This window comes from Canis lupus, chromosome 8, assembly GCF_011100685.1.
Source record: "Canis lupus familiaris isolate Mischka breed German Shepherd chromosome 8, alternate assembly UU_Cfam_GSD_1.0, whole genome shotgun sequence".
Lineage (NCBI taxonomy): Eukaryota > Metazoa > Chordata > Mammalia > Carnivora > Canidae > Canis > Canis lupus.
In genome coordinates, this window is record NC_049229.1 from 3450753 (window position 1) to 3590484 (window position 139732).

Genomic DNA, 139732 nt, shown 5'->3' on the forward strand with positions numbered 1-139732 from the left:
AGCTGTGGAGCTTTTCGAACAAATCCCAACCTATAAACGACCATTTTGTCAAAAAGCCAAGAGAGAACTTCCCTTCTGAACACACCAACCAAACCACACATAAAGGCCAAAATATACACAGCTGTACATTTAAGAACGTGAGACAATAAAAAGCAAAACCACTTAGGCAAAACAGTCACTATGAAGGCTTTGAACCACAGTTTCAATAAATTGCCTACCCTCATTTGCCACATGGACTATATACTCCCTGGCAATTATTTAATTATTCATTAATCTGACACTTTAAAAGAGGACTAGAAAAATACAGTAAATGCACATAAAATGAAAGTGCCAGAGTATGCTAAACATAGGATTTCTTCTAAACTCTAACTTGCACACGAAATCCTGTTTGGATCACATTTGGGAACACACACACACAAAAATCACATCTTAAAGGGCTACTTTGCACACATAAAACCAAAGGTAATCTCTTTTGAAAACAAAACCTGATATGGCACATATACACATACTGTACATATACACAAAGCACAAAACCCCAAGATAAATCTTTATGAAATCATTTGCTTCAAAACACACACACACACACACACACACACACACACACACGGTCTTCATGAAAATGTAAGACACTTTTGTAAGGGCTTTGCCCCCCTCCCCGGGGAGATGAGTGTCTCAATTATAATATCCAAACATTTTTAACCTATTGGCCTTGGACAATTGCCACATTCAAGCCACTTGGTTTTGGTTCTGGGGGAGGGTGTGTAAAACGCACGCAAACAGCTTTGTGAGGGAGTCTCAATTCTCCGCTTCTTTCAACGTTGCCCTTGACGTTGCCCGTGGCAGAAATTTACATTATCCCTTCACCCCCACGCCTAAAAAAAAGAAAAAAGAAAAAAAAAGGAAGAAAGAAATCTATACTCCCCGAGCGGCTGAATATTTTTAAATACCTCGACCATAAAAATTTACCAGTTCTTAAAATGTGGTAACAAAAAGAAAAAAAAAATCTCTATAAATTTGGCCGGAAAGAGTTGTACACGGCCATCCTGCTTCTCAACTTCTTGGTATATTTAAGACCTTGACCAGAAAAAAAAGAAAGAGGAAGAGAGACAGAAAAAAGAAATGGGGGAAAGCGCAAATTCCCCTTAGCAACAGTTTCCTCACCCCAGCACTGCCACAGATCTCTATTTTTAAAAATTTTGAAAGCACACACCAGATTAAGGAGGGGAAAAAAATGGAAAAAGGATACCCGAAGGTCGTATGGCTCTTTGTATTCGTGTGTGTGCAAAAAGGAGGACTCGCGGCGCCGGAGCCGGCAAGCCCCACCCCTCCCCGGACGCCCTCCCGGATTGGCCGCCGGCGGCCGCGGGGCGCCCCGCCCGCCAGCACACGCGCCGCGCCCGAGGCTGCGGCCCCAGGGGTCCCCGAGGGCCCCGCGACCGCCGACCCCCGACCGCCGACCCCGACCCCGACCCCGACCCCATCCCGGCCGGACCCTGGCGGTCGGCTCGCTTCTGTGCCCTCCCGCACCTCTGTCCCTTTCCTTTCACTTTCTCTCCCTTCTCGCCCTTTCCCACCGTCCTTCCCCTGAGGAGCGAGGCCCTCGGCATCATTCTGGCAGGTTGCTGACCTGGGTTAGCTAGTCAGTAAAATTCTAGCCTGGGATTAAGCATCAGGGACCCGGTGCGTGGGCCCGAGCTCATGGTTTCCAGGTAGAACGTCTCTGGGTCGTGGCTGTGGTCTGACACTCCCACCTTTACGTGAAACAAACATTTCAAGCAAGGTGCAAGACCAACATCGTCTTAGACTTTCGGCGTCGAATCTCCAGTTTTGCCCTACCCAGCTGACGTAGCATTCCCAAGAACCTAAAGCGGCACCCCTTGCGTGACGACCTGGTGGCCATGATCTGGTCCCACTCCCTCATTTGCTCCTTATTCCCACTGCCCTCACCCTTTCAGCCCCGAATTATTTATTCCCTTGCTCAAGTGGTCCTGTCTGCTCGGAATAAAGCCTGTTTCCTCTTCTCCGACAGGTCCGTTTTTATGCATGCTTCCTCAGCTCTTTCAGTCAACACAGACCACTTGCTTCTTTCCTATCAGCATGAACTTCAGGCTTTCTCGGGTTAGCAGCACCTTGATTGTTTCACATACTTTAGCGATTTCTCACTAGTAAACTGAGATCAGAGATCGTATCTTCAACTTTCTTTTTCCATTCAGGAACTGGTGGTGGTGGTTTAGTTCTTACTGCAGCAGCTGGCATAATTGTAGACATTTGGTAAGCACTGGGGGAAAAAATCATTTATAATTAAATGAGTGAGTTTTCTTCTAGCTAAGACACAGATTTTGAAACTCAGATCCCACAACAAGAATGTGTCTTCTATAGTAACCATTCATGAGCACTTACTGTGCAAGGATTGTTCTGAACACTTCATAAATATTAATTTATTTATAAATTAAATAATTTAATTTATTTATCTCCACAGTAATGAGGAGTTACTATGATTTTCCTCATTTTATTTTTTCCCTCATTTTATAATATATTTTTCCTCTCTCTCTTTTTATTTTAAGTAGGCTTTACCCTCAACATGGGACTTGAACTAATGACCCTGAGATTAAAAGTTGCATGCTCAGGATCCCTGGGTGGCACAGCGGTTTGGCGCCTGCCTTTGGCCCAGGGTGCGATCCTGGAGACCCGAGATCGAATCCCACGTTGGGCTCCCGGTGCATGGAGCCTGCTTCTCCCTCTGCCTCTCTCTCTCTCTCTGTGACTATCATTAAAAAAAAAAAAAAAAAAAAAAAAAGTTGCATGCTCTACAAACTGAGCCAACCAGATACCCCATCCCCATTTTATTTATTAATTTATTTATTTTAAAATATTTTATTTATTTATTTATTCATGAGAGATACACAGAAAGAGGCAGAGATGTAGGCAGAGGGAGAAGCAGGCTCCCTACAGAGACCCTGAAGCAGGAATCTATCCCAGGACCCCAGGACCACACCCTGAGCTGAAGGCAAATGCTCAACCACTGAGCCACCCAGGTGTCCCCCTATTCCCATTTTATATTAGAGATTCAAGTACAGATAGGTATACAGATCTTTCTCAACTTACGATGGTGTCACCTCCTGGTGAACCTATCCTAAGTTGAAAATACTAAGATGGAAGTGATTTTAATATACCTAACCTCCTGAACCTCATAGCTTAGTCTAGCCTACCTTAAAAGTGCCTGGAGTGCTTGCTTCAGCAGCACATATACTAAAAAGTCCCTGGAACATTTAAATTAGCCTATAGTTGGGCAATATCATCTACCACAATCCTTTTTATAATAAGAGTTGACTATCTCATGTAATTTATTGAATACTGTACCAAAAGTGAAAAACAAAATGGTTGTAAGTGTATTGGTTTATCCTTGTGATAGCTTGGCTGCTTGGGAGCTGTGGCTCACTGCCTCTGCCCAGCATCATGACCACGTATCACTAGCCCCAGACAAGAGCAAAATTCAAAATTCTGAGTATGGTTTCTACTAAATGTGTATTACTTTTATACCATTGTAAAGTAAAAACAAAACAAAACAAAAAACCTATGTCAGGGACCATTTGTAATAATGTGACTTAAGGTTATACAGGTAATAAGAGGTAGATCTGGGATCTGAACCCAGAAAATCTAGTTCCATAGCCCAAGTTCTTAGTTATTATGCCTCACTGGCTCCACAGCATAGCTTTTATTTTTTATTTTTTATTTTTTAAGATTTTTTTTTTTAAGTAATCTAGATTTACATGCTCCTCTGACTGAGCCAGCCAGGTGCCCCTCATATTATAGATTTTATTCTATTTATATATTTAGCAAGATTTTGTTTATTTGAGAGAGTGAGTGGGAAGGAGAGAGGGAGAGAATCTGAAACAGACCCCTCACAGAGTGCAGAGCCTGACGTGGGGCTCAAACTCACAACAGTGAGATCATGACCTGAGCTGAAATTAAGAGTTGGATGCTTAACCCACTGTGTCACCCAGGCATCCCAGCAGTGTTTATATTCCTAAGGGTTATAGATTTTCTGTTTCTTTTCCCATATTTTTCATTAAAAAATTTTTTTAAGGCACACCAGGGTGGCTCAGCAGATGAGTGTCTGCCTTCGGATCAGGGTGTGATGCTGGGATCCAGGATTGGGTCCCACAACTCGGCTCCCTGTGAGGAGCCAGCTTCTCCCTCTGCCTGTGTCTTTTCTTCTCTCTGTGTGTGTCTCTCATGAATAAATAAAAAGATTTTTAAAAATTTGTTTTAAGATTTTATTTATTTATTTGAGAGAGCACACAGAGAAGGAGAGGGTGAAGCAGATTCCCCACTAAGCAGGGAGCCCAATGTGGGGATAGATCCCAGGACCCCAGGATCATACCCAAGCTCAAGGCAGACACTTAACCGACTAAGCCACCCAGATACTCCCCTCATCCCAATTTTTTTTAATAATACAAGCCAGCTAGGAAATCACTAGGAAAATATTTATTATTATTATTTTTTTAAAAGATTTTATTGATTAATCATAGAGACAGAGAGAGAGAGAGAGGCAGAGAGAGAAGCAGGCTCCATGCAGAGAGCCCAATGTGGGACTCGATCCAAGGTCTCCAGGATCACGCCCTGGGCTGCAGGCGGTGCTAAGCCGCTGCGCCACGGGGGCTGCCCTATTATTATTATTATTATTATTATTATTATTATTGTTATTATTTTAAGTAGGCTCCATTCCCAGCTTGGAGCCCAACATGGGACTTGAACTCATGACCCTGAGATCAAGACCTGAGCTGAGATCAAGAGTCAGATATCATGTGGTGTCTGGGTAGCTCAGTTGGTTAAACATCTGACTTTGGCTCAGATCATAATCTCAGGGTCCTGGGATCAATCAAACTCCATGTTGGGCTTCATACTCAACAGAGTCTGCCTCTCACCCTCTCCCTCTGCCCCTCCCACTGCTCATGTTCTCTCTCTCTCTCTCTCTCTCTCTCTAATAAATAAAATCTTAAAAAAAAAAAAAAAAAAAAGTCAGATCCTTAACTGGGCACCCCTACTATAACATCTTATATCTGCAAACATACAGGTGAACATTTTCAAAATGTTAGGATGAAGGAAACAATTGTTAGCAACAATTACTATAATCGACATTTATTGAAGGTTTACTTGATGCCAGGCACTCTCTCATTTAATCAATTCAATGAGGTAAGTACTATTACACTGTCTCTTTCACTAATGAGAAAACGGACAGGGAAGGTAATTTACTTCAAGGTCACTGAGGTCACTAAGTGGTGGAGTCCGAAGTTGAATCCAGGCCTCCTGACTTCTGGACCTTTAGTCTCTGCCTAAATTGAAATCCACTCTGCCTTTCTATGTTACCCTCTTTTGGTCTTCTGTTCTGAGTCCATGAAAGATAAGCTGTCTTCCCTCTAAGGATCATTAGAATGTTCATACCACTGCCCCACCAATGTCTCTTGGGATATATATATATCCCAATATATAAAAAAAAATATATATATATATATATATATATATTTTTTTTTTTTTTCTTTTAGAGTGGGGGGTACGTGGGAGAGAGAGAATCCTAAGCAGCCTCTGTGTCCAGTGCAGAGCCCAGCCCAGGGCTTGATCTCTTGATCTTGAGATATGACCTGAGCCCAAATCAAGAGTCAGCTGTTTAACCAACTGAGCCATCCAGGCACCTCTCCTGGGACACATTGTAAATTATGAGTCTATTTCTACAAAGGCCAGAATTAAGTTGGAAAAGCCATTTCTTTTTACGTTTCCTTTTTCCCCTATGGTCATAGCGGAATCTTTGGTAGAAAGTTTGAGTAAAGCATTTTGGGGCTATTAGATAATGAGAATAGAAAGAAAATGCATCTTTTTCACGTAAAAAAATTACAATTTTAAACTCCAAAACATTGGAGATTTCAAATGCTAAACTTTACAGATGATTTGTCAATTGAGGAAAAGCTGCTCATTTGGCTTTGAATCAAGCAGATCTCTTTATTTTAAGCTATTTCTGTTCAGTAAGATCCCATGGGAACTGCCCATACAGTGAAATCTAACTTTCCCTAAAGTGGGGCCAGGAAGCTACTTCCAATAGTCATTCATTAACACACCCGAGAGCATTTTAAAACAGTAGTGGAAGGAAATCCCAGAGTCAGTTGAGATTGTGTCCTCAGAGGCACTGGAGAGGGAAGTGTCTGAGAGAGTTGAGGTTTGGAGACATGAAAGAAGCTACTGAAAGGTGGAAGATAATGTAAAGGAAAAGAGAAGACAGACAGGCAGCAAAGAACTGTACTCAAGGAACTGTTATGCTGTAGCAGGAGTGAAGGCAGATTAAATTTTAAAGGGAAAAAAATGTCTGTATCAGACTGATTATGAAATGCAGAGGGACGCCTGGATGGCTCAGCAGTCGAGCATCTGCCTTTGGCTCAGGGCTCACGGCATGATCCCCGGCCGGTCCCAGGATCCAGTCCCCACATAGGGCTCCCCACAGGGAGCCTGCTTCTCCCTCTGTCTGTGTCTCTGCCTCTCTCTGTGTCTCTCATGAATAAATAAATAAAATCTTTTAAAAAAATGAATGCAAAGGAAATTGTATAAATAGCCTGGAAATCTTTCTTGGAAATCAATAAAAAAAATAAATATCAAAAATGCAAAAAAAAACTAAATATAGATAAATGTGAAAACGTAGGAGAATGAGAAAGAAGAGGAGAAAAAAGATAAATGCTGGGGCACCTGGGTGGCTCAGTCAGTTAAGTGTCTGCCTTGGGCTCAGGGCATGATCCCAGGGTCCTGGGATAGAGCCTTGCATCCAGCTCTCCACTGGGGAGGGCTTGCTTCTCCTTCTCCCTTTGCCTGCCGCTCTGCCTACTTACACACACTCTCTCTGTGTGTCAAATAAATAAATAAAATCTTTAAAAATCTTTAAAAAATCTTTAAAAATCTTAAATCTTAAAAAAAAAAAAAAATGACAGGGCAGCCCTAGTGGCGCAGTGGTTTAGTGGTTTAGCTAAACCACTGCCCGCGGCCCGGGGTGTGATCCTGGAGACCCTGGATGGAGTCCCACGTCGGGCTCTCTGCATGGTGACTGCTACTCCCTCTGCTTGTGTCTCTGCCTCTCTCTCTCTCTCTATGAATAAATAAATAAATAAATAAATAAATAAATAAATTTAATTAAATAGTTAATGCATGTAGAAGAAATGACAGAAATTGAAAAACTAGCGTTTGGCAACCACCAATGCAAAAAATGGTTTCAGGAAGGATAATCAATGGTCGCTAAATCCACTGGGGGTGCAAAATTGTCAGAGAACAGAGTATTCATTCACATGATTTCAAATAATCACTCTACTAATTATTAGTTTACTAATTAATTACAAAGGGCAAACAGTAGAGAAATCTAGCAGAGAAACTTCACATCACCAGTAATATAACAAACTGACATGTGCCTCCTGACAGTGATACAATGGAAAATATACAGTATCACTTAGGTACTACTCTTGCTAAGAATATTTAACCTGAATCTAATCAGTAGGAAACAATCAGGGATCCCTGGGTGGCTCAGGGCATGATCCTGGAGTCCCAGGATCCAGTCCCACATCAGGCTCCCTGCATGGAGCCTGCTTCTGCCTCTGCCTGTGTCTCTGCCTCTCTCTCTCTCTCTGTGTCTCTCGTGAATAAATAAATAATATCTTAAAAAAAAAAAAAAAGAGGAAACAATCAGACAAATCCAGACTGCACATGACAGATGATGGCCTGGATAAATGCTATAAAAGTATAAGTGGGGGATCCCTGGGTGGCTCGGTGGTTTAGCGCCTGCCTTCGGCTCAGGGCATGATCCTGGAGTCCCGGGATCGAGTCCCACATCGGGCTCCCTGCACAGAGCCTGCTTCTCCCTCTGCTTCTTCCTCTGCCTGTGTCTCTGCCTCTCTCTCTCTCTCTGTGTCTCTCTCATGAATAAATAAATAAAATCTTAAAAAATATATATATAAAAGTGTGTTATAAAAGACATGTATATACAAATATGGGAGCCTATTCTTAATTAAACTAAAAAGATATGACAATTGAATGTGATGTGACTTCCGGATCAGGAAAAAAAAACTATTATGGGCATTATGTAAACAAATGAGGAATCTGAATATGGACATATGGTAATATGATTATATCAATGTTAAATTTCTTGGTGTGGTATTGTAGTTTCATAGGAGAATATCTTAGTTCTTAAGAGACACATTTAGGGGCAAAATGTCATGATCTCTTAACTTTCAAATGATTCAGTAAAATATATATTAACAAATTGATATATGCATATAGAGATAACGCAAATGTGGCAAAATGATATCAATTAGCGAACCTGTATGAAGAGTACATGGGTATTCGTTATAGCATTCTTTCAACTTTTCTGGTCTTGAAACACTTCAAAATTTAAAAAATAATAAAAACAGATCATGTTTTTGCATTAGATATTTAGATTCAGCTCCTGAGTCAAGGAAGTAGTCTCACAAACTCCAGCCTTCCCAGATTTATTTTAGACTTTGTTATAATGTCTCAGAAAATTCAAAAGTGCATGTGAATGAGTACCACCTAGAATGTTTTTAAACATGAGGAAGAACAAGTAGTGACAAATCTAGATTGTGAAAAAAGCCAAAGCCCAATGAAAAGTGGCTTTTGTTTTTAATGTGTGGGGGTTGGTGATACATGAACCTCCCTTTCACCATCGATTAATCCTTCTCTTGTAAAGAGCAACTCACTCATGCACCTGACATCCAGGGACCAGACTTGAGTATCTGCTAAGCCTCTGCCCATTGGTTTAATGGAAAACAACAAAACAACACATGCTAAGAGAGAGATACCCTACAGAGCTACCCCAGGAGCTCAATTCTCAGGGCCTGACCATATTTTGTGTGAGACTAATGCTATCATTTGAAGAGAAAGATAGCAGGAGTGCAGAATCTGGGCAAGGTGGGAATGGGCAGGACTGCTCCTTAAACCTGCTTTTCATGGGGCACCTGCCTGGCTCAGTTAGTACAGAGTGCAGACTCTTGATGTTGGGGTTGTGAGTTCAAGACCCATGTTGGGTGTAGAGATTACTTAAAAATAAAAAAAAATTAAAACTGCTCTTTATGACAGTTGTCTTCATTTATAAGCAGAGGTAGCATAACATTTTTAAAAAATTCTCCAAAAAAAAAAAAAAATTCTCCAAACAGGGACGACTGGGTGGCTCAGTGGTTGAGCATCTGCCTTTGGCTGGGGGAGTGATCTCAGGGTCCTGGAATCGATTCCCTCATTGGGCTCCCAGCATGGAGCCTGCTTCTCCCTCTGCCTGTGTCTCTGCCTCTCTCTCTCTTTCATGAATAAATAAATAAAATCTTAAAAAAAAAATTCTCCAAGCCAGTAATTATCTCTTAATTTAAAAAATTAGGGGCACCTGAGTAGCTCAGTCGGTTAAGAATCAGACTCTTGTGGGGGAATCCCTGGGTGGCGCAGCGGTTTAGCGCCTGCCTTTGGCCCAGGACACGATCCTGGAGACCGGGGATCGAGTCCCACGTCGGGCTCCCTGCATGGAGCCTGCTTCTCTCTCTGCCTCTCTCTCTCTCTTTCTCTCTCTGTGTCTATCATGAATAAATAAATGAAATATTAAAAAAAAAAAAAAAGAATCAGACTCTTGGTATCGGCTCAGGTCATGACCTCATGAGTAGTGAGATGGAGCCCTATTTTTGGGCTCTGTGCTCAGATTCTCTCTCCCTTTTCCTCGGTCCCTCTCTCCTCCTCTCTCAAATAGATAAATAAAAGCTTTTTAAAAAATTAGTATGTTTCAAAATACGCTTAAGAGCAGCAAACAAGGGAACCCTGGGTAGCGCAGCGGTTTAGCGCCTGCCTTTGGCCCAGGGCGCAATCCTGGAGACCCGGGATCGAATCCCACGTCGGGCTCCTGGTGCATGGAGCCTGCTTCTCCCTCTGCCTATGTCTCTGCCTCTCTCTCTCTCTCTCTCTCTGTGTGACTATCATAAATAAATAAATAATTAAAAAAAAAAAAGAGCAGCAAACAGCATCTTGGAATTCAACAATTACAGGGAGTCACAGTTCTGAGAAGGGTAAAGAAGAATCACATAGTAAAGTCCTTCCTTCATTTATTCATTAAAATGTATGTATTATATTATCTCTGCTGAGTAGCCTGTACCATGCTAGACACGGGGAACAAACAAAAGTTCAGTACAGTACATGTCTGACTGAAAGGAAGACAAACATATCACAAAATAACCAGAGACCCTACAGAAGTGCTCTTCCATGTGACTGTTTACATGAGTTGGGGCAACCCAGCTACCCCTCTCCACAGACCACACTGACGCTCTACTGACTCAAGGCTGAGCCACCTTTCTGTAGTTGGCTTCTTTGGGGGCTACTATGGGACTATGTTTAATCTGTTGTTCTGGTTTAAAATGCTCCACTGCGGGGCACCTGGGTGACTCAGTGGTTGAGCATCTGCCTTCCGCTCAGGTCGTGAACCCAGGGTCCTGGGATTGAGCCCTGCATTGGGCTCTCCACAAGGCTCTGACTCTCTGTGTCTCTCATGAATAGATAAATAAAATCTAAAAATAAATAAAATAAAATGCTCCACTGCTTTCTTTTCCAGAGCTTAAGCTGGGGGCGCAGCCTCAGGACTCAAGACACGGGGTGATTATGAGCCCTCCCACAGAATCCTGGTGCTCACTGGACTCCCTCTGATCAGTCACCACCACATATCATCACTGGAGATGAGCTACCATGCAAGAAGAGCCTCTGTATTGTGTGAGACTCTGGATGCATGGGGAAGCTTTGAACATACAATGTCCTTGGGACAGCGGTGGTATTGAGGCTAGGCTGGGAAAAGAGCTGTAGTAGTTGTAAAAATATCCCCTTGACTTTCGTCCCTTCTGTTTTGCACAAATTCCTCCTTGGAGCTACTTATTCCTTCCCACTGAGAGCACCTGCTATTCCTGTCTTTCTGGGAGTCTGTGGCCTTCTTCTCTCCATTTGAACAGCCATGGCCCTGACCTGCGGGCATTACAGAAAAAATGGGATGAGTTATGCATGTGTGATGGGGGTATAGAGCCCAAGGAAGAGAGGATCTCTCCCTGAACCTAAAAGTAAAAAGGTAAAAGGTACTGGATCTATGATCTTGCCTCACTCACCCTGCTCTTCTTGTGAGATGGAGTTCTACTTTCTTGTCTTTGGTCTGGCTGGGTTGAGAAGGTGGTTCTGAGGGCTCAAACCTTCTTCCCAACCTTGCCTGAGCAGGGTAGACATGGAGATTCTTGTGGGATGTAAGCGACTGTGACAGTACAGGGGCAACACACAGAGGGCCACGTGTTCATTATGTATGGCTGGAGAAATTATCTGTCTCCAGGGGGACATGTTTCATTGTACATTAGCTTCTAGCTGCTTCCTTCCTCCCCGTTTCTCTGCCCGGTCTCTCGATAATTGTCCTTCGGAGTCTCCATCCCCCCTTCCACAGTGCTGCTCTGCCCATCACTGTCTCCTGCCATCCCCCTTGCCATGTGAGTCTCCCTCTCCACTTTGCTCACTCTCTCTTGCAGCCTAGGACGTGCGGTTTCTCCTTCGCTCATCTGTCTCTGGTTCTCTCTAGGTCACATTCTCTCGTTCCGTGTTTCACTCTGCAATACCAGCATTTGGGGTACCCCACAGCTAGTGATAACCTTTTCTTGTTACATTAAAGCCCACAAAAAAAAAAAAAAAAAAGAAAGAAAAGAAAAGAAAAGAAAAGAAGAAAGAAAGAAAAGCCCACAGCACCACTTGGTCGACTGACTGATTGGTTTTACTGTGGAGGAAAGAAAAGGGAATTTTCCCAAAGAGGACAGAGAGAAAACATGGAATTGAGCAAAGGGAGAATAGAGAGACAGGGCAGCCACTGAAGATGGGGTGGGGACCAGAGAGGAGGGCACCAGAAGAGGTGGAATCCATGGTGTCTTATTTCCCTTCAAATAAACTGGGTCTGGATGCCTGGGTAGCTCAGTGGTGGAGCATCTGAGCTCAGGGTGTGATGTGATCCGGGGGTCTGGGGATGGAATCCTGCATCAGCCTCCCTGCAGAAAGCCTCCTTCTCTGTGTCTCTCATGAATAAATAAATAAAATCTTAAAAAAAAAAAAAAAAAAAAAAAACTGGGTCAGATATTCATGGCTGATGACAGAATCTGGATTATAAAGGGTTAAGTATCAAGTTAGGCTTGGCACCCAAATCCGAGGCAGAAGCTTTAGGGAGAAAGGAGTTGGGTTAAATAAACCCAAGAAGCTGATGTGGGTAGAATTTCTTCTGCCTGACCCACTAACAACTGTGAACAGGACATTTTAGAAATGGCTTTTATTGAAATGCTTCGGTGGGGCATAGTCCCTGGAACCAAGAACCTAGCCTGGAGGCCAGGCCCAGGAGCACTGCAGGAATGTGGAGAATCAGTGGACGGGAGGCAGGGGCCTGGGGGGAGGGCCGGCCAGGGTCAGATGGGAGGTGGCAGCAGCTGCTGATTGGGGCAGTTCTGATGCTGCGTGTGCTCTCTCCCCTTGCCTGCTATAATTAAGGCTTTCCCAATATGATCCTGGCTTCCTGAAGGGAAAGCTAGAATTCTGAAAACAAACAAAAAAATACAGCAGAGATACTGGGCTGCAATCTACACATATTTTGATCATAAAGCACTTAATCATGTCCTGAGATCACTGCTGCTAGTCAGTTTCAATTTTTTTTTTTTTTTAATTTTTTGCTGGTCAGTTTCAAAGTACTTCAGCTCCTGTTACAGCCCTGGCAGGAGGGGCTCTTCTAGGGAAACAAATAAAAATAACATAAAAATCCCTAACTGTACCTTCCAGATTAGATACGCTCGTGTAAATCCTTCATTGACCCAATCATCCTCCTGACAGCCTGACACAGGGGAGATGCTCCCCGGTCCTCTGAGTTTCCCTCCAGATTTTTTTTTTTTTACCTTACTCCTTTTTCATCCCACTTCTTGCATCTCTCCCCTAACAGACCACATAGAATCCATGGACCAGAATAAATCAGTTGTTTTATTTTCCCTCAAAGGATGTAAACTTCCACTCCCCAAATGGCTTTGACAGTTTTCTCATTTGCGAGCTGAGGAGGATATCAAGAGACATTGACCTTCTGGTTTTGCCTAAAGAGGGAACACTCAGTAACTATTACGCTCCAGTCCCTGATTTCCTTTCATTGTGCCCTTTTTCCTCCTCCCTCATGTCCTCGCCTATCTTTTCCTTTTCCCTCCTGTACATTCTCCCTATAGCCCTCCCTTACCTAGTGTGGAGATGCTATGAGGCTCATCTGCCTTCAACCCACAGCATTCCCTGCTAGCAAGAAAAAACACAAGGCCTCAAAGAGTGTTTGCTCTCTCTTTAATCAGATTAGTCCCATTACCTACCCGGAGGAGTCAGATTTTGGTGTCACTGAGCTATCTGTTAGAAGGAGGAAAACTGTCAGACATCACTTAAAGAGTCCTGTCCTGTGGACACCTGGGAACTGCTGGGAGAAATTAATCTTCTAGCTATTTAAGGCAATTTCTTTTCCATCATCCTTTGTCAAGAGGACTGCACTGGGAAACAAATCTGATGGGAGTCCCTGAACTGGTCCACTTCACTCGACAGGATCTCTCCAATGCTGTGCAGCATCCATCATTCCCTCACAGCGGAGACACACATCAATGTGAAGCTGGCGCCCCACCAGCCCTCAGCAGCAAGAAGCCACAACTGCACAGGGTGGGTGTGAGTGGGCCTAGATGCTTGCAGTTTTCCTCCACCTCTGCTCTATTTTCTTTCCAGAAGACCTACCACAAATCAATCTCTTATGAATTCTTTCTTTTTTTGAGGTCCAGGATGGAAGAGAAACAGGCATATGCAGAACAGAACATGGGACTGACGGTTGTATATTTTCTTGCCTGAATGTAAGGACTCAGCCAGTGCAGAATAGGTGCTTCCATCAAACAGCAAGACTGCCGCCAAAGCTAGGGGTGATACAGAAATCAGGCAAGGGTAGCATTGTTTCAAGACCATCTTTTCTCTCTAGACTTAGTTTTTCTTTCATGAGCTGGGGAGTCCTATGCTCATTTATGTAAAAGAATTCCAACCTTCAACTCTCTTTCCACCCTTGGGGTTATTTCCCAGGGCAGTAATTTTCAAATTGTGTTCCTTTGGGTCCAAAATGTACCAGGAAGTATGTATACCTAATGGTGTGGAGGTGAGGAGGTGGTGGTATGGAATGTGGCTTCATGGAGGAGGAGGCTCAGTGGTTGAGGCTCTGGACCCCCTCAACTCTATTTCAACCTGATTCTATTTCTTTCAGGTGTTAGAATTTCTCCTAAGAATTTTTTTTTAACGGGGATCCCTGGGTGGCTCAGCGGTTTAGCGCCTGCCTTCGGCCCAGGGCATGGTCCTGGAGTCCCAGGATCGAGTCCTACATCAGGCTCTCTGCATGGAACCTGTTTCTCCCTCTGCCTGTGTCTCTGCCTCTCTCTGTCTCTCTCTCTGTCTCTCATGAATAAATAAAAAATAAAAATAAAATAAAAAAAGAATTTTTTTAAGGTTCTAATTTTTTTTTTTAAGATTTATTTATGCATGAGAGACACACAGAGAGGCAGAGACACAGGCAGGGGGAGAAGCAGGCTCCATGCAGACAGCCTGATGTGAGCCTTGATCCCGAGTCTCGGGGATCACGACCTGAGCCGAAGGCAATCGCCCAACCGCTGAGCCACCCAGCTGTCCCTAAATTTTTTTAAGTAAGCTTGATACCCAATGTGGGGCTCAAACTCATGACCCCAAGATCAAGAATCACATGCTTCACTCAGTGGGGTCAGCCAGGTGCCCCTAAGGCTCTAATTTTTAACAAAGATGTACAAACTAGTATCCTGAATCCGAGGACAGACAACTGGACTTGTGCGTCTCACACAGCTAACCAACAACCACTGGCTGATGGCTCCTGCCCTCTAACGTAGAGTAGGCCCAGGTCCCCCTGCTGGCGGCTCCCTGACTCCAGGGGCTCCTGGGGCACTTTTTCAGCAAAATGAGTCTCCTTAGGCACCAGAGCCATTTGTTTTCCAAACTCCCTTCTCCAATCTCACTAATTCCCAATTTCCCTGCATTTGACAAATGCAATTAACAAGGCTCTATCAGTTCCTGGCTGACAGCCCTCATCAATCAATACTCGACTGCACGAGGCTGAGGGGGAAGGGAAGGCATCCAAGATACAGAGTTGGGGGGCAGAGATAGAGTTGGGGGGTGGGGAGTAGGCAGCCTGACCTCCTTGATTTCTCAAACCCCTCAGCTCAAAATAGGATGCTGGGCTGTCACCCTTACCAGCCACTTTTCCCCTTCCTGCTCACTAAAACCAAAGCAGTACAGTTTATACCCTCCACTCCCAGGTCTTTCCCACCAACCTCCTTTAGTCCCCTACACTTGCGTCTCCTCTTGAACAGAAGGCCCTGCCATCTGCTGCCACCATAGCTTGGGGACCTCCTCAGTGCTGGGTGTGATACATCAACCAGTGCTCTCTCAGCAGGGCCTCTTCCCCACCCACACATTCCAGAGACAATTCCGAGCTGCCTTCTGTCCAGGAGGCTATAAGCCCACCAAACACCACTTGTCCCCTACATGTACGCACATCAGAGAGCCAAAAGGACAAGGATCACCAAGCTTGCAGTCACCACCGCTTTCACACTCACCTTCCCCTCCCAATTGGTTTAAGATTCAAGACTCCCCCTCTTCACCTTTCTGCTGTGTGTAGCACCGGCCTCCCCTCCCCCACTGCAAGGTGAGAGCCTTTTCTTCTGCAGCTCTTCCTCATATAGCCCTGTGCATCTTTCCACCTCATCAACTTTTCATCTCTTTGCAAACAGAATCGGGAAGTGTCTCCCTCCTCCCTCTCCTTCTCCTTTGTTATTAGCTTCATGAGTGGGGATGCTAATGTATTCACTAGACAATGTCTTCACACCACTGTTTCCTGTAATTACAGTCAGTGCCCTCCCACTGTCCTGGCTTATTTGGCTGTAAAGTGCTTGGAGGAGGGACAGTGTGGACAAAAGACACAACACAGGCTAAGGTCAAGTAGTGTAATGTTAACATCCAAGAAAGTAAAACAAATAATCACTTCTGCAGTAGGTCATTAACAACTAGTAACACATAGAGGTCAACGGCACCAGAGCGTAAAAAAATTATCAATACAACTGAGGACCCCTCCATTAGAGGATGGGGAACTGTATCCACATTATCAGCAACAGTCACCCCAAGAAATGGTAGGAGCCACATCCACCCTCCTTTAGGGGGTAGAGCCACTATATTTGTCATGTAGATCAGCTACATTGTCACTGGAGACTCGGATCCAGCCATCCTCCCGGACATGGTAGAGGTTGACTGCACCTCCTGAGTAGGCATCTCTATAGGTGGCTTGGTAGATGGCTCGACGGGCCAGATCATAGGCCTGTTCCACCTCTAGGTCATAGGAGTAACCCCGATCCATAACCCCATAAGCATACACAGAGCCAGAACCTACAGAGAAGGTGGCCCCCGAGATCCGGTTTCCTTCACTGTCCACATAGTAGAGGCCTGGAAAGAGAGGTGAAGTTAGCAGGAAAAAAATGACCATCCCTTTTGACATCTAATTCATTCTCTGAGAAAAGTTCTCCTTCCCTCTTGAAACCCAGGAGAGACCAACAGATATACAAGAAAACAGCACTTCTATAAAATTACTTAAAAATAGCTGAAGAGGGGGGTGGAGCACCTGGGTGGTTCAGTGGTTGAGCATTCTGCTTTTGGCTCGGGTCCTGGGGTCCTGGGAACGAGTCCCGCATCAGGTTCCTTTGCCTATGTCTCTAACCCTCTCTTTGTGTCTCTCATGAATAAATAGATAAAATCTGAAAGAAAGAAAGAAAGAAAGAAAGAAAGAAAGAAAGAAAGAAAGAAAGAAAGCAAGCTTGAATATTAAGATTCCTAGATTCTACAACGTAACACCTCATCTCACTTCTCATTATTCTTGTCCTTGCTATATAACAAAAAAACCAAGTATAATCTAAATGACTTAGGTTTCAAGCACAGAACTTCAGGCACTGTGGGAGATTATGTTTAAAACAATCCTAACTCTGGGGTGCTTGGGTAGTTCAGTGGGAGCCTTCAGCTCAAGTCATGATCCCAGGGTCCTGGGATCGAGCCCCACATCAGGCTCTCTGTTCAGCAGGGAGTCTGCTTTTCCCTTTCCCTCTGCCCCTCAACCTCTGCTCGTGCGCTCTCTCCCAAATAAATTTTTTTTATACCCCAAAACAATCCTAGCCCTCAAAGTTTAGACTATCTGGGGGACAAGACATACATCACACAGTAGGAGAGAGCCTAAGAGTTCCAAATCATATCACAAAGACCTGCACTGCCCAATATGGGAGCAACTAGACATGTACACTGAGTATTTGAAATGAAGCTGGTACCACATGCTGAAATGACATTTTGGTTCTATAAAATAAAATATATTATAATTATTATTTTAAGATTTATTAGTGCTTGTTTTGGCAGCACATATACTAAGATTCATTAATTTATTTGAGAGAGGGAGAGAAAGAGCACGTGTGTGTGTGTGCTCACACGCCCAGGGTGGAAGGGCAGAGGGACAGAGAATCCCACGCAGACCCCAGGCTGAGTGCAACCCCAAAATCACAACCTGAGCCCAAACCAAGAATCAGATGCCTAACTGCATCACCCAGGTGCTCCAAAGTAAAATATATTATTAAAATTAACTTCTTTAATTTTTTAAATGTGCCTATTATAAAATTTAAAATTACACATATGGCTCACATTTTATTTCTATTGGATAGTGCTGGTATAGATCAGGGGTTGGCCAGGCCAAGTGCCTGTTTTTGTAAATAAAGTTTTACTGGAACACAGCCATACCCATTTGTGTACATATTGTTTATGACTGCTTTTGTGCTAAAGCAGGAGAGTTAGGTAGTTAAGACAAAGACCATATGGCCTGCAAACCTACATTATTTACGACTTGGCCCTTTATGAAGAAATTAGCTAATTTTCAGAATACATGAAAATTTAGACAAAGATTTTACTACATTTTTATCAATTACAACTGCCTGCTGGACCTTTCCAACAGGATGCCTTTGTCACCAAGTTCAGATTCAAATACTTTCAGTGGCTCTCTACTACCAACCAAACTCATCTCTCTCCTGCTCCACCAGCCCACACTGCCTCCCATGTTCACAAATCCTGCCTGCCAATGGCATCATTAATCTTCCTATTTCAGTGGTTCCCATCTCTCACTGAGCATCAGAATCATCTAAGGAAGCTTTTTAAAAAAGATACCCAGGACTTACCTCAGGTATTTTTTTTTAATTAGTTTTTTATTTTTATTTTTTTTATTTTTATTTATTTATGATAGTCACAGAGAGAGAAAGAGAGGCAGAGACATAGGCAGAGGGAGAAGCAGGCTCCATGCACCGGGAGCCTGATGTGGGATTCGATCCCGGGTCTCCAGGATCGCGCCCTGGGCCAAAGGCAGGCGCCAAACCGCTGCGCCACCCAGAGATCCCTACCTCAGGTATTCTTTTTCAATTGGTCTGGGGTGGGGAACAAGTATGAGGTTTGTGTTTTAAGTTCTCCAGTGATTCAAAAGCAAGCCGGTGGAGAACCAAATGCTTATCAGTTTTCAGGTTCACGGATTTCAAGGCCTACCTCAAACTAGCACCCCACCCCCGAACCGCCCCAGTCCCATGGCCACTAGCGTGCCTACAGGCTCACCATCTGAGGTTCTAGTTTAGCTCTCTGGCTCTATGGATCACTATTCTTATTTTTCTTTTCTTTTTTTTTTTTTTTTTAAGATTTTATTTATTCATGAGAGACACAAAGAGAGGCAGAGACATAGGCAGAGGGAGAAGCAGGCTCCCTGCAGGGAGCTCCACATCAGGGATCCCTGCCATCAGGGATCCCATAATCACGCCCTGAGCAGAAGGCAGACGCTCAACCACTGAGCCACCCAGGCGTCCCTCCCATCCGCTTTTTAAACTCATTCACTCTTCACTGAGTAGTGTACCGATAGTTTCCAAAGCAAGGAGAAGAGCTGGTTATACTCTAATTGTTTGACAGAGGCACTTGCCAGTTGTTTACTTGGCACTCAGTAAGCAGGTGAATGAATGAAGCAAAAACAAAAGGAAAGAATAACTATTTTCAAGCACCAAGGGGGAAAATTATACAGAAAGTAACTAGATGTATTCCAGCTAGACTAAAGAGACATCCAAAGCTGGTTGACAAGCTGAGGTGCCAGGCTGGTTTAGTCTGTGGAATGTGCGACTCTTGATCTTGGAGTCTTGAGTTTGAGCCCCAAACTGGGTGTAGTGACTAGTTACATGAATATAACTTAAAACAACAACAACAACAAACAAACTGGTTGAAAAGGAACTGACATCAGATGCAAGGTTAAACTTTCTGGCAAAGTTTTTATATACTAGAAAAAGGCTTAAGGAATTTATTTTCAGAGATGACAGAATAGGACCTAAGGTCCTAGGGTAATTCCATCAAGTAAGGAAAGGATGAGCCCTAAAGGCCCCTTTTAGGTCAAAGACTCCCCAAAAGAAAAAGGGGAAGAGAAATAGCTAACTTCCTGTATATTAGAATTACAGCAACATGTGACACTGAGCCCTTGAAATGGGGCTAATGCACATGCCAAAATGATATTATGGATTAACGAATCATTAAAATACCCCCTTTTTACTTTTTAAATATATCCATTACACAATTCTAAAAAATTGTCATTTACTTATTATTATTATTATTATTATTATTTTAAAGTCAGCTCTACACCCGGGACACCTGGATGGCTCAGCGAGCAATTAAGCTCTGCTTTCGGCTCAGGGCATGATCTTGGAGTTCAGGGATGGAGTCTCACGTTGGACTCCCTGCGGGGAGCCTGCTTCTCCCTCTGCCTGTGTCTCTGCCTCTCTCTGTGTCTCTCATGAATAAATAAATAAAGTCTTAAGAAAATAATAAGTAAGCTTTACACCCAACACGGAGCTTGAACTCACCACCCTGAGATCAGGAGTCACAGGCTCCACTGACGGAGCCAGCCAGGGGCCCCCTCCATTAGATAATTTTAAATTACACAGGTGACTCGCATTATATTTTTGTTAGAAAGCACTGACTGGAGTTTTTACGTCTATTATCCAATTTAATTCTCAAATACACTCTTTGTCAGTCTTATTTTATGGGAGAAAGGAGAAACATTATGTGCCAGACACTACATGCTTTACGTGTATTACCTCATTTAACCAATGTAAGAGATGATGAAACTGGCTAGAAAAATGAGCAGCCCATGTAAGGTCATGTGGGTAGTCAATGACACAGCTAGTCTAAGCTCCATGCCCTCTCCTACACTGTAGTGACCTCCTTGAATAAAGAGAAGAAAGGACGGAGAACCTAATCAACACATCGCCAGCACTGACACAAAGCCCTTTCATTCATTCACCTGTTCATCCAACCCCTCCTCTCTAGTGCCAGCCCAAGAACCATGTGGTTGTGGCTTAACTCACCAGGGCCTCTCTTATCCCAGCCACAGATCATGGTGCCCATGGACAGCCCCATGCCTTTATATTGATACACCATGTTGGCAAGCAGCTTGGAGGCAGCTGCTACGGAGATGCGTTCCTTGTTTCGGAGCTCATAGATTCGACATTGCCGAGCCAATAGCCGCTCCCAGAAGCTGCAATCTGCTGCGCCCCCAGCCATGGTGCCCAGCAGGTAGGGATTGATCTCTATCACCTTCTTTACTGTCTGGGAGGCTATATAGGCACCCGCTGTGGCCCGAGAGTCCGCTGCAACAATGACTCCATGTTGAAACTGTTAAGATCAGAGGAAAACACAAAAGCAGGCCACATCAGACCACGGAAATGATCTCCTTCACATTTCTTTTTTGCATCAGTGGAAACCCAGAACATCTCTGTCATTCTACCCTTCACAAAATGCTTTCCACATATTAATATCAACTAAGTTTCACATCGATCCCTCGACATGGGTATAACCAGTATTAACTTCAATTTCACTTTATAGATCAGGAAAAGATGTTCAATGAGATCGAATGATTAGCCCAAGATCACAGAGCTAGCTACTGCAAAGCTGGATCAGGAATCCCGGTCGTCTGGCTCCTTCTACAGTGCTTCCTCCCACCAACCTTCCCCCTCAAATGACATAGCTTTTAGGTTACCTTCGCCTAGCAGGGACCTAGTTTACAAAATCGCAAGTTAATGGTTAAACATCCTTTCCCCTGCCAATGTTCATTGCTGCTGAGGCTTCCCCTTTCCTGGACCGGAGCCACCTGGGGTTGCCCAGGAATCACCCCAAGCAGCCCCCGGTTTCTTCTCCCACTTAACCTCAGCCCCACGGTCCTACGGCTAGAGAGCGAGAACCGAGGCCTCTGGGGCAATGAGACAGCGAAACCACCGGGGTCGGGAGGCTCCCCCTAGGTTTCCTGGTCGCGGGCCCCGCGGGCTCCGGTCCAGCTGGAAGCCCGGGAAGGGCTCAGGCGCACGGGTCTCTGCCCGGCGCGGCGGTTGGGTCCGCACCTTGAAGGCCAGGGTGGTGGTTCCATGAAGCATTTCGATTCCCGGCTCCTCCGCGACACCCCAGTTGGGCGCGACGAGGCTCAGCCCATCGCTGGGACTCCCTGGACCCAGATCCAGCAGATCCACACGACCCCCGAGTCCGAAATAACCGTGCCGGTTCACCGGTAGCGGCCTCTCCAACACGCTGGCCAGCGCCATGTCTAGTAAGGGCACAAGGAATTCCCTGCGAGAAGGCCTATCAGAGAGCCGCCGGGCAACGCCTCGCCGTCACAGCTTCACTTCCTATTAAAAGTATCTCAGGGAGGAGCCATTTTAACTCCTGGCAACCACGCCTCCAAAAACAGGAGCCAGACGCCAGGGACTATTTTCACCGATTGGGGGGGCGGGGGGATAAATGGCTTAACTTCCTCTAAATATTAAAAGGATGTTGTTGTCATCTTAACTTTGGTCAAGCAAGCAATACTCGATTAAATTCACCTCCAAGTCATAGGAAGCGATTGGAAACGTCCGTGTTGCGTGAGGGAAGTGAGACCGGCCATCTTTGAGAAGGGCGTGACTAGTTGAAAATTCTTTCAGAATCTTTAACTCCAAGTCGTCTCCGCCCTGCCTGGTGTCCAAGCAATACTTTACATCTGTGCGGCTTTAGCATCCTATTAACGCAACTGAAGTTGGCATTTTGTTTAAGGGCACCATGTAATACTCGGTAAAATAATGATGTACTTTGAGGCCACTGTCCTGTGAAGTTAGTTAAAACTACAGTATTTTGTGGTAAAAAATTGCAACAAGATAAAAGTGTATGCTGCGTCTTGTTTGATCGCCACACTACTCAAATTCTGGAACATAACCAATTTTTAAGATTTAATATTCTCTTTACTCCCACACTGTGGTGAAAATTCTAATAAGTAATGTATTGCCTAAAAGGCAGACGAATAAAGAAGGAAACGTATGGGAATCAGTTAATCCACAAACTAGGTTCTCAACTCAGCTCTGACTAACAGAGTCAATACTCATTTACCATCTCAGAGCCTAGAGGAGGGTTGATGCTTCATAAAGATGTACCAAGAGGTTCTCTAACTTAAGCTTGCTAAGACAAGCTCTTTATTAATACAGGAATGTAGTATATATATCATTGTCTCTCCCTTTCTCCACCCATCTTCATTTTTCAACCCTTTTAGGACCCATAACAAACAAGGAAGTGGACAAACGTATGAAATGTTATGTCCTGCTTTAAGGTTCTATAAAGTCAGTGTCTGGCCTTCCTTGTTGGATTTCAGCAGCAACATCCATCAATATCTAAATTCCACTTTCCTCTGATGCCCAACTCAGCCCCTCCTCTTCCCCAGCAGACTCTGCATATGTTGTATTTTTAATGCTGAAATTTGGCAACCTTTTCCAAGCCCAACCATCAGAATGTAATGACGCAGAAGATCTTTATCTGCGTCTCACACTTGGATGGTGTGGAAAATGCAGAGTGCCTTTGTTTATAGAGCAGGTATTATTTTATGGTCCCCCCTGCAATGCAACTAGTCCTCCTTCTGAATTTTCTCTGTGGTTCATTCACACTGCTACTAATAGCATTTATACCTTTCTTTTTTTCTTTAAGATTTCATTTATTTATTCATGAGAGACACAGGCAGAGGGAGAAGCAGGCTCCATGCAGGGAGCCAGATGCGGGGCTTGATCCTGGGACCCCAGGATCACACCCTGAGCCGAAGGCAGACGCTCAACCACTGAGCCACTGAGGCATCCCATTTGTTGTTTTTTTTTTTGTTTTTTTGTTTTTTTTTGAGGCATCCCATTTGTATCTTTCTTAAGACGCTTTCACATTTTGCCTGGCTGTAAGTGTACATTTGTCTCCTACTTGATTATGAGTTTCTAAAGACAGGTATTTTTCTACTATTCATCTTTGTGCCCACTGTATACTTAGTAAATGCTTGCCAAGTGAATCCATGAGAGGATGACAACAATGTTCTTCCAGTTGCAGAGATTTGAAGTTTTGGCCATCTTTGACAACTCCTCTTCTTTTCTATCACATTCAGTAAGTTGCCAACTCCTGTTGATTCTTCCTCTATAATGCTTCTGACGTTCTTTTTCATTGCAACTGATACCACCTTTGACTTCTTATTTCCTACTCCTGAATTACTGAAATATTTTCCTGATTTTCTGGGCTCAAACTGTACTCTCTAATTTATTTTGCACAGCACCCTAAAACACCCTCTCAATCTTATCACATGCCTGCTTTAAAATGTTCTGTAAAATTCAGCTCCTCAGCATAGCATTCAAGGCCTTCCTTAATCTGTTTCCAACTTACCTTGTATTAGTTCTCTAGATAGATAGATATATGTATATCATCTATCTATACGTATTGTATCTGTATATATAGATATACGTCAGACAGAGAAAGAAAAATACTATATGATCTTACTTACATGTCAAAACTAACAAAGCTAAACTCCATAGAAACAGGGAGGAGATCGGTAGTTACTGGGGGTTGTGGAGTAGGGGAGCTGGGGAAATGCTGGTCAAAGGGTACATACACACTTCCAGTTACAGGAAGAATAAGTTCTGGGAATCTAATGTGTAGCATTGTGATCCAATAGCTAATGATGCTCTATTGTATATTTGAAAGTTGCTAAGAGAGCAGATTTTAGATGTTACCACTACCACCACAAAAACGGTTAATTATGTAAAGTGAAGGTTAACTAACCTTATTGTGGTAAACATTTTGCAATATATGCATGTATCAAATCATCACAGTGTATACCTTAAACTTTCACAATGTCATATTTCCATTTTATCTCAATAAAGTGGGCGTGGTGGGGGAATGATCAGTGTTGTGGTTCAGAGGTAAGAGAGGAGATCAGTATAGCTTGGGGTGAGGTGGGGAGACCAGAAAAGCCTTGCTAAGGAGGTGTGGATTCATATCCCTAAATACCACTTGGGTCCCATCGTCCCTCAAACCAACAGCCGCCCCTTCTCTCAGACCATCCTCAGGAAGCGTTTTCAGAATAGATGGCACTTAAGCCAGGCTTTGTAGGACAGGATTCAAACAGATGAAGGAGAGAGGCACCTGGCTGGCTCAGTCGGTAGAATGTGTGACTTTTGATCTTGGAGCTGTAAGTTCGAATCCCACATTGTATGTAGAGATTACTTCAAAATAAAATCTTTAAAAAAATATAGATGAAAGAAATACATGAAGGGGAGGTGTGTGAGATGTGTTAGGAATAGTGTGAAAAGAGGTTGTGGTGGGTGGATCAGGATTGGAGTATATGGGCCTTAAATGTCAGCCTGGGAAGAAGGTGGTTTGGGTTTAATCTTGTAGCCCTTCAAGGTTTTTTAGTAGAGGACACGGGATTTGAATGATACCTTAGGAAAACATGTCAGATAAGATTAGAGGGGAGTCTAGGGGGTGGCCAACTAGAAGGCCATTCAACTGTCCAGATCTGACTTGAGAATGGTTTGACCTAGGGAGATGACAATCCATCCATTAACATAGCATCTAAGGCTTAGTCTTTAAAAACAGGAGACATACTTATCTCTCCAATAAGATTCCCGTGTGGTCCTGTGCAAAAGAAGGGAGAAAGACTGGTTGGACTTTAGTGTGACCTCCTGGTTTCTCCAGTCTTCCCATGACATATTTGCATTTGCCCTTAGTACTGACTCTATTGTGCCACCATCACGGTGTCTGGAGGGTCTAGGCTCTCTCCCTTGTGTATGAGTCTGTTGGACTAAACCAGTTCCCACCGCACCCCTCTGAGCTACAGCATTTAGTAAAATATACTCCAGATGGTGCCAGAAAGTAGTTGCAGCTTGTCACTAGGCCCCAGTCTACTTTATCTTTCTGAAGGGCCAGCTGTCAGGGTCTACTAACCCCACCCCTTGGCCCGCCCCTGGTTGATGCAAGACTTAGACTCAGTATTATGGGGACAAGGTCAGTTGTTTCTCTTGCCTTGGAACTACAAACAGCTTTCTTGCTAATGTGAACTACTGGGCAGAAGGGGTAGGGCCAGGCCATTAGATACTTTTGGCCACATCCTCAGAACTTTCACACAAACAGAGATGAGAGGAGCTATACTTCCAGAGAACTGTCAGGAATGCTGTCTTCATGCAGATGGAAGTTCATATGCACCTCAAAAGCAGAAAGAGAGCTCCACTTTCTAGTTTCCTGCACTCTGGTTCCTCTATACTCTGCCTTTCTGGAAGGTATTTGATCTCCCCTCCTCCTCATAAAAGATTCTCTTGCTCTTTTTTTTTTTTTAAGATTTTATTTATTTATTTATTTATTCATGAGAGACAGAGAGAGAGAGAGAGAGAGAGAGAGAGAGAGAGATAGGCAGAGAGAGAAGCAGACTCCATGCAGGAGCCCGATGTGGGACTTGATCCCAGGACTCCAGGATCATGCCCTGGGCCAAAGGCAGACAGTCAACCGCTGAGCCACCCAGGTGTCCCTCTCTTGCTCTTTTGTCCTGGTCTCTAAGTCCATTTCTTTTCCCCCACCTGACTAGAAAGTGAAAGTGTGAGCTGAGCATTATAGTGTCCTGGCCCCAAACTCCTAAAGAGAAAAACCAAGCTCAAAGGCTCCTTCCTTGAAGTGTCCACAGCACTTTTTAAAATATTTTATTTATTTATTTATTTATTTATTTATTTATTTATTTAGAGAGCACATTGGCCAGGGGAGGGGCAGAGGGAGAAGGAGAGAGAGAATCTCAAGCAGACTCTACACCGAGTGTAGAGCCTGTGTAGGGCTCTATCTCACAACCTTGAGATCATGACCTGAGCCAAAATCAAGAATTGGACACTTAATTGACCGAGCTACCCACGTATTCTGTTTTTTTTTTTTTTTTTTTTTTAAAGTAATCTCTATGCCCAACATGGGGCTTGGACTCACAACCCTGAGACCAAGAGTTGCATGCTTTCCTCACTAAGCCAGCCAGGCGCTCCTCATAGCACTCTATTCTGATTGCATTATAGCACCAACTTTTCTTCACCTCCTGGGAACTCTTTCAGGGCAGACACAGAGCCTTATTTGTCTTTGTATGCCCAATACCCCCCATAGGAGAAACAAGGGGGACCTAGCTGTGCTCCTTCCACTCAAGCCTCCTTTCCTTTGAGGTTACCCTGGCCCTCACTCCACTCCACCTGCTTGGAGGATGACAGACAGGAGACTCCGTGGGTGACGCTCAGGTGGGTCACGAGCAGCGTCTTCCCAGCAGTGGAGATTCACTGGCCTCGTCCTTTCACCTGTCAGCAGTCCTCCGTAGAGGAGGAGTCTGCTCCTCAGAGCCAGTCCCGAAGCCTGACTTGGGGGTAGCGAGGAGTGAAGCCACAGATCATGTGCCTTCCTCGCAGGTTCTGGCTGCGGCCCAACTTCCCCTTAGCGTCTCTTCTCCCTCACCGGGCTTCAGCCCCCAGATCTCTGCCTTCCTCCTCCCAGCCAGCACTCAGCCCCAGGGATGGCTCTGCAGGACGTATGCAAGTGGCAGGCCCCCGACACCCAGGGGCTATCGCCTCACCTGCCTCCAGCCGGTGGCTGGTCCGTGCCCCTGGGCTGTGACCCTCAAACCTTCCTGCGGCTGCACGGCCCCAGGCTGGCCCACGGCACTACCACGTTGGCCTTCCGCTTCCGGCACGGAGTCATCGCCGCCGCTGACACGCGTTCCTCCTGCGGCAACTACGTGGCGTGTCCGGCCTCACGAAAGATCATCCCCGTGCACCAGCACCTCCTGGGCACCACCTCCGGCACCTCGGCCGACTGCGCCGCCTGGTACCGCGTGCTGCGGCGGGAGCTGCGGCTGCGGGCGCTGAGGGAGGGCCGGCTGCCCAGCGTGGCCGGCGCCGCCAGGCTCCTGTCCGCCATGATGTCTTGCTACCGGGGCCTGGATCTGTGCGTGGCCACGGCCCTGTGCGGCTGGGACCGCTCTGGGCCTGCGCTCTTCTACGTGTGCAGCGACGGCACCCGCCTGCCGGGGAACGTCTTCTCGGTGGGCTCTGGGTCTCCGTACGCCTACGGCGTGCTGGACCGCGGCTACCGCTACGACCTGAGCCCCCAGGAGGCCTACGCCCTGGCCCGGCGCGCCGTGGCCCACGCCACCCACCGCGACGCCTACTCCGGGGGTTCCGTAGACCTTTTCCACGTGCGGGAGGACGGATGGGAGTATGTGTCACGCGACGACGCCTGCGTGCTCTACTCGGAACTGCAGAAGCTTCCGGAGCCGGAGGGGGCGGCGGCGGAGGAGGGCCACGCTGAGCCTGCCACCCTGCGCGGAGACTCCAGGATGCCCGCGGGGACTGAGATGCTGTGAGAAGCCGCGACCTGGGGCTGGGGGCTGGGCACCAGGGGAGCCGCCTCACAGCATCTGGCCCCGGCTGTCCCCAGCCGCGTCCCGAGTCCCCATCCCTTCCTGCCTCCCAGCGCTGCCGACGGCTTGGGCCAGCGTGTTCCTCCGGGTGCCCAGCCTCCTTCCCACCACCACGTTCCCCCCTCAGCGGACCCTCCCCACGGGCCGCGGCCCACCACACACGTGGGGCTCGCCGCGAGGCCCTCCTCACCACCTTCTGTGCTTCCCATTCCCATTCCCATTCCCATTCCGGTGCTCACCTATGCTTGTCTTTGTCACTTTGTCGCTTTGGTCAGGGTAGTTGGGAGTGGAAGAAGGTGGGGCGGGTGCCCAGGCTCTGGTGGGGAGTGGGGGGAGGGGGAGAGGGGCGGGGGGCAGGGCAGCGTGGACGCGTGGTGGGTGGCAAGGGGCTTGCTTCTCCGGGCTGCTCTTCCCTCGGCCTCCCCCCCTGCCCTCAAGGGACTCTAGTGACTACAATCCCAGCTCCTTCAGAATGCCCTTCTCATGAGGGCTCTGAGGTAAAAATGATCCTTGCTTTACCGAAGAGGAAACAGGTTCAAAGGCTTATGTGACTTGCCTGGGGTCGCACAGTAAGTGGCAGAGAGGAGGCTTAGAGCTCGGCCTTCCTCTCCAGAGCTGCGCTCCTTTAGCACAGCCTGGCCTTCTCCGTCCTCTTTCTCGCCTTCCTTCTCTGCCCAGGGCTCTGCAGGCACCTGGGAGTGAGGTGGGGGAGAAAACAGCCAGGCCAAACCCCTGCTGAGTGAGGCCCCAGGGCCGCAGGCTGCGGCCCCCACTACCCCCAGGGCCTGGAGCCAAGGCCACAGCCCGAGGGAGCTCAGTTCAGGTCTTCAGGCTTGTCACTGTGGCTGCCAGACTTCTTTTCCTCTTTCCCCTTCTTCCTTTCTTCCCTTTTGCCGCCTTTCCAGCCTTTCCTTCCTGCCCCTCCCTCTGGGGAATGAAGAAAAGAGGGAGGTGGGCAGCCCCAGTGGCTCAGCCGTTTACTGCCGCCTTCAGCCCAGGGCCTGATCCTGGAGACTCAGGATCGAGTCCCACGTCAGCTCCGTGCGCATGGAGCCTGCTTCTCCCTCTGCCTGTGTCTCTGCCTCTCTCTCTCTCTGTGTCTCTCATGAATAAATAAATAAAATCTTTTAAAAAAAAGAAAAGCGAAGAGGGAGGTGGCCGTGCCAGACAGAACTATTGGGCTGGCGCATCCTCTCCCGCCCTTCCTGCCCGTCCCCAGCTCCCATGGAAGCCCTGACTGGGCAATGCCTGTGCCCAGTTCCAGGAGGGACGCCTTCCCTGCCCTGCCCTTCTCCAGGCAAAGCCCAAGGCGGGGTGGGGTGGGAAGCACAGTCAACCAAGACATAGAACTGGCTGGGAGGAAGGTTGCTGAACCTTCTTTCTCTCAATCGGCTCCTGCCAAACTTCCAGGCCCAAGATTACCAGTCCCCTTCCTCCCTCCCCGCTGCACACCCCTCCTCTCAGCCTCCAGCCCACCTCTGAGCCCCAAGCTCTAACACTGCACTTCCTGCTAGGAATTCCTCCAGCTGGAGCTGGCCAGACAGAGGACACCCTCAGGCTCTGGCCTTCGGGGCATGATTAAGAGGAGGGAAGAAAGGCCAGGGAGTCTCAGGAAAGAAAGCACTGGAGGCAGAGGGAGGAGGAGTGGCTGACAGGTGCTTCATACAGGAGGGCTGGCATTCGGGGCAGGGTCCAGGAATCTGGTCAGGGTTCAAGTACGGGATTGACTCAGGCATAAGAGGGTGCATACATACAAGCACAGAGTTGTATGAGGGTCTGTGTCCTGGTGGCAGTGAGTGACCCTGTAGCTCTGTGTGCACCCAGATGTGGTAGGTGTCCAGGGAGGAGACAGGAAACAGACTGGGAGAGAAAGAGTAACACCTGGATAAGGAGAGCAGCCAGGCTCTGATCCGAGAGAAAGCTGGGCCTTGTCACTTATTTTGGAGAAATGGTCGAAAGCAGAGACGAAGTGGGGGCAGAGCTCATCCTGTTCATTCCCCATGGCTGCATCTTCCCACTCCTATCCTAAAGCGCTAGGAACGAGGAAAAGTGGTATGTGCCTGGGGTTGCCACCTGAGCCCTGTCAAAGGCTCTGGAACTGCCTGCAGCTAACTCCCCAGGGATGCTCTGTGCCCTGCACTTCCCCATAACCAGGGTGGGGTAGGGTGGGGTGGGGTGGGGTGGACTGAACCCACAGCGAGGGCAGAATAGGAAGGGAGCTCCTCCTTCTCCTGTCTGCGTGCCCCTCCACTCCCTCTCCTTTCCTTCCACGGTCCTGCCCCCCTCCACTCCCTTTGATACTATCCTTCAAGATGATGAAGTATTTGAGACCAGAGATAAGCCCAGGGCTCTTGCTGATGGGCCCTGTTGTCCCTCCAAATTTAATGGAGTCAGAGTCGGGGCAGACCTCAGGAAAGCTGGTAGGGAGGTGGGGAGAGAAGGTGAGGGCAGCATCCCATGCCCCTGCATGCCTTGCCACCTGGGAGCAACCCATGGGTCAGTCTCTCCCTTTTCTCCACTTATTCCAAAGGCTTGATGCAGATGTTGGGGTGAGGCCAAAGGGGCAGAGAGTTTGCCCATCCTGCCCTGAACTGGAAAACCCTGTCCTTCTGACACCATGCCTGGGGTGTTGGCTTCTAATCGGCTCCTTCACCAGGGACAGCTGGTCTGCTCTTGCACAGGCCTTTGGCCAGTCAGGGGTCCAGTTCCACTCTAAACAGTAAATGCCAATCCAGCCCTAGGGCAGGGGTCCTGTTCTCCTGCTATCTGGTTGCCCTAACCAAACAGGCATGGAAAGTGTGAGAGAAGGCCTCTTCCCACTGGAGTAGCTTCCCCAGAGTGGCAGCACCCTACACTGGAAGGGGAGGGTCATGAGGACCTGTCCTGACCCACGTCCTTGTATCACTGGGAGCCCTGCCTGGAGTTAGGACCTCCCTCCTCTGCTCAGGGAGTGTACACTGAGAAATGATGGCCCTCTGCTCAGCTCCCACCCCAGCTGACTTTGATTGGGCCCCTTGCCCCCTGGATAGCTAGCTTCCCCAGTCCCCTATTGATTTTGAGATCAGTAAGGGATAGGAGAGTTGGCAGTGGGGGTACCAACAACTCCCTGAATGGAGAGGGACATGAATGGACTGCCCCTCTAAGAAGAAGGGAGCCAGAGGGGTTGGGTTGGGCCTCTCCTCCCGCCCTTCAGCACAGTGAAGCTCCGGTGAAGCTCTGTACAGAAACCTGCATGCAGAACTGGAAAGAGGGCTCCAGCTTTAGAAAATAAAGTGTTTGTTTATTATGAAATTAGAGATGGAGGCCCCTCCCCTTCCTCCCTTTTTCCCCTTCCCCAGCTGCCTCCCCCTTTCCTTTCCCACCCCTCCCCCTGGGGCCTGGGAAGCACACAAGACAATGCCCAGAGCTGGGATGCCCAGGGCAGGCCAACAGCCGGGCAGAGCTCCAGGGAGGCGGCCATGTGGGGGGCTGGAGCTCTGGCCCTGGGAGGTGGGCTGGCATCCTCTCTCTGCTGGAGGCCAGTGGAGCCAGGATGAGGCCATGAGTGATGGATGGAACCATGCGGGCAGGTCTGGAAAGACAGGAGAGCCGAGGGTGGGAGGTTGTGAGTGGAGGAGGGCTTTAGGCCATCCCTGTGCCTGCACCCTCTTCTTTCCCCTCTCATCATCTAGAGGCACTGACCTGGGGCCGAACATCCCCCCGCAGGAGGGTGGGCAGCAGTGGCTGGAAGTTTCTCTTGCTTTTGGGATGGACAACAGAAAAAAACTGAAAAAGCCAGTCATAGGGACCCGGAGAGAATGCAGGCAGATGTGGGCAGAAGACAGACACAGAGCATGTGTGTGGGCAAGGGAGACAGAGAGAAGGTGTGTGAGAGATTTAGAATCCGGCAGACGAACACAGAGTCACGGAGAGAGTGGAATCACAGTGAAAGAACGGAGAGATTCAGAGTCGAGCCACACAATCCAGACCTAGACAGGAGAGTGCTACAGAGAGAGACAGATCCTGGAGGGAGACAAACAGACCACTCAGGAGGAGGGAGGTAAGAAGGAGGTTGCCCTGGGGAAGCTGGGAGGAGGGACACAGGCCAGAGGAGGCCTGGGGGGCTCTCCCGCGGGCTGCTGCCGCCTGCCTGGGCCCTGGGGTGGACCGGGGGCTCACTCAGAGGGCCTGTGCGGGCTGCCCCACCACGCAGCAGGCAGGGCCGGGGCGGGTCTCAGGGGGCCGGGGGCTCCTTGGCCCCGTACAGCTCGGCCAGGGTGCGGAAGAGCGGCCCCCAGTCGTCCAGCGGCTCAGCAGGGCCCAGGGCGCCCCCGGCCTCGCTGCAGGAGCCCAGGGAGCTGAGGGAGCCGCAGGAGGAGCCGCGGCCCTCGTAGCCGTACACCTGCACCGAGTCGTAGGGTGGCACGCTGGGGTCGTCGTCCGCTTCACGGAGCCTCAGTGCCAGGAGCTGGGCCACGTCGGCGGGCCCGGGGGGCCTGGGCTGGCGGGGTGCCCGGGCCCGGGGCAGGACGTCGCGGCGTGCTGGTGGCCCGGGGTTCGGCGGGGCCGCCCCGTCGGGGTTCTGCAGGGCGCTGATGTCGAAGGCTTCCGTGTCCTCCTCGCCACCGCCCTCGTCGTCATAGGTGATGATGTTCTCGCGGACGTCCTCCTCCTCCAGCACCATCAGTGCCTCCTGCTTCTGCCTCCGCAGGGCCGCAAAGAGCACTACCAGGGCTGGGGGGGGGGGGGGGGGAGGAGGGTGCACATAGGCCTCTGAGCCCACGGGGCTGGGGGCGGGGCGGCCTGCTTCCTTCCCTTCCATCCTGCTCTCAGGTAGAGCAGGTTGAAGACAGAGGACACAGGGAGGCCTAAGGGTGGTGAGACCTGGCTTTGACATCTGGTATACCCTCGTCTGAGTCCTGACTGCACCCCGGACTCCCCGTGTGACTGTGGGCCGTGGCTTCGCTTCTCTGAACCTCTCTGCCCCTTAGAGAGCTTGTGTGGAAAACACGGAAAGAGTCTCCCTCAGGGCTCTTGAAAGGATGAAATGAAATAGCACAAGCGGGGTGCTGGGCATCACACAAGGTCCCGAGTCAGGCTTCAATAAACACTTTTTATGGCTTGTTACTGTCATTGCCGATTGGTAATGTCAGGGAAGTGAGGCTAGAATTTTTCTCTTGGACACACGAGGCAGTGGGAAAATCCTTTAAACCCTAGGGTGGATTTCCCCATTTCCGGGGGCCTGGCTCCTCTCTACATCCCCTACAGGCTTGGACCCCAATCTATGTCCTAAGGTGGCCTGACTTACCAAGCAGGGTGCCCACGCAGGTGATGATGGCAAGCAGGGCCCCAGTGCTGAGCCCTGTGGGTGAGAGCTGAGCCTCGGGCCGGCAGGAGGCCACAGAGCCATCGGGTCGGCAGCGGCACACGCTGATAGTCACTGTGGCAGTGCTGCTCAGGGCCGGCTGCCCCCAGTCCCACAGTTCTATGGGAATCAGATAGGGTGCCTGGCGGGGTGGAGCAGGGCGAGAGGGCAGCAGCAGGCTGGCGGAGCCATCTGTGGGAGAGGGAAGGTATGTGGAAGAGGGCCCCCTTGTGAGACACCTTCCCAGGAGGGTGGGTGTAGCCTAGGGAGACAGCTTCCAATGGGGAAGGTGTGCAAAGAGTAAATGTGTGCAAATCCACTTCTGCCTTCTGTTAGGTGGAGGGAGCCCAGATGTGTGGGAAGGGGTTAGGCAGGTTGGGCCAGAGCGTGGTAGGGGAGGAGAAGAGCAGGGAGGTGGGCAAGGGCACAGTAGTAGGAGGCTACCCACCTTGGTTGTCGCGGACAGTGAAGTTGGCATCGGGGCCCAGAGGACCCTGAAGGGAGACTCGGCTACTGTTGCCCACTTCATCTCTGTCCAGGGCCCGGATGATCTGAATCAGCTGGGAGGAAGAAGAGAGGCCTTGTATGGAGTGGGCAGCTGGAGGTCTTAAGCCAAGCCTTCTGCCTCAGCAGCTCACCTGGCCAGGGGCTGCAGAATCACATACGAAGGTGTCATAGGGCTCAGCCAGCTGGGGAGCGTTGTCATTCTCATCCAGGATCTGGATGGCCACTTGCACACGGGAGACCTGTGTGGAGCTGTCTGAAGCCAGAACATGAACACATGCACCCCCCTCACACAGAGTTTACACACAACACACATGGTGCATGTGCAGGGGTGCCACATGTGGCACACAGCATGTACATGCAACACATGGTATATGCATGCAATATGCAAGCAACAGTGTTGTGCAATGAATGGAACACCACCAAGAGCATGCAACATTCACATAAGAGCTGAGATGTATGCAGTGTGGAACATACATTCAACAGGCATGAAGCACCCATTAGATACATATATAGTAACCCACATGCAGGGCACATGCCTCGTAAATGAAAGGTAGACAGAAGGTGCCATACAGGAGGCACACGGACAGTAGGCCTGAAATAAACACATTCATACCATAGATTCGATGTATACTCAGCATTTAAAACAAATACAACATATATGAAGTGGATGTTCGAGATACCCAGTGCATTTAGTGTCACTCCAGAGTCAAGACAACACATTTTCATACACAGCACTAGTGGGACAGACAGACAGACACAGACACAGACAGACACACACACACACATGCTCCATCAGAGGTCTGGGAGGCTCTGGTATAGCAATGAGTAGGACTAAGAGTCGGCCTTGGGAGCCAGGCCAGCCTGGGTGCCACCGCCATAAACAGGCCCCCTTTTTCCCACAACCCTTCATTAGGTGGCTCCCCATCATTACCCTGACTTGCTCCTCACTGCCAATGCCACCCAAGAAAGAATGGAAAACAGGTATCCCTGCCCACCCTACTGCTCACCTCTCCTGGCTGAACCTCCCAGGTTTGTTAGTCTTCTCCCAGGTGGGGAGAGAGCTGGCTGGCCCTGGGGGAGGGGCTGGGGACCCAGCCCGGGCAAAGGCGGCTGGGTGGGCCCCCCAGCAAGGGCTTCGGGGCTCCCTTCCTTTCCGCAGGAAGGGCCCAGGGCCCGCTAGTTGATATCAGGTTTGCTGGAGTGCAGGATTGGTGGGACGGTGAGAAGGCAAGGAGGGAAACACACACACACACAAGCACGCATGCATGTAGATGGTTGGCTATGTATACCCAGGCAACTACAAACACACTATATACACACACAGGGACATTCACAGCACGGACATGCATGCAACGCCATGTCACGCACAGCCACATGGACATAAACAGAAACCCGTCCACTTAAAATTCTACACATGAGAGGCAAGGTGGTGGAGGAGATAAGGGCTGTGACTCTGCAGCCTCTCAGGATCTGGTGGCTCTGCCCCTTAACGTTGGCGTGACCTTGGGAAGTTAGTTGACTTCACTTTGCCTGAGTTTCCTTGTTTTCAAATGGGGACATAAACATGCCTTCCTCATAAAGTTGTGGTGGTGATTACGTTACTTAGTCCACATTTGGCACTCAGAACAGTACCCGGTACACAATAAGCAATAAATACTCTGTCCACGCACACTGACATACACAAAACAATATATACAACAGCTACGAGTACCTGTCATCACATACAGCTAATTACATGTAAGCACAAATACTCTACTCAGTTGAGACACACGTACGTGTGTATGTGTATTTTCACAAACATGGAATTTCACACTTGCATGTGCACATACATACATACGGCTCTTCAGTGACACACACAGACATCTATGCACACAATGACAGTCCTCGTAGACGGGACACGGGCAGTAATGGTAGGAGACCCTGGGGCGTGAGCAGGACTGATAAGGGTAGGTTCACAGAGGGGATGAAGGTCTCCCTGCCTCCATGGGCCGTGGCCACCCAGAGGCAGCCAAACCAAGCTGCTGGTGACTGGTAGCTGACAGGGGAAGGAACTGGCCCCTCTCTTCTACCTTGAGGGCTCTCTGCATGGCTTCCCTGGGAGGGGCTGCTGGAGCCCCCCCAGTCAGCCTCCAGAGGAGGGGCCCAGCCCTGCCAGGGCTCCTGGCTTCAGCCTGAAGCGGCCAGTGGGCAGGGCAGGGCAGGGTCTGCCAGGGTGCAGCCTGGGGTTTCCTAGGGGTTAGGAGCTATTTGAGGTTAGGTCTATTTCCAGATGGGGCAAGTCAGGTATGGGAGTGAATTTCAAGTCAAGGGAATGTGTAGGCAGATCCTTCGTGCCCAGGCCAGCCCGGCCTCAGAGACTGGGAGGCCTGCCTGGTGGTGATGATCCAGGCTGGGAACCCAGTGCTGTGCCCTGGTGAGGCATGGTGGCAGTGACCGCCTCCCCCCTGCCGGCTCAGGGACAGCTCCTCTGCCAGGTGACTGTGGCCTCCTCCCTCTCCAGGGGGCCCAGGGCTCCTCACCGAGCTCTGTGGCCAACACTGTGAGGTTGTGCCAGACTCGAGCCTCGCGGTCCAGGGGCACCACCGTGCGGAGCGTGCCGGCTTCCGGCTCGATAGAGAAGCAGCGCTCTGGGTCCGAGTGGGGGAGGATGGAGTATCTGGGGAAGATGGAGCGGAGCTGGGGGCTGATCTGGGGGCAGGGCCAAAGCTTCCTGCTACTCCTCCCTCCCTTCTGTTCACCTTGCAGGGCCTCTTGGCTCTTCTGGGCGGAGAGCCTGAACTCTTTGGGTTTAGCCTGCCCCGGGTACCCAGGGCCATAATTCACATTAGGGTCCCCTTAAAAGACAAACCACTTGGAGGAGTCACCAACATTAAACGCCTGTCTTAAGACTCGGGGGGACTGGGTTTCATGGTGGGGGAGAGACAGAAAGAGGTGGAAGGGAGGATAAACAGCCTGTCTTTTTGACTTCTGGGCTCTGTTCTGGGGACCCAGGGACCCCAGTCTTGCTCTGCCTTAGGCCAGCTGTGTGACCTGGGGTGAGTGGTTTAACCCCTGTTTACTTAACTACGAAATGGGAATGACACCAGCACCTGCCTCATTCCTGTGACAGGGAAGCCGAAAGGTGGGAAGAGTGGGCTCCACTCAAGGCAGACAAATCTGGATTCTGGTCCCAGCTCTGCTGCTTACTGACCATGTGACCTTGGGCAAAGAACTTAACCTCTCAGGGATGGGCCTCTAAAACAACTGGGGATGAGCGTGCCTACCTCACAGGGCTGTTGTGAGAACTGAATGTGATCAAGTGGGTGAAATGTGCAGGGCTGAGGGAGTGACCAAGAGTGGCAGCCATCCAGGCACCCAGCAACAGCATCATCAGATGAGCTTGCAATCTGCTTGCCCTGCCACTGGGAGGCACCACGGCCATCTTCCCAGAGGGATGGGTGGAATTGGGTGATGGGAGGAGGGTCCTTCAGGCCTTTCCCAGCCCCCCAGCCCTGCAGGGAGGGAGACCTCTGCCAGGAGGTGAGTGGGATTTTCAGTGAAGGGGGCCCATCCTTTTTCCTTCCCTGAGGCCCGGCCCTTGGCCCTTCCCTGGCCCACACCCCAGCTCACCTGATTGGGCTGGCTGGGGAATCCAGATCGGCCGCTGAGACCTGGCCTACCAGCGTCCCAGGAGCTTTGTTCTCAGGCACTGCCAGGTGATAGGCAGCCTGGGTGAAGGCAGGTGGCTCTGGGGCGTCCTGCACAGCCACATGCACCGAGGCCACATCCTTGAAGGGCCCTCGCCGCAGGTAGGCTGGGTCGATGAGGGTGTTGGTGGCCTCCACACGGAAGGAATAGGAGCGACGGGTCTCGAAGTCTAGGGTCTAAGGGGCAGGGAGTGGGAGGGACTGAGGCACATGGAAAGCCTGGAAGGTGAGAGGTCCCCTCCCCATGCATCCAGTGCTCAGCCCACCTGAGAGGAGAGGTGGGCACTGAGGGCCAGTGGCCGTGGTGGTCAGGGGGAGGCAGGTTACTTAGTCTGTGACACTAGGTCTGTCCCCAGCTCCATCAGAGCCTGGCTACATTTGAAGTCCTGGACCAGTCTCTCCCCCTTGCTGGGCCCCAGTCCCTCATCTGAAAGAGGACGAGATGACCATGATCTCTAATTTCCAATGCAGTGGTCCTGAGTCTGTTCTAGACCGGTCAGGAGTGTGCCTCGTGGGGCAGGAGGCAGGTACGAGCACGCGTGTGCAAGTGTCAGGGGGCAGGGGGCTAACCTTGCGGACAGCGAGGAGCCCATCTCGACCCTGGGAGTCTGTGCTGATGCTGAAGGCTTCAGACCCCTCTCCGTCCAGGATGCTATATGCCATGAGGGCATTGTCCCCCAGGTCTGGGTCCTGGGCCCGCAGCCGGCCCACCAGGGTGCCTGGCCCCACCGTTTCCACCACAGAGAACTGGTAGAGGCCTTGACGGGGCGCGGGGGGAGGGGAATGACAGGAGACATTGTTAGGTCCCCAGCACTTCCATATCCTGGGGTCTGGCTGGGGGGAGGGCTTCTCCCGAAGATGCAGGGGGTGGGGGTGGTCAAAGGATGGCTCCCCAAGCATCCCTGGCCCCTTACTCTGAGGGAACTTGGGGGGGTTGTCGTTGACGTCGCTGAGGGTGACTGTCACTGTAGTGCTGCCCGACAGCCCCCCCATGTGGCCGCCCATGTCCTTGGCCTGAATCACCACCAAGAACTCCTCCTGGGTCTCCCGGTCCATGTTGGGGACAGCAGTGCGCACCACTCCTGGGGAGACACAACGCATCAGGGGCCACCTGCCCGCATGGCTGCCCCACCCGGCTCCGAGCTCTCTCCTTACCTGTCTGGGGGTCCACAGAGAAGAAGGGCAGTCCATCCAGCACGGTGTACACCAGCTTGGCGCTGTTCCCATAGCTGGGGTCATCGGCATCGTGAGCAGTCACCTGGATCACTGATGTCCCTGTGGAGGATCCCGGCACCCCACTCAGCAGGGGCAGGGCCAGGTGGGAAAGAACAGCACATGAGGGGGACCCAGACACGAGAGCAATGCGGGGAGGAGAGGTGAGGGTGCTCTGGGAGATGGGGCCTGGGACGGTCAGAGTTGGGGTACTCACCGACATTGGACATCTCGGGCACCGTGGCATGGTAGGGCCCGAGGGGAAAGATAGGTGGATTGTCATTAATGTCTTGCACCTTGATGATGAACTCTGATGGGGGCTCCAGAGGCCGGTTTGAGGCTCGGTCCACGGCTTGGGCAAGCAGAACGTACTGTGCCTTCTCCTCCCGGTCCAGGCTCTTGGTGACATGGATATTGCCTGTGGCCTCATCAATCACAAATACAGTGCCTGCCCCCTCCCCGGTCAGCAGGTACTTGGTGCGGCCCTCGCCCCTGTCCACATCCGAGTGCAGCTGTAGGGGTCAGGGAAAAATGGCAGCAGGTTCCAGGCACAGGGACAGGAAGGGTGAAGAGTCTAAGTCTAGGACTGGTGGAGCGTTGGGACTCCTGAGGGACCCAAGGTCATTGAAGAAGTGGTGAAGTTGCAGGGCAGGGCCTAAGGGCCTAGAGAGTCAGGGCAGACTCGGGAAGGGCTGGTCCTTACCTTACCAATGAGGACGGGCTCTGGACCGGCATATTCCTCAATGACAAAGAACTGGTTCCACACCCAGCTCCTCCGGTTCCGCAGCAGTACTGGTCCTGGGCCCCCGCGGGACCCTGCCCAGGCCTGGGCTGGGGCGGCCAAGCGCCCCATGCAGCCCCAGCCACCCAGCCAGGCCAGCAGGAGCCTCACCAGGCCCCACATGTTTGGGCTCCAGCCAGGGCTCTGTTCACTGTGTCTGGGTACTGAGGCATGAGCCGGCTGGGGTAGAAGGGTGGAGGTGCTGGGGCTATCCCATGGATCCACACCTGTAGGGCAGGTAGCTGTTCAGGGTCAAGGAAGCCCTTGACTCTCCCCACCCCCAACCCAAATTAGATGCTGAAGATCAGCCCTCCAGGGAACCAGACACCCCACTGCCTGGAGCCCAGACTGAGACAGAGCACACAATCTGATCCCCCCCCTCCACCCAGGCTCTGCCTATATTCACCTCCAGCCCTACAAGCTGATAAATCTCTAGCCAGTCAACTCTGAGCAGAGAAGCTGGGGAAGAAAACAGGAAGGTGGGATGCCGAGAGGGTATGGAACCCCAGATCCGGCCCCTGTTCTCCCAGGCTGGGTAAGCAGCCAGCTGGGGGGCTGGAGGAGTTGGGGACTCCCAGGAAAAGGGCTGAAGATCCAGGGGCTGGGATTCGAGGAGGTGTGGTCTCAGGGTGTCTGGGGTCAGGCTGAGCTATGATAAGGAGTGCAGCTTAAGACAGGGTGGAGAGCCAGCGAAAGTCCCTCCTCCACAGGGAACCCCACCTCTCCGGGTGCTGCCCCCAGCCCACCCTGCCAGCTGAAGTCCTTGAAGGGGGATTGGGTTCAGGAGGCAGAGTGGGGTGAGGGGGCAGGAGCCTAAAGAAGAAGGGGTAGAGTGGGGGGGGCGGGTGGTGGCAGGGCCAGGAGGCTGGGAGGGGAGAGCAGACTCCAGACTCCCTGTTACTGACGTGAGACCCAGGCTCAGGCACCGTCCAGCACAGACTGAGACAGAATGGCAGCAGGAGACACAAGGAAAGGGACCCCAGGAGGCAGCCCGGGGTCTGACAGGCAGAGAGTCACAGGTAACAGGCTTGGGGGTGCGGGGGTGGGAGGGCTTCCTGCCTGTGATGGGCTGGCGGGGGCAGCGCTGAGCTCCGGGGGTCAGAGCAGGCCTCGGGAACTTCAATCTGGGAGAGGAGGCAAGCCAGGAGGGGCTGCGGGAAGGCGGCTGGGGAGAGGACCCTTCCCACCGCGGTGTCCACCCTCTCCCCCGGGGGGACCCCTCAGGCAGCTGTGCTGCCGCCCCTCCTTCCCTGGAGCAGACACACACCTGCCAGTCCTTGCCCTCCGGGGGGAGAAGAGGGGAAGCCCGAGGGAAGCCGGGGACGGAGCGGGAGGCGGGACGAGGAGAAGGAGGAGAAGGGAAGGGCTGGAGGAGTGGGAAACAGGATAGCAGAACGGGGAGAGGAGGGAGAGCGGAGGGACGGGAAGGAAGGGAGAGCGGGAAAAGGCAAAGAGAAGACGGGAAAGGAAAGGTAGGGGAAGGAGACGGCAAAGGGGAAGAGGAGGTGGAGAAAGACAGGGCGACAGGGAGACGGAAGGGGCAGAGGAGAGGCGAACTGGCGGGGAGGAAAATGGGGAAAGGAGGGAGAGGTGCGAGGGAAGAAGGGAACGAGAGCGCGGGAGAGGGGCCGGCAGCGGGCTCCCCGCCGCGGAGCGCACCGCTCCGAGGACACCCGCAGGCTGCGGGCCCCCTGCTGCCCCTCGGCGGGCCCCCGACCCCGGGGCCGGCGCCCTTACCTGGCAGCGCTGTGGAGCCCAGGCCGGGGGGAGCTTCCCCCCGCCCCCGCCGCCGGTCCCGGGGGCGCAGCCCCGAGCGGATCCGAGCGGGCGCCGCGGCTCCGCTGCAGGTCTGAGCGGCCCCGGCGAGAACAAGGGAGCGAGACGGAGGGGGCGGGGGAAGGAGGCTCCGCCTGCGGAGGAGCGAGGCGGCTCCGCGGCGCGCGGGAGAGCCCAGCCTCCGACCCTCCCCGGCCAGCCCGGGCCCGCGCGGCGGGGGCGGGGGCGGCGCTGCCGGGCCGCCCGGCGCATACAGATGCGGCGCCCCCCCGGCCGGGCCCGCCGCGGCCGGCGGGGCACTCGGGCGGGAGGACGTCCAGGCCCCGGCGCCAGGCGTCTCCCAAGGGCTGGCTGCGGGGAGGGTGCAGCCGGGAGCGCCGAGCGGCCCCGCACGCCCCCCGCAGGGGGCGACGGGCGAGCGCGCGGTGAGGCGGGACTTGGGAGCCGGCTGCGGAGAGGCCCGGCTCCCGCTCCGCTCCGCTCCGCTCCGCTCCGGCGCCGCCTCCGGGGCTGCTGCGAGGCCGGCCGCAAGGCGGCGGCATTTGGGGAGTCCGCGCGGGGCAGCACAGCCGGCCGACCGGGCGGCTAAGGCCGGCACAGGGTCCAGGGGCGTCCGCGGGCTGGGCCCAGGGAGCAGGTCAGGGAGCGAGGCACGACAGCGGCGGGGAGTGGAGCCTTTTGGGGAAGCTCGTTTACAGGCGCCCACTGAGCGAGTGGCTGCCGCCCCCTGGCGGCCGCTGCGGAAGGCGCCTTGAAGGTGGCAGCAGGCGACCAACTGCCTCCAAAGGGGCCCTCCTCTGCCCAGCGCTCTTCCCCGGCCCTCCGCGGCAAGGCGGGCAGGGCCAAGGCGCGCACGGCGGGCGGGAAGTCCGGGCTGCAGGAAGCAGCAGCCTGCCCCGGGAAGCGGCCGAGCGCACGCCTCAGCCTTCCTCTTCAAGTCTCCCCCAGCCAGGCCCCGCCCAAGGAAAGCCAGTCACACAATTTAAAACTAAGTCAGATTTTTATTATTTTCCATAGACCACATCATTTAATAATAAAAAAAATAAAAATAAAAATTGAAAAGGAAAAGGTGGATATAAAGTGGAACCTGTGGGCAGGAGGCAAGGGCTGCAGGACAGAAGAGACTGGGAACTGCAGGGGCCCTGGGACTCAGGAGGAGATGCTGATTCAGCTCATAGGTGACCCAGTCCTGGCCCCGGCTGTTCCCAAGAGGGGGCTGTGAGTACCCAAAGGAGGTGGTGAGCAGGATGGAGGAAAAATGAGAGGTTTGGGGCTCCTGGCTGCTCCCCACCTCTCTGGGCCAACCACCTTCCTCCCTAACCTAGCTCTTTCCTCTCAAACTTAACAATGGGAAATGAGAGGGAGGAGAGGGCTAACTCCCAAGAGATAGGTTATGGGGGTGGGGCTTTGGGGGGGAAAGATGGCCACTGCTCCATTTGGTATGTGGGGACAGGTGGCAGCCATACTTCAGCACTGGGTAAATGGTGTGAAAGACCCCTGGTTCTGGGGAGGTGGAGATTGTACCTATCCCTCTGTGGCCTTGAACCCCCCAGGGGCTGATGCCTGCAGCTCTCCCTCGTGTGTTCCCAGCTAGCGGCGCCCACCCCGGTCCCGCACAGGTGTGCTCCGACTCCGGCTCCTGCTGTGGCGCTTGGTTTCTCTGCGGTCTCTCTCCCGGCCTCGCTCCCGGTCCCTCTCCCTATCCCGATCTCGATCACCCCTGTCACGCTCCCTTTCCCTCTCTCTTTCCCTGTCCCTCTCTCGGCTGTGCTCTCGCCGCTTCTCCCGCTCCAGCTGTCGGGTCCGTTCCCGTTCTGCTTCCTTCTCCCGCTCCTTTTGCTCTTCCTCTTCTTGCTCTTTCCGCCGCTTCTCCCGCTCCTTGGCCCGTTCAGCCCGCTCTGCCTCCTTCTGAACAATCTGCAGCAGGCAGCAAGGGCAGAGAACAGGGATCTCAGCCCCACTCATGCCAGTCCTGCTTTGTCTCTGTGTACCCAGACCCTACTCAGGATCACTAGCTCAGGATCACTGCCAGCTTTGCAATTAAGCAGGAAGAGGGGGAAGTGTCAGCAATCACACTGGTCTTTGCTTCAGGGTCCCAACACAAACGTGTTCACCTTTTATACCCACAACAGGCAGTGGCACCATCCAAGCCTGACCTCTGGTACTTCCCTAGCTACCTAGAGGTGAACAAACGACTTTTCTCTTTAGCTGAGTCCATCAACCTCCAATTCCCAAAAGGTCCATTACAAAGAAACTTAATTTTAAAAAGCAAAAAATCTCAGGGGAACTTGGCTGGCTCAGCGGGAAGAGCATGCAACTCTTGATTTTGGGATTATGAGTTCGAGCCCCACATTTGGTGTAGAGATTACTTAATAAAAATTGAAAAAAAAAAAAAAAAGTAGAGAAATGAAAGAGAAACTGCTGAGTTTATAAAATGGACTTCTCAGCTAACTGAAATCAACTTCCAAGGATGGCTGGCACAGCCAGCTGCCTAAATATACAACTCCAGTTCCTGTCTTGTGTTGTTTGCACTCTTGGGTCTGGCCTCTCTGTGGCATACTGTCACCTGGTTCTTAAGACTGCCCTTCGGTGATGCTAAGTTTCTTCCCTTACTGTCCTAAGCCAATGCCTGGGCCTACTCATTCCAGTAGTCACATGACTTGCCCCCTACACTGCCATCAAGCCTGGGCCCTGCTCTGAGTGCAGCAGGAGGGTGAGCACTCACCTGGCTGTCAGTCAGTGGGAGCCAGTAGATGCAGGGAGCTGCCTTGGTCTTACGGAAAAGGTCGTCCAGCAGTTTGGCAGGTGGTTCCTCCTGAGCTTTTTCTGAGGTGGAAGCAAAGGAGTCAGTCTTTACGCCCGAAGACCCTGTATCCCATCCCATTTGGGTCCCTTTCCCACCTACTAGCAGGTATGTGTGTCCCCACAGCTAAGTACCTTTCTTCTCACTCTTCTTTTCTTTAGACTTCGCACGTTCCTTGCGGCGGCGGTCACGGGACCGTGATCGGGAGCGGGGCCCTTCTCGAACTTTGTCCCGATCCCATTCACGCTCTGATCGAGTTCGCTCCCGCCGCTCCATTTCCCGTTCCCGCTCTGCCCACTGTTCCCGCACCGCCCGCTCCTGCTCCCGCTGCTCTGCCCGGGGGTGCTGTGGTGGCTGGGCTGGGGGTGGGGGCGGGGGGTGCAGGGGCCGTGGTACCCCCTGCTCCTCTGTCTTAGTTTCAGAGGGACGGTCCACCAAGAGGCCCCGGTGATAATCCAGCTGTGGGTAGAGGAGGGACAAGGACAGTCAGGATGGACAGGAGAACACTCCCACTGAAGGAGCCCAGGTACCAGGGCATATAGATTTTGGAGTCCCATGGTTCAACTAAAGGAACCAAGGGGGTAGGGAGAAGAGGGAGAAGGAATCTCAGTGACTGCAGGTTTGGCCAGGATCTCAGCTGGATTCTAGCAGATAATGGCCTCCCCTGCCCCTCCCCTCCTTCCTTTCCCTAGGTTTCTCACCTCATCTTGCTCAGCATAGTCAGCACAAAGGAATTTGGGATTGGACTGAGGCCATTTGACCCCATGTAGAGCTGTGCGGGTGGCAACTGCTTCCTCTACTGTTGAGTACTGGTGGAGGAAGAGAGAAGGCAGAGGGTCACAACAGGCCTCAATCCCTCCCACTTGCCACAAGGCCCTCAAACCTGCCCACATTGTTACAGAAGGAAATATATGCCACGACCCAGAGAATCAACTTCCTCCCCTCACCGTTACAAAGCAGTGAGATTTGATCTTGTCAATCCAGAAGGCCTCTTCCACCAGAGTTCCTGTCCGGCCCAACAATTCCTTCAGTTGGCCTAAAGTGAAGGGACGCACCTGCCAAGGAAAATGGAGTTTCAGAGTCTTGAAAAAGGCAAGAACAATACCCCTGTAATTAGTCTTCAGATTTCCCCAAGTATATGGTACAGGAGTATAGCCTCAAAGTCTGGGTGCACAGGGGCCAGGAACTCTCACATGGGAATGAGAGAAGAGTGAAGAATAGTAACACTAACTGACACTATGCACCAGGCCCTCTGCAAATTCTCTAGATGACCCTGCACAATGATACTCTGTCCCCATTTTTCAGATGAGGAGACCCGTTGTGAGAGATTAAGCCAGTCACTCAGTAAGTAAATAACTTAACTGGCAGATCTAGGAGTTGAAGTTAAGTAACAGGAATCCAAAGCTCAAACTCTCAAACACTAAACACTGTGCTGTGGGAAGCGACTTTGGCTCACCAAATTGGAGATGTGGACGATGTTACTGATCTTGCCCCGGGGCGGGGAGGGCACCTGAGCAGTTCGGACTGGGTCATCAATTGTAATGGAAACTCCAGACTTTTGCTGGCTAATGGAACGTCGAGTTAAGGTATCTCCTAAAGTCACTATCAAAAAGAGAACACAAGAAACAGTTTTCAGCAGGGAGCAATACTGGCTCTCTTCCCTGTGCCATGCCTCTTATTCCCTAGCATGCAGTCACTCTTCCATCTAGTCTTCCATTTAACTGTGTTCAGCAGCTACAGCGTGCAAGGTACCGTCTAGGCAAAGCTCCTCATTACGGAGCCTCACAGATTTTAACCTAGCTTTCAAGAAGCTTAATAACTAGGAGAGGGAGGTAAAACATACACAAGATACTATAATAAAAAGCAGGAAACATGAAACCCTTTAAAGAGAGGTCCAAGGATGCCCGGGTGGCTCAGCGGTTGAGCATCTGCCTTCAGCCCAGGACCTGATCGTGGAGACCCGGGATCGAGTTCCACATTGGGCTCCCTGCATGGAGCCTGCTTCTCCCTCTGCCTGTGTCTCTGCCTCTCTGTCTTTCATGAATAAATAAATAAAATTAAAAAGAGAGAGAGAGAGAGAGATCCAAATAAAGTGCTATGGGAATACAAGGAGCCACATGCTTCACCTACCTTTCTTTACTTCATGCTCCACAGGTGGGGGCAGAGCCACCTCTACGGACACCTGAGGAGGTATTGGGGGTTCTGCTTCAGGCTCTTTCTCTTCTTCCTCTTCTTCCCTCTGCCCATTCTCCTGACCCTCTGCAGGTACTACCTGTAAGGTATCATATAATGGGCAGAATTCTTAAAACACCAAACTGGCACATGCTTTTCTGCCTCTGGTTTCCTAAGAGAGGGTGGTACAGTCAACCTAGAATGTTCCTTCCGCTCGGGGAAAGATTTCATTCTCCTCCACTGGATCTTGGGATTAATGCCTCAACTTTGCCATGAGGAGAATGAAGGCAAGAGTGGGCAAATCTTTTCTGTATAGGGCAAGATGAGAAATATTTTTAGGCCTTGTGAGTCATACAGTCTCTGTTGCAACTATCCAACACTGACGTTAGAGCACATAAGCAGCCAGAGATAAGAGTAAAGGAGCTGGTATAGCTGTGCTTTCATAAAATTTTCTTTATTAAAGACAACAGGTTGGATTTGGTAGTCTGTTGACCCCTAAAAGGGCAATTAGCCCAACCCTCTGCACAGATGGCAATTTCCTTCCAGGACTCTACCTTAGTTGCCTGCTCTGAGTCTACTGCCCATTCCCCTTACACTGGAGTGGCAAGAGCCTCACCTGGGTGACGGTCCGGCATATCTTCAGCCCCTTGTCATGTGCTCCATCATCACCATTACGTTCTGTCTCATCCTCAGAGATTCGGGAGTCGTCAGCATGAAGATCCACAATAGCCTCCTGCCCCGCCAGGGGTTTGATGTCGGGGATGAGGCTCTGGGACACAGATACCCCCCACCCCGTTACACTGGGCCCGTGTCTATTCCCACCTCAATGTGTCTCATCCTCCCCTCCCTGGCTCCTCCCACCTCACCTTGAGTGATTCGGTGGTGATACTGATGGAGGGTTTCTTCTGTGTGGTGGCTGTGCTGGCTCCCCAACGCCGCTTCCGGCCAGGCTGGCCCCCCTCTGTGTCACTGTTTCCAGCTGGCACCCCCTTGGTAGCTGCTGTCCCCAAGAAATAGGACCGAACAGTTAGATGGTCTTAGGTCCTCTGCTGGTTCACACCATAACACCTACAGATAGACTTCAACTGGAATTTCAGTAAAAGGTTAACTTAGGGATATTGTATTTGGGGACTGGGGAAACCATGCTTCAGAGAGACCAATAAAAGAACTGGAGCCACTTCCTGACCAATAAAAACTAATCAATGAAGGCAATGAGGGATGGGTAGGTAACTAGGGTGGTGAGTAGTTTAAACTTTTAGTGGTAGAAATAACTAAACTGCCAGGGAAGAAGGACTGAGGAGGACACAGGAATGCAGAAAAACAAGACTATGTGACACTGGTATCCAAGTAAAGTTAATTTAAGATCGTGACATGATCTGATTATGTTTTAGGCTCATTTCCACACTACGACTTCATATTAAGTTACAGAGATCTGTTATGCTTCTATTTAGAGCTCTTCATTGGGAAAATGTTACTGTTTGAGGTGTGAACATTCTCATTTCCTTAGACACTCCTTCAGAATAAAGGATGTACTGATAAACACTATAGAGGAGTCCCTCAAACTCACTGCTGGTTCTGAGGGTTCAGATATTTGAAAGAGGAAACACATGTAGGGCTACATAGGAAATGGTGAGATATCTCACAGTGTTATTAGTTAAGAAAGAAATGTGACCTGGGAAAAATGACAGGGATTGCCTGTCACTGAATTTCAAAATGGAACCCTACATATGCCAAGATGATATACATTTGCTGGGTGGAGGGAATGGGGTTGGAAGGGGTGACCCAAGAAGGCCCCTGAGAGAACAGGAATCTATTTCTCTATGAACTTTTATGGTACTCTTGACCTTTATTAGGTATTTGGGGCTAGACTTACAGACAACGGAGATCTTCCTCTTGAATGATTTGGGCATCGAGCTCTGTATAGAGAAGAAAAGGGGGGGGGGGAAGAGAAAGAGACACACCCCACAGAGAGGGGGGAAGGAGGTTAGATGGGGCAGTCTTAGCACAGGCTCCAAAGACAGAGAGAGAGAGAGAGAGAGAAAGAGAGAGAGAAAGAGAGAGAGACACAGAGACAGACAGAGACCAAAACAGAAGCGGCAAACGGCAAAAACGAAGCAGAATCAATGCAAGTTAGAGAAAAAAATAAAATCAAACATCACAGCAGGGAAAAGTCATCTAGTCCATACCACACCTGTGTATTAGCTTAACCAGAAATAAGCTGGAAGGGGAATTCAGGAGCCTCCCAGCCCTTTAAAGGCATTGGTCATGCCCTCTTCCACTGTCTATGGGCCAAGAGAATGCCAAGCCAACAAGATATGCCCAGAACTGGGTCATCTAGCCCTCCCAGGTCTCCTTGAGAACTCTCAGAAAACACGAGGAAACAAGGAAAACCAACTTTGGGATGATCACTGCAACAAAGTAAGCCTCCTCCTTTTCTCAAATGTCCAGCCTGACATCCACTGACAGTGGCTTTGAGTCACTTGGACAGCAGCAAGTTAGGACTGTCCACACTCCTACATGGCAGCATTAGATCCAGCGGAGATGAGGCTCCTAAGCCAACTGCCAGCAGAAAAGAATTTAAAAGTGCCTTTGATAAAAGAAGGTCTTTTTTGAGGGGGCAGACTGCCCCCTGGGGAGCCTCCGACTTTCCAACCACTGTACAGAGCTCTAGCAAAGAGCCTTACTGTTTCCTCTCTGACCAGGGCTTAAGCCTTAGGGGCTCTGCCAAGGACCAGAAACTCCCAAACCTGCCTTTGAGCAAGTTTCTGCCCCACTCAGTGGGAGAAAGACTATGGACAGAGCAAAAAGAGGGAGAGAGAGAAAAAGGGGATTAGTGCATTTTTAGATTTCAATGCTTATTTCTGGAAAAACTAAGACCTACCACCCTTCTAAAGGGTAGGGCAGGACCCTCTAGATGGAATTCCCTTTCCCCATCCAGCCCCCAGCCCCGTTTGTGTCATCTAACCAAGTCTCCTTGGTCTCCGTTAAGGGCCAGCCTGACCCTTAGCCGGGCCACTCTCGATGGGTAAGTTAGTGAGGGAAAAAGGAAAAAAAAAAAAAGAAAAAAAAAAAAAAGACAAAAAAAAGAAAAAGAAAGAAAAAGAAAAAAAAAAGGAAAAAGGTCTTAATTAAAACAGGAAAAACATGAACCAAATAAATAAATAAATCCAATAAAGAAATCAGAAAAATAAAGAGAAAATAATCAAAATAAAGATTAAATAAAAGGAAGAAGAAAATAAAGAAGAAAATAACTAGGAATATGACAAATGTTCCAGGTACCATCTCACACCTGGGATCTTCAGTTCAGCCAATCGCACCTCACTGTGTACTGTATCTAGTCAACCGCCGGTCCAATCAGAATGAGCCCTCCCTGCTAGGCGCTGTGCAATTGGTGGGGGGTTGGGTTGGCAAAAAAGGTGGGCGCACGGCGTGGTGGTCAGCACGGCACTGCCAGAGTCCTCCCAGGGGCGCAGGGGGGGCGGGAGGAAAACGTGTGGGGGGACGCTGCCCAGTTTCCATGATGTCAAGACAGTTCACTGGCGGTGGCCAGGCTCAGCGAGGGGTACAGGGGGAAAAGGGGCAGAGACATCAGTCCCAGCCCTGTAGGGGCATCATCTTGCAGTCCCTGATGAGATGGCCTGTGAGTAGCAGGAATGGTCCTGGCCTTCTATTGTGAGAGGCAGGCAGGACCCTATGTCCACCAGTGGTAAGATCCAGCAATACCACCACCCAATACTTGGAATCCAGGTGATGACTCCAGAGTCCCTTTCTCCTCTGCCTGTAAATGGGGAGGGGCTCCTCTCACCGAGTGGGATCATGGAGCCTCTGATGAAGGCAGCCTGGGGGTAGTAGGTGGAGAGCCCCAGGACCTGGCACACATTCAGCAGCAAGGTCAGAATACTTTTCTTCTGAGAGTTGTGTGTGGCATCTCCTCAGGGACTCCAGCTGAGACAGTGGTTCCAGTCAGGTGGATGGATGACCCCTGCCTCCAGGGATGGAGGAGAAGTTGGAGCAACCAACATGCTGCCCTTCACCATGGACAACAGGGACCAAAGGAAAGTCCATCTGATGAGCAAGTGGTGAAACATGGCTGGGCTGCCATCAGCATTAAATCCCTGGGCTCAAACCCTAGACTTCTCTGCAGGGTTCCTAGTCGTCACAGATTAAGCCGAGAGCCTCCACTTGGTATTTTACAGCATGGCACTGTGATCACAAGCATTGACTCTTTAGGAGGTCTTGGTGCCCTAGATGGGGATCCCAACAGTCTGTAGCAAACAAGGCAACCCACAGTCCTCAAAAGGGTAAGGGCATGTGGGCAGGCGCCCCAGCACTGACACAAGCTCTTCTTGGGGTGTCCCAAATAGGGAGATGATGCAAGTCCACCCCTTTCCAAATGCTTTTTGCTTTCTCAATACAACAAGTCTCTCCAGAACAGTGCTCTTCTTGGCCCCCTGACGTAAGCAAGGCAGGGAGGCAAAAGGGGGCCCATCACAGGATCCCATATACATGCCCCCCTCTGGCCAAGACACCGGGATAGCAGACTCGGCTCTGATTGGGCAGCTCAGTAGCAGCGGGTGGGTCCAGAGGAAGAGGCGGCATCAGCGATTGGCCAGTTGGGCAGGGTTATATTTTACGGGCGGATTACCGTACATGAGGTACTTGGACAAAGTTTTACGGGGAAGAAGGACCTTGTAATAAATAATATTCTGCACATCAAATCACTTTCACCGGCCCCCACCCCCGCAACACACACCAAAGAAAGGCTACACACACGACAGTCCCTCCCATCCTGTTACCCCACTCCCAAACCCAGCTAATTCTTTCTCTATTACTTTAAGAGCCAAGAAGACTTCGCTGGCTCCGATGGGGGGAGCCCCCTGAATTGGGTGCAGGATACAAGATAATATATATGCCAAAAAAAAGGACGTAAGAGGGGCCCGAGATATGGAGAAGGAGCCTTTGGGATCATCACCCCAAGCGCTGGCTTAAGTAGCTACAGCTCTGCAATATGACCACTAGAGGGCAGAGGAGGAACAAAAATTCCTCAGTGCGGCTGGTCAGCTCAGAACCACCAAAGCCCACTAGATGGCGCTGAGTTCCCACAGGCTTTTAAAAAGGAGGGAAAGCTTAACAGTTACCACACAGGGAGAAGCAGCTTGAGAGGGGAAAGCCGGGCCTGGGTCTTGGATAAAGGGCCATTAACGGACTTTTCCTTTAGTTACAAACTTCCCAGAGTCTGGACTGCACTACTTCCCCAACAAAGAAAGGGGAACAAATGAGCCCTGTCCCCATCACAAGGGGGTCCCTTGCTAAACCAGCGAATTCTCCCTTGGCCCTACCCTGATCCAAGTCAGCCTAGTCCCTTCTTTAAGCTATCCCACGGTGTAAGAGGGATCACCAAAGTGGTGTCTACTCTCTCCCCTAGGTCCACTCCTGCCCACCCACTCCAACAGGTGGCTTGGAAATTTACCTCTTTCTTCTCCTCATCTTCAGCACTGCCCTCTGGGCGGTCATCATTGCTGACTTGGTCTGCAATAGGCACGGGGGGTTCTGGAACCTCATTTTCAGGTCTGTTTTCACTTGTGTCCATGGTCACTTCCTCCTTCTCCTCACTGATAGTATGGGGAGAGGTAGGGAGGGAAGGGCAGGAAAGAACCAAGGGGAAGAGAGAGCAAGACATTAGGTTTTGGGTCAGGAAACCCCCATGCCTCATCACTTGGGTGGGTTTGGGAGGGTTGCTTTTCAGATGAGACTAGAGACCTGGCCCCCACAGGAAAAGTAGGAAAACAGTTTTCCTTGGGAAAATAGCACAGATCTTAGCAACCGCATCCATCCACTGCCCAGATGGGATAAAGCTGTGACATGTGGGGTCAGGACTCCCAACTGTTTTTAGGTAATTCACCAGAGTACTCTTACATGGAAAGGAAAAACGTACCACTCTAAACACAGTCCCTCAAAAGTGACTGTGATTTGCCCACAACCCTGTAGCCTCCCTATCCCCTGGCCACAGGCATCTTTAACAAAATTGCATGAGAAATTACAGGAAGCCTGATTGCTTAAGACGAGAAAGAATGGCCGTGGCAAGTGATCCCAACCTTGTGTTTATAATCAACTGCTTAATAAGGCCTACTGACCTACAGGATCTGGAAGCAACAGGAATGGAGAAATTGTGGGGCGGAGGAGGGGCAGGGACAGTAGGGCTGTTGAAGGTTCAAAATTCAATGAGGACCCTCTCAACCAAAAGGAAAAACTACAACTGCTGGAGTTTGAAAGCTCAGAGAAGAATCAGGCCACTTTTACCTGCTCAGAGGTGTAGGAATTGTTCTTACATTCGGCTTTCACCCAGTTTCTCCCATTCCCTCATTCCAACTTCCAAGAGATAAAGAGAGCAGGCCTCCCAGTCAGGACACACCCTCCAGCCCACCTTACATCCCCTCCACCAACTACAAATACTGAATCCTCCCACCCCCACTCTGAATCACACAAGTTAGCTTCCATTTCAGGCAACGAATCCCTGAGATTCACTTGAGATAAACTATTCATCTCCTTTTTCTGTCTTCATCCCTAACTTCTATCTCTACTCTCACTCCCACTACCACCCAAACAGTGGGAGGGAAAAAAAATCAAATTAAGATAATCAGGGGCCTAAGACCCAGGGGAGGGGAAACCAAGCCTCCCCACGTTGATCACCACCACTAGAAAATTCAGCATTCCCAACAGGCTGACTGACACTCAGAGGTCAGAACAGCCTCCCCGAGAGGCAGGGAGGGATGCACGGGAAGGGGGAGGGGAAAATCGGAACTGTGCCCCCAGCTAATCGGCCCCCACAGAAACACGCGATTCAACTGCCTAAATGGAAAGAAAAGACTTATCTAAAAAATACCTATTTCCCACACGGAGAGGGCAAGTTGGGCCAATTAGAAATCAGGCAGGAAGGACAAAGGGGAAAGCAGAATGACTGAAAACAAACCAAAACGAAAGACGGAATGAAAGCCATGGGGAAGAGAAGGAAGATGAGGTAGGTAGAGCGGTGGGGAAAAGGGATACATGGAAATGTGAAGCTCTCACCCTTCTTTGCTTTCTGATAACATGATTTTTTTTCTCCCCCTGGAAGTGCTGTTTATCCCTTTCTGGAATGGAAGAAATAATAAAAACCAAACAAAAAAATCCTAAAAAAACAAAAAAAAACCAAAAAAAAACCCCACAACACCTTCCTTGTCCCAATAGCCCACCACCTCCTCCCCAGCCACCCGATCCAGAGAGAGAAAATCGAGATGCAGCAACTGGGGATCCAAAAAATGGTAAATGGAAGGGGAGGTGGTGGCGGTGAGGGGAGGCTAAAATAGATCTGGCTTTTAAGAGATAAGCGTTAAGTCCTCACGGCAAACCCCGAGTTCGGCTGGATTGGTCTCTCTGGAGAAGGAGGAGGAAGAGGGCCAGGCTGCTGGTAGTGGCTGGCTCTATTGTATTGGCGGAGCGGCAGCGATCAGCCGGAGACATGCAGGGGAGCCATCTTGCCACTTACCCAGCAGCCCGTGTGTGCGGATGGGGGAGGGCCCTGCTGCAGCAGGGGAGGGGAAAAGAGAAGAGGGAGGGCGCTGAGTGAGCAAGGTTCTTATCCTCTGGCAGGCCACAGGGAGCTCACTGCTGGCTCAATAGGCCTGGCCTTTTTCCTTCTTTTCTCAGGTTACAACAGCCACTGAGGCCTAAGCCCGCAGGGAGAGGGTGCGCTCTCCTTGTCCCAGGGGCGGGGGAGGGGGCTGGGTGGAGAGGACATACAAAGTTACAGCTGCTTGCTTCCAAGAGTCCAGAGAATAGAAAGAAGGGAAACAGCAGAGCTGGGAGTGAAAAATGATTAAAGAAGGAAGACAACAAAGCCAAAGTTGAAAGAGACACAGAATGGACGGCCATGAGCAATTTTTTATGTGCCCACCTCCCTCTATCCTAGAAGCCAGTCAGCTGCTCATGCGGGGAGGTGGGATGAGAACTGGCACTATCCAATCACTACAGCAGCTAGCTGGCTGCTCACCCCCAAGCAATGACCACGTGTTATTACTCCAACCTGTCCTTTCTCCAGGGATGGCGGGAGGAGAGCAGAGCAGAGTTCCTTTTTGAATTACCAGCAGAGAGGGGGAGAGGTGTCTCTGAAGAGATGACAGACAACTTTGTTTCACAGTCTTTAATAAGGTCACCCTGCTCCAGGGTCCACTGGAGCCAGAAAGGAAAAGGATAAACAGAGCAAGGGGACCTTGGTAGCTGAAGCATGAAGGCCACTTCTTGGAGCAAGGGCTCCAAGGTGGGGGCTCCAAAGCAGACAAGCAGCTGAAGTGAGAGCTGTTACACATGGCTGGGGGTTGGGGGAGGTCTGCTGGGCCCAAAGTGTTTGGGAACTAAACGGAAATTATTAATCATGGGTATTTTCACCAGACTAAATGTGAAATATGAAGCTGACTCTTAACCATTAAAAAAAAAAGCCCTCAGCAGATGCTCAAAAACTCCTTTGTTGACTGCAAAGGTGCTCCTTTTGCACCCCAGTTTGTGGCAGCAGAGGTCTAAAGCTAAGACAAGCTCCTGGGTCTTTAATCAAAAGCTTGGTATTATCCCATTTGTAATACCAGAGCTTTCAGCCAGGAATAAAATTGCCTCCCCACTGAAATCTTGTACATGCCAATTACATGTTAAAGTGGTCATGTTTACACGTTACTCTAAAAGCTCCCTTTCAAAAAAAAAAATAAAAAGTTTTTATTTTTAACTATTTTTTGAAGTTCTCAAAATAAAAAAATAATAATAAAAGCTCCCTTTCATTTGTGGTCCATCTGCTAAGACAGAGCTCTGCAGTCAAACTGGCTATGGCCCAATCATGGCCCAACAGTGCTCCTATATAAATTCTGACACTGGGCAAGTCTCTCTGGTCTTCTCTGTATATCTATTACTTTATCTGTAAAGTGGGAATCAAAACAATACCGATCTCATGGAACAATGTGATAAGGCTTTGCCTTTAAGAGTTTGGCTTGGACAACACTCCAAGTCACGATAAGGATATGCATAAACACATGTACATTTAATAGACCATTATCTCATTGATACCACTTAGGGAGGTTTCTTAAAGAGTAGACTGAGCTTTCTCTGATGTGAAGGCATCAGTAGTTGGTCTAACAGGTTTTCAGCAAGGGCCTCATCACTTTGTATAATAACCGCTGGATAACTTGCCTCTCACCTCCACCTTGCAGGATTCCTCAAGGTCAGGGACTACGTGCCCTACCTAGTCCCTGGCCCACGGCCTAACACAAAGAAATGCTCAGTAAATATTTCTCAATTAGGCCATCATTGTGTGGACCAAGTGGACACTGTAATAATTGCTTGCTGAACTAAAAGTTTTCTTCTTTTTAAAAGTAAGCTCTATACCTGATGTGGGGTTTGAACTCATGACCCCAAGATCAAGAGTTGCATGCTCTACCAAGCCAGAAAGGAGCCCCAAAGTTTTTTTTTTTTCCAAAGTTTTCTTAAAATTCTTTTTAGATGGAGTCCCTACAGAGGATATTACCTTTTAACATCCTCAAATAAATGTTCCCTGCCCATCAATTGTCCTAAAATAGTTTCAGCTGCCAAATATGCCTCTCCAGAAGTAGCTTCCTTAGAGGAACAATTTCTCTTTCACTGGAAATTCTTTTTCAAGAATAGGAATTTTACCACATTATCCATAGCTTTAGGACACACTGAGTTTGTGCCATCTATTTCCCTACGAACAATTCTGTGGAATCCAGGATTCCTTTTTTTTTTTAAAAGATTTATTTATTTATTTATTTATTTATGATAGACATAGAGAGACGGGGGGGGGGGGGGGGGGAGAGACACAGGAGGAGGGGGAAGCAGGCTCCATGCCAGGAGCCTGACGTGGGACTTGATCCTGGGACTCCAGGATCGCACCCTGGGCCAAAGGCAGGCACTAAACTGCTGAGCCACCCAGGGATCCCCAATCCAGGATTCCTAAGACTTTATTTTCATAAGAAAAAGAGGAATCCTTAAAATTGCCCTGGAAAGGGACTCAATCTATTTGTAGGACCAGTCCCAAAGCCTTGTTAGCTACTTGTCAGAGCCCCATGAAGCTTTTCTTTGCAGCCCTTTTAAAACAAAAGGCATCCATCCTGGCATCTCCTTTCCCACACTTAAGTTCTTGCACAAATATTTCTGTATCTTTGAAAAAATTGTGAAATTGCATGGGGACTTGAGGGTGGGAGATATCTATCCATAACTGAACAGCACACAAAGCATTTGTAGCTCAGGAGAAAAGGACAAAACTACTTGGAGACTAACAACATCACATTATAGTTCATATCTAAATAAAAATCAGAGAAACTAATAGAAAAGAAAATTTCTACAGGCATGTATGTTTTATGTTTGAACTTTAGTTATTATAGAAAATTCATGAGGATGAGCTGAGGATCTGATACGGAATAGTGGGATATGACAAGCAGTGAGACTTAAATATAGAATATTTGCAGGGGTATACTAGTTCTAAGATGACCAAGGACAATATGATTTGGGGAGTATGATCTTAAATTCCAATTTCTCAGTAAACAAACGCTATTGATGATAATAAATTCTACTTTTAAAAATGATGCATCATTTGGCATATTGGCACTGTTAAGTCCTCTAGAGAGTAACCATTACATTGTCACACTGGCTTAAAGGACTATTTCCTTCCTCATACTCAGGCAAAAGGACAATAAGCATAAGCCAAAAGCCCAAAGTTACTATTGCCTGCGAGAGTTGGATACTCAGGAAGGTTGTATTTAGAAAAACTCAGGTTTGAATTAACTACTGCTGGATAATACAGTTGCTCACATAAAAGTTCTTTTCTTCCCCCCTCTATTTTTTTTTTAAACATAAAAACAGAGTAGCATTATTTTCTGCTGTATGAGGACACTTTTGTTATATCCACAGTGGACAGAAGACTGGGTTTTAGAACATGCTCAATTGAAACAAGACTGAGGGCTCACAAATTCCTGCTCCAACCAATGATGAGATACCTTACCTCATAAATTTAGAATTCCTCAGGGCACAATCAGAATCAGAAAGGATTTAACAAAGCACAGAAAAAGTTAAGCAATCTCTTCCAGGTGCTGACAGGTCTTTGAAATCTTTTTTTTTTTTAAACACTTTACTGAATCAACAGGGCCTAGCTCTGTGTCTTGTTGAGACAGACAGGAAAACCAAGGTTAAGCTACAAATAGTCATTTCCATTTAATTGGCCAGGGGCTCCAGAGGTCACCAGGCTGAAAACTAGGACTCTAGAGGGGTGAAAGACTAGGAGTGTTGTAAATCAGATGCAGTAGGGCCTTGAGAAATGTAGGCGAAGTTCTCAAAGATTCATTTACCAGATCCTGTGTCATAATAGCCTATGAGTTTAGGCTTTGGGGCATGTCTTTTTATTAGGCTGCTGAACAGGCCATCTGGAAGCCAGGCAGAGGGAAAGTAGGTAAAGGCGATGTGTGTGAGCTACTCCTGAGCTCAGATTGCATTTCTCATCTATAGGCTGCTCCACTGAAGCTTGCCTAGGCAACAATGGACAGTCTCAGTATTAGCCCAAGGTGTCACTTGCCTATCATCTTGTTGGAATAAATATGACTAGATTACCTCGGTCATAAAATGGAAGATCAAAGGCACGCTTATGTGGGGAGAAAAACTCTGTACATGACTCCAGGCTTCATTTGTCCTGGACTTGCATGCTAAAAAGTCCAGAAATAAAGATGTTTCAAAATAGCATCAAGTGCTGTTTTGCTGCCAGGATCTCATAGACCAAGTAAATTTTAGGGTAAGAAAAACCTTTTTAGAAAATTACTTGCTTCTTAAAGTGTATAAGAGGCAGTTTCTCAGGCCCAATTAGTAGTAGGTTGTCAACACCTACTTCAAAACTGCCATTATACAAAGGATATGTACCCCCTTGGGATGGGTTAGGAGAGGGCAGGTATTATCTCTGGTTGCTGGATATGGAAGGCAAGGTGTCACCCCATTTCCTCATCGATGGTGTAGTTGGGGAATCCTGAACACTTTCCAGAATCCGCTGGGTTTTCACTTTATGGTCCTAGAAGAAAAACCCCCTTCCAAAGGATAATGTACCCATCCCAAAGGGGAAATAACAAAAACTTTTCAAAGGAAGTATAGTGAACTTTTGACTTTCAAACCAAAAAAATAACAGCCACAAGATGGCAGCAGAGGCAAGACCATTAGAATAGACAAGGCAAGGGTATGTCCCAAGGCGAAAGCTACATAGATAGTAAGAAGAATAAAACTAGTATTAAAGTCAAAAAGAAATGAGATAATAAATGTCACCTGCCCACCACCCTCGAAAATCAGAGGAAAGATAGTCTGAAGCTCTCAGAAGAGTGTAAATTATTAGACTTTTACATAAAGGGAAAAATCATACTGGCAGGATTAGTGTTAAAATGACATAAAACCAACAACTTTAGGTCAACTGTCTACACTGGATGTTCATTAAAGCAGTACAGGATTCTTGATGACTAAAGTAAGCAATTGTATTTCTGCAATGTTTTGCTTTTCATTTCCCATAGCACTCTGAAGCCAGGAACTTGGGTTCAATGGCTTTTTAACTCAATAGTACCTAGCTCAAAATAATGCATGAATGATATACCTGTTCTTACCTATATTTTTCTAGAATTAAATATAAGGAACAAAAAGCTCACATTAATTATGAAAATGGTAAAAATCAAACCAAGGGCCTTAGGGGTCCAAAAACAAACTTCTGACTTGATACATGCTTCATATTTTGCTGTATATCCAATAAGAACTAAGATAGACTGTGCTTAATAAAAAGACAGCTAACAACTAGGGAAAACAAAAATCAAACACAACACTCTCCTGTGTCTTTCTTGGTAGATTCTTGGTATGCTTTATTAAACTGTTCCCAGACTCAGATATAGCTAGTAAATGTGAGTTATGAGTTAAGATGCCTCGAGTCAACTCCCTTACACTGTCTTGAGTTTGGAAAACAAAGCCTCCGCTACCTGCTCCTTAAAGGAACTATTTTGGTCAGATGACCAATTGGGTTTCCTTATGCTCTAACCACCACTTTTCAGACTACCTTAAAAATTCTGGTGGCAGCTCTCAACAGAACCACTGAAGCCTAGCCTCTGTCCAGATAAAGCTCTGCCTTTATATTTTAGAAGGAAACGAGGACTACTTAGTCAAAGAACCCCAGGGAGCAAAGAACTATTTATTCCATATTCCCAGTTCCTTGTTATACCCCAGTTGAGAGAGAGTACTTACACAGTGTGATGAATCCTTTCTGATTCTGGTAGGTGAGCAGTCTGGGTCTCTGAGGTTTGGGGCTGTGTGGCAGCTGGTGGCTCTGCCTCTTCAGCTTCACACTTCTTTGGGCTCCCCTGTCAGGACAAACATAGCAAAATGCCCATAGCAACATACTTAAATCTGCTTGGTTTTTTTCTTTAACCTGGAGCTGGTAAGGCAGAGCAGGACTTACACAGTAGTAGTTCCACACTTTGCCCTATATATCTTTGTTATTCTAGTTTAGAAAGTGGAATAGAATGATGCTTAAAGAATTTCTATGCCAACAATTATTTTATTAGAATTCTTTTCTTGAGAAAACTGAGAAAAGTCTTCCTCTGGGGCGGAAAAAAAGGAGACATTCTGTGGAAGTGACCCTGGGAGCCCTGGAGATAAGAACCCTGCTGCCTAGCCTCATACAGAGCTTTCATCAACCAGAGAGTTGGAACTGAGTTCAGTGGAACCTTACAGGTATCCCCAACCATCTACCTTTCCAATGAACCTTATCTAGACTGACCTTTCAGTTTTATAACTAAGACAAAAAAGGAAAATCATGCCTAATCCTCCATCTCCTCCTAGGGAGGGGACATAATAGCCTACCCGCTCAGGTTGTAACCTCTGGGTCACATGCTTTTCAGCTGGCTCAGGTTGGCTCAAACGTCTCACTTGGATAGAGGATGAGGTGGAAGTCCTCTCCTTTGGCTCAAGGACCTGCAGTTGTGGCACAGGTGGAGTTGCAACCTCCTGCCCAGAAGAGGGATCTTTGGTTTCAGTGTAGCTGGTGCTGCTGTCCCTGGAGATTCCAGGGCTCAGAGACTAAAGAAATGAAGCACATAAGGCAAATTATTTTATATGGTATATATTCAATATGTCACCGAGTTTCCCAATTCCACTGGACCCTTCTGTCCCTATGTTTATTCCTGTTTGAGTCCGTGACCTCCTTGACTTCCTAGATTGTTGGCAAATTATTATTATTATTATTATTATTTTTTATTTATGATAGTCACAGAGAGAGAGAGGGAGGCAGAGACACAGGCTGAGGGAGAAGCAGGCTCCATGCAGGGAGCCCGACGCGGGATTGGATCCCGGGTCTCCAGGATCGCGCCCCGGGCCAAAGGCAGGCGCTAAACCGCTGCGCCACCCAGGGATCGATTGTTGGCAAATTATTAAGTCTCAACTAGATACTGGGTTACTAGGATACACACATAAAAAGGCATGTCCATATCCTCAAGTTTATAGTCTACTGAGGGAGATAGGTAAATGATTCAACTTTAGAATCAAAGAGACTCAAAAAAATGAAAAAGGACTCTATGTAGGGATCAAGGAATTAAAAATTAGAGTCAGAAATAATGGGAACATAATCACTGACCTGGGGAATAAAAGGAAGCTTTTCCCATTCCTGCCAGAAATTATAATAGGTTCTCCTGGGGTTGAAAAACACTGGAATACAGACAAAACATCAATGCACCCAGGATTCTCCCACACTTACTTTTCTGCTGTTGCTTGAAGCTGAACGAGAACGGGAACGGGAACGGGAACGTGACCTAGACTCTGATGTTGATCGGGAGCCCATCTCAGATCTACCACGAGGGTTGGTATGAGTATGTGCCCGAGATACATCTCTCTGCTTGGATCTTAGAGATGAGTGAGACTGAGAGCCTGAGCTGTCCGGAGAGCGAGATCTTGATCTAGAACTGGAGGATGAAGAGGAGGATCGGCTTGAGGATGAGTCAGCTGACTGTTTCAATCTGTGGCTTGGGAGAAGAGTATGAGAAGCCCTTCTACCTTCCTTCTGTTCCAGAGACAGCTGTTTCAGAGATTCCTCGGTGATCCCTTTGGCTGGTGCTAATTCCTCAATTTTAAAAGGGAATGGTTGAACATATTTTTCGGACTCAGTTTCAAGACCCTTCTGGGTTGAGCATTCAGCTAGTGTGCTTTTCTGAACTAGAGGCAGGACACTCTCCTCTGACACTTTCTCTGCTAGAGATTCTGCTTTGGTGTCTGCAGGACTTGACAAAGGAGACAGGCGTCCCACCAACTGAACAGTATGTGGAGATATTAATAGCTCCCTGGCCTCACCATCTGTATTAGGAGGAGATAGCTGAGTGAGGACAGGGGGAGCTGGGCCTTCCATGGGCTCTATTTCTTCTTCAGTCTGGAGTTGTGTATTAGGTGGTGGAGAAGATGCTTCCTTGATAAGTAAAGGCGGAGGAGTTTCCTCTTCACCGACATTTTGCTCTGGTTGTAGCACAAGAGGAGCCTTCTCCAGATCTTCAGTCAGTCGAGGAGGGGAAGGGGACTTTGATTTTTCCTCCAAGCCTTTTGAAGTTTTTGTTTGTTTTTCTTCTTCAAGGGAAGAAACTGTTTTCATCTCTTTTTCCTGCTGATATCTGGCCACATGACTTCTTCTCGCTTCTTCCTGGGACCTTGTAACTCTTCCTCCTCTCTCTAGCTCCTCCTGTTCCGGGGATCTTATGCTTTGGTGTCTCTCATCTATCACCTCCTCTGGTTTTACTCTGGGCATCTCTTCCCCCTCTTCTGCTTCCTTAAACTGTTTCAGGACAGGTGCATCCCTAGATTTTTGTCCCTCCTCTTCCTCTTCCTCTTCTTCCTCTTCCTCCTCCTCCTCTTCTTCTTCCTCTGTTTTCAAATTTCGATCTGCTCTGACCCTCAGATTTCTGGAAGGTGTTTCTTGATCCTCTTCCTCCTCGGTCACCTGGCTACACTCAGAGAGTTTAGCTGCTCTTGCCTGAAAGAAAAGATATACAATGGTTCCAAGTATATTTGCTCTCCATCAACACAGGAAAAAAAAGTATCTCAGAAGATACACACAGAAAGGAGAAACTCAATGATACAGGCTTGCATCCATACAAACAAGTGTGACAGTAAACAAGCATGACTTGTCAAGCTGTTATGGGAATCAATATAGAGTACAAAAGGAATACAATTTATGAAACTGCTACTAGTTCATTTTCTAGTTTCAAACTTTAAAAATAAATACACACTGAACATCTAGAAAGTAGCAAGGGAAGGGGATGGGGGAACTGATTATCATCACTTAATATAATTATCTTTTATCACTTGGGTATATTGACTTTTTTCCCCATCATTTCTTTTCATAGTCATAACCACACCACAGATACACTTTTGTGTTCTGTTCACTTAACACTGTATCATATGGCTTTAAAGTTTATTTATTTATTTATTTATTGAGAGAGAGAGAGAGGCAGAGACATAGGCAGAGACATAGGCAGAGGGAGAAGTAGGTTCCATGCAGGGAGCCTGATATGGGACTCGATTCTGGGACTCCCAGATCATGACCTGAACCAAAGGCAGATGCGCGACTGCTGAGCCACCCAGGTGTCCCTGGCTTTAAAGTTCTAATTGAGTAATTTTATCTTTTCTAATAATGTACTTTAGAAATACAGCCCAGCCTGTTAACTTTCATAAGTTTTAGTTTTCATATATTTGCTTAAAAACCTGAACAGACCTAATTAGAAAACAAAAAAACAACTCTTTTTGTCTGGGCTGCTCATATGCCATCTAAACTGAGGAAGACCTCGGCCACCTGAGCCACGGCTACATTGGCAAGTCCCTGGAAACACCCAGGAGGCCAATGCTGGTGGCATGCATCACCATGGGATCAACTTTGACAAATATCACCTAGGTTACCTTGGTAATGAGGCATTACCACTTAAGAGAAGCCAGAGCTTCTGCCCATCTGTCAACCCCAACACACTGTGGACTTTAGTTAGTGAGCAGACACGGGTAAATACTGCCAAAAACAAGACTGGAGCTGCTCCTATCAGTGACATGGTGCAGTCAGGCTATGACAAAGTTTTGAAGAAGGGAAACCTCCCCAAACAGCCTGTCATGAGGTCACTGTTCAGTAGAAAAGCTGAGAAGATGAAGGGTGGGGGGAGACTTGCATCCTACTAGCTTGAAGCCAAGTAGAGGGAGGTTCATTAAATGCTAACAAGTGCTTTTCAAAAAAACACAAACAAAAATAAACAAAATCACCGCTCCTCCCAATAACACACAAAAAAGTGAGATAAAGAGGAGAAAGAAGAAAATTACAGGGGAACCTAGGTGGATCAGTCTGTTAAGCGTCTGCCTTTGGCTCAGGTCATGATCCAGGGTCCTAGGATCAAGCCCCCAATTGGGCTCCCTGCTCAATGGGGAGCCTGCTTCTCCCTCTCCCTCTGCTCCTCCTTCTGCTTGTGCACTCCCTAATAAATAATCTAAAAAAAAAAAAAAAAAAAAGACAGAGAGAGAGAGAGAGAGAGAGAGAGAAGTACAGAAATCTAGAGACACCAACTCTGAAAAAGTGATGGAAGGAGATATACAAAGCAGTACCCAGAGAGGTGACAGAAGCTTTAACAGGTATCTGAGTTACCTGTCTGACCCTGGATGATCGTCTTTCTCCTTTCCTTGGTTTATCATCATCAGATTCACCTTTCTCTTCAGAAATAGAGGAGCTTTTTCCTATCAAATGAAAGAAAATCAAGTCAGATTCATGGTGTAAACATTCATTTGAAGACGCTTTCTAAAATTCAATTATAGCATATGAGTTGGTCAATATGTATCTATATTCATTTCTTTAAATTCTACGCAGAATACTATATAAAGTTCTAAGAGGGGTGTGTGCCTGGGTGGTTCAGTTGGTTAAGCAGCCAATTCTTGGCTTAGGCTCAGATCATGATCTCAGGGTTCTGGGACTGAGCCCTGAGTTGGACTCTGCAGTCAGTGGGGAGTTGGCTTGAGGATGTTCTCTCTCTCCTTCTCCTTCTGCCCCTCTCCCTGTTCACATGCACTTGTTTTCCAAAAAAATTAATAAATCTTAAAAAAAAAAGTTCTAAGGGTCTTATTGATTATTCCTACTGTGATGTCTGGAATATTTTCAATATCCCAAAGACAATTCACATATTAGACATAACTCAAATAACTGTAAAATAACTACTAGGGGCTTCAAACTGTTTAGCAGGGATGCACAAATACAAAACACGCTTATTTCTACAAAATGTTTTGTCACTATTTTTCTGGATTGCCTATTGCTACCACTAGTTTGTTTTTTTTAAGATTTATTTATTTATTCATAGAGACACAAAGAGAGAGAGAGAGGCAGAGACCCAGGCAGAGGGAGAAGCAGGCTCCATGCAGAGAGCCCGACGCAGGACTCGATCCAGGGTCTCCAGGATCACGCCCTGGGCTGCAGGAGGCACTAAACTGCTGCACCAAAAGGGCTGCCCGCTACCACTAGTTTTGAACAAAATATAATGATTAACAGACCAGTTTGTAAAATAATCTCATGAAGTAAGTACTTACATGAATTGTTTTCGGGCCCTAATATTCCTAGAAATTATTTCAAGCCACTGGACAGGGCTTCAGAAATGGGCCCTTTCAATTACTGTTTTATTTATTTAGTTTTGTTTTAAAGACTTTTATTTACTTAATTGACAGAGAGAGTGAGAGAGTACAAGCAGGGAAAGAGTACAACACAGGCAGAGGGAGAAACAGACTCCCGCAAAGCAGGGAGCCCGATGTGGGGCTTGATCTCAGGGCCCCGGGATCATGACATAAGCTAAAGGCAGACGTTTAACTGACTGAGCCAGGTACCCAGGTACCCCTTAATTATGTTTTATATAAAGTGCTCAAGGTGGGATTCTTTTTGAAAGGAAAAATAAGTTCAAGAAAGCTTGAAAACCACCAATCTAGGTCATTTCAAATAATAACTCCATGTAAAACTAGAAAGAAAATTTTGTTCACATTCCATAAGAAAAGGTGATTGTGCATAAATCACTTAAAAAATTTGGGCCCAGGGACGCCTGGGCTCAGCGGTTGAGCACCTGCCTTCGGCCCAGGGTGTGATCCTGGAGACCCAGAATCGAGTCCCTGCATGGAGCCTGCTTCTCCCTGTGTTGTGTCTCTGCCTCTCTCTCTGGGTGTCTCTCATGAATAAAAAAAAGAAAAAAAAAAAATTGGGGCCCAGGCGCCTGGATGGCTCAGTCAGTTGAGTGTCTGCCTTGGGCTCAGGTCATCATCCCAGGGCCCTGGGATTGACTGAGCCCCATGTCAGGCTCCACGCTCAGTGGGGAGCCCACTGCTCCCTCTGCTGTTCCCCCGCTTATGTATGAGTGCCCTTGCTCTCTTTCAAATAAAAATAAAACCTTAAAAAAACCAAAAAACTGGGGTCTTGGGACACTTGGGTGGCTCAGTCAGTTAAGTATCCAACTCTTGATTTTGGCTCAGGTCTTGATATCAGGGTTGTGAGATCGAGCCATGCACTGGGCTCTGCACTCAATATGGAGCCTGCTTGAGATTCTCTCTTCCTCCCTCTCCCCATCCCCATTCTCATGCAAGTGTGCTCTCTCTCTAAAACACCCCCCCACACACACACACACAGACACAACCAAATTTGGGTCTCAATGTCTTGACCAAGGAAAAGGCAGAGATGGACTGAAAGATTTCTGAGTTTCCTACCAGTATTAAAATATTACAAAGAATAGGAATGCAAATATTGATGAGAACCAGTTTAGAAAACAGCCTAAAGGGCAGCCCCAATGGCACAGCGGTTTAGCGCTGCCTGCAGCCCGGGGTGTGATCCTGGAGTCCTGGGATCGCGTCCCACGTTGGGCTACCTGCATGGAGCCTGCTTCTCCCTCTGCCTGTGTCTCTGCCAATCTCTCTCTCTCTCTCTCTGTCTCAATAAATAAATAAAATCTAAATATATATATATTAAAAAAAAAAGGAAGAGAAAAAAGAAAACAGCCTGAATATGATTATATTCCAGATACTTAACTCAGATTGGGCTCAATTTTAATATAGTACAAAAGGCTTTAATGATCCACAAAACCCAGTCCTATACTAAATCAGTGCAAATAAAATAGAGGTGTGAGCTCTAACCCAAGGTCTTAATTCTATATCCCAGCAATTTAAAATGAACTTGTCTTTGCTTCTGTAAGTAAAAGAAAAAAACATAAAATGAACTAAGACACTGCACATATTCTATAAAACTTGACTCAATGATCACTTCACTAATAGGATCTCTAAAAATATGCCATTTCATATCTTAGTGAATAATGACTTGCATTATGGATGTGTGTACAGGATCTATGGTTAGGACATATACTGGCAGGCCAGATTCTCTAGCAAATACTGAGGGATAATCTTAGAAGTTAATAATGTGGTGATAGTAATAATCAATAATAATATCATAATTAAATAAGTGGAATAGGTTAAACTACAAGATGAGTAAAACTGAAAGAAAATTGTTTTCCATTAATTTTAGATAAAGCTCCTATACAAATATAAAATAAAGAAGTTATTTTTGTAGTTTAACTAAATAGGAGAAAAAGGTATAGGCTGGGGTGGGGGAGAGGGCAGGACAACAGGCAGAGCATCAAGGATTTTTACAACAGTGAAAATACCCTACATGACACTGGAATTATTACATATTATACAACTATCCAAACCCACAAAATGTACAACTCAACAGTGAACCCTAGGGTAAACTATACATCTTGGGTGATTATGACTTGTCAACACAGACTCTTCAATTTTAAGAAATGTATCACAATAGTGGGGGATATTGATAATGGGAGAGGCTGTGCAGGTGCGGGAGTAGAAAGCATATAGAAAATCTCTGTACCTTCCTCTGGCTCCCTTAGTTGGTAGAACATGTGACTATTGATCTCAGGGCTGTGAGTTCACACCCCATGTTGGGTATAGAGATTATTTAAAAATAAAATCTTAAAAATAAGTCTTAAAATTATCCAGATGCTTAAGAATTAGAAAAGAAAAAGGAGAGGGGCACCAAGGTGGCTCAGCTGGTTAAGCACTGGATTCTTAATTTTGACTCAGGCCCTGACCTCAGGGTTGTGAGATGGAGCTTAGCCCTTCTTTGGGCTACATGCTGGGTGTGGAGCCTGCTAAAGATTTTCTCCCTCTCCTACTGCCTCTCCACATCCCCTAGCATACTCTCAAAAAAAAGTTAACCAGGTCAAAGGAATAATATAGATCTTAATGTTGCAGATATTTTAAACTTTACGTAGACAAAGAAAAGACGATGAAAATTATATAGCAAAGTATCAATTCAGGTTTTTTAGTTTGTAGGACTATGGATGATGCAAAAAATAGTTTTTTTCTAGTTTTTCCAAATTTTCTTTAATAAACACATACTACTTAAAAATTTTTTTTTTTACCTACTACTTTTTGTAATAAGAAAATAAATATTTTCAAAAGGATAAAATCCCATCCTCTGGAAGAAAAACATACTCTTCAAATCCTATGAAGAGCTAAAATTCATAGGTCTAGCTATCTCAAGTACTAGCTTTATCGATACAAGTTCTAAGAAACATTCTCTTCGTTTTCTTTTTAATCTAAAAACAGGAGTTATATGCACATATTTATTTATTTATTTATTTATTTTTTTATGATAGTCACATAGAGAGAGAGAGAGAGAGGCAGAGACACAGGCAGAGGGAGAAGCAGGCTCCATGCACCGGGAGCCTGACGTGGGATTCGATCCCAGGTCTCCAGGATCGCGCCCTGGGCCAAAGGCAGGCGCCAAACCGCTGCGCCACCCAGGGATCCCTATATGCACATATTTAAAGTCATACTAAAGATGCTCTGTTGGGGATCCCTGGGTGGCTCAGCAGTTTTGCACCTGCCTTCGGCCCAGGGCGTGATCTTGGAGTCCATGATCCTGGAATCCCAGAGTCAAGTCCGACATCAGGCTCCCTGCATGGAACCTGCTTCTCTCTCTGCCTGTGTCTCTGTCTCTCATGAATAAATAAAATCTTAAAAAAAAAAATAGAATCTTAAAAAAATAAATAAAATAAAAATAAATAAAATCTTAAAAAAATAAAAAGATGCTGTGTGGTGATTAACAGCTTTCAGTAAGCACCTGTGTGCTCTGAATAAATAAATGTAATTAAGGGGTGGGAAAGACACGTTTTGTAAAGTTGGTCAGAGATAAATGTGCTAAAACAGGTCAAAGAGTTTTAGACGGGACACCTGGGTGGCTCAGTGGTTGAGGGTCTGCCTTTGGCTCAGGCTATGATCCTGGAGCCCCGGGATCAAGTCCCACATCAGGCTCCCTCGGATAGCCTGCTTCTCCCTCTGCCTGTGTCTCTGCCTCTCTCTCTCTCTCTGCGTCTCTCATGAATAAATAAAATCTATTTAAAAAACAAAAATCCTGGAACTTAAAAAAGTTTTAGAGTTATGATTTTAAAATTAGGTATGTAGGGATCCCTGGGTGGCGCAGGGGTTTGGCGCCTGCCTTTGGGCCAGGGCGCGATCCTGGAGACCCGGGATCGAATCCCACGCGGGCTCCCGGTGCATGGAGCCTGCTTCTCCCTCTGCCTGTGTCTCTGCCTCTCTCTCTCTGTGTGACTATCATAAATAAATAAAAATTTAAAAAAATATATTTAAAAAAATAAAATAAAGTAAAATTAGGTATGTACAAGCAAAGAGCCTCTTTTTCGACCTACTCAAAGCTAAGTGCTATTCTATTGGATCATAATGTTGTTTTGATGCTGTAAAACTGCAGTGATAGAATTCTAGATGATTACTTCTCTGGAAGCACTTAAGTAATAAGTCACCAATGAGATGTAGGCTGTTCAGTAAGTTTTGGTCATGACTGTTTTGCAAAAAAATGGCGCCTGGAGGGGACCCTCAGACGTAAAAACAGGAAATTAGTAAGCAATACAAAATATAAAGAAGAAAAAACAAGATAAAAGAGAACGAGGACTCACTTTCTAGCTCCCTGTATAGAACTGACATGATGCATACAAGCTTCTGGGAAAGGGGACATCTATTATGGGCACATAGTCACCTAAGTATCTTAAGCCAGATGTTAATATGTGCAGAAACTGAGTATGTTTAGCAAAGGGTAGAGCCAATGCAATTAAAAAATGTATTTCAGGAGTTAAAAAGCAAGGGTAAATGTAGATTCAAAAGTCAGAAGCCTTCAGGCTGCTAGACAATAAAGTGAAGAATGTTTATAAGAGCCATATAGCAAAGTAGTTTCTTCATTATGAAAAACAAATCCTAGGGCAGGATTTGTAGGACCCAAGTAAGGTAGCTAGAGATAACAGCAAAGCCTGTGGACAAAGGGAATCTGGGTATCTGGGTATGAATAAGAAGCAGGAATTAGGAGAATGGAGATCTGGCAATGACGCCAAACCTAAATCTGACTCATGTTAGCTGAGTAACTTACCTAGCATTTCTCTAGAATCTCAGCTTCCAAATTTAATATGAGAAAAACGAATGAGGACTATATGCCCTATAAGCAAAAGGCTGGTTAAGATTCCCTGGAGCTATACCTTTGTTAAAGAAGCGGTATCCTGATATCCATTTTTTTTTTAAGATTTTATTTATTTATTCATGAGAGACAGAGAGAGAGAGAGGCAGAGACACAGGCAGAGGGAGCAGCGGGCTCCATGTAGGGAGCCCCACGTGGGACTTGATCCCAGGTCTCCAAGATCACGCCCTCGGCTGAAGGCGGAGCTAAACCGCAGAGCCACCTGGGCTGCCCTGATATCCATTTTTAAATGTCTATTTTCCTAGATTGGGACTCTTTTTGAAATAATTAACTTATAGCAATAAGGATTTTAGTACACCCAATCATGATCTAGAGGCAAACTCAGACAACTCTGACTATGGAAGGTGGATAGTGTCTCCCAAAACCCTAGAAAATTCTAAAGAAAGTAGTGAAGAGAGTAGTCAAGAAGAGCCAGGAAGGATGTTAAAAACCAATTCTTGGGGATCCCTGGGTGGCTCAGCGGTTTAGCGCCTGCCTTTGGCCCAGGGTGCGATCCTGGAGTCCCGGGATTGAGTCCCACATCGGGCTCCCGGTGCATGGAGCCTGCTTCTCCCTCTGCCTGTGTCTTTTCCTCTCTCTCTGTCTTTCTCTCTTTCTGTGTCTCTCATGAATAAATAAATAAAATCTTAAAAAAAAAAATCTTATTAAAGAGAGAACCCCCAAAACATCCAAATAAGTTGGGATCCCGATAGTTTACTGGCCTACTAACAAACTAACACTGCACATCTTAAAAGAACCTAATTTTCTGGGCAAACTCCAGGCATTGCAACTGATCCAACTAAACACCACTAGAACTCCCAACCATCACTCCATTTAGGACCTTGACCAAATTTTGTACCACATCTATGAGATTCACATTCTAGCCAAGATCAGAGGTAAGAGAGTTTACGGCAGAGAGTACACAGAAGAACACAAATGGAATTGTTAGCTGTACTCTACAATTTACTACATTCATCTCATATTTTTTGCTTCTCTCTTTCCTCCTCTTTTACTGTCTCCCCCACCCCCTTCATTAATTACCACCATAGGAAAAGTCTGGTTGATGATAAAAAACATTGAAGGGACTGGTTATCCTTTAAATCTTTGCTTTTGAAACCTTATTTCTTTTTTTATTTTTTAATTTTTTTTTATTTTTAAAGATTTATTTTTATTTATTTATGATAGACACAGAGAGAGAGAGAGAGAGAGAGAGAGAGAGAGGGGCAGAGACACAGGCAGAGGGAGAAACAGGCTCCATGCTGGGAGCCCGATGCGGGACTCGATCCCGGACTCCAGGATCATGCGCTGGGCCAAAGGCTGGCGCAAAACCGCTGAGCCACCCAGGGATCCCCTGAAACCTTATTTCTATTTCAGGATCCATTTCTCATTTTCATTTCAAATTACATTTAGAACTGAAAGAGAACTTTTTTTTTGAGAGGCTTATTTAAGAGAGTTGCTTATCAAATCATGCTCCTATCAAGTATTTTCAATGGTTTCCCCCTTAAAATAAAAAATTTCATATTCATTCTTGATATTCAAAACCCTTTGCAATATTAATCCAATGTACCTTTAAAAAAAAGATTTATTTATTTACTTACTTACTTATTTATTTATTTAATTTATTTATGACAGACATAGAGAGAGAGAGAGAGAGGGGGGCAGAGACACAGGCAGAGGGAGAAGCAGGCTCCATGCCGGAAGCCTGATGCAGGACTCGATCCCGGGAATCCAGGACCACGCCCTGGACCAAAGGCAGGTGCCAAACTGCTGAGCCACCCAGAGATCCCCTTATTCTATTATTTTTATGGTCTATGTGTTTGCACTATTTATATGTCGCTTTAAAACACACCATCTTCAGAGGCACCTGCGTTGGCTCAGGTCATGATCCTAGGGTCCTGGGATCAAGTCCCACCCACATCAGCCTCCCCATAGGGAGCCTCCTTCTCCCTCTGCCTATGTCTCTCACAAATAAATTTTAAAAATCTTAAATAAACAAACAAACAAATAAATAAATAAAACAAAACACATCACCTTCAGTTGTTGGCTTTATGTGCAATTATCTTCTCTCTCCCAAAAAGATTTTACAATGCGCTAACTCCCCATATACTCTAGCATGGAGATACGTAGTACTTGAGGAAAAACAGATCTCTAAAATAACTTATTATTCTTCTACCATTAAGTATTTTCTAAAAATCTATGTTCAAATTCTATATTAATTAGACGAGTTAGTTACTTCTACACATTCTAAAAAATATTAGATACGATTACCTTATGACCACTAACATTAATAGATATTCAAAATACTTTTACTGTACACATTGATTTAACATATCTACCTACCATTCACATCTTATATACATGTTCTCCTAAAAGTATACCGTCTTAGGTATTTTTTTTTTTTTCCTTAGGTAGTTTAGAAGATAAAAGCTGCATTTACAGATTTTTGCTTGAGATACTAAACTGGGTGCTTAATTTTTATGTGAAAAAGCTAATTTTGCTTGAACAACTCCACACAATGCATTAGAACTCCCTGTAATATGCTCATATGATATTTTGCACTGTCTCTCAGAGCACATAGCTCAATGGTAACTATATAATAATTTGATTAATGTCCATCTCCTCCCTAGGCTATACATTTCATTCAGGCAGGAACTTGTCTTTTCTCTACCATATTCCTGGTGCCTAGCATGTGCCTACCATACAACAGGCACTCAACAAAAACTTGCTGAATGAATTAATGAACTACAGCAGATACCCATTTGGGTGGTATGACTGAGTGTGCAAGAAGTAATCTATACAACTGGTGAAGAGTTATGACTGCTGCTCAATCCAGAGGCATAGGAGGTTAAAGAGGTACAGAGGAGACGAAACATCATACTGCCTTAGAAAACACTCTGAGAGGTTAACACGACACAGAGGTGAAAGCAGACTTCCAAAAGGACATAATTCCCATGACAAACAGATGTGAAGTGTCAATGTCGCAGAATTTCTCTGGGACTTCAGTGGAGGCTTAGCATGAAAGGAGGCGTAACTTACCTCCCCCCACCAACTACGCAGGATTGACAAAACAGCGCAGTGGGGAGGGAGATACGTACTGGGCGAATGTCTGCTGAGTTCCAGCTCTGGTCTCTCCAGGCTGCTCTGAAAGTCAGGAGGCAGCAGGGAAGCCACTCCCTCAGGATGGATCATCTCGTCCTCCGACTCAGCTGAAGCTTCTGCAAAGTACAGATTGGGTCGGGGCAGGGAGGGAGTGAAGGGCTCATCATGTGGGAATATGTAGGGGAGTGAAGGAAATCAAGCAAAGTCATGGGACACAGAGCATATACTAAAAAGAGCACTGTACACAGAAAAAACTCCCTGGGATTAAGAACTACCTCATTTAAAGGGTAGCTTAATTTACTTATAATTCTTCCTGTTGGCAGGAATCCTCTTCTAACAGATAGTTAAATTAAGTGTTTTCTTCCCTGACAAAAGGTAAACAAACAACTCACTTGGCTCAACTACCAAAGCAAATAAGTAGCAGTTTCAGCCTGACTTATTCCTGAAATTGCCTAGTTAAACAGGCCTATCTTACTCAGTGACAGGAGTTAAGAATGAAAAACTCCTTCTGACAGTCCGGGCTTACCTTCAAGTTCTGCAGCTTCTCGGGCTTCACGTTCCAGACGCTGCCTAAGAAGCTCCTGCTGCTTTTCCAGATACTGCTTTATAAAACTGTTCTGGCTCATTTCCTCGCCAATCTGTGTAGAAGACATGGAAAAAGAAAAGTCGAGGAAAGCAAACCAGGAAAACACAGGGAAGAAAATTTCACGGAGCAAGTCTTCCTCTTATATTTGAATCCAAGAAAGATTATCAAAATGTTTGAAGGCCCTCTTCTAAGTTTTGTTGAACCAAAATAAAGAATCCTATGATTCATAAAGGATGGCAAAGAGAGGAACCACACATAATTTCTTATTTTAAATATTTAGTTCCCAACCAGTGATGCCCAAGTAACTTAAAATCTAAATTATCTAAATATAATCTAAATCTTCCTTTTAATAATAACAAGAAAAAATACTAGTTCATACCATGTCATTTTTTGTTGATAAAAATGGTCAATCTCCACCTATCCTGGAACCATTTTGTCAAACGTCCAAAATTGAAGTACAGTAAAGGATGAAAGCAAGAGATTAAGAAAGGGGATGACTGTTCAGCTTTCAGAGTTTTAACTCTATTTTCTTTGGGTGGGAAGAAATCCTAGGTAACACTATTTAAAATCCAGAAGCTTACTTCCTTTTCCAACTTTTTTCCTGCAATACAGATTCCCACAGCATTCTTCTGTCCTTCAGTTTTCTCTTCCCAAGTCCTCCTCCCCAGAGCCTTCTTGCTTAGCAAGTCCTACTAGAACTCAAGAAAAAAATCTGAATACATATTGCTTGTTTTCAGTCCTCTTTCCCAAGCAAGGTAAATGTTTCTTTTCATCTAAAATAGAAACAGGTCTCTTGGTACTCAACGGACATTGATGAAGTATGGGTTGCATGTATTAGAAAAGATAAGCATTTGCTGCAAAAATCCTAGGTTAATAAAAGCAAAGCTTCAAAGACTAAAATGCAATGAACAAAAGGAATATAATCACAAACTGATTAACTTATGTAGTTTATCTTAAACCTATTCTTAACTAAACATCTGTAAACTTACTAGATTATGATATAGCTTAATGAAGTGGCAACAAGGGACTAGGAAGGCTCTCTTGTTTTTCCACAGTATCTTGGGACTTCATCTAGTACCAGAGCTGCACAAAACTGCACTAACAAAGCCCTGGATTTTCCTTTATGTACGTAACACACTATAATGAGGCAATTTTAAGAGCTGAAAATGATCTTATGAGGTCACACAGTCTAAAAGTTTCACTTTTTTAAACTGTGGAATGATTTCTAAAGAAATCTTATGCTGAAACTCAATATACATAACAGATAAAAATAGATCTAATTTAGTTAAGAGGGGAGTATAAAGCTATGTACACAGTCCAATGCCTTCTCGTGTTATACATAGGAACTGAAGGACCCAGGACCTCCAAAGGTTAAATTTCTGCCCTAAGTAACCAAGGAATTAATGATGTTTGGGAGTAAGTGCATAGTTAGCATTAACACTGGTAATGGCGGGTAATTTCCAAAGGATTGAATTCTTGGAAAATCTTTGTCAACACCAGACTTCTTGATCAGCAAGTATTTCCTTACACTGCCCTATTGATTGTCTACTTCTTATCTACTACATTCAAAGACATCAACTACTTTTCCCAAATCAATGGCAAATAAATGACTTTGGATTCTTGTACTATACTTAATCAACTGGAGTCCCATCTTTCTGCACACATCATTGCAAGTATCAGAAATTAACTAACAGCTCTTCTAATTCAGTTCTGGAATTCTCTATTAAAATTCAACTGTTCCTGGTATGAGGACATTTCCAACCCAGGGAACTTAGGAAAACACCAGTGAGGAATTAAGCATCAAATATACATCATTATGTCCTTCAATAGGTCTGTGCATCATAAGAGCCCACCCTAGCTAACGAACCTTTTTTCTTACCTGGGAATTTGGCTGGAATGCAGCATGGGGTGTTGAGTGTTTCTGTAAATTTTCTAGCATTAGAGCCTGGTACAGAGAAGGGCAAAAGTCAGAAACTAGGGGAAACCGCCCCCCCCCAATCCCTCCCCAAACTCTTCATTGAATGCAATGACTAACCATACACAGTTAAACTGTACTCTTTTCCCAGGGACCTAAAAGCCCTTTAACTAATACTGTTCTCATTCATCTTCAGAAGACCCTTAAACATAGCCACCATTACTGCTCTCAAATGTACAAATGTAAAATGCAGGCACATGGAGAAAATCAAGTGACCTGGCTATGTAATAAAATCAGTTACAGTGACAGAACCAGCACTACAGTCCCTATTATCTTCTATACTTCTGACTAATGCCCCTTCTAAATCTGGCCATGCAGGTAAAATGACTTCAAATACTCAAGTCAGCTTCAAATACAGGAAACCAACATAGGGCTGCTGGTTTTGGCTTGATTGAATTACTTGCTCAGTTACCCAGGACTAGATCTACTTGAATGAACTTGTATTGTTTCCAACAGAGTGGCATGTAGATTTATCAACTCTATAAAAATTTCAAAAGGGAGGCTATAGCACAAAATGACCACAGACTCTAAATTATGGCTGACCCAATCCACATACACAAAACCTTCAGCTTCTGTAGAGGCAACGGTCTGTCAAACTAACCCTTGATCCAACCCAGCACTAATATGTACTAGAGGCCATGTATTCTAATTAACCCCAGTTAAGACCAAGACATCCTCCTCTTCCCACCGTTTACACCAAATCTATACACACAAATCCACCCACCTCATGACGATCCCACCCTAAGCTACTCAAATCGATTCAAAACGCCCAACATATACCAACCTGCCCCCTCTCTCATCAATATTCACCAAACTCTTATCCGCCCAAATTGCTTCTGGATGCCCTATAAATTATACACCCCTCTATAACCGAGTCCCTTCAAATCAAGGTTTCTCTTTATCTCACCTCCTGATCTAATCAGGCAGACATTTTACTCTACATCCCGATCCTATTCTTCCGGACACCGACAACCACCCCATTCACCCCTCCGCCCAACTGTACCCCTAACTCCGACCCAGCCCAATTCGCCCCCCTCAGGCCAGCTACGCCGGTGGTAGTAGTGGGATTTAACTCCTTCTGCAGCGCATGCGCCGAAACCACAGACACAAACAAGGAGGGGGTGGGGGAAGGAGGAAGGAGCTTAAGACACTCTGAGAGAGTAGCGCGCACCCTCCCATTTTGGGCTCGCGCCGCTGCCGTTAAGGCGGGAACCGGCGCTATCTCTATTCCAGCGCGAGCCTCACCAACCACCGTGCGCGCGGATCCGGAGGCTCGCGCTGGCGGCCTGAGCGAGCTCGCGCGGAGCCCGGACACTGCGCCTGCGCCGCGGCAGAGACCCGTCTCTACCGGGTCCGCTCCCCTCCGACACCCCGGCAACGCCGACTTCTCACCCCTTTGAGCCGCTTGACCAGGGCGCTCTTCTGCCCGCTCTTCGCTAGGCCTCGCTGCTCCAGTGCGGCCTTCAGGTCGGTCACCCGCAGCGCCTGAAGAGGCTTCCCGTCCAGAGTCACCTCCTCCAGCTCCGCCATCTTGCGTGAGGTACTCGGGTCCGTCCCGACGGCTTCGGGCATCTTCGGTAATTTCCGCCAACGCCCTTGGAACGTACCGAGTTGACCCCGCCCACTGCCATAGTCAACCCCTCGATTACCACTCAGAACTCCCCGGGTTCCTCCGGAACTGCTCGGGTGTTTCCGTCTCCACATCGGCACCAATCAGTTCTTTCCCTCCTCCCAGCCGCGCCCCCCCCACCCTCTGCTTTCAGAGCTCGGTTATTTTCGTCGTACCGAGGCTTTGAATCGGATGTATTCGGAAGCCTTCGACTCTGGCATAACAAAATCGGAGTTGCTCGGCTCTCCCCGAACCTACGGCTGGGGCGCTGGGGCGCTGAGGCGCTGGGGCGCTGAGGCGCTTGGGTGTTTGGGGCTGGCCCGGGGCCGGAAGTGCGTGGGCTGCCGGGCTGGCCCTGCTTAGGGTTTTCAGGAAACATGGAAGCGGCGGCGACAGTTGGAATTTAAGCATCTCTGTGACGGTCTCCGGGTTCCCTGTGAGAGGAAAGGGGAGGTAAGCGCAGTAGAAGCCCCCCCCCGGGCCGGGTCAGACTCGGTGTTTGCGGGTTACCCAGGTAGGGCCCAGTTGCCGTCCTGCTGCCAGTCCAGCTGCCGCCTCCCCATTTCCGAATCCCCGCCACTCCCATCCAAGACTACGTTGCTCTTTGGGTCCTTGGATGCCGGGCCACCTGACCTCCAGAGCGGGCAAGTGGCAGCACCGTGTCTTTGGGCCCAGACTGTGAACGAAGTCATAATCCTTGAACTTGAGTTTGCTGTGGGGGCCATGTCGCAAGACTCGGCAAAAGTTTTTCCTTACTTTTAAGGAAGAGAATAAAGTTAAGAGAATAAAGTTCCTTAAGGAGGAATTGCTTCTTGTAGGGCCGCTGTGAAAAAGGCAGTCTCGGACTGCCTTGGGTTTGGGTACTTCAGTTTGGGTACTGAACTGATTGATGTTAATTTTAAGTATAGGGTTTCCTTTCCTTGTCACTGCAAATACTCCCAGATTGCCGCAGAACAATAAAATAGGTCACCGATAAGTAGTTTAAGGTTTTCATTGTTAGAAATTCAAACTGGCGAGCTCGAAACCTATTCAAGTGGTCTCACCTTCTATTTGCGTTACTGATGCAAATCAGTGGCAGGGCATCAATGAGTATTTTACTTTTAACTTTAAGGAAAGTGTGCAAAGACCTCAATTGCCCTACATCTACAGCAGTGTGACACTTGTTAGGGTCCTAAGCTACCAAACTAACTAGACATTTTCCAGTTTGGAATAAACTGGCTTCTATTTTTTCTTACTGTGTTTTATTTTGGGTAAGGCACTTACTCTGGTCTTCAGTTTTTCCTGGTGCTTTACTGGAAATGTAAGGAAGTAATGGATGTTATGACGTTCTTGGCATATTTCAGAGGCTATATGCACATTACAAAGTAGACTTTCTGGGACACCTGGGTGGCTCAGCGGTTGAGTGTCTGCCTTTGGCTCAGGACCCGGATTGAGTCCCGCATCAGGCTCCCTGCAGGGAGTCTGCTTCTCCCTCTGCCTGTGTCTCTGCTTCTCTCTCTGTGCCTCTTGTGAATAAATAAGTAAAATCTTAAAAAACAAAACAAACAAACAAAACACTCTTTCCATCATGTATGATTTCTTTTCTTCTCTCACTGCTGATAGCTCTGGAATGATTAACATCTAGGTCCAGATTGGCTGCATGTACTAGATTTAAAAATGTGTTCCTTTTTTCTTTTTTAAGATGAGACGCACCAATGTTTTTTTTTTTTTTTTTTTTTTAAATTTTTTTTTTAAATTTTTATTTATTTATGATAGTCACAGAGAGAGAGAGAGGCAGAGACACAGGCAGAGGGAGAAGCAGGCTCCATGCACCGGGAGCCCGACGTGGGATTCGATCCCGGGTCTCCAGGATCGCGCCCTGGGCCAAAGGCAGGCGCCAAACCGCTGCGCCACCCAGGGATCCCGAGACGCACCAATGTTAATCACTGTTTGTCTTTTTTTTCTTTACTCAACCTGGAACATAAAAGTAGGCCAGAGAGAATGAGCAAGAAATGTGTAGATTATTTTTAGATTCTTTATAAGAATAATGGAGAGAAGCAGTCTTTGGGGAGAGTGATGGTTTCAAAAAGAGGAAGGTTAGCAAATGTGAAATTAAGTTATTCTTGAGTGACCTCTCTAAGGTAATTGGATAATAACCAGTATGAAGTACCCTGTTGTGTTCCTGTAAATTGGTGAAAAGTAATTTTATCTGTAGATGCTGATTGTGATAAGATTCCTTGTTGGGAAGTTGTGTTTTGTTACTTTATCTAGAGAATATATAACGGTGCTTTTATCTTTCAGGATGCCGCTGGAATCATCTTCCTCTTCAATGCCACTATCCTTCCCTCCTCCTTTACCCTCAGTACCAGATAGTATTACTAACTCTTCCCCACCCCCAATGTCTTACATCACTTCCCAGGAGATGAAGTGTATTCTTCACTGGTTTGCCAGTTGGTCAGGTCCCCAGCGTGAACGTTTCCTACAGGACCTGGTAGCTAAGGCAGTGCCAGGAAAATTACAGCCACTGCTGGAAGGGCTGGAGCAGCTTAGTGTGTCTAGAGCAAACCGACCACCTTGTATCTTTGAGTGCCAGCTACGTCTTTGGGATCAGTGGTTTCGAGGTTGGGCTGAGCAGGAGCGCAATGAATTTGTCAGGCAGCTGGAGGTCAGTGAGCCAGACTTCGTGGCAAAGTTTTACCAAGCAGTGGCTGCTACAGCTGGTAAAGACTGATGGACATTAAAATCAAAGAAGATAATCACAGCTGATGGAGCCACAACTTTACTGTGAGAACTTCGGATGTGTCGCTTAAAGGTCTAGGGATGGTATTCCAATCAGCTGATTGAACTTGTTGACCTGTACAGGCTTGATTATATCTTTGGAGGTGGGGGAAGGGCAAAGGAAGAGAGAGAATCTTTTTTTTTTTTTTTTTTAAATCTTTATTTATTTATGATAGTCACACAGAGAGAGAGAGAGGCAGAGACACAGGCAGAGGGAGAAGCAGGCTCCATGCACCGGGAGCCCGACAAGAGAGAGAATCTTAAGCGGGATCCATGCCCCGCACTGAGCCTGATTTAAGCGGGCTTGATTTCACAATCCTGAGATCATGACCTGAGCCAAAATCAAGAGTTGGATGCTTAACCGACGGAGCCACCCACGTGCCCCAAGCCTTGGTTATTTCAATGTTAACAGCCTATCAACTGGACTGCTCACATCATTGTTTTCCATCTAAGTAAATCCAGTCTGCCTCCTCGCTTGCTCCTTTCTACATATCAGACTCTGAAGAATTCCGTGGCTTCTTTTGCAAGTATAATGAGAGGGAACCTACACATTATAACTCAAGCATAAAAAAAAAAATAACTCAAGCATATTGCTGGCCCATGGGGGCTTTTAAGTAAAGCTTTCCTACTCCAGAAGCAGGAGAGAAGGACAATAAAAGGTCATGTTTTTATAGTTTAACTGGATTCACATGGTTGGTTTCACTGCCCTTTCCAGATTCTGGCATAATTGTGTGACATGCCAACTATTAGCTTTCCTAGTGATGATTTTGTAAAATTATGAAAAAATCAGGAGAGGGAAACAATTAGTTACTCCTTCCACACTGATGTTTGTTTGAATCCAAATAGCAATGACTTCTAAAGTATATGTGATATTCTTGGAGCTGGTAACATTCCTATTCTGTAAGTTTGCTCTGTGATATGAAAACAAGTGACACTCTATAGGTTAAAGGGTTTATTTTTTGTATCAAAATAAAGAATCCTCAGAACCATTTCTCTAGCTCTTTTTCATTACAAGGCTAGTATAGAGGTGATACCTAGAGAAAGGCATTCTGAGAAAAGGTAGACTTGGCATGCAGTTGTCTTCCAAGAAATAATCTGCCCTGTCTACCCTGTCATGCTTTGGGTAACATCACACCTCCCTTATTCCTCCAACTGGGTCTCTTGTGTCTTGGAGCTCTGGTGAATGGTGAGGGGCAGATGGTGCCACCCGAAGAGTAGCTCGTTTCTGATAAGCCATGGTTCCCAGTGCACCCACCAGGATAAGCAGTGTTAGGCAGAGTCCCATGGACAGTGCAAGATGGGTCACGGAGGGATTATGGTCCAAGGTAGCCAGCAACCTAGGAACATAGAGGTAATATTTGGCTTGGAATAATGCCCAGGCTTGGAAGGTGAAGGGCTTCACCTTTATCATAATACACAGAGCTCATGAAACCTTGCTTCATCCAATCGGTAAGCTATAAAGGAAATCAGAGGAATATAGAACCTGAATGTAGGAAAAAGACCAAGATCCAAGTCTCCTAGAAAAGAGGAAAAAAAAAAAATCCCAGTCTCCTAGCAAACTTAAGTTGTTAGAAGCTAACCTGGCAGTGGGGGAAATGATTTAAGGGAAGAGTTAGACTACGGTGTTTGGCTAGCTAGACATGGTGCCCCATTAGTACTTAAGGAAGGAAGAGGACTAGGATCCCTATGTCCTAGAGATGAGGAACTCCATTACTGTGGTGGGAAGGGTGTCCCATAGTGATAGACCTGAGGTCATCACATTAGTTTTCTGAAATAACCCTGTTTAGGACCTACATAGGAGTGAGTGCTTAATGCAATTTCAAACATCTGGACTCCTGGATTTGAAAGAAAACTACTTGGAATATTGTCTTACTTGATGTGTTCTGTGGTAAAGCTGGCTCCTCCATAGTGTACTTCTAGGGGTTTCTGGAGAGTCAAGGTCAGGGCCCTGTGTAGCATACCAACTGAAGGCCCTCGGCAGTCAGATGACTTCCACATGTACACGGTGAACACTAGGCTAGCAGTAATGGAGGGGCTGTGGAAATAGCACCTATAGAGACATTTGGATCTCTTAAGGGAGGTAGAGTCCCTGGAAGAGTAACTCCTGAAACAGGTACAGGCTTAGGAGTGGGAGTTGAAGAGTTGTTCAGTAACCCACTTATGCAGTTCCCTTGGCCCACTGTATGAATCCTCAGCCTGTACTATCCCTTTACCTGCTGGCACCGCCTCTGCTCACCAGGGCCTGTAGTAATGCTTCAGTCAGCTCTTCGAGCTCTCCCTTCCCCATGGAGTCGCCAGGGGGCCCAGCTAATTGTAAAGACAGCTGGAATAACCCATCTTGGATCGGAAGACTCACAGGTGGTGAAGTAACAGTGCTGGTACCTACGTTAGTTTGACACAGTCGACCCCGGGGACAGAAGAGAAGACCATAGTACCCAGGTATCTGCAAGGAAATACATAGCAGGGTATAGTTTTGATCATAATTGCTCAAGCCCTCCTTCCCAGGAAAAAGTACAGCCTAGGTCAGGGTCATGGACTCAGTGGGTACCTGGTAAAAAAAAAAAAAAAAAAAAATGAATGAACATCGAAATAGGTTGGATAGTACCACTGTACAAGCACTTCTAAACTTCCTTTTGCCAATGTGCTGCATAGCTTTTCACTTACGATGCCCACCTGAATAGCTTTTCCAGGAAGGCATGAGGCCCATGGTGATCCCTCTGCCTGCACCTTGTATGCTCCTCTCTCTGTGCATTGATGTAAGTAGCAGCGGCCAGTGAGCTCTGCTTCCTTCAGGTATGGGATCTGAGAGGGATGCCTGGTCTTGGCCTCATGGAACAGTGGTGAGGTGATGTTGGCAAGGAAGCAACGACTCTGGGAATGGTAGATTTCCCCATGGAGGTTCTCTGCCCCCAGTGAGAATCCGTTTTCCTTCTTCCAGCACTCACTCTGAAGGGCGGGGCAGGAGGCAGAAAAATGTTTGCCTAGATGCCTTGGAAGTTGACTCTGCTCTGGGCCCACTCAGTTTCACTCTATTCTCTAGTCATCTCACCCCATTGGCCAAGGGCTTGTACATGCGGCAGCCTTCCAGCATGGGGTCAGAGGAACAGCTTCCCTTGTCCAGATGCAGGTAATGGCAGCCCACTCCGCTGTGGGGAAGGGATGGCATCTGACACTAGGGTCTCTGACAGCTGTACAGCCCCTCAACCATGCAGCACTCATACCTGCCAGTACAGAAGAAGTCTGAGGAGCCAGCCCCACACGTAGTCACCAGGCCAAATTCCAGGCCAGCTCCTACTTGAGAGACAGGAAGAGAGAGAACCCTCAGAACAAAGCCGGGGCACCTGGGTGGCTCAGCAGTTGAGTGGCTGCCTTCGGCTCAGGGCGTGATCCTGGAGTTCCAGGATTGAGTCCCACAGTAGGCTCCCTGTGAGGAGCCTGTTTTTCCCTCTGCCTGTGTCTCTGTCTCTCTGTGTGTCTCTCATGAATAAATAAAATCTTAAAAAAAAAAAAAAAAGAACAAATGATGCCCCAAGCATCCCTCACACCAGCAGATAATCCCTCCCAATCTCTCTCACTACCCCCAAACTGACTCAGGTCACGAGGGCCCCTCTGCCATTCTCCTTGTTCTCACCCTGGCCCCACAACAGCTCCTGTGCAGCGCTGTGATTGACTTGGTACCAGCCAGAATCTCTGAAGGCAGCGAGAGTGATTGGATCAAGTCGAGTGCGCCGGGCACCATCGAAGGTAGCAGTCATTATAGAACCCTGGAGCATTCGGGCCTCCCAGTGTGAAGACAAAGGGCCCTAAGGAGGAGGTAGCTGGTTGCCACCTGTCTACTCCCCGTTCCTTCCAGCACCCCCAGGTGTTCTCATTCTCACCTCTTCTTCCAAGGGAACACCCAATGAAGTCCCTGTCACTCCCAAGTGTTTGGCCAGGCTGTGGCTAACAGTTGGGGTGGTTAGAAGCAGCTGTCCCCACTCATCTCGCCGTGTCACTTGTTGCCTTGTGGAACAGTTCTCCCTAACTGAGCACAAAAAGCGAAGAAGGCAATATGAGAAGAGGAAGACTTAGGAAGGGTAGAGCAGCACCGGAAGGAAGGAGTTGGTGGGATGGTAGTGATCCCCTCTTGTTGACATCGTAGGAAAGCTTGCCCTCACTCCTCTCATTTACCGCTGGGTCCTGAGGGGCAATCCCGCCACTTCTTGAAGAGCTGTCCGGAGAAACCCAGAGCATGGAGCAATTCGTGTAGTGTGACCTAAGGACAAATGACTGCAGGGTGAGGGGGGTGGGGGAGGGAGCAGATTGACTAGCCACTCTCTAGTCCCTCTGCCCAATCAGCTCTTCTTAGAGTTGAGGCAGCTTCTCCTCCAATCCTTAGTAGATTCTTCCACTCCGGGGGAAGCTGAGTGACCTGTCCCCTTCCCCCAACCTGTTTGCGCCTTTCTATTCATCATGCAGCAGTCACCATGACGATGTCACGATGGCTGAGGCTGGGGCTGGTGAGATGCTGGGCGCAGTAGACAATGGTGCCAGCAAGGGGTCTGTCTTCTGAGTCCAGCTGGCAGCAGGCAGCATAGGCTATGACAGAGGGCTGTGGATGGGCCAGGACAAGGTAGATGGGAAGCAGGGAAGTGGGGTACACAGAAGAGATCTTCCTGAAAGTGGACATCCCGGGAACTCAGCAAGGATAGTACCAAGGGATGGCTCGAAGGGGCTTAGCTCCCACCCGAATTTCATCAACATGACCAAGTCACCTCAAATAAGGACAACTTAATTAAAACTGCCTTTGTGCTCCCTTCCCCTCCCCATGATACTTAAGATTAAGAGAGGCAGAACAGGGAAAAAGATTTGATTAGGGTCTTACCTCTCCATGGCACTTGGAAGTGTGGGCCACCAACACATACAGGAGAAAATCAGTGTCTTGGACCCCAGGCCCATCTGGCTGGACCAGTTGTGGGGGACCCTGCTCTGGCCACAGTGCATAACCACGGAGATGGGCATCAGGGATCTGGCCCGGAGTGAAATGAAACATCTAGCTTAGCAGGTGAGGACAATAGGAAACGGTACTGGGAGTGAGGAGTGGACAGTCTTTATCTTTAGTCGGCCTTAGGGTCATTTAGGCAGCTGGTCAGAATAGGGACTCCTGCCCACTCCCCCCCACCCCCCATTTAATAAATTGCCTAGGGGAGAAGGGGCTCAGGAATTTACATTTGTTAGGAAGCACTTTAAGTGACTTTGGTGCTAATGGTCTTGGAGAAGACTAGGCAGGCTGGAGATCTTCAGATCCCCAAATCTGAGAAATTGCCCTCACCTTTGCCCCCAGGCAAGTCTCTCCCTTGTACTCTGGGTTTAAGAGGCTGCATCTGCCAAGAATGAATATCTGTAGGTGAGCTGGAGACATTTCTGTGCCCCTAAAGAGTCAGTATATACATTTTCAAGGGCATGAACTCACCTGTGATAGTTTGGGGTGTCCGGGTCCCCCCAGACAGCATGGCAGTACTGTGCAGGGTCTCGACTCAGAAGCAGGGGGCCTTGCACTGGAGGAACTTAAAAAGATAAGCGGTAGGGATCCCTGGGTGGCTCAGTGGTTTAGTGTCTGCCTTTGGCCCAGGGCCTGATCCTGGAGACCCGGGATCGAGTCCCACATCGGGCTACCTCCAGGGAGCCTGCTTTTCCCTCTGCCTGTGTCTCTGCCTCTCTCTCCGCGTCTCTCATGGATAAATAAATAAAATGTTTTAAAAAAAAAGATAAGTGGTCAATTTCCCCTCAACATCTTAAGAGTTCCTTTTCTCTGGTTGTCTTCCCCCCCTAGCCCTTTGCTTCTCAGCCCTCCCTGCCTCCTTCTAATCTCCAATCACCTGCGAGGACCCCTTGGAGTTGCTGAGTGGCCTGTCTGGCTGCAGCCAGGGCCAGGGCTTGGGGTCCCCCTCTTATTTCGGCTCCCTCAGGATCCCAAGCTCCGGATGCAGGATCTCTGATATAGCAGATTCGGATTCGCAGGGGTTGGGGATCACGGGAACCAGGGAGGGTGAGGGAGGAAGAGTGGAAGTTTGGGGCAAGTTGGGAGAGATGGGGCCTGAGAAGGGTCACAGACTTCTGTGTCTCATCATGTAGGCATCTGCTCACGACAGTCCCCAGGAGCAGCAGCAGCAGCAACATCTTGCAAGTGTTCCTCCGTAACCTGCGCTGGATCCTGTCTTCTTCTTTCTTCACCACCTTGCTCACTTCTGGTTTCCCTCTCTTTACTATCTCTCTCCATACCCTCTCCACCACTCTTGCTTATTTTTCAAGATTTCAAGATGTGGAGTGTTGTTGACAAAATCTACAGTTCCCTCCAGGAGGTCAGCTGTAAACCACAAGGACCAAAGCTGCCTCCTCCTGGGGGTGCCAAAGGTGGGGAAGCTGTGTGTGTGTGTGTGTGTGTGTGTGTGTGTGTGTGTGTGTGTGTGTGTGCACAGCGTGGTGAGGGCAGAGGGGGCAGTGTTATTCCCAAAGCCTCAACTGATCTTTACCAAGAGGAGCCTGCCTCATCCAGGAATCTCTCCTAACCCTTTTTCTTTTCTTTTAAAAAGGATTTTATTTATTTATTCATGAGACACACAGAGAGGCAGAGACATAGGCAGAGGGAGAAGCAGGCTCCATGTAGGGAGCCCAATGAGGGACTCGATTCTGGGACTCCAAGATCACGCCCTGAGCCCAAGGCAGGCGCTCAACCACTGAGCCACCCAGGCGTCCCTCCTAACCCTTTTTCATCTCTCATCCCAATTCCCCTCTTTCTGAGCAGACAACCTTGGAACCTTCCCAGAACTAAAAAGTTGGTATTAACATAATGGTGTGAGGGGGTCGCTCTGTGCTTCATAGATGCCTACTTACCTCATTGGAGATGGGTGAGCATGCTTCTGCATGTTCCTGGCCCCTATATCAGGACTGGGTGGACTCTAACTAACTGAAAGACCTTCAGGCACCTCCCCCATCTGTATAGGGCACCTAGTAGGTTCTCAGCAAATACATGTTGGCTGATTGACCACCTCCTAGGAAAGACTGCCGTGTTAGCTCTGTGAAGCTTCAAAGAACCACATATATAGGCATGCTGGGAGGGAAAGTCACCTCTTAAAATGGACATTAATAGAATATGTGCAAAGATGTTCTCACCCAGCTCTTGGAACCCCCTGTTTTCTTTGCTCATGCTGTGCTTTCACATCCTGTTTCCCCTGCCTGGACACTCCACCTTCCCTGCCTGCCTGGCTAATTCCTACCTTCCCTATAATTACTTTGGGAAGCCTTTCTTACTTAACACCTCCTGCCCAAATTCCACACTTGCCAGATGGGAGGGAGCCCACTTCACAGGAGGGGCTTCTCTCCTCCTCTTCCGCAATAATCACTGGCTTGGCGGCTCTCCCTTCACATCCTGCACTCCTTCAAGGCAAACCTGCTTCCCGGCTAGCTTTGTAGCCACAGCGCTCGCTCGGCACAGTCAAGAGGGCCTAGTTATCAGTTTGTGGATGAAGGAGCAGACCCAAACCCCCAGTCGCCTAACTTTTGAGGAAACAGGTCAGGGGTAAAATGATGGAAAGCAACACAGCTAATTAGTTACAGACAGGCTAAGAGTTTACAGAATGGCTGCTGACTTCCTAGGGAGGCTGGATTTTATACCTTGATATACCAGACCTGTGGCTGGAATGGCCAGTTACAAGGGAGGCAGCCAAACACTGGAGCCAGACCAACTCTGCCACTTTCCACCTAGGTGACTATGGTCGAATGCCTTCAGGTGCCCATTTGCAAAAGACAGGTGATTGTACTTACCTGACCAGGTTGCTTTGAGGAGAAAGCAAAGACTTTAAGGGTCATCTGGGCGGCTCAGCTGGTTAAATGTCTGACTTGATCTTGGGGTCATGAGTTCGAGCCCCACATGGGGCTCCAATCTGGGCACGGCGCTCACTTAAAAAAAAAGAAGTTTGTAAAGCCCTGAGAACAGTGTCCGTTGCGTTCATGATAAAATACCAAGTCACATCACTTTCAACATGGACATGTGTATAAATCTTTAGGGGACTCTTGTTCTTTTTCTAAGACAAACCTTCTTCTCCACGTGTCATATGCCTCTTTTTCCCTTTTTCCTGGCTGGGTGTCCAGATTGGGGGGGACCCCTCTGGGTCAGGATTGGCCCAAAGGAGTCTACATCTGTGGGGCTCGCCTCAGGTTTTCGCCCCGCAGCCGTCACGCCTAATGCTTTGCTGCCCCCTTGTGGCCGCTGCGTGGAGGGTGCGCCGCTTCCAGGGCAGGGGTTTCTCCGGTTCTTCACACATGCGTGCAGAACTTCATACCTCCCAACAGAAACAGCACAAGAAACACCTCGTGTTTCTTCTGCTGGAATATCTCTCTCCTGACTTTGCCTGGCAAATTCTTCCTCGTCTTTCCAGAGCCAGCTGCGAGGGTCTCTGCCTGCTGAGATTTCTTTTTTACTCCCCTCTGAGCAGAGGTGGTTTGCATCGCCTCTGTCATCCAATAGCTGTTCTTTCACATCTTTCAAGTGGCGCTTATTATATTCTCCTGACATTTATTTTTGTGCTTGTTCCCCTGCTAGACTGTGGGCAGGGGCTGAGTCTGATTCGCCTGTGCCTCTTTGAAGAGGTGTTAAGTAGGCACAGAGGGATGATGGAGGTGGGAAGGTGGCTGGGAGGAAAGAGAGGAGGTAAGGAGAGAGGGTGAGAATAACAGTTATTTGAGCATTCTCTTTGTGCCCAGATATCTTGCAAGCACTTTAAAGATTTTATTTATTTATTTATTTATTTATTTATTTATTTATTTATTTATTTGAGATAGAGTGAACAAGAGAGTGAACACAAGAATGGGCAGGGGCAGAGAGAGAAGACTCCCTTGCTGAGCAGGAAGCCCGATGTGGGGCTCTATCCCAGGACTCTGAGATCATGACCTGAGCCAAAGGCAGATGCTTGACCCACTGAGCCCCCCAGGCGGCCCCTAGCAAACACTTTAGACGTGTATTCCTTTCGGCAACCTTCCACGGTAGGTATGATTATAATTACCCCAATTTTACAACCAGGGCACAGCAAAATTAGGCAGCATGGGTAGGTGCCCAATGTGGAGTTCAACCCACCATGCCTCCCATTGTGTTCTCAAGGGCACAGCATGGAGGGTAAAGGTATGATCTCAGAGGAACAGAATGAAAAAGAGGGGGGTGGGGACGACAGGTGGAGGCAGGAGGGAAGAAGCGGTAGGAAAGGATGAGGTGGGGCAACCACAGAGCAAAAGTGGAGAGGACGGGATGGGATGAGGTGAGATGAGGGTGCAGACGGAGGAGATTAGGTACATGGAGTGAGGATGCTAAGGAGGAAGAGGAGGAGGTGGAGGCAAGCTAGGATGAAGACAGGGTGTGGGAGAGGATGGTGGTGAGCAAAGCATGTCTTGGCGGTGTCATTGCTCATGTGGATGCTCCATCCAGCATCCTGACCTCTCAGTTCCTTCACTAGCCTGTCTCGAACATTCTTCATTCCACTTTAGTAAGCCACTCCTAGGAGCCTTATCATCACCAGAGGCTGCAGCACCTATGAAATAACTGAATCGAGCATCATGCTCTCTGATATGATCTCCTTTCCTTACGGTTTGTTTGCTCAAGCCGTTCACTGCAGCTGTTCTAGGGGCTCATGGAAGAACCGCTGGCCATTCCTGTCTTTTCGTTTTCCACCTTGGGTTTCAGGCTCATCACCAAATCCCTCCTTCAAAAGTGCCCCCCACTCCTCTTCACTGTCTGCCCTCTGCATCCTGCCCCCCCCCCAAGCAGCTAAGGACCACTGAGGGTGGTCCCCAGAGAGGTCAGCCTGTTGTCACTCTGTTGTCATCACTGACTTCAACAGGGTGCTCTCAAGTCAGAAATCTCAGTCCTGGAGCATCTGGATGGCTCAGTGTTTGAGTGTCTGCCTTTGGCTCAGGTCGTCATCCAGCAGTCCTGGGATCGAGTCCTGCATCAGGCTTCCTGCATGGAGCCTGCTTTTCCCTCTGCCTGTGTCTCTGCCTCTGTGTGTGTGTGTGTGTGTGTGTGTGTGTGTGTGTGTGTCATGAATAAGTAAATAAAATCTTTAAAAAATATTTTAAAAAAGGAACAAAATCTCGGCCCCCGGGGTCTAACACCTTTAAGCCTGCTCCTCAGGCTGCTCAGTGGCTGGCAGTTCCCTCGAGTCCCGGTGAGGTGGAGACAGAGCCATTAGGCAGAAGTGGCACCGCCTGCTGCATCCGGCCTGGGGGTGCATCTATCCTTGCTGCAGTCCCTTCTGTTTTCTTCGAGGACAGGAAATGTCCTTTTCTTTTGGGAGATGGTTCCTCCCTCTCATGCTCTGGATTCCACCATCCGGAGATGTGGCCTCAGTCCCCCTCTGACTTGGTCTCCAGCCCCAGCCTCTGTCAGTGACCAGGAAGGGCCTGCCCGGGGACTTCGTATGTATTTCTGTGCTGGGAACCCACAGAAGTCTGTGCCCAGTGTGACTCCTTACCTCTTAGACATCTGTGTGGCACTTCCTCAAAGACGCCTCATCGGACCTTCACCATTAAGTCAGGTGCCCTGATTATAACATCCGTCCCATGCACCCCTTTACTTTGGCCACATAAGCACAGCCTGTTTGGAATTATCAATTTATTGTGCATGTCTGTCCCTGTCATGGCTCTGTAAGCCCCATGAGGGCAGGGACTGTTCTCCTTGTTCACCCTGTAGCTTCTATAACAAGCAAAGTGTCCAGCCTGGAGTAGGTGTTATAAGTAGTTTTTGAGCAAATGAATATGGGAATGGGTGTGTTGTGGAGACAGGAGGGATGAGCAGGGAGGGAGGGTGGGGATGGGAGGTAGAAAGTGAAAAGAGCTGATGGCTAGTGTGGGGAGAGGGCAGTAATGAGGATGAGGTGTGCAGAGGTGAGGTTAGGGGTGGAGGGGAGAAGCAGGGAGGGGAGGACCAGGCAGAGGCATCTCTGTGCTGGGCCTGAGTGAGGCTGCCAGACCCTGAGTGGCTTCCCAGGAGCTCTGTCTCTTAGCCACGCTGCTTGAGAGGTTTGGAGGCCCAGCCCTGGGGCGGGGCTAGACTTTATCTTGGGGCGCAGCCCTAACCTCAGATGGTGACAGAGTGGGAGCGAGCAGGGGTTTTGCAAACCGTCCCGATTGCAGCAGGCCGGCTGCTCACTCTGGACGGCGGGTGGGGCCTGGGCTTATCTCCCCAGCGCAGCCCTAACCTCAGATGGTGACAAAGCGGGAGCGAGCAGGCGTTTTGCAAACCGTCCCGATTGCAGCAAGGTGGGATGGCCTGGCCAGGGGCAGCAGTGCTAGGTGTGGGGGGCAACAGAGGTTTGGGCAGTTTGGGGCCTTGGAGCAAAGTTTGGCTTGTGGGGTGTCAGAGAGCCGTTCTGTGTGCAGCCTGCCTCTACCTACCTCAGATCTCTGTTTCTATAAACCAAAGGGGAAGGCCGGAGCTCTGTAGGTGGGGCTCTCCCTGGTGGAAAGCCTGCTTTTTCCCAAGTCCTAGGACCCTTCTGCTACTCCAAAAGTCAGAATTGACAGCCAGTTGCAGCCATTTTGCTCTAAAAATGCCCACTCCATCTCCAGCAGGGTAGCTTCAGGGAACTCTTTCCATGCCACTGAAGTTTTTTCTGGGCCCAGGCCTGCTTATAGTGCCCATTCACCGACAGGCCAGTCGGGAGTCCTGTCCAAGTCAGACCATCCCTACTTGGGAAGAGTGCAGGAAAGGAGAAGTGTGTTTGCTGGGGGCCGGCGAAGGGGAGGTGCACAGGCCCTCAGCCAGCCTTGGTTATGGTTGCTTCAGGATCTCCCATACAGCCCCCTGCATCCCATAGCCCCCTCCCTGGCTGGCCCAGGGTAGGGGTGGAGGTGAAGGGGCCCCTTTCCACCCCCACAACCCCAACCGGGATCTTGCAACACCGGGATGGGGGCCCTGGGGGCCCAGGCGTGTGGCAATCCATGGAGGGTGGGGTGGGGAGGTGTGCACCAGCAGGGGAGCAGCTTTCACAAGCAGCCACTGCAGGACTGACCTTGGCTGGCTCACCTTGGGCAGCTTCCTCTCTCTTCCCGGTATCACCAAATAGCCTTCCTTCTCAGAGAGAGAGGCAGAGACACAGGCAGAGGGAGAAGCAGGTCCCTGTGGGGAACCTGATATGGGACTTGATCCTGGGACCCCAGATCTCACTACCTGAGCTGAAGCCCCAATCACTGAGCCACCCAGGTGCTCCCCTGCTTGTTTATTTGGTTTCCCCAAATGAAGTAATTAGTGAATTTTCTGAAGGTGCTTTGTAGAGGCGTGAAGGAAGGGTTTGGGGGAAAGCTGCAAGGAATGATGAAGTAACTGGCTAGCTCCATTACTGCGCCTGAGGCCAGAGGGCAGGGATCTTGTGAGAGGAGGCAGTGGAGGGTGCCCGTCCCTGACAGGAGAGAGCTGGGGGAGAAGCACTCGAGTTGACCCTCCTGCTGCCCTCCAATGTCCTGTCCCTCCTGGAACACAGCAGGATGACCCGGGGTAGAGGGGACCTAGAAGGGCAAAGGAAGACACTCAGTGCATTTGCTTATTGCCTTTATCTTCCTACACATTCAGCCAAGAGCTGGGTCTGTCTAGGTCACCACAGGGTTCTCAGCACCTTTCGAGGGCCCAGCACAGGCAAGATGCTCAGCAAATACTTGTTGAACAAATGACTTTGATCCAAACCAACTGAGGTCAGGTTAAAAGCCTCCTGCAGAAAGTGTGGCTTCTGGCTACCTGTCATCTCCCTGGGACATGATCTGCCAGAGGATCAGGGCATGCTCGCCACTTGTCATCATGCAGGGACCAGGTATGCTCCTTTCTCAGGGTGGGACTGTGATTCTTCACCAACCCTGGTGCCCCAGGCACCTGCCCTGAGGAGCCGCAGGGTGGGTGGGGGGCTGGGAGGAGACCCAGTCCAGAGCTGTGGGAAAGCAGCATGGGGTTGACGCTGAAGCCACCCAGGTCCCATCACCCAGAATCTTGAAAATAAGTCAAGGGGCAGTGGTCTCGAGCTGAGAGGAGGAAATCCGGAGGTTGAGTCACTTATCCTGTTCTGTACAAACCCCCCTTATGCAACCCGATCCCCCGGGCTAGGAAAGGGAGGCGCGGGATTCTCCCGGGCATCCACATAGACAGAGACAAGCACCTCCCCTTACGAACTTGGGAGGCCCCAAGGGTGAGGGAATAGAATTAACCATCCAGTGAGGTTCATATCCATCTACCCAGACCAGATCTGGGGCAGTGGATCCAGGGACAGATGAAGGAGAGGGTGCCTGAGGGACACAGAGGCAAAGGCAAGAAAGGAATTGAGTCCTGAGTGAGGCAGCCACAGTGCACATGGATGCCCGAAGTGTATGAGGTCTCTGTCGCTGGGGATGTGGCGATGGGGCAAGGGTGGGAGACAGAGTGGAGACTGGGAGGACCCTGTCTCTCTCCCTGTCTCAGAAAGCTATTCCTTGAGGGGCGCCTGGGTGGCTCAGTGGTTGAACATCTGCCTTGGGCCCAGGGTGTGATCCTGAGGTCCCCGGATCAAGTCCCACATCGGGCTCCCTGCATGGAGCCTGCTTCTCCCTCTGCCTGTGTCTCTGCCTCTCTCTGTGTTTCTCATGAATAAGTAAATAAAATACTTTTTTTAAAAAGGAAGTTATTCCTTGATATCTAACTCAGGCTTTCTCAGAGGGAGGCCTACAAAATCCTCAGTGGTCAAAGAGAGACTAGCGTGTCCTGTGGCTCACGTCTCCGGCTCTGTCCACCGTCCCTGGTTACTTACTGAATGGGACTGTCAGGCCCGCCCGGTGCTGTGTGCCTCTGTGGGAAGGCTGTGAGCATGGAGTAGAGCCAGGTGCCATGTGCTGATGCAGCAAAGGGACTGAGAAGCTTCAGGAGAACGTCTCTTATCCCCTCTGGCCCTCAGCTGCTTTATCTGTAAGATGCGGCTCACACTATCTTGTTCGTCTGAGGCCAAAGCCCACCAAGATGATCCTCTGAGGTCTCTTCCAGCACTTCTTAAGATCTGTGATTTTTTTGGAGCTATTTGGCTCTGCCTCTAAGCAACCATGTGACTCTGGCTAAGTCCCTTTCTCCCCTTGAGATCTCAGTTTCCTCACCTGCAAAACGAGAAGTTTAGGTGAGATCCTGAGGTCCTTTCCGTGCCAGCAAAACGGAATAATGACGAATATTCATCTTACTATGTGCCAGGCCACGTTTGTGTATGTACATAACCACACTGTGAGGTGGGTCCTGATGCTACCCCCATGGTGCAGACAGGGAAACTGAGGCACAGAGAGAGGTAACTGGTTTGGGTCACACAAATAGTAAAACCTGGTGGGAGATGCAGAAGGAGGCTCTTGGGCTGGAGCTCTATGAAAGAGAAAACACTTAGCATGAGGGGTTTCACTGGCAGAAGTGGACTGTTCTCATTATCAACTTTCTCTTATACAAACAGGTCTCAAGGCCTATCCCACTGGAGTCCTCCCCCAAGCAAGTGCTATGGGGGAACCCCAGCCCCAGTGAATGAGGGACAATGAGGAAGCCACTAGAGGATGTCAGCCTGGTGGCCTCAAGTTGTAGAACTTGAGAGAAGGGGTTGAGTCCCGGATTCAGAACTAGGGGACCATAAGTATGGCAGAACCATCTGGAAGCTGACAGGAGCTTCCAGACCTATATTGCAAGGTGCTGGGGTTCTCAGGCCTAGGCATAAGGGACTGGGTGGTGCTGGGATCTCCCCACAAGCCACAGAACTCTGTCAGGGAAGTATCCAGAGACTGCTCCAGGTCCTGTGGGGTTGCAGGCATGGGGTATCTTCATTATCCGGACGGGTGGAGTGGGTTGGGGTAGGGGCAGGGGGAGAGAGGAGCAGAGTGGCAGACGCTTTGCCCGACCATGCGATGTGCTGGGGCAGTGTGTCTACGTTCTTGGGCATTCATTTAAACGGGCATGAAACCAAGAGGTAGCAGACCCAGCCACGTGCATTCTCCACCCTTGAAGCCCCCATGCCACACACGCACCCCCCTCCCCTGCCACCCCCAGGCCCAGTGTCCAGGCCCATTGCTGAGTCATAGTGCAATTTTATTCAGCTACAGAATCATTATGCTGGCATCTGTCCTCTCCCCGGCCACCCGCTGCCAGTTGTCCATGGTCTCTGTGTTAGGCTTGGCCCGTGAGGGGCTCTAGGGCCTCAGCAGGGCAGGATCCCAGGGTCAGGCTGGGCCAGGGGGGCGGGGTGGGGTGGGGGGCTGGTGTCACAGTCTGCCAGCCGGGCTCAGTTGCAGGCCCCCACACCCTTGATGAGGTTGGCAGCCTCGGGGATCTGGCGGAAGAGGTTTCGGAGGGTGTCCAGCTCCTGGGTCAGCTGCTCCACACGACTGCGGAGGCGCTCATTCTCCGCCATGTACTCCAGCACCTTCTGCTGTGTCTCCAGGATGCGCCTCTTGGCCTTGTCCCGGCTCTTGCGCACGGCGATGTTATTTCTCTCCCGCCGCAGCCGGTATTCCAGGCTGTCCTTGTTCACCGCCTTCTTGCCTTTGTGTGAGGGGCCAGCCGGGGATGGTGCCTTGAGGAGGGGGCTGCAGGGGGGTGCGGCGGCGGCCACAGGGGCCTGGAGGGGAAGGCACAAAGGGACCGCAGGTGAGAGCTGGCCAGGCAGCGGAGTGGAGGCCGGGCGGGAATCCCAGCAGCCCGAGCACACTTGGGCATCGAAGAGATATGGGATCCAGAGCCAGCTGTTGGCTCTCAGGGAATGCCCAGCCGCGTGTAGAGGGTCCCCCTCTCTGACCAAAACTCCCCTTCATGTTCCCACATGGTCTGAGAACCACTTTCCTTCAATCTATCTTGAGTCCCTAGTCCTACAATCTGCAGGCATTTCCTCTTCTAGAAGCAGGTGGCAGAGAGACGGGAGGAAGGGGCTTGATGGGCAGCAGAGAAGCTGGTGGGACCTGAGGTCAGGGCAGGTCGGCTGGCCACAGGACCTGCAGGACACTCCGGGATTCAGCCACGCGCTGGGGTTCATTTCAGGAGGAGAGTGCCTTCACAGGGAGGCGCAGAGGGTTTGGGGGTGGGTTGGTCTCACAGAGCAACATCACACAGGGACCTGTTAGCATCGGTGGGAGCGCAGGGTCCCCCACCAGCACTGGGCCTCCCTCCAGCCTCCGGGGGGCGGGGACGAGATTTGACCTGCTCTTACCTTGAGGACGCGCAGGGGCTGGCTGGGTGCTGCCAGGGCTGGGGGCAGGTGCATGGCCGTCTGCCCACAGTGTGCCACTTGGTACTGCAGAGGATTGTAGCCACCACGGCTGGCCCCTCGGCTGCCCTCTGGCCCCCGGGGCTCCTCCTTCACGGCCACAGCCCTGGGGTCGTAGCTCCCTGGGCTGCTGTAGATGCCAGGCCCCAGCGCCTTCCTGTCAGGGCCGAAGGTATGTGGGGGGTAGGCGAAGGGCCGAGGGTCAGGCGGCAGGTAGTGGGGGAAGGCAGGGGTTCCGGGTCCCTTAAGGCCTCGGGCCTCAGGTGCCGGCTTCACCGCGAAGAGGTCAGAGAGGAGCTGCTCCTCCCCAGACTCAATGTAGGCAGAGAGGTCGATGGAGGCCTCATGCTCACACATGTCCCCCAGCTCCCCAGGCCCCGCTCGGCCCCCTGAGAACTCGAGTGGCTGCTGGCCAGCCCGGGGCTCACACTCATAGTAGGTCCCGTGGGACATGGCCGGCCCGCCCCCTCTGCTCCCCGCCCCTGCCGCCCTGCTCTTGGGGCACCCTCTGGGATGCTCTGTCTGCCCTCTCCCTAACTCCCCCTGCCCTAGATCTGCCCTAGATCTGCCCTCTCCTCTGTCACCCACTCCTGCGTGGCCTCTCTTCTCCCTCCTCTGCTGTTTGCTTTTCCTTCCTCTGTAGTCAATGTCTCTTTTCTCTTCCCTTTTTTTCCCCTCTCTCTCTCTGGGGTGACTCAGGGAGGGGCAGGGTGCACCCCGGAGGGAGGGATGCGGGGGCTTAGAGAAATGGGGCCCCTGGCCTATGTAGCCTTTGGGAGAGCTCTTTGGTCGGGGTCCAAGCCAGGGCTCTGAGATGCCTGGGAGCCGATGCTTCTGGGGATGCCTCCCTCCACCCCCTCTTGAGTCCAGGGGATTCCAGAGTCCTCGCTGAGGGCAACACCTCTCTCTGAATGTCCTTCTCCCTCCGACTTCCGAAAAGTTCTGTGCAGAATGAGGTGCCAAGTCAGAATGAACAGAGAAAACCTTCATCCAGTGCCGACCCCCAGCCTGAGTTGAACTCCTCCCTCGGCACGCCTCCCTCTCGGTTCCCCCAAGGCTGAGCTCCACCTACCCCGGGGGGGGCAGTCAGTTCCTTCTGTAGCCCCACCCCCAGGGCATTCTTTTGGGTGCAGGCCAGAGGGCGCTGTTGGAGGGGGTTCTAGTGATAGGTTCTGGGACCAAGCCCTACGTGGGGCCCTGTGGTGCAAAGCACGCTTGTTTGCTGCGTTTTCGTGCAGGGTCTGCCAAACCCAAACCGTCTTGTGCTCTAGCCCTGGGTGGCCCTCGAAGCCTGGCGCTGTTGCTGATTGCCAAGGCTTGGCTGAGGCACCTGCTCAGGACTCGGCCCCGCGCCCCAGGCCAGGCCGGCTGCGGCCCTAGGAGCGGACAGCTGCACCCCTCTGGTGGCTCCCGCGGCCTCTCGTCCAACTGCTCTGCGCGGCCAGAGCCTCAGGCTGGCACCTGCCCCTGCGCTGGCTGGTCCCGGGGCTCTGCCTTGTTTCCTGTGCCTCAGGCTGCAGGGCTCCAGCGCTCACTGCAGCTCGGTTTGCTGTCTTTCCTTCTGCATGGCCGTTCTCTGACCTCGATGCGTGTCTCTCAGGCCCACTTCCTCTTGTGAGGCTTGAGAAGCCTTCTGTTTTGTCATCGTCTCTTCCTGGGACTGTTTCAGGGTCTCCAGGAGAAGCCTGTGCTCCACGCCTCTGATCTCATGCTCAGCCCCTTCTCAGACCTTCCCTTTTCTTTCTCCTCTGGGAACTGCCCACTATCTCCTGTTAGAGGCGCTGCTCTGGCTCTGTTTTTACTTGTAGACCGTCACCTACAAAAGGGACGATAGGTCCGGAAAAGCAAAGGACACAGAAACGAGCTGCTGGCTCTTTTATCACGAGCAAATGCTGTGAGTAGCCGGTGGAGGCCAGGAGGTTTAATAAGTAGGGTTCACCAAGGCCCAGGCCACAGTGGCGATATGTGTGGCGTTGGACGCTAAAATAAAGTCTGCAGATGTAAACTGCCCTCACCTTGGGCCAGTTACCCCTCTAGTTAGCTTCTCCCTCCCTCCTCACCACCCCAGCTACCCCAGGAGCCTTCTGTGCACAACTGGAGATGCTCTCTCCCAAAGCCCTGACCTGACATGGGGAGACCTGTGTGCATCCTGGAGACACATCTCAGGGCCCGGATGAGGAGGTTTCTGTCTCATCTCCGTTTCAAAGGACCTTGCGTCAAACGGGTACCAGAGCTGAACGACTTCGGTTTGGCAGGAGTGCCTCCGGTGACCTCCAGGCGGCAGTATGGGTCCAGAATTCGGGACTTGAGGGGCTGCTGCGGTCTGGCAGCAGGTGGGCGGCAGGGGGCAGCCTTCCACAGCCCCGGCGAGGGCAGGCCCCTGCTGGGCCTCCAGGAGGAGGAAGGGGAATCCTGGCGGGGTGGGGGCTTGCAGTGCAGTTACTCGGGGTGTGGGCGAGCTGAGAAGACAGGCCAGGGCCCTGTCTCAACGCAGAGAAATTCTAGCCCTCTCCGATTCTGAAGGAATGATGATGGTTAAGGCCTGGCATTTTCTGGGGTTATGCTTTTTTGGTCATTGAAGCATTCACTTTTCCATGCTGACCGTTTCTCTGTGAGTTATAACAGTAGGAAGACCGAGGGCATTTTATCTTCGCCTTATAAAAGAGGGGAAACAAGGCCGAGAGGCTGAACCCCAGGCCCAAGGTCATACAAGGACGCAGCACTGATGTGGAGTGGGGGTGACGACAGGGCAGAGGGCTAATGAAACCCCCAGGCAAGAAGGGACAGGGAAAGGGGGAGCTGTGTGTGACTCACAGAGCCCTGTTTGCCCTCAGTCAGCTGCCGGGGGTGCGGGTGGTGGGGAGACTGCGTCAGTAGCCCGCGGACTGGGTACTGGGCGCTGGGCACTGGAGGAAGCAGGGAAGTGTGCAAACAGAGCCGCAGGAAATGAGAAAGGCTGGGGAGATAAAGGATCTCGGGGCCCTCACCTCCCAGGCTGGTGGCTGACTGACGTTGCTGGAGAACTGACATCATGTTTCCCAGTAACCGAGGGGTTTGGAGGGGGCAGGCGGCCTTCTGGATGTCTGGGCGGGGGAGGTGGGGGACTGGACAGGAACAGGGTTGGGAGGGCAGTGCCAGACAAGAGCTGGGGGTTGGGGGGGTTCTTGGGTTCTGTGGAGTTGCTCAGGAGTGGAAAGCAGCCCTTCCTGGTCAGCGGGGTCATTTTCTCCTTGCTGCTTTGGTTGCTGTTTTCCTTAATGGAAACAATGCATGTGTATTACCTTAGTGACTCTAACTCAGTTTAAAGGTCACCCTCTTCACCAGGTCCTTCCAGCAAGGAGGCAGCCAAGCGTGGTGGTGGTGGTGGTGGTGGTGGTGGTGTGTCACAGAGACCTGGGCCTAAATCCTGCCTCTGTCACTTCTCAGTTTGCTGACCCCGGGCAAGTTACTTATCTTACTTGTAAAATGGCAGTAGTAATATCTACTTTGTTGGATTGTTTAATTAAATTTTAGGGGGGAATGCCTGGGTGGCTCAGTGGTTGAGGGTCTGCCTTCAGCTCAGGTCATGATGGAGGGGTCCTGGGATGGAGTCCCGCATCAGGCCTGCTTCTCCCTCTGCCTGTGTCTCTTCCTCCCTCTGTGTGTCTCTCATGAATAAATAAATAAAATCTTTTAAAGAACCAAAAACTTTTCTTTAAGATTGTATTTATTTGTGTGTGTGTGTGTGAGAGAGAGAGAGAGCACAAGCAGAGTTAGGGGCAGAGGGAGAAGCAGACACCCTGGGGAGCAGGGAGCCCCCTGTGGAGGCTCTGGGATCATGACCCAGGCCAAGGCAGATGCTCAACCAGCCAAGCCATTCAGGCTCCCCTTTAATTAAACTTTGAATGAGAAAATGCATAGAGAGCAACTGGTCTCAGTGAGTGCTCAGTCTTTTTCTGCCCTTCCTCTGACCACCCCCTGTGGTTTTTCTGGGTGTTTTAAACAGACACACTATCTGTAGCCTCACCTGGGCATTTTTGGGCACATAGGTACCAGGCCCTGGGCAGGCACTGGGGACCTGGAAGATTCAGCTCCTGCCTGCAACAGCTCCCGCGGAGCCGGCAGTCAGCAGGGCCCTAAAGTGCACACGTATGTGCCAGGCACGTCCTTGCCTTCTTTTCCTTGTGGGCTCCTCGAGGGTAAGGTCAGATGCATTTTTTGGACCCCTTCAGCTGTAGTGACCATATTGCCCAAATTAAAATTAAGGGAAGGTGGATTGCCAAGTATGAGTATTTTTATGGAGACCATGGAACAAAGTATTTGGCGTCTGTGCTGACTTGGAAAACTCAGGGATAATTTGCTATTCTCATGGCACATAGCAAACTCCTTGGACACAACGGTCATCAGGTGTGTTGTGTGACTAACAAATGAAAGCTTAGGGAACCACAATTTCAGTGACCTCCAAATTTCCTAAGGTCTGAGCATCTGAATTCCTATCATTAAAGTGGCTGACAGGGTTAAGACAGGGTAAAAAATAAATGCACATTGTCCTGGGAGAGACCCACATTTGCCCATTGACCAGGTTAAAAAGATCAGCACGTGTCACTTTATGGGGGAGTGGGGAGCTCCTGCTGGTGGTGGCGGATAGGAGGAACAAGTGTCTCCACAGTGTGAGAAGGCACTGGAGAGGGCAATGGGGCAACATGGAGAATATGCTGGCAGCCCATGGAAAGGAAAAGTGTGTGTAGTGGGGAAGAGGGGGTTCAAAAGGGTGGATTTGAGACCTGGAGAACAGCCTCTTGCATAAGACTAGCCTCTGCTTGGTTTTGATTAGGTTCAATCCTCCCCCCCCCTTTTCTTTTTTAAGAAAGTGCTAAATAGGTTAAGTGACTTGCCCAAGGACACACAGCTGTTTAGTGGCTGCTGACCTGGAAATTAGAGCCAAGCCTCTGTGCCCCTGTGACTGGCACGCCTCCGGCCTCTAGAAGAATGCCAGCCACAGATGAGGAGTGTTGGGGCTGGCCCGGGACTGGGAGTGGAGGCGTCTTGTCTGCCTGTGTCCTCACGTATCCCAGATGGTGGAGGATGATGTCATAACAAACACCCCCCCCCCCATGTCTGTCAGAAGTGCTGTCTCTGGAGTACTGCCACCCCAGGTCAGGCAACAGGGAGAGCTGCCCACAAAGGAGGCACTCCAAGCAAGGACTGGGTCTAATCCCATCAACTTCCTCCAGCAATTAACCCTAAATCACCAGCAGATGTGTCCCTACTGTACCTGTTCCTTTGTCCTCACTCAACAGCCTTCCTAGTCCTTGACTAGACACGTTTCTCTCATTCGATTCCATGCAGCTGAGGGGACTCCGCCTCACCTCCTAATCCCTCCTGTCAAACCCCTTGGGTCTGGCTGGGTGCTTTCCTAAGTCCCCCTGGCATCTCTCCACAGGCTCAGCCTGTCCCTTCCTTTCCTACTTGGTGCCAGCTGCCCCAGGGCCAGAAGTCTTTGCCGAGCAGTTCTGGAGCCACTCTGCCTCTGCCTCCCCCCACTCAGCTCGGTGCTGTCCTCCACCTTCCCACCTGTGCAGTAACGCGGTTCTTCTCCCTAGCTAGTTTCCAGGCTCTCAATGCAGTGCACAGAGCAGGAACTTACTTAACACTTTGTGACTTCACTGAAGAAATGAGAGGTAGTTAAAAAACAAAAACCAACTCCTCCCCCCAAAACCTGAGAGATAGATGTTTGAATGTGCTGGCACCGGGTCCCTGGGACAGAGCAAGGGCTTTTGGGAATGTCATCCTGGAAGGAACCTGGCAACCAGAGACCTCCTGATGAAGATAGGAAATGCCTGGGGACTCTGTCTCAGAAGACCATTGAATTGTCACCACCACCACCTTCATTTCCATTTAAAATTTTATTACATCAAAAGAAAAAAAAAAAAAAACAAACCCTCCACAAAACAAACTCTAACTCTGAACCAACTCAACAATGGAAGATTATTCTCCAGGTATAACTAATGCCTTCCCCATCCCAAACAACCTTACATTAAAAAATCCAAAAGAAATAAAAATGCCAGCTTCAAAAATATTTATCCAAAAAGTAAGGCATTCACTTTATGAAACAAACAGACAAATAAACCCCAACAATTGAAGGAGGGATGGAGGTTGGAGGAATGAGAAGAGGGAACAAGAGGATGGTCCCCTGACCCGCCAGGGGCCAGCCCCAGCCCACCTGGGGTCCACTCAGAAGGGACCAGAACTCAAACTAAACCTGACATCTCACCAACCTTGTGGGGGTAGGGGTGTCAGGCAGGTGAGGAGGGAAGCTGGGAGAGCCAAGCAAGCCAGGAGGATTCCCCACATATTCTAGTCTAAGCAGATAGTACGCGGAGGTAGGGAAGGGGGGACTCCTGCTTAGCACAGCAGGTATGGCAGGGAGGCTGCAAGGCCCAGGGTAAACACGGTGGCCTTCCTCTGGAGGGCAGGGAAAGGCACCCTCTGCCCACAGGACGGCCAGAAGTCCATATACCAAAGAGAACGTGTCTCCAAGATGGGTACCTTCAGCCACTGCCCTTTCATCCTGCGTGGGAGGCTGTCTGAAGACAGGGGGGCAGCGGTGGGACCAGAAAGGGGGGTGTTGGGGTTGGGGGAGGAAGAAGGAACTGGCCTTCAGAAGACACTCCCTCCCCAGTCTCCGAGGTTAGGGGATGGGCACTTCTGGGAGGTGGGTGAGAAAGCACCCTCCATTCCAGGAAGGTTTTTCATACCAAGTCTGTCCTGAGGGCTAGAAATCAGGGAGTATTTTTAGGTCCAGTTCTTGGATGGGAGGCGATTTAAGGCTGATTTGGCTTGGCTTTCGGGCCTGAAGGGCTGAGGGAGCCCTCACACCGGTTGGTCCCACAGCCAAGCCGGAGAGGAGGGTGAGGGCATGATGGGGGTGCTGGCAGTGCTGGCTCCATGGGGGTATGTTGGGGGTGTAGCTGCAGGGGTAATGGAGTGACCGCTCCTCGGTGGAGCAGGGAGGGAGGAGGAGCTGAGCAGCTTTGCCATTAGGAGAGAAACGTCCACTACATTGAAAATAAGAAGACTTTCTGGCTTCAAGAAGCTTTGGCACCGAGTGGGGGTCAGGATGCAGGAGAGAGGGGCAGGGCTGGGTTTCTGCAATCTGAGCCTTTCCCAATCTGTTCCACAGGCCTGGCTTGGGGCTAGGAGGAGGGGGCAGTTCTCCTGCTCATTGGTCCATAGCTCAGTAGGGAGGTGGTGTCCTGACAGGAACCTTGCTCTGGACAGGGAGCCCAAGCTGGGGTGGGGGTATGTTACCATGAGGAGGGGGAGAGGAGAGGGTGAGAGGGAAGTATCGCTCTGATTTCTTGGGTCCCTAGTGAAGGGAGGGTGATATAGCTCTCTCCAGCTGACCTTTAATGACGACAGATTTGCTTGAGTCTGTCCCTCCCCAACTGATTCACTGTTGTTCTGTTCCAGTTCTCTGAGCAGAGGCCTCTGTTGGGCTCAGGAATGGGGTGGGGGGAAGGCAGTATTGAACTGGGCTCCCAAGGATGCAAGTGGAGGAGTGCGGAAGGCCCTGTAGGGTACCCCCAGCAGCTCCACACTTCTCCCACTGCTTAGAGCAGCCCTAGTGAGGGTGTTGGATACAGGCCCTGGTGCTGAGAGGCTGGTTCTTTGGGTACAAATGTCAATGTCTTTGTTTATAGTTTCTTATCACACACACCCAGGTCCTGCCCCTGCTTGACAGAAGCAGAGGTGTGTGTGTGTGTGTGTGTGTGTGTGTGTGTGTGTGTGTGTGTGCTGGGGGGACCTAGGCAGGAAAGGAGGGGAAGAGGGAGTGTAGGAGGGAGGAGCCAGCTGAGAGGGGATGGCAGTCCTCAGGGCTGGGGCTGCTCCTTGTCCTTGGAGGCAGTGGGTTGGTAGATGGGCTGCCGCTGCTCCTCTGTGTCCTCATTCGTTTCCTCTGTCCTCGAGCCCGCATCCATCTCGGGGTACACAGCCACACACATCTTCTGGCTCACCAGGGTTAGCGACTCTATGGGAGGTTACCCAACAGGTCAGTGCTGAGAATCCCACCGACCCGGCCAAGCAGACCTCAAGGCCTCACTCTGCTCCCCTATGCCAGGTGCTGCCTCAGTAGGGCTCCCAGTGTCCTCAGGAGACTCCTATTCCAGGAGACAGTCACCTTGTCTCCTCCTGGGTCTCCAGGCAGCCAGCAGACTGCCCTAGTCTCCCACCTTCCCTAAGCCTGGGCACCACCAGTTCGAGGCTCCCCACTGGCCTCTACTCAGAACAGCTCCTGCAGAATGGCTGTCAGGTTGCCTATGCCTCCAAGACTAGGGTCTGTGTGCAAACACCAGCAGTTCTCCTCTCCTCAGAAGTCTCTTGGGAAGGCACCCACCCTTTCCTGCTTCATCTTCTTCTCCAGAGCTCTGTGCACTAAGCCTAAGCCTCCTAGACCAAGAGACCTAACCCAGATGAGGAGATCTTCTAGCTACCCGGCGCCTTTAACAACTCACCAATGAAGTTATTGAAACACTTGGGCTTGTGTTGCCAGTAAACACCCAGGAAATAGACAGGCACTCCCGTCAGCATGATGGCCAGGCCAGTGCCACACACCACGGGCTCCGACCACAGGCTAAAGATCAGCAGGAAGGCCCAGAACAGCAAGTAGATGATGGGGAACAGCAGGTTGATCTGTGGAGCAGACGTGCTATTAGCTATGTGGACTCTGTGGCTCGCCAGAATCAGGGCATCCTCCTTCTTTTCAATCCACAGGGAAGTACCTTTGAGGGCAAAGGCTGGGCTTCACTCAGCTCTGTGGCTCCCACACCCTAAGCCCTGATAAATCAAGTGCTATGTCAATAAATATTGGTAAACTTAGGTACTGGGACAGTAGAGGAGGGGCAAACTAGGGAGGGAATGATCCTCACTGCCCATCTCTTTTCTCCTGGGCAGACTCAAACAAGGCCTTATCATCTATGCCTCAGCCAGGGAAGCCCATGGGGACCGATATCCTGATATATATATATATATATATATATATATATATATATATATATATACACATACATACATATACTGAGGACCTAAAGTGGAGGAAAGGTGGAGAAATGAGTGAGGGGCAAGAAGGAAGTGGCCTGGGTCTATCAGGCTCCTTCCCCTTCCCTGGTTCTAGGTAGGGCTCTCATCTGGGCGCCACATGGCAAATGTCCATTTTTCTTGCCAGGACCAGTCTCAATGTTTTTCTCTCAAGCAATCTGAGATGATGAGTCTGCCAAGCTCTGAGAAGGCAGGAAACCTACCATAGTATAAGGTAGTCTGGGGCCTTGATTTTATTCAGAAAGAAGCATTAGCTCTATGGGCTTGTTGGCAATCTTGTTGGCCACAGGTGGGAGTTACCAGTAGAGTCTTCTTCAAGACTCTAGATTCAGCTGCCTTTCTCTTCCTTGTCATCTCCTCTCAGAGGGTATGCAAGGGTTGGGAGAGGGATGGGTTATCCTACCTTGTCATCCCTCTAGCAGGCTTTCTAAGAGTGGTAGGAAGGTGGTGGTGGAAAACAGATTTGGAGAGCTGGAATTCCTTAGCTAGAAGAATCTTCTGGAAGGATCTAGTCTCCTCTGTTTCCAGAATAGGATGTTTCAAATAGCTCAGGGCTGTACTCTAATTTGCAGGAGATCCTATAGCGCTCTTGCATATTTTGTTCTGAGCAATCCCGTTCATCGCCATCACATAGTTATCTCTTGCAGCCATCAGTAGGCTCACCAGGCACCCTACTACATATAGGGCCATAGCAGTTTAAAAAGGGAGGCTCAAAAAAAAAATAAAAATAATAAAAATAAAAAGGGAGTCTCGTGGGGGGCTGCAGTGGGCTGGGAAGCTTCAAGGAAGAGTAGGAATATGAGGCCTATGTGGTCAAAGGTTCTAATTTGGATATAGGCAAATGGGAGAAGGAAACTCATTCTGGGATGGAGACATAGCTCAAGTGAACTCAGACACCTGGAGGGATGAAGAGGAGACTGGCTGTACCAGGGGGTTCAGGGAAATATTGGAAAGATAGGAAGCCTTGAAAAATCAACTGGAGTTCATAAGAGTCATAGAAAACAAAGGAACCACCTGATGAAAGTATCATTTAACCTAACTTATTCTTCCAGCTACAATTTGCTCTGGTTCTGTCTCCAGTGGAAAATGGAAATGGGGATGCCTGGGTGGCTCAGCGGTTGAGCGCCTGCCTTCAACTCAGGGCATGATCCCACGGTCCCGGGATCGAGTCCCACATCGGGCTCCCTGCATGGAGCCTGCTTCTCCCTCTGCCTGTGTCTCTGCCTCTCTCTGTGTCTCTCGTGAGTAAATGAATAAAATCTTAAAAAAAGAAAAGAAAAGAAAATGGAAATGCCGTCCCCATTCATACATGGCCCTTGCTGTCCAAAGGGTCTGCTCCCATCATAGGGATGGTAGATCATATCTGTAGTCAGCAGCTGAGAACAAGCTGATTAAAAATCTCAGCTGCCGCTAGGACCAGTAGAGGAAGGGGAAGGGATCTCAAGGGGAGGTTCTCGCACCTTGATAGGGCGGGGGATATCAGGCTTCTTCCAGCGAAGAACTATCTGTCCAGCAATTGTGACTCCATAGAAGAGGTAGTTGATGAAGCCCACATAGTTGATGAGTGTGTACATGTCGCTGGTGACCAGCATCAGCAGGGTTGAGATGCACTGTGGGGAACGGGAGAAGCTCATCAGTGATCAGTAAGGTATTTGGATGCTGGTGGAGCTGTTTACAGGTCAGGGGACTGCCTCTAGGCAGATGATGCTCTTTTATGATGACTGTCTCAAAATAGAGACTTTGCAGCCTCCCATAGTCACCCTGGCCATTGCTAACACCTTTAGTGCCAGGAAGTTCTTTCTCACTGTAGGAGTGATAATCAGGCACCCTTCACAGCTAACCAATCACGAAGGCCTTCGTCCTGTATCTAACATTCTGAAGCTCCCTCTAATGTACAATGAATGCACTTGATTCCTGAGAGTTCTATTGTCCTGATCTAACTGCTTCTCTGATGGACCAAAGTAATTTTCAATATTTTATTCAGGATCCAGAAAGAAAAAAAAAATTAAAAGACTCAGTGGGGACAAGTCTTCGCTTTTTCTTTTTACCCCCTAAATGATTCTACTTTGGGCCATTCTATCTTTATTTCTTCCCTATTCCAAGTTTCCTTTTCTCCATTTTTAGTTGCCGGTCTTCCTTTTTTTATGATTTTTCTTATGTACCTGTAACGATGGATTTTTTCAGCGATGTTGCCAGAGAGACAGACAGGCAGAGACTCCTTGGGCATGAAGACTGATGGGAGGGGTGGGGGTATATGAGACTGGCCAGGAGTGGGGGCCCGAAGCTGCGACCCTGTGGGTAACAGGTGCAGGGGAGAGCCAAGAGAGGAGGTTTCTTTCTGAGACCATACAGTTGTGAGACAGTCACCTCAGTCTGACCCAAAAAGATGGGAGAATGGAAATGAGCCAGGGTGAGAGCCTAAAGGTGTTTCAGGACTCAGGGTCTTTCCTTGTTATTTTTCTTGATATTCACACAGCCCATGTGTACCATCTGCCTGATTATCTAAGATTCAGTGAAACCTAGGAGTGGACTAGGAGGGTGACAGGGGTGTGCGTGGGAAATGTGAACTCCTAGCTTAGAGCAAGTGCAAAGAGGGAGGGTGTGGGTAGGCCTGGCAGGAGGAGAGGCCCTTACTGTGAAGAGCAGGGCTGGGATTGGGGTGCAGCGCTTCACGTGGATCATGGCCAACACGCTGGGAAGGTGGCCCTCTCTGGCTCCAGCAAAGAACAGCCTGGTAGAGAGAAAAGCAGGTCAGCCTGGGATGGCCCACAGACCACCCAAGGAAGCTCCCTCCCCAGCCCAGTCTCCCTTATCCATACCCATCTTCTGCTCACATAGGAGCATCTCCTCCACCCCAACCAGGTACCCACCTTCTCATGCACACTCCAGCCCACTTGTCACAGGACCCATGTTTATAAGTGCAGGTGCAGGCAAGCCAGAGGCAGCCAGTGAATAATGGATGGACTCTGGGTGCATGGAGACCCTAAGTATGGTCTGGGTCTCCTGGGGCTACTGATAATTGTGCCTTCCGTTTATAGGTCTCACAAGACCTTAGTCCCTTTAAAAATGGGCTTCCCCCATCCTCATGGGATATAGGTTCTTTGGTAGATGGGGACTGAACTGTCTGTCCATAGAAAGCCTTAAAAACAGTGATACTCTAGTCAGGAGGTAGTTGCCACTGCGGGGATGGAGAATGGAACCTGATGTGGGACTCGATTCCAGGACTCTGGGATCATGACCTGAGCTGAAGGCAGATGTTTAACCAACTGGTCCATGCATGTACCCTAAATATTTATATTCTTTTTTTTAAAGATTTTATTTATTTATTCATGAAAGACAGAGAGAGAGAGAGAGAGCGCACGCAAGAGGCAGAGACAGAGGCACAGGGAGAAGCAGGCTCCATGCAGGGAGCCTGGCATGGAACTCAATCCCAGGTCTCCAGGATCAGGGCCTGGGCTGAAGACAGCACTAAACCACTGAGCCACCCGGGCTGCCCCCAAAATTTATACTCTTAAGCTACTTTTTCTATTCCCAAATAAGCCATCTAAAGGAAATAGTTAGTGAAAGTTATATATAAAAGATCTTTTGATGATAAAATAAGATTGGAAATATCATAAATGCCCCAAAGTAAGAGATTGATTACATAAGTTATGATATATCTATAAAATGGGATATTTCACAGTCACAATAATGTTTTGAAAAAAAATCATCACCTGAGGACATGCTCACAATACAATGTCAAATGGTAAGAACAAGATTGAAAACTGTATGATTCCATACAGTATGATTCTAATTAATTTAGAAATTATGGTCATATAAAAAGATACCAACTGATTATCTCTGGGTGATGGGGTTATGAGTAATTTTAATTTTCTTCCTTAGGCTTTATTAAAAAATTTAATTTCTAAAGTAGATATGAAATTTTTAGTTGGAATATAAATGATTTTTTTTACCCTTTTTAAAAATTAAACTTTTTTGTGATAATTACAGACTCACATGCAGTTGGAAGAAATAATACAGAGAGATCCTAGGTATCCACCTTGTTTCTACTGGTAACATACTGCCAAACTATAGTACAATATCAAGACAGGATGTTGATGTTTAAAAGTTATTTTTAAAAAGATAAATTTTAACATAAAAGGGAGTCCTTCTTCCCCTTCCCCAGAGAAGAGAATATTATAAGCCATTGAGAGTCATTTACATATTAGTATGAATTAGACAGCTTTTTCTTTTCTCTAGGATTTTGTAGGGAGAAAGAAATACCTAAGGGGTAGGAGGAGGGAGATGGTGTAATGGGGACAGAAAGGCACAGAATCAGCACACTGTGTGTTCTGAAGAAAAAAAAACCCTGTCACTTCCTTTGTAATTTGTGTGTGAGCAGGAGTGGAACTAACAACAGCAGTTTGGCAGAAGTGTGGGAGTCCATTATGGCCCCAAGTGCATCACCTTCAATTGCCATCAACTACCTAGGCCACTGTTACTAGTTTCATGCAGCCACACAACATTGTCCCTCTATGGTGCAGCCTCATGCACTCAACGGAGCCCCAGGTGCTCTGCGGGCCTCATCATGCACATAGCCAGGGCCCCGCATTCACATCCTTCCTCCACATGCAGCCAGGACCAAGTGTGATTGTCCAGGTCCGACAGGATTTGTAAGTGTCAAGTTCACAAGAGACAATCCATGTCCTGCTAGCTGACAACAGAGGAGACGATGACATTAAGCATGACACACGCGCACACACACCCCTATTTCTCAGGAAGGGTCATCCTCTCCATATACCAAATACAAAAGAGTAAGAGAAAAAAAAAAAAAAGAGTAAGAGAGAGGAAAAAAGGAGGGAAGGAGGAGGAAGGAAGGAAGGAACTGGAAAGATAAGCAGAGGAGGCCTCGTGGGTGAGCTGTGCTTCTAAATCAGAGGCCTCGTACACCAGGGCTGCCATGTCCTGCATGCACATACAGCTATACCGCATGCATGCAGACCGCTGCTTGGCCTGCCCGAGGGACAAACCCCACTCTAAAGTGACTGTAGCCAGTCACTCTCTTCCAATAGATCCCAGAGAGCCTCATGGGTCACTGCTCTTCCACTGCTCGCCCTCTGCTGGGGACTCCAGGTGGCCACTGCTCCTGTGTAACAGGCATATGAGGTTGCTGTGGGTGAGTCTCATAGGGTCCTGGGGTACAGGGGACACCCACGCACCCTCTTTCCTGCCCTGGGTCTTGAAAACATGGCACTCCCTTGACATTTTTAAAGATTTTATTTTTTTTAATTTTTATTTATTTATGATAGTCACAGAGAGAGAGAGAGAGAGAGAGAGAGAGAGGCAGAGACACAGGCAGAGGGAGAAGCAGGCTCCATGCACGGGGAGCCTGACGTGGGATTCGATCCAGGGTCTCCAGGATCGCGCCCTGGGCCAAAGGCAGGCGCCAAACCGCTGCGCCACCCAGGGATCCCCTGCGCCACCCAGGGATCCCCCCTTGACATTTTATGAGAGCTCCTTCTGATGTAATGGGTGGCTTTGGAAGCAGCTGAACTCACAGACTCATTGCTTTTGCTGTATTTTTCAAGTGGTACTGTGCTCTAGGGGCAAGGGAACTTTCCCAGAAATGTGATGGGACCCTTGAACACCACCAATGGAAACCATCCAGCGTCTACTGGTCTCAATAGCTCATTCTAGAGATGGAGAGAAGAAATTCTGAGTAGGGGCCAGATTCCTTGGGGTATAGAGTCAGGAGCTAGGGATTCCTAGACCCACTTGAGCTTCTGGCTTCCCTGAGAGTTTGGGAGTTGGGGGCCTGGCTTTGGACAAATGCTCTCCTTTTTTTTTTTTATTTATTTTTTTATTTATTTTTATTTTTTTTTCTTTTTAAATTTATTTATTCATGATAGTCACACGGAGAGAGAGAGAGAGGCAGAGACACAGGCAGAGGGAGAAGCAGGCTCCAAGCACCGGGAGCCCGATGTGGGATTCGATCCCGGGTCTCCAGGATCGCGCCCTGGGCCAAAGGCAGGCGCCAAACCGCTGCGCCACCCAGGGATCCCTGACAAATGCTCTCCTTCAGCTCTTCCCCACTTCCCTCACTTTACACCCTCTGCCTGAGTCTCCTGAGTGGCCATGGAAAGGCCGCCCACAGCCACCTGTCTAGAGCAGGGAGAATGATCCATCCCACCTGCAGGCTGGTCCCAGAACTTCCATGAGAGGTCAGCCCAGAGGCCCAGGCTATGTCCCTCTTGGTCCCTTGTAGAGTGGGGTTCCTTTTAAGCCAGTGTAGCCTGTTTGTAGGCAAGTAGCAAAGGGGGTCTGGGGGCTGCTGCTGAGACACTGTCCTGCTGCCAATCAGAGTGCCTAGACCGAGGCCTGCATCAGGCAGCCTGGGACCTCCTCAGCCCTCTGCTCCTACTGAAATGAGGTGGGACAGGGCTTCTCGCCTCTACATGTGAAGCCACACACATCGCAGGTAACCACGTGAGCAGCACACACCCCTCTGCGTCCAAGCTGATACACAAATGCCCTTTTGTGAGCAATCACCCCCCAAAAGGGCACCACCCAAGTGCCCACACAGACCCCTGCTGACGGAGACAAGCCCCTTACGTATACACAGAGCGATATGCACAGCAGAATGGCCCGTCCCAGGAAGGACCGGGACAACACTCACCGGGAGGAGGTGAAGAGAGACCCATTGACTCCTCCAAATGTGGACAGGGCAACAGATATAGGCATGATCCAGGCCATGACCCCTAGGAGCTTCTCTCCAAATGTCTAGGAGAGAAAACAAGGGGATGAGCAGAAAAGGTGAGGTTACAACCCTCCACTTGTACATCACTGCTGGGAAGGCTCCCTCCCATCTCTACCCTTGCTGAGTCTTTCCTACTAGGGTCCTCACGGAGGGCTGCATGCCCCAGCCCCTCCTGTACCGTACCACCACTTCCCTTTCCACAGTAATCACACACAATGGGGATTTAATAAGTGTTTGGGGCTATTAACTGAAGAAGACAGTGCATGGTGGTAATAATAATAATAACAACAGTAATGATGATGATATGCTAACATTTGTTCTCCTTGTTTTACAGATGAGGAAACTAAGGCACAAAGTAATTAGGTAGCTTGCCTAAGATCACAAACTCAGGGAGTAGAGGGCCGGGATCAGAAGCCAGCTGTGTGAATCCAGGCCTCACGTACATTGTACACCAATTAGGCAGGTTGGGGTTCAAATCTTAGTCCAGCAGTTTGGGGCTGTGAGACCTAGAGCAAGGTCCTTAATTTTAGAGACTCGGTTTTACCATCTGTAAAATAGAAATGGTTTCTAATTTATAGGGTGAGAATTTCTAAATGAAATAATAAGAAGGGAAACATGATAAGAACAAGCTACTATGTAGGCTGAGAAAGAGGCAGTAAAGCTATAGATTAGTCTGCCTATACTGAAGGAATGTAAAATGTCAAGGGCCTAGCCTTTTCTATATTCTCTGAGCCAAGGACAAACTCGATTTCTAGCACATTATGGGGGGCGGGTTGTTTAGAATATTCTGCTGGGTTAGGTTGGTGGTCATGGAAATAGGCTGCCACAGGACCTTAGAGGGCCTCCTTATTTACAGTCTTTTGAGATGAAACATGTGATGACAGTTTGGCAAGGTGGTGTCGGGGCCCAGGTGAAGTCAGGTGAGGGGACTGCATGGTTCCCAGGTTTTCCCTGGGTATCAAAGACACCACTACCTCAGATCTGCATGATCTCTTTCCGCAAAGAGCACAGATCATTTCTACTTCCTAACTGTTTACTGCCACACACTTTTCCATGATGAGAGAAGGGGTCAGGCTGCATGATTTCCAGAGGAAGAAACGAAGGCAGAGAAAAATGATGTTGTCTTGGGCAAGATTATATCTTTCTGAGGAGGAGCCTGCCTCCTTTATACAACCATCACATTTAGAGTTTAAAGTGCCCCAGATCAGGAGCTGGCAAACTTTTTCTGTAAAGGGCCATATAGTAAGTAATTTAGTTTTGCTGGCCATATAGCCTGTGGCAACTAGTTGGATCTGCTTTGTCACTGTTCTGTATTCAGTATGGCTGTCAGTTTGCGCCGGGCCCTGGACTTGTGGTTTCTGCTCTGAGAACTTGGGATGACTTCCAATTCCACAAATTCATGGATCAGGGAAAAGTGAGTGGGGCCAATCAGGCAAGTCTATGTCAACATTCCTGGTTTCAGGGACTGTGAGATTTCTTACCACGGCGACTGCGTTTGATGCCAGCAGCTCCTGGGGGGACATTGCAGTGACATAAGCGACATTGGCAAAGACATACACAAATGTGACCAGTGGGATGGAGATGAAGATGGCTCTGGGAAGGTTCCTGTAGAAGGAGAGGAGGTGAGAGGGGAAAGGCCTGGCACCTGCCTCATCTTGGGGTTTTAGAAGTGCCTTGTCTTTCTGCTTGAAACTGACCTTGCAGCCTTTTGTGACACTCCCTATCTGATTTTAGTATATGTGCTGCCGAAGCAAGCACAACATTACCTCTCACTGGGTGGGGGGTGGGTGGGTGGGGATTTTGTCTTAAAATTGGCAGGACAATTTAAAGGTAATGAAACAGTATAGGCTGCATATCTGTTGATCTCTTCCTGCCATCTCCATGATGCACCCCTTTCCCCCAACTTTAAGACACAAAGACCCTCCTGTCCCAAGATAGATAAGTAAGATGTCTAGAGGCCTCTAGCACATTTCATCCTCTAAGGCAATGGTGCTATATCACCACTCTTTCAGCTTTTAATCTGCTCTGGGACAGTCACAGGATCATTTTTCTCCTTTTGGCAGGGTGGGTGGTTTAAGTTCCCAGGAAATAACTGTTTCTTCAGCATAGACCAGGTCATGGTCAGAACAGGGGCTGGAGGTGGAGAAGTGGCTAGTGGACACCTGGCTCTCTCTTCCTAGTAGCAGGTTCTGTGGCCTTTCAAGGTATTTGGGAAGAGCTGGGCTATTTCAACTCACTTGTAGGGATCAACAAGTTCCTCAGTCACGTAATTAAGAAAGTTCCAGCCTCCGTAGGCAAAGGAGCCCTGAAGGAAAGCCAGTGCGATGAGGCCGATGTCGGGTTCTTGGAAATTCTCAAATGCATTCTTTGGCTCCAGCCAGAAATACTCTCCTGTGGATGCAAGGGGCAGGAGGCTGCTCAGAGAAAGGAGCCAGAGGCCTGGTGGCCTCTAGCCTGACTAGTCCCATCTCAGTTCTTCCCTGCAGTGATGATCCAGCTCTTTATCTTGTTTCCAGTGAACCCCACACATTGGAGAAGTATGACCAAAAGGAGCAGGGAAACAGAGGTTAGGACTTCCCCAGAACGTGGGAACCAGAAGTCCAAATTCAGGCTCAGATTCAAAGCACAGTTCTCAATGTTCTTTTATTTTATTTATTTTTTTAATTTATTTTTTAAAGGTTTTATTTATTTATTCATGATAGACATAGAGAGAGAGAGAGGCAGAGACACAGGCAGAGGGAGAAGCAGGCTCCATGCAGGGACTTGATCCCGGGACTCCCGGATGCGCTCTGGGCCAAAGGCAAGCGCCAAACCACCGAGCCACCCAGGGATCCCCTCTCAATGTTCTTTTAAAATGGCAGATTTAGAAGCACCTGGATGGCTCAGTCTGTTAAGCATCTGCCTCTGGCTCAGGTCATGATCCCAGGGTCCTGGGACTGAGCCCCATTTGGGGCTCCTTGCTCAGGGGGGAGCCTGTTTTCCCTCTCGCTCTGCCCCCAATTCCTGCTTGCTAAGTGCTCTCTCTCTCTCAAATAAACAAATAAAATCTTAAAACAATAATAATAAAGGGCAAATTTACTTGGAAGGAAAGGCCAGGGGAGTTCACTGGGCAGTGCAGGGGGTGGAGGGTGGGGGTAGGGGGTGGTATTTGGACATGCAGAATCAGGGCCATTGTCAGTCTCTTGACCACCTTCCTGTATATTCAAGTCTATACATTTTCACAAAGAAAGCATGAAGAACAACAAATACTCAAACATAAGTTCTTATAATGCCGTGTTAGTTTATGGCTTACTCTGCTTTGTCAAGAACCTGCTGTCTCTTTCTAGGGTATCTGGTCTCTCCTCCCTTCATGATATAGATTCCCTGAGAACAGGGTCCTTCTGCAAAGAGCTTTTCCACTGTCTTCCCAACATGAGCACAGGGTCCTGCGCACAACTGGGCCCTCAAGAAAGGTCACTGATGATGTTGTAATGTAACACAGAGTAACTGCCCATTTTTTACTTATTTATCTGCAATATAGCCTTTGGACAGGAAATAAGGAGATTAGAGTGATCAGGAGAAAGCATTAGGGCCAGAATAGGAGGGACTTATTATCTCTGAAAAGATAGCACAGTAAACCACTTTCTTTTTTTTAGGGGAAAGCATGAACATGGGTCCCCACTACCACAAATTATGCAGTTGCAGTTTTCACGTTTGGGGAAATTGCAGGAGTCAGCACATCCATAGTGCAACAGATAAGCCTTGCCCTAGGAATACCACCTTCATGATCATGGTATCTCCCCTGCCAGGTAGGTATGCACAGTGATTTAAGTTTACACAATATGACCTGGCTAGAGAACTTAACACAACTGGTTAAAATAACAGCAGAACCTTAATTATATTTTCTGAAGTAAATATCCAGGCACCCCACATGGCCTTCAGGGCTTGTAGGCAGGTGGGAGCTCTCTGTCATCTGACTTTCTACAGGAGGCAGTGACACTGGGCAGAGCTTAGTGGTGCCATGGTTCCCATGGAAACCAAATACAGACTCGGACTTGGAAGGGACCAAATCCAGTGAGGAATGTTGGCAGGGGCCCCAGGAATGTCTAGCTCTCTCTTATAGAGATTATGAGTAATTTTGAAATGTGTAAAAATCTCCTCTGTTCCACATTTTAAGATACAGACAACATACAATATAAGATGCAGGGAGCTTCCCTGGGGATGTGGTAAGAGGACAAAAGGAGCCCAGATATCTGGGGTCTACCTCTTGCTGTGCTAGAATCATGAGGTCAGCATGGGAGAACTGAACTCTGAAAACCAGGTGGGGCATGCTCAACTTCCAACCACCCCAGGGAAAATGGTTTCTCTTCCCCTTTGTCAAGCAAGTGAAGAAAAATCATTTAAGGCCAGAATAGGGAAATCTCAGCATGCACATGTCCAAAGACAGTGTAGGGGGTATGTACATGCAAGGAGCAGAAAGTTCAGTGGGGCCCAGTTGTTTGAGTGATACTCACCTTTGCAGATCTGTACAACTCCCATGATGATGATCAGGGCCAGGGCCAGGAGCTTCCCAGCTGTGAAAATGTCTTGAACCCGGGTGGCCCACCGCACACTGGCACAGTTGACCCATGTGAGGAGCACTAAAATGACAGACCCACAAACATACGCTCAGGGCTATGATGAGGCTGTATGTGGCCCTCTGCACAGAAGCAGAAATGCTCCTTGCTTCTGATGAGGGGATTGTAACAGGCGAGCCAAATTTTCCTCAAGCTCAGCCCCAATGTCCAGAAACTTTGGCTAGCTTAATGGGTTACAAATGGGGATTAAGTGCTTCAAATTAGAGTTCGGTCAGAGCATGCCCTGCCCAGGGCTGGAAGCCAGAATTAGGCATGGAAGTGTAGGCACTGGGTTTGAGGAAAATCAGCATCTGACCAGGGTGCAAGTATGGGTTTATTTTTCAGGCCATTGTATGTTCAGGCCCCCCACCCCAGCAGCTGGTGTATCCTGAGTGTCATCTTCCTCAGCCTGATTTTGGAACAACAGAGGGTTAGGGGGAATCTTTTTATACATGAGAGACACACACACACACAGAGGCAGAGACATAGGCAGAGGGAGAAGCAGGCTCCATGCAGGGAGCCCAATGTGGGACTCGATCCTGGGATCACGCCCTGGGCTGAAGGTAGGCGCTAAACCGCTGAGCCACCCAGGGTCCCCTCTTTCTTGCTTTTTAAAGATTTTATTTATTCATGAGAGACACAAAGAGAGAGGCAGAGACATAGGCAGAGGGAGAAGCAGGCTCCCTCTTGGGTGCCCAATGTGAGACTCGATTCCAGGACCCCCAGATCTCATGACCTGAGCCAAAGGCAGACGCTCAGCCACTAAGCCACCCGGGTGCCCCTATACAGACCATTTCCAACACTCCAAAAAGTTCACTGTCTTGCACGTTGAGCTCCTTTGAGGGTCAGTTCCCTTCCCCTACCTCTGGCAGCTGCTAATTTGGTTTCTCTCCCTATAGTTTTGCCTTTTCCAAAAATGTCACAGGAACAGAATCATACAATATGTAGACTTTTGTGTCTGGCTTTTTTCACTTTACATGATGCTTTTGAGGTCCATTCATGTTGCTGTGTGCATCAATAGTCCCTTTATTGTCAGGTAGTACTCCATTTTATATATCGGTTTTCTACTCACTGGCTGATGGACAACTGGGTTGCTCCCAGTTTGGGGCTATTATGAATAAAGCTGCTATAAACATTGCATAGAAGTCTTTAAGTAGACTGTAGATGACTTTGAGAAAGGTTTTCCTTTCTCTTGAGTAAATATCCGGGAGAGAGATTCTGAGTTATAAGGTAAATGTATAACTTTATTTTTAATTTTTTTTAAAAAAGATTTTGTTATTTTTTTTTAAAAAAAAAGACATCTCTACACACAACGTGGGGCTTGAACTCAGAGCCCTGAGATCAAAAATCATGTTCTACTGACTGAGCCAGCCAGGTGCCCCTAAATATATGTTTTTTTTTTGTTTTTTTTTTTTTTTTAATTTTTTTTTTTTATTTATTTATGATAGGCACACAGTGAGAGAGAGAGAGGCAGAGACACAGGCAGAGGGAGAAGCAGGCTCCATGCACCGGGAGCCCGACGTGGGACTCGATCCCGGGTCTCCAGGATCGCGCCCTGGGCCAAAGGCAGGCGCCAAACCGCTGCGCCACCCAGGGATCCCTAAATGTATGTTTTTGTAAGAAATAGCCAAACTGCTTTCCAAAGTGGCTACATTGTTAGCATTTCCACCACCAACGTGGGTGAGTTCCTATTGCTCTGAATCCTTTCAGCATTTGGTATTGTCAGCTCCAAAAGTTTGGCTATTCTAATAGGTATGTAGTGGTGTCCCATTGTGGTTTCAATTAGCATTTCCCTCATGACTGATGATGTTGAGCATGTTTTCATGTGCTTATTTGCCACTATCCCTGAATTTTCTTTAGTGGCATGGGGGCTTTTAACTCTGCCTTCTAACCTAGGAATCATAGAGCTCCCACAGAGATCCAACAACATGGAACCTCCAAGGGTTGGAGGAGAGTTCAGAGGCTGAATCCTAGGATGGAGGGACTCCAATTTCACAGCCACACTCTGCAGGCAACCCAGGGAGCCTGTGCCACAGGAATGGGACTCTCACCTTTCTGGTGCTAGGAAGTCCTTGAGAACAAAGGGAAGGAGTTAAAACTCTCCTGTTTCTCCTTCCTCTGAGACAGTGACCAGGACGCGCCCCAGTCCTCCACAGTACAAGTCACACATGTAGAAGCACCAGGCTTTCTTCTCAAGCTCTGGCCAGGCCTCTGACTTCACTTGAGCAGTTGATCAAGTTATGTCAATACCTGATCCTCAAACTGTGTGTTTACTTTTCAAGTATTTTCCAACCTTACTTGATTCTGAGACCATGCAACAGGGAAGGACCTGACATTATTATCTATCTGTAACCTTTCTCTCCACACCATCCCTACCTGGCAAACTCCTCATCTTTCAAGATACAGCTCAAATGTTGCCTGTTCTGTGAGTCTTTATTATTTCACTTATTCCTGACAATGCACTGGCTGCAAGGTAAGATGGATCAGCCACATTTTATAGACAAGGAACAAAGTTTGTCCTTCCTCTCTATTCTCAGATCACTTTGTTTATATTTAATTTTGGCATCTACTTCTTTGTATTATAATGATGTGTCTTCATGTAGACTAGGAGGGTAGGGACTGTGACTTCACATGCTTTTAATCCCAGGGCATCATTAACACCTGCAAATAGCAGGTGCTCAACAAATATTTAATACTTGGATACAGAAAATGCCCCAATTCATTAGCCTGGCAATCTCAGATCAGTCTACACATTCTACAATTGCACACAGTATTCCCTGCTCCCCAGGAATCTCATCAAAAGGAGACATGATCCCTAGTTGGTTGCACAGAACCAAAAGAACAACAGGAAACTTGACTTCAAGAGTAGACACTCTTGACTCCTCATGGAGGAGCTGTTTTCCAAGATGGTGTCATATAAGGAGAACCAAAACATGTTGTCAGAGGAAGGATTTTAAGTGCCTGAACAGAGAGAACAACTTGTAAATACTCGAATGTTCCAGATGGACTGAGACATTCTGATAAACACACATTTGGTTTATCTTACTCAATTCAAAAAGGATTTCAGGATCACATGCCTGGTGACAATCTAACCCAAATCACTGTAAGCAACAGGGCCTGTGATCTGTTTCTCCTCAGGGCCCTGAGGACTACTAGGTACAAGACTGGGGCCCCAGGCCCTAGGAGTTGAGGCAGACACAAGCAATGACTTAAGGATAAAGGAGATTGATTTATGAAAAGAAGATTAGGACACAAAACCCATAGGGTTCAGGAATAGGTAAGGATTACAGAATAAGGAACCAGACTGTGATCACAAGGAAGAAAATTGTCTTCTACCAAGGGGAGGAGACGGCACTGTGGGAGATGATAGGAAAGTACTTGGAGGGAAGTAAGGGATGAGCAGGACAACTCACAGACATTCTTTTCCCAGCAGAATGGGAAATGTGGGGGGAATGTGGCCACCTCCTGGTGGGCTGGGATAGAAAACATAAAATCATCTATCTCTTTAAGAGAGGTACCTTGTCAAGGCGGTTAGAAAGATTTCTTCAAACAGCTCCACAGTATTCCTAGGGGATGGGAGATGTTTGAAGGAAGGGATTATTTGTCAAACAAACTTGTTGTGGGTGTCTTCTGTCCCACCTGACCTTATCTTCACAATTTCACAAGAACCCAGCCTTGACTAATATTTAACCTTTTACCATTACAGAGATCTTCCAGAAATAAAAAGAGAAATCCTGAGAATGAGGTGGGGAGACATTTTGCTTGTGACACTAATCTCCTTAGAACAATGGCTGCAGGCCCTCACACCTGACCTTTCACCCTGCAGTTGGGTGATCACAGCATGTGACTGAGGGGAAAGAGGGCACTTTCAGTCTCCTGCTACCACAGGATAGCTTCCCTCACAGCAGGCTGAAACCTGAGCCTCCAGGAGAGGAAAGGTCAGTGAGGGAAGGCAACGACTGTCAGGTGCTTGCCGACTGTCAGGTGCTTGCCGAGTCCCTGCCCTGTTCAGGCATCCTGTTTCTGCCTGTCTGCTACCCAGAGCTCCTTTCTGTTGTTAATGGCTATGGCCCCTCTCTCTTCTTAGCCAGACCCTGCATGCTACATCCTTGAGAAACAGTGACCTCAGGGAAGCCACATGTAGATGGGACTAGTGGCCACTGCAGCTCGAAATGTGAGGGTTTTCATCCAACCATCCATCTACCCAACCATCATCTACAAAGGGCCTACATGTGCTTGGCACTCTGGTAGGTGGGAGAGTTACAAGACACAAGTCTCTGTCCTCAGGAAGTTGAGAGCATAAGGTGGGGGAAATGAGTGAGCTAAAAGATGATCATACAACAATGTGACAGAGGAGCTCTTCATGGAAGCCAGTGGCTGTCCATGAAGAGCCCCTAATTTAGGATAAGGGAATCAGAGGTGCTTCCTATAGGAGAGGGAGACTGTAACCAGAAGGAGAATTTCATTTTGGCTCAGCTGGATAAAGTAAATAGAAAGGCATAAGACTCTGGTTCTTGTCCATTGTTGTCTGGCTGTAGGGTGGTTGCTGCTTCTCTAGAGGCCCTCATGGAATCTGGGGCTTATCTGTATTTCTTGGGCACTTTGTTCTTTTTTTCTCTTTTGTTTCCTTTCTGTTTGTTGGGTTTAAAAAAAGAGAGATGAAAAGAATCTCAAGACAATACTTTAAGAAGATTCTGAGTTTGGGTTGGTTACTTATTTTGCCAAGTTGGAAAAGGTGACAAGGTGACATTTTAACGTCAAAGTGACAGGAGGAATAAAAAAAAATAAGACCATCAGGAGTAGGGGACTCAGAGCCCAGCAATCCTGCGGTCTGTTTGGAGCCCAGGGCTCAGGGCCTCTCAGCTGCTGGATATAAGAGGTGGGTCAGTGCTCCCTGCCTGAGGGAAAGCTGTAAGACTGGCAGAAAGGTGTAGACTCCTTCTCAGAGTGATGACAATGCAGATCCTGTCACCGCCCTGGGCTTTGTCCACTGCGGAGAGGGTAGACAAGCTCCTGTTCCCTGCAGAGGAGGTACGCTCAAACCCTGTCCCAGCCCTGATCCTTGGACTCTGATCCCTGGGGAGTCAGACACCTCTCCTTCACTTCCTTCCTCTGACAATGACATCAGAGCTCATGGGGCCAGTGGGAGGCAGAAAAATGGCTATCCCAAAGAGGTCAAGATCCTAATTTTGTTAGTATGTTACTTTATATGACAAAAGAAAATTTGCAAATGTGATTACATTAAGGATCTTCAGATGGGGAGGTTATCCAGGATTATCTGGATGGGCTCAATGTAGTCACAAGAGTCCTTATAAGAGGGAAGCAGAAGGGTCAGAGTTAGAAAAAGACATAATGTCAGAAAGAGAGGTCAGAGAGGGAAAAAGAAAGATTTGAAGAAGCCATGCTGTGGGCTTTGAAGATGGAAGAAGGGGCCATGAGCCAAAGTATGTAGGGGGTCTCTAGAAGCTGGAAAAGGCAAGGAACAATAGTCCCCAGAGCCTCCAGAAAAAACAGCTTTGCTGACACCTTGAGCTTAGGACTTCTGATCTCCAGAACTATAAGACACTAAGTCTGTATAGTTTTAAGTCACTAAGTTTGTGGTAATTTGTTATAGTAGCAATAGGGATTTTTTTTTTTATTTTTAAGGATTTTATTTATCTATTCATGAGAGACACAGAGAGAGGCAGAGACATAGGCAGAGGGAGACGCAGGCTTTCTGTAGGGAGTCTGATGTGGGACTCGATCCCAGGACCCCAGCCAGGATCACAACCTGAGCTACAGGCAGACATTCAACCACTGAGCCACCCAGGCTCCCCTTCAACAGGGAATTAATACAGGGCCAGGCACCATGCAGAAAGACCAGAGAGTAGGTGGCACACACTGAAATAGCAAAACTTTAAAAGAGCAACCAGGTGGCACACCCCAGAACCTCAAAGGAATGCCTGTCCACAGGCCTTGCAGGATACCAGTGGAGGGAAGTGGTGGTGTTCTCTAGAAGTAGGCAGTGAAAGTGAGTTCACCCATATGCTGACCTTGTTGGCAAATTTCTACATCACCTAACAGCATCCCAACTCTTCCACACTCCCAGGATACTCTAGCTGAAGTGTTACTGTCTCCTGTTCCTTCCCTTCCTAATTCTAAACAGTAGTAAACAGGCTCACCTTCCAATAATCCTAGCTGTGCTTTTACTCTCAGAAAAATCTGGGGGCAAAAGACACTCCCAATATTGCTTCTTCATCCAATTCTAGGCTCTTGTCTAGTCTCCTCCATATTCCACACAATTTCAGGCCCACACATCAACCCAGACACACATACAAACAGAGGCCCAAGTTCCAAACTTCTTACAAGGGGACTCTAGTGCTGGGAGGCTCATAGATGTGATTCTTTTCTTCTCTGCCCCCATGGTTTTATTGGTCTCCTAATTTTACTGACCAGAGGCTATAATCACAGGCCATAAAGAAGTCAAGGTGGAAATCCAGGAGATGAATTCAAGAGTCCTGAGACTGAGTTCCTTCCTCAAGTTGAAGGGTAGAGAGGCCATACTGTGCGCTATCTTGCAGTGGACAACACCAGAAGCACCCTGACCGAGCTCGCTCTGGGGCTTTCCCAGGTGGAGTCAATCCAACCCAATCCCCCAGGAGGTAAGGCAAGGTTAAAAGACTACAAATTTTAGAAGGGAAGAATAGAAACAACATGTTTTGGGAAACTTTACCTTAGATGAATACATTTTAGACTATAGGTAAAAGAAACAATTTGAAATTAATCTCTCCAGTCCATTTTTTAAAAGAACGTCAGTGACTCAATAGCATAAAATAAATAAATCTTCCTTTAGAAAATTTTAAGCATGGATTAGGGAGGGAATTGTGGGGCTGGTTTTAAGTGACTGCAATCAGTACAGACCAGGGCTGTGTCTTCAGATGCTCCCATGCTTCTGGATACAGGACTCTGGCCTTTTGCTGAGCTGGGCTGGCAAAGGGTCATTCTGTGTCTCCATCAGAGGGCCAATGAATGCCTTCCCACATGGATCCCTAAACCAATCCCATTCCTTTTGCCAAGCCAGCTTCTCCTTCATGGACCACACTGTTCTGGTGTGATGGGGTGAAAGCCAGGACGTGGCCATTTGGATAGGGGGCTGGACTGATTGTTCTTTTTTAAGATTTTATTTATTATTCAAGAGGAGACAGAGAGAGAGGCAGAGACACAGGCAGAGGGAGAAGCAGGCTCCATGCAGGGAACCTGACGTGGGACTCGATCCCGGGTCTCCAGGATCATGCCCTGGGCCGAAGGAGGCGCTAAACCGCTGAGCCACCCAGGGATCTCCATGGACTGATTGTTCTAAAAAGAGTGCTCAGAAGAATGAACTGTGCCCTACTATCCAGAGGCACATTTCTAGCCTCATGAACAATCAGAGCCAGGAATGACCTGAGAGATTCAGAAACTCATTTTATATGCGAGTGGAGTAAGACCCCAGCTAATGTCCCCCTGCCCTCCCTCCAATTCCCAGTTGCTTATTCTGCCCCTATGTCAGCCTTTCTTTTATCACATACACATTATTCTACTTACTCTTTGCCCATTCCCACATTCTGTCTCACCCTGCTCCTGTCAATGGTACCCATGATCATTGCTCAAATGCTTGAGTCAGTCACCTGAAGATACTAGCTAATTTGTTTCCAGGACAGTGGGAAGTAAGATGCCAATGTGGCAAAAGGGGGAAGACTAAGAGGCTACCCCTGAGAGACTGCTGCTTCCAGAGCTTTAGAAAATTCTTTCCCACTGGCAGACCTGACTCCCTGCCTTGTATTCCCTTCTCTGGCCCCTTGTCTATGTCACCATCATGTGTTCTCTTGAACTCTGGGAACTTCTTAGGACTTCTTGGTCTTGCTGGCTTCTATCTTCCTCAGGAGTGGGCTGGAGGCAGCTTGGAAAGGTTTGTTTTCCTTTAGCATTTCCAGAACTAGGCCTCTCTGTCTCTTCAGATAAGAGAAAACAGGCAATAAAAAGGGGGGAAAATGCCCAGACTTGCCAAAGTCCATAAAGACAGGTAGTGGGGAAGAGAGGGGAAGAGTGAGCCTGAGAAACGACAGCAGGGATTAAGGAAGAGGAGGAACAATACACAGTGTTATGAGTGAGGGAGAAAGAGCTCGAGAGAAGGCAAGGACAGAAAAAATAAAGATGTAATGGACTAAGCAGACAGCTGCTGAAAAGGGAAGCTGTGACGCCAAGTTGTAGAAGTCAGAACACCCTGTTCCTCTCCAGAACTTCAAAATAAGCACCTTTCCTGGGTGGAGCGCCCAGCCCTCTGAAACAGCCGTAAATTTCACCTGGGTTATGGGGCCTGCCTGCCAGAAGCATTGGTTTCTTAGCCTCACCTTTTGCTGGAGCACACTTTTCCACCTTCAGCCTTCTGCCGTGGTGCCCTGCCTCCCTCCAGACCTGGAGCTAAAGGGGTGAGGTGCCGCCCTTCAGACCAACCCCCTGGTGTCCATGGTGCCCAAGCTGGAGCTGCTGGTGAGCACCCAGCCCCTACGAGGGGGGTGTGGTGACAGGGCTCTGTGATAGGCTGGACCGGGCTACTGGCTGCCTCTCCCCCTCCTGCTCCTGGAAGGATCTGGGCACGTGTTTCTAATTGGGGAAAGGCTGCCTCGGCTTGGCCTGCCTAACCTCAGCCGTTTCCAGATCTAGCAGGTTACCAGTGCTGGCTGCCAAAAGGCACTGTGAAAACACAGAACCCTGTTTGAGTTCTAACGCACACAACCCAAGGCTCTGATAAGGTTCCAGGCCTGCCCACGCCGGCCAGCCTGAGCTATCTTTCCTTCTCCGAGTCCTCAGACAGACCTGGAGGGAAAGTGGGGTATGAGTGCAGAGATGCAGCCAGCTTCCTAGAATCCTTTGCTGTGCCCAGGGTGAGACATTTTTCATCTGGGATGAGGAGCTGCATTATAAAGTCTCAAGTTGTTGCCTACCTAAAACAAAGGTTGTATTATGATACATGTAAATAACTTGACTGATGAAAGACACCAAAACAAAGCAACAGCAGTTATACTAAAATAAATCAAATGAGCCCTTCCCTATAAACTATGCTTTGATCCCAGCTTCTGTAAGGCCACAATGAGGCTGTGAAACAGATCTTGCTACGATGCTACAGTAACATTTTGTCCTTCTCCAGCCCCTTTCATCTGGAAGCATTCTTCAAGCTAAGCTCTTACCCATGCTGCCCCACCCCCCTCCCAGCTCTCTCTTCCCCTTCTTTCTTCCCCTGACCCCTCTGTGCCAGTTGCTAGACCTGGAGTTTCTGCTGAATCACCATCTGGTACTTAGTTTAGCCAAGAAAACCCAAACTCCCAGCTCAGCATTTTCCAAGAGCTGAGTAGTTCTCTCTTCAGCATAAGCTAAACATGGCCTCTGAGCTGGGGGCAGAGGGAGGAATTGGGAGGCAGCTGGAAAGGAGGGGAGACAGACCTGTTTCAGGAAGCCTCAATTCCATTTGTTATTCTCCCAAGTAGGGCTAGATGCATTCCCAGAAACAAGCTCCTCATTCCCCAATTTCCAGGACTTGGCTATGTGCACCCTTTGAACACCAAACTCTAATCTGAGAGTAAAAGTTGGAGACCAGAAGAGACGGTATGGAAAGCCAGGAAAGAGGAGGTGATCTGGACCAGGAACTGAAGCATATTGAAACTAAAAAGACCCTAACTTCTCAGGTAGCTGGTGGGGACAAACAGCCTGGTCTGAGAATGAAACTGGATTTAGACCAATGGACATCACCAATACATCTCTAGGGAAGAAGACCTCCATGAAAGTCTAGAATTCACTGTGATATTTATAATTGCATACTGTGATATATAAACTATAAAGCACTTACCAATAGTTATTCTTCTGAGAGTTCAAGACTGGGTTGGTCTTATGGAAATGTAAGATGAGGATAATGAAGATACCTTCACTCCAGGGCTGTAAGCATAAGGAATACTCCAGAAGCCATATAGGGCAGAGAGGAGGTGAAATGGCCCTGAAAAGCAGGTGTTCACTCTGCCATTAAAGGCGTGGTGTCCAAAGCACATGGAATGCCTTCCTCAAGTCCCAGCATCAGATCTTGAGTATTAGAGAGTGAATGGGAAGGGTTGCAAAGGCAAAGGGGCTCAACCCAGTATGAACCACACCAATGGCAAGGCATTAAAATATGATCCAGTGTTGTCCTCGATTTATTTCACCTGCATTCCAACAAGAATGTGCCATCCTTGACTCCCTAATCACTCTAATCACTAGGTCCTGCCATTTCTACCTTGTAAATGCCAAATATATCTTTCTGTTTATTCCCACAGCTCCATCCCCAATACACATCATTGTCATCCCTATCTTGGATTTCTGTAACCACACTGTAATTGGTCTCCTTGCCTCTGATCTTATTCCCCTCTCCAATTCATCCTTCACCCTTGCAGCCATGAGTCTTCTAAATAACATAAATATGATCATGTCAGTCCTCTGTTTGAAACCCTTTAATGCCTTCCCATTGCTCTTAGGGGAAAGTTTAATCTCTCCAACATCACTTACAAAGCCCTTTCATGGCTGGATCTTCACTTCTATCTATACCTCCTACCTCCTAGTCTATGCTGTGGCTATACTGAAATACCTTGAGTTCCCCCAGGGGGCCATGTTCTTTCTTGTCCCCAGACCTTGGCACATGTTAATCCTTCCCTCTATAACATTCTCCCCACCCTATCCTGTTTGACTTTTCTCTCCATGCTGGATACTGCCTGGCTATCTCCAACTGGTCTTTCCTCAACTTACATGTAATTTTCTCCAAGATTTTCCTCAATCACGTCCCTACCCCTATTTCTGTTATATCTAGCTCAGCCTGGATGTTGTCTTCTTGGGGATTTACAACACTTAGAACTGAAATTCCCTGTGTACTTGCCAGAATCATCCAGTGGATCGTGGGTTCCTTAGTACAGGAACTAAGTATCCTTATGCCTAACACAGTTCCTGGAGCAGACACTAATATTTGATAATGATTGAATGATTCTGTATCCTCTGTGGCACTTAGAGGACACAGAAGTGGACTCAATAAATGCTGATTAAGGCTTAGTTCCCTACTGCTGCTGCAAACAAGAATGAGGGTTTTTTGGTTCACTGTTGTATCTCTTGAGCTCAGAACAGTATCTAGCACATCCCAGGTACTTGGCAAATGTTTGTTGAATAAGCAGTGTTGAGATTCTCGTTTATATAATGCTTTCCAAGAGTCTTAACCTGTTTCTAAGCCATACTGCTCTAGAGCAGGCTTTGGAGCAGCCACCTGAGGTGGCCACCCTGAGGAAGATTTCCAACCAAAGACCTGCTAAGGTCTCCCCAGGGCTTTGTGGGGGCAGTGGAAGGCAGAAATGCAGAACACATTGTGACTGCTCATTGTAAATGGTAGACAGTTGAGATATTTCATTTTGATTTGTACTAGATAAACTAGATTGCTCTCTCCTTGTAGTCAATCAGTCACTATGTACAGCTAATTCTACTGAAATCTTTCTTGTTTTTGCTACCTTGTAATTTAGCTTTTATTTCAGGCCAGAACTTCTCCAGCCTGGACAAAATGCTTAGCTTGCTAACTTGTCTCCCTGCTTCAAGTGTCATAGTCCTTTTTTCACGTAAATGTGAACCTAATCATGTTACTCTTCTGACCAAAATCCTTCAGTGGTTCCCATGTCTTGGACGAAGCCCACTCTCTCCTGCATGATATACGGGATCCTTTCAGATCTTGCTCCTGCTCACCTGCTCAGCCTCATCTCCTGTACTTTTCTCTACACAAAAGTACTTGCTTTTCTCCAACAGGTCATTTCTCTCACGCCAGGTCTTGCTGGTGCCCTTCCCTCTACTTGGCTGTTCTATTTCATGCTTATCTGGAGCTATCTATTTATCTTGTGAGATTTAGCTTTATCTGGGAGCCTTTCCTAGCATTCCTCCCCCAACTTTAAAGCTCCTTTCTCTGTGTTGCAAACACTTTTATTATCACATTGTATTGTAATTATTTGTTTGTACACCAATCTCTTCGTTAGCCTTTACTCTCTTCTCAGACTCTGTATAAATAATGCCTTATCTCCACTCTCCATGTAGGAGCTCAGTATGGTGATTAACTGATAGATTTGCAGTTTCTTTTTTCCTAGGAAAGCCAGTCCTAAGGAATCATAAAAGTGAAAAATGGGGTTTTAGTCAAATTGACCCTCAGTAAAAAATTAAGAGATTTTTTCAAAATGCAGTTGACCCTTGAACAACATGGTTTTGAACTGACCAGGTCTACTTATATGTGGATTTTCTACAGTACAGTACTATAAATGTATTTTCTTCTCCTTATATTTTCTTAATAACATTTTTAGCTTACTTTATTATAAGAATATGGTATATGTAATACATACAACATAGAAAATATGTGTTGGGCAGCCCTGGTGGCTCAGCGGTTTAGCGCCGCCTTCAGCCCAGGGTGTGATCCTGGAGACCCGGTATCAAGTCCCATGTCGGGCTCCCTGCATGGAGCCTGCTTCTCCCTCTACCTGTGTCTCTGCCTCTGTCTCTCTCTGTGTGTCTCTCGTGAATAAATAAATAAATAAAATCTTTAAAAAAAAAGAAAAAGAAAATGTGTGTTAATCAGCTGTTTATGTTATTGGTAAGGCTTCCAGTCATTAGTAAGCTAAGAGTAGTTAGGTTTTGGGGAGTCAAAAGTTATATGTGGATTTTCAATTGTTCAGGAGTCAGTGTCCCTAACCACTGCATTGTTCAAGGATCAACTGTATTTAGAGTTTAAATGCTGGCTAGCTAGAAGATGTACAGAAAAAGAAGATGACTTGGATGTATGGGAATCAAATGTAGGCAGTCTGGATTTGTCTGGATTCATATGTACAAGGATAATGAGACACCCAAAGAACTCTAGGGGCCAATGAGGGCAAGAAGGCATTGTTGCTCAGGCACCTGAGGCAACAGGTTTAGTTTATGGTGATAATTTTGGGGCTAGAGAATGTGAAACCTCAAAGGAAAATGAACCGAGATTAAGGGACTTAGAAGTTAGGAAAGACTAGAACCCTCTGATGTCAAGGGATTAATTTGCAAGAGACTTGCAAAACAACACACAGGTTTATCGATCATAGCATTCTGCATCAAGGACCTAGGAACTTATCACAGAGGAATTGGAAAGCAATTCAGGGTTAAAAGTTATATGTACAATAAAGTCCTTTCTCTTCTAAATTGCTCGAGGGAGAAGAAGAAAAAGAAGGAGAAGCAGGAGAAAAAGGAGAAGAAGAAAAAAAGAGAAGGAAGAGAAAGAAGAGAAGGAGAAATCTGAAGCCCTAAAAAACCAGCCTCTTAGGAATCTCAGTAGAAAGATAGAAAGCAAGATAAGAAGCAGGTTTTTTTGTTTTTTGTTTTTTGTTTTTTTTGTTTTGTTTTGTTTTTGACTTGTGAAATGCATGCAGGGCACTCTTGTTCCCTCAGGGAGAGAAATGAGAAGGAAATTCTGTAGTAAAGGTATTCAGGGAGAAGAGGAGACTTGAATGAGAAGAAAAAAAATTCTACTTCAGATCCCGGACATGACCCCAGCCCCCAAGAAGAGGAAGGAGGTCAGGAGTTGCCTGAGTGGAAGGGGCCCAGTCCCAAGGACAGGGAGACAAACAGATCCTGAAGGAAAACCCAGAGTAAGGAAGCAAGAAGCACACATGGGGGACCCCCAGAACACCTGATGCTCCTTCAGTGTCACTGGGACCACTTTGTTTATAGCCAGAGACTCAGGAAATAGCCAAAAGAGATAGTTAAGTGATAAAACAGCAAGCTGCAGAAATAATCTAGCAATATATATGTCTATATGCCCAGACACACGCGGAGAGATGTATTTTACTTAGACCTGGGGGCAGCCCAGGTGGCTCAGCGGTTTAGCACTGCCTTCAGCCCAGGGCATGATCCTGGAGACCCGGGATCAAGTCCCACGTCAGGCTCCCTGCATGAAGCCTGCTTCTCCCTCTGCCTGTGTCTCTGCCTCTCTGTGTCTCTCATGAATAAATAAATAAAATCTTAAAAGAAAAAAAAAAAAAGAACTGGAAGGATACCTGTCCACTGCTAGCAAGGCTCCTGGGCAGGGGAGAGGGGTGAAAATAAGGGGAAGTTTTCACAGTCGACTCTCTCTCTCTCTCTCTCTCCCTATATGTGTATATATATATGCATATATATCTCTATATGTATATAGAGAGAGATTGAGAGAGAGAAAAGATAGTCCTTTATTTGCAAAGTAGTGAAAAGAGAAACTTTCCAAGCAAATCACAGAAGGCACCCAAACCACTTTAAACCAAGTTTCAACACCTCGTATTACTCTTTCCTAAGTTCCTCCTCCCACTAATATGCATGCTCTGGAGAAGGGAGAAAGCTTTTTATTTAATTAAAATGTAAAATATGGTCTTTTTTTTTTACTGCTTGGTAGCTAGGGATATTCTGCTGACTCAGCAGTGAATAATCAGCTTTGACCTACATAATAGAATAACTCAAAGTGGCAGCTGCAGTTGCATAAGCAGATCCAAATCTGCAGTTCCTTCTCCCTCCCCCCAAGGCTCCTTGCAGGCAAGCCAGTTCCAGCAGGTTCTCCCCACCTCTCCAGCCCCATCTGGCTGTCCCACCACCATTTTTCATCCAATGTACTCTGGCCCTACCGCAGAACCAGACTTGACCTCATCTCCTCCCTCCCACAGCCAACTCCAGCCAGGGGTTTTGCCACAGGGCTTCTCCTTGCTGGGATCCCTACCCTGACTTCTAGCTCCCTCCATGACACACCAGTAACCCCTGCAGAGGGTGGCCTTTCCCTCAAAAACTCTCTCCTACAGTGGGTGGAGCTTTTCATCTGCATGCCCAAATGACACAGCAGAAAGCAGAGCTTCTTGTTTAAATACATTCAGAAGAGCCCAAACTCTCCAGTGATTCTCTCAAAAATATACCTAGACTGGGCCACTCTTGGCTCTACTGCCAAAGAACACCAGGCCTATTTTCACACAGCCGGCTGGCCTGGCACCTGCTAAGATGAAAGCATTTAGGGAAAGTAGCACCCATCAAGCCTTCCTGACTGTTTGGCTCCTATTTCATTTGATATCTTAAGAGATGATTTGAGGGGCCTGTAAAAGTATGTTTAAAAAAAAAAAAAGTATTCAACAAACCAGAAAACAGAACCTTTCTTGGCATAGACTTGAATAGCTGGGAGTGTTTGGATGAGAAAGTGTGAGTGTGTGGCTACATCCACATGAATACCTCTGTAGGGAGAGGGGTTATGGGTTCCACATGGCCTTCATATCTGGGAGGAAGGGGGTAGCACTTGGACTGAGGTGAGGAGCTGTTTCCCACCTCCTCTAAAAGGAATGAGGATAAATAAGTTTGGGTTTAAGAAGGGTTTTCTGCTCATGAAGGTCAAAAAGTACTTGAATACCTATCTCAAGGACACTGAAAAATTCCTCTCTCTGGAGGACAAGATTGACCAATGTTAAGTTTGAGATAATCTCCTTGCAGTTCTATTTAGGAGGCAGAGGACAAACCAGATAAGCTTTATTGAACTTCGATGGCAGGAATTGAGAGAGGAGAGGACTTTGTTATTTTGTCATCAGAGTTTCTAAATTCCTCCTTCTCTTGGTGCTAGGATTGTCTAGGTGAGGGATGGGCTGCAGAGGGGACAGCATACAACCTGTCTTTCTGGAGCTGGGCTATAGGCAGTAGCAGTCCTCATCTCCTGTCTGGCCTGAAGGGACATCTATGGGGCTATTTTAGTGTAGAGGGTCTTTGCACAAGGGGTCACCTACCCTTGGCAGATTAGGGGAAAGACAAGGGAAGCTGTAGGTCAGCTGCCTAGGAACTCTACCCTATGGCCTGGTTTCTCTTCTTAGTGACAAGTCTTAGGATTCTCAATTTCCCATTGGAGACTAAGGGTGGCCTCTTGTGTGACACTTCAGCAGTATCAGCAGGAAAAAGGAAGCCGAGTCTTCGTGCACGAGACACTGAAATAGCAGTGGCCAGCACTTATGGGGTGCTCCTTTCCACCCTCCCTAACCTGACTGATGGCAGGAACAGAGACTCTTCCTGCATTCCCACGCTCCTCCCTGCCACCACTCCCTCCCACATCTGGATCCAGCTAGCAAGCAAGGACTGAGTGACTACACTCAGTGACCACCCTCAGTGACTATGTGACCCTGTGCTAAGAACATGTGTTATCTCATGCAACCCTTGCAACCATGACCTCCTGTGCAGGCAGGGTTACAACCCCCATCTCACAGTAGGGTGGGATACAGAATTTGGCCAAGCACTTGGCACAATTAGAGAGCTGTGCCGGGATACAGCCTCAGGCAACCTGGTTCTGGAGCCCCCATTCCTTTGCCTTAAGGGCCATAAGCAGGCCTAAGCACAAGGAATACAGCCCAAACAAGTCTCTTGACCCCATAGTACCACTTGCCTGGATGGTAGGGGGCTATCCCAGAGCTGAATACCACTGCCAAAGAGGGCACACTTGCCAAGGAGACTACTCATTGGATCCAGCTGACTGCCCTGTGAGAGGCTTTGGGATGACCCCTCCCTCCCTTTCCCACCAGCATGACAGAAGGAAAATGTCAAGACCTAGGAAAGGCTGTGACCTGGATGGTCACTGATCTCAGCTAAGTGTATGTGTGTTGAAAGGTATGGTAAGGCAGGGATCATGTTAACTCCAAAAATGGACCCTTTGAAAAAAATCTAAATATTTACTTTAGAAATTAGTTTTGTGGGGAGCACCTGGGTGGCTCAGTTGGTTAAGTGTCTGACTCTTGATTTTGGCTCAGGTCATGATCTCAGGGTCCTGGGATCCAGCCCTGTTTGGTCTCCCCACTCAGCAGGAAGTCTGCTTGTCTCCCACTCTCTCTGCCCCTCCTTCTGCTCACATTCATGCTCTCTCTTTCTCAAATAAATTAAATCTTTAAAAAATTAGTTTTTGGTTAAAAGATATAAAAATACCCCAATCCATTGAGATTCCTGAGAATTCCTAAAAATATGGGTTGCAGACCTTCTCTACAACAAATCTCTAACCTATCCCAGCTCACAGACATCTTTCTCCCTTCTCTGAATTTTTATTGCAATTGAATCCTCACCACAGAACCTATCTATATGGCTTTTCTCCCCAGTTAGGCAGCAAATGTATCAAGGGGGCGGGGACCACGAACAATGCATTTATTTTCTCCCAACTCCCGACTTTACACTCTCCTCCCATAGAGTTTTAAGATGTGTGAGCTGGCAGGTTGACGTAGAGGTGGATGAAGTCAGAAAAATCTCCCTGTGTGCAGCAGGGAGCCTCCAGAACAGTGTACGGTGTACATAGTGAAGGGATCAGGAGACCTGGGCTCCACTCAGGGCATGCCACCTTGGGTATGTCACTTGCCTGGCTCCTTTCCTTATCTGCTCTAGGAAAGTGATAATACTGGCCCTGCTTACCTCATGGATTTGTCATGAGGCTCAGATCAGATAATATAGATGAAAGTGCTGTGTATGATGTAAAGAGCCTTACTGGTGAAAATTACTGTGCCTCTGAGCTGCTACCCACGTTTCTTCTTTTTTGCAACACCATCTGATTACATGCAGAATCAATTCATCCAAAGCACCCATGTAGGAAAAGTAATGGGGAAAAAATAAAGGAGGGAAGGAAAGAAAGAGGGAGAGGAAGGAGAATTGGAGACATGTGGCCAAAGAAGTCCATCCTGAGAACAAGGCCCAGATGGCACTTACATAAGCAGATGGCAGCCAGGAGTCGAAGGCCAGACTCGGGGGGGAAGCAGGTGGGGAAGAGCGGCTGCAGCACATAGTTGGAGAAGGTGAGAGCGATAACAGCCTGGTTGGTGGGGTAGATCACCAGCACCGCAATCCATAGCCTCAGGAACCTGAAAGGGAACAGGACAGAACTTGACTCAAGACAGCTGCAGAGACCCTTACCCCCACCAACTGCACTGCAAGGATTCACAAGTCATTGGGGGAAGCCTGGGCATGTCACTGGGCAGCGTTAGGAGAGGTGGGTGGGCGAAAGGGGTATGTTTCTTTTTTGTTTTCTGGAATGCTGAGAAGCCCAGCCCTTGCTCAACAAGACAGCTGGCTGTCTGCAATGACAAAGTGGTGTGATGATGAGGAGCTAAGTGTTTACTAGTATGAACACGCGTCTTGGCATTCCTTCTCTCTCCTCTCTCCTTTGACCATCTTTTCTCTATTCTCTGGGCCCTCACATCCAGCAGTGGAAAATAAAATTGGAAACCCCAGAATTCTGATAGCCAGAACATGCTTAGGGTGTGGCTGCTTAAGCAACTGCCAGGTGCCGCCGAGAGTGGGGTGGTGAGGGGTAAGTGCCCTCCACATCCTTGGCGCCTTGCTGAGAGTTCAGCTCCCCAGTAGCAGGGCTGCAGAGGCTGAGGAAATTCAAGATCAGGGCCTGGCTCTGCAGGGAGGTATCATCTTTGGTCATGTGAGACGAGGGTACCCTGTTTCTCAGGTGGCCACTCTAATTTGTCAAGAGAAGAGGGCTTTGTTTTGTGAGGTGCTTTCCCTGAAAATTTATGGTCAGAGTTGTCATAAAGTTCTGTTTGCTGTCACCCATTGAATCTTGCCCACTGAGATCAACAGAGAGGTCAAGACTACAACCTGGTTCTTCCATCACCCTCAGGAGAATCAAGGGGACACAGAGCTACACTAGCAACCATGACAGGGAGGCAAAAGAGGAATCCTATTCTGTAGCTCTCCTTGGCATACTGGAAACCACTGGTCTCGGTTTCTAGACCACCCAGGCCTCTACAGATCCTCTTACCCAGCCAGTCCTCCAAAGATGTCCTTGACGTAGGAGTAGTCACCTCCAGATTTGGGGATGGTGACCCCAAGTTCAGCATAGCACAGGGCTCCCACAGCTGTGATGAGACCAGTCACAATCCAGACAATGAGGGCGAGGCCTACAGAGCCAGCATTCTCCAGCACACCTTTCGGCGAGACGAAGATTCCAGAGCCAATGATGTTCCCTGCATGAAGTATCAAGGTTGCCAAGGGAGACAGGAAGTCAGCACAATTGGCAGTACTGGCATTTGCGGGAGTCGTCTCATCTCTGGTTTGATTCTAAAATGTCTTTGGAATGTGTAAATCCCTTTAGGCAGGTGTGTCTAGTAATAATTTACATGTCTCCTTTAGTCCTCAGGACACCTTTACAGAGTCAGATATCATTTCTCCCATTTTACAGAGGAGAAAACTAAGTCTTAGTGATACCAAGTGCATTGCCCAAGTCCACATGGTAGTAAGTGGTGGCTTGGGTATTGAACCTCAAAACCCTCTTACAGGGTTGTACCATGGTCCACCCGAGGTAACAAAGGTCATAAGACTAACTGGAAATGGCAGGACTGGAAAAGCAGGCTATTCTCAGAGATACTCCGCAGGGTAGAAAGCTTCAAAAATGAGCCTAAAGACAATATGTTTTGGACAGATTGTGGTCATATCCCATGACTGGGATTTTTTAAGACCTATGAGTGTCGACAGCACTCCTGGAGGTTGGCTTTCACCCGAGACATGTCAGCCCCCTCTTGGTGAGGAAAATGAAATAACCCTATAAAAACAGTCCTAGTCCTACAAAGTGGTTTGTAGAAGTGCAAAGGTTCAGTGTTATACCCTTTAAAGGTCATCCCCCTCCACTGTCCATGTGACCCTCACAACAACCTTATGAAGTACAGGAAGAGGAGGAAGAACATGTATTTCTCTCTCTATTTTACAAAGAAGCTAAGACACAGAGGGGTTAAGTGCCTTTTCCAAATTCCATGGCTACTGATGGATAAAATTGGATCCAAAATTTGGTCTCCTGATGCTTAATCCAGCGCGCTCTCCACTAATCTATTTCTCCTTCTGTGTGCAAGAGACTGGCTTTCTCCTGAGAGGTGAAGCTGGCAGCAAGGACTGCAGTTTGGCTACTGGAAGTGTGTTGGGCAGGGGAGGAGAAAGAGGGTAGGGGCAGCTCCTGACATACTCCTTCCCAAGCTTTCCTCTACTTCTTATGATTCAAGGTGGTCGTCAAGGTTCACTGCACAGGTGCTCTGAAAGCTCTCTCCTTGAGCCCCATCCAGCTGCACTACTAAAGGTCTGAGGGAAGAGGCAGAGACTAAGTGGATCCCGGTAGAAGTGCAGAACTGGAGTATTATCAGGCCAGCTTGGTTTAACAGTGTTCTGAGGACATCTCAAATTTCTACTGACTCTCTTAAAGGGTCTGGAACCAGGTCTGGGCTGAACACGATGCAGAGTATAGGATTTTATGCTCAACTTTCAAAAATGAAAAGTTTTCAAAAAGAACTTTCAGATCTTTTTTTTTTTTTAAGATTTTACTTATTTATTCATAACACAGAGAGAGAGAGAGAGAGAGAGAGAGAGGGAAAGAGAGAGAGAGGGAGAGGCAGAGGGATAAGCAAAGCAAGCTCCATTCAGGGAGCCTGACATGGGACTCGATCCCGGATTTCCAGGATCACACCCTGGGCTGAAGGCGGCGCTAAACCGCTGAGCCACCTGGGCTGTCCAGACCTTCAGATCTTAACCATAACTCAACCTCAGTCCAGTCCTGAAACTTTCACTTCTAAATCAAAATTCAGTTTTTGATTTGAAATGCATCCCAGGCCATGCATCTGGTTATTTTGGTCAAAGGGGACAAGAAGAGAATTTTCACATCCTAAAAGCAATACATTTTATTTCTCTGGGATACAGAATATGCTTTTCACACTGAAAAAATGTAGGATGAGATTGTGAATGGGAGAGGGAGGGGGCCTAGGCAGGTGGAAGAGCAGCAACCATACATACAAGATCTGAGGCTGGATGGAGCTGGAAAGGAAGCACCTTTGTCTCAAACTTGCCTTCTTCCTAGGCGGATAGTCTATCCCAACAAAACAACAAATCTTCATCATAGAGATGAAGCTAAAAGAAGAAACAATCCTTCATGTTCAACTGTGTGATCTATATACCAGGCAAAAAGAGATAGAAAAATGAGATTCTGGGCCCCACCAGTTCTTAAAGGCTTTTCCTTTTTTTCGTACATTTATTTAAAGTCCTATGATCGGAGCAAGAGGACATCTTTAAGCAACCCCCTCCTCTACCAGTCTGCATATGTCCTTTGCATGGAGGTTGGGCTAGTGGAGACTAGGAGGCCTTGTGGGAGTATGCCAGGACTCAGCACACAATTACCCTGGCAAGTGACCTTTAACCTGCCAAATGAAACGTGCAGCTGTCCCCTGGAAAACACTAAGTGCCGGAAGCTGAGAACTGGAGACTAGATTGCTGACAGTGCTGAAAGGTGTCCGTAAACTCCTTGTCTAGCAGGAATTTATCAGAAGAGTAATTTGTAGTGCATTTAAAAGCCAGCTGTGAAGACAGTAACACACCTAGAGTTATAAAACTAGTTCAAGAGATTAGAAAAACAATCAATAGGAGAAAAACAAGGTTTGTCTTTGGTCTGCAAGGTCCTGAAAAGGAAGGTGGTGAGGGAACAGCTAGGTGTTTCTCAGAGCCAGGAAGGGCTGTCACAGGGAGGAAGTAGGGGTGAATGTTATTAAGAGATCCTGTCTTCTCATGAATGAAGTGTCAATGTCCCACTAAGGATTCTTGGAAAACAAAGAGCACAGTGGGGATCAGTAAGCACTTTTGTTCTCCAGCTTTTGTTCTGGCATTTTCAGAGTGTGTGCTGCTTTCCTCATTCCAGGTGGAGGCAGCCACTGGAAAACCGGATGTGCAACACTGACAGCCATTTGCAGGGTCCAATCACTTACTGCCTCCCCTTATTCTTCTATAAACATGTCCTTCCATGGAGCTGCTGGAGTGATGGTGAGGGTTGTAACCTCAGGTTGGCACTGGGGCAAGAGTCTTCATTTTATAAAAACTGGATTCTACCCCTCGCCCTGCAATCTTAATTTTGACCAAAATAAAATTACAAAGCTAAAAGCTAAAAGAAAAAAAAAAAAAGAATTATGCTAGCCAAAACAGAGTGCTAGAGAACAGGAAGGAGAGGAATGTTTCTCTCTGATTCTAGGAAGCCACTACCTAGAAAACCAGAATCAGATAACATTTCCTCCACCTTCACAACCTCTGGAGCTTCTGCAGGGGGAGGAATGTCACACACAACTGAAAGAACATTCACATTACATTTACTCAAAAGTAATGCCTACTATTTTCAATCTTAGTGTGATTATTTGATTAATATTTCTGTCTTCCACTTGACTATAGGCTTCGTGACAGCGGGGGCTCTGTTGCTTCCCTTCACCTGTAAAGTGTCACACAGTAGACACTCCATAAATGTTTACTAAATGAATGATGTCAGACATCCATCTAGAACTTTCCTCCACAGAGCAATATATGTGCTTCTTTGGAAACTCCAAATCATGTGAAGTATGTCAAGGATGTATTGTAGGCAAATAAATAAAGCACCCCATTTATTTCACTGCTGGAGAGAGTGATCTGGCTAATATTACCATCTCCATTTCTTCCCCAAGATTTTATTTATTTGAGAGAGAGAGAGAGAGAGAGACAGAGACAGAGACAGAGACAGAGAAAGAGTATGAGCAGGGAGGAGGGAGTGGGGGGGGGAGCAGTGGGACAAGCAGACTCCCCAGGGAGCAAGGAGCCCAATTCAGGGCTCGATCCCAGGACCTTGAGATCACCTGAGCCAAAATCACACACTTAACTGACTAAGCTGCCCAGGTGCCCTTACCATCTCCAATATATAGGGTAAGAAAGTAGGGCAATTACTATTCCTGTTTTCCAAATGGGAAAAAAATGAGGGAGATATTACTATCCCTATTTTATGGATGAACAAACTGAGACCAAGAGAGGTAGTTATTTACCTAAACTACAGAGTAAGTTAGTAGAAACTGGATTAGAGCCTGTATTTTCTGTTGTAGCCTCAAGCTTTTCCCAGGGAATAGTCAGTTTTACTAAGATGATGCTTATTAAGGAATGCTTATTAAGAGAAGATGCTTATTAAGGAACTAGAACACAGATCTGATTCTTTCCTTCTACTGCACCACCTTCAATGGTGATTTACAAAGTGGTCACATCTGTTACTTTATTTGATTCTCAGAACTACTTTCTTATGTGCACAGGGTGGGTACTTTCATTTCTATTTACCTTTGCTAAGACTGAGTTTTAGAGAGGTGAGGAGACTTGACCAGTCACATATTGCATAGGCAGC

The 139732-nt window shown here is 48.3% G+C and overlaps 8 protein-coding genes and 1 non-coding gene across 22 annotated transcripts in view; 2 read left to right on the forward strand and 7 right to left on the reverse strand.

Moving 5' to 3' along the window:
* Nucleotides 1-16080: 16080 nt before the first annotated feature.
* PSMB5 (proteasome 20S subunit beta 5) lies at nt 16081-21858 on the reverse strand. Its single transcript, XM_038544188.1, has 3 exons — nt 21585-21858; nt 20556-20862; nt 16081-16587 (listed from the first exon to the last, which is right to left on the reverse strand). Exons 1-3 carry the CDS (start codon nt 21780-21782, stop codon nt 16301-16303), a joined length of 792 nt encoding a protein of 263 aa, XP_038400116.1. The 5' UTR covers nt 21783-21858; the 3' UTR covers nt 16081-16300.
* Nucleotides 21859-26741: 4883 nt separating this feature from the next.
* PSMB11 (proteasome subunit beta 11) lies at nt 26742-28255 on the forward strand. Its single transcript, XM_038544019.1, has one exon. It carries the CDS (start codon nt 27038-27040, stop codon nt 27884-27886), a length of 849 nt encoding a protein of 282 aa, XP_038399947.1. The 5' UTR covers nt 26742-27037; the 3' UTR covers nt 27887-28255.
* Nucleotides 28256-31275: 3020 nt separating this feature from the next.
* CDH24 (cadherin 24) lies at nt 31276-41334 on the reverse strand. Of its 5 annotated transcripts, XM_038544190.1 has the most exons (14): nt 41211-41306; nt 40533-40597; nt 39396-39700; nt 38910-39204; nt 38636-38755; nt 38395-38562; nt 38051-38238; nt 37404-37657; nt 36314-36450; nt 33926-34047; nt 33736-33847; nt 33231-33479; nt 31625-32656; nt 31277-31514 (listed from the first exon to the last, which is right to left on the reverse strand). In XM_038544190.1, exons 3-13 carry the CDS (start codon nt 39594-39596, stop codon nt 32157-32159), a joined length of 2346 nt encoding a protein of 781 aa, XP_038400118.1. In that variant the 5' UTR covers nt 39597-39700; nt 40533-40597; nt 41211-41306; the 3' UTR covers nt 31277-31514; nt 31625-32156. The 5 variants fall into 5 exon arrangements, with proteins under 5 accessions (XP_038400120.1, XP_038400118.1, XP_038400117.1 ...); XM_038544192.1 differs by lacking the exon at nt 40533-40597 and having other exon boundaries at nt 31276-31514; nt 38910-39090; nt 41211-41334; XM_038544189.1 differs by lacking the exon at nt 40533-40597 and having other exon boundaries at nt 41211-41334.
* Nucleotides 41335-42230: 896 nt separating this feature from the next.
* ACIN1 (apoptotic chromatin condensation inducer 1) lies at nt 42231-77211 on the reverse strand. 8 transcript variants are annotated; one of them, XM_038544197.1, is made up of 19 exons: nt 76885-77211; nt 75397-75462; nt 73458-73569; nt 72928-73047; nt 63926-64014; nt 61019-62278; nt 60130-60345; nt 59512-59627; nt 51695-51836; nt 48098-48140; nt 47091-47221; nt 46841-46957; nt 46183-46324; nt 45509-45654; nt 45000-45107; nt 44754-44861; nt 44187-44511; nt 43975-44075; nt 42231-43166 (listed from the first exon to the last, which is right to left on the reverse strand). In XM_038544197.1, the coding sequence occupies exons 1-19, from the start codon at nt 77194-77196 to the stop codon at nt 42840-42842; spliced, it is 3981 nt and encodes a 1326-aa protein (XP_038400125.1). In that variant the 5' UTR covers nt 77197-77211; the 3' UTR covers nt 42231-42839. The 8 variants fall into 8 exon arrangements, with proteins under 8 accessions (XP_038400125.1, XP_038400122.1, XP_038400124.1 ...); XM_038544194.1 differs by having other exon boundaries at nt 46841-46993; nt 47091-47224; XM_038544196.1 differs by having other exon boundaries at nt 47091-47224; nt 76885-77065.
* C8H14orf119 (chromosome 8 C14orf119 homolog) lies at nt 76798-80848 on the forward strand. 2 transcript variants are annotated; one of them, XM_038544203.1, is made up of 2 exons: nt 76798-77069; nt 79382-80848. In XM_038544203.1, the coding sequence occupies exon 2, from the start codon at nt 79383-79385 to the stop codon at nt 79809-79811; it is 429 nt and encodes a 142-aa protein (XP_038400131.1). In that variant the 5' UTR covers nt 76798-77069; nt 79382; the 3' UTR covers nt 79812-80848. The 2 variants fall into 2 exon arrangements, with proteins under 2 accessions (XP_038400131.1, XP_038400130.1); XM_038544202.1 differs by lacking the exon at nt 76798-77069 and adding an exon at nt 77098-77554.
* On the reverse strand, nt 80796-86436 carry LMLN2 (leishmanolysin like peptidase 2). The gene is given in 14 exon segments (XM_038544204.1): nt 80796-81195; nt 81732-81908; nt 82072-82301; nt 82532-82804; nt 82908-83004; nt 83080-83149; nt 83490-83661; nt 83737-83882; nt 84029-84113; nt 84324-84535; nt 84629-84866; nt 85170-85221; nt 85311-85395; nt 85717-86436. Coding segments are annotated over 14 exon segments (2346 nt in total). The 5' UTR covers nt 86018-86436; the 3' UTR covers nt 80796-80987.
* An 8499-nt stretch (nt 86437-94935) lies between these two features.
* Nucleotides 94936-97240, reverse strand: CEBPE (CCAAT enhancer binding protein epsilon). 2 transcript variants are annotated; one of them, XM_038544206.1, is made up of 3 exons: nt 97025-97240; nt 96067-96280; nt 94936-95481 (listed from the first exon to the last, which is right to left on the reverse strand). In XM_038544206.1, exons 1-3 carry the CDS (start codon nt 97111-97113, stop codon nt 95146-95148), a joined length of 639 nt encoding a protein of 212 aa, XP_038400134.1. In that variant the 5' UTR covers nt 97114-97240; the 3' UTR covers nt 94936-95145. The 2 variants fall into 2 exon arrangements, with proteins under 2 accessions (XP_038400134.1, XP_038400133.1); XM_038544205.1 differs by having other exon boundaries at nt 96067-97174.
* Nucleotides 97241-102082: 4842 nt separating this feature from the next.
* Nucleotides 102083-139732, reverse strand: part of SLC7A8 (solute carrier family 7 member 8) — a 49722-nt gene continuing 12072 nt past the window's right edge. Inside the window, 10 exon segments of the mRNA NM_001287169.1 lie at nt 102083-104134; nt 104619-104796; nt 106662-106811; nt 107836-107932; nt 111857-111960; nt 113419-113542; nt 114175-114328; nt 116431-116556; nt 134278-134429; nt 135341-135545. Of these exon segments, the coding sequence (NP_001274098.1) occupies nt 103977-104134; nt 104619-104796; nt 106662-106811; nt 107836-107932; nt 111857-111960; nt 113419-113542; nt 114175-114328; nt 116431-116556; nt 134278-134429; nt 135341-135545 (1448 nt within the window). The 3' untranslated portion in view covers nt 102083-103976.
* On the reverse strand, nt 115572-115733 carry LOC119873093. Its single transcript, XR_005363934.1, has one exon. It is a non-coding gene; the product is annotated as a U1 spliceosomal RNA (small nuclear RNA).

Bases quoted from the DNA above. Each gene is read 5' to 3' on its own strand.
- PSMB5 (XM_038544188.1), bottom strand. From the start codon at position 21,782: ATGGCGCTGGCCAGCGTGTTGGAGAGGCCGCTACCGGTGAACCGGCAC. The intron at 20,863-21,584 runs GTGCGGACCCAA...TGATCTTAACAG, and splicing joins CCACCACCCTGGCCTTCAAG to TTTCAACATGGAGTCATTGT. The intron at 16,588-20,555 runs GTGAGTTAAGCC...CTCTCTTTCCAG, and splicing joins CTGGGATAAGAGAGGCCCTG to GCCTCTACTATGTGGACAGT.
- PSMB11 (XM_038544019.1), top strand. From the start codon at position 27,038: ATGGCTCTGCAGGACGTATGCAAGTGGCAGGCCCCCGACACCCAGGGG.
- CDH24 (XM_038544189.1), bottom strand. From the start codon at position 39,596: ATGTGGGGCCTGGTGAGGCTCCTGCTGGCCTGGCTGGGTGGCTGGGGC. The intron at 37,658-38,050 runs GTTAGCCCCCTG...CCTGCCCCTTAG, and splicing joins GGCTCCTCGCTGTCCGCAAG to ACCCTAGACTTCGAGACCCG. The intron at 33,848-33,925 runs GTGAGCTGCTGA...TCTTCCTCCCAG, and splicing joins ATTCTGCAGCCCCTGGCCAG to CTGATTCAGATCATCCGGGC.
- ACIN1 (XM_038544194.1), bottom strand. From the start codon at position 77,196: ATGTGGAGACGGAAACACCCGAGCAGTTCCGGAGGAACCCGGGGAGTT. The intron at 73,048-73,457 runs GTAAGCCCGGAC...TGTACTTTGCAG, and splicing joins AGAAGCTGCAGAACTTGAAG to AAGCTTCAGCTGAGTCGGAG. The intron at 47,225-48,097 runs GTAAGTCTAGCC...TCTTGGGGACAG, and splicing joins GAGGAAGATCTCCGTTGTCT to CAGCTACCAAGGGGGTGCCA.
- C8H14orf119 (XM_038544203.1), top strand. From the start codon at position 79,383: ATGCCGCTGGAATCATCTTCCTCTTCAATGCCACTATCCTTCCCTCCT.
- CEBPE (XM_038544205.1), bottom strand. From the start codon at position 97,113: ATGAAGGTTTTCTCTGTTCATTCTGACTTGGCACCTCATTCTGCACAG. The intron at 95,482-96,066 runs GTAAGAGCAGGT...CTTCCCCTCCAG, and splicing joins AGCCCCTGCGCGTCCTCAAG to GCCCCTGTGGCCGCCGCCGC.